Source organism: Xenopus laevis, chromosome 4S (assembly GCF_017654675.1).
Source record: "Xenopus laevis strain J_2021 chromosome 4S, Xenopus_laevis_v10.1, whole genome shotgun sequence".
Taxonomy (NCBI): domain Eukaryota; kingdom Metazoa; phylum Chordata; class Amphibia; order Anura; family Pipidae; genus Xenopus; species Xenopus laevis.
In genome coordinates, this window is record NC_054378.1 from 41,961,075 (window position 1) to 42,105,253 (window position 144,179).

Genomic DNA, 144,179 nt, shown 5'->3' on the forward strand with positions numbered 1-144,179 from the left:
CGGACCTCCAACGGAGAGCAGTGAGTGATCCTGATCTTTAAGACTATATTTAAGTTAAAGTAAGCGACGGGTTTGGGGCAATTGCACCCGAACCACATCCTAAACTTGGTGAGCGTTCAAACTGTTAACATATAAAAGTAAAGTTAACATGACTAAGTAAAGACGCTGAACTCAACAATCAATTAAATTGGTAGCACCTGTATTTACCCGGTAATACATTATCTTCAGCTTCAGAAAGGGACTTTTGCTCACTTAGGGCTCTTACAGACCAGCGTTTTTAGCTGCACTCCCCTGTGTTCTGGGTTTCATGCGTTCAGGAGTAGACGCACTGAATTCTTTTCAATGGGGCTGTATTCACACAGACGCATGTAAGTGCCGAATGCAGGTTGAGATGCAGCATGTTACATTTTTCCTGTGTTCGGCTCTTACATGCGTCTGTGTGAATACAGTCCCATAAAAAAGAATTCAGTGCGTCAACTCCTGAACGCATGAAACCCGGAACACAGGGGAGTGCAGCTAAAAACGCTGGTCTGTATGTGCCCTTAAACTGTCCTCTCTTGCAATATCAAATGCATCCTCTATGCTGGACTGCTCTTGTATATGAGGATCTCCATAGGCCCATCTTCCCTTCTTGGAGTGAAAGCTGCTAACATCATCTAGCAGATACAATAACAAACCAATGGTCTCAGTTATGTGTCCAGTTAAAGCTGTGAGAGTGACTGCACTGAAAAGAGAGTCTGATCCCAATACCCAATCGATTAAATACATTTAAAAAAGGAGGACCAGAAATGTTTTTCAGCTTGACAATGAAATTTAATTATTACTGCCCTTGTTGCATTGCAAGAGCATTATAGTCTGCTCATGTACTTAGCAAAACGTGCTTCAGTGGCAATGCTGCACTCTGGATCTGGCCCTGGATATATTTTTACATTCAGAAGCAACACAGCGAATTAGATAAAAGGCAAGGCTATTAAATCTGGCCTAATATTCCAACATGCTACTAATATTTAATCTTTTACATTGTAAGCTCCATTGGGCAGGGCAAAAATAAAATCCAGAAAAACACAAATATCCACTCACAACCTTATTATACTTTATAATAAGTAAATGTTTCAGGTGCACGCTGTGTTGCTACTGAATGTAAAAATATATCCAGGGCCAGATCCAGAGTGCAGCATTGCCACTGAAGCACGTTTTGCTAAGTACATGAGCAGACTATAATGCTCTTGCAATGCAACAAGGGCAGTAATAATTAAATTGATACTGCACGCTAAATATTTACCCCCCAAAACCCCCTAAAGCTGCCTCCATGGGCAAAATACACAGGGTTTACTCTAGCACAATGCCATCCTCCAAACCCCACAATTCCCTGCACAAGTGATTTCAATAAGGAACAGAACATCACAGTGCAATGCATTGTGGGTTATGTAGTTCCTGCATGCTGTCTGTAAGCTGTGGAGAAGTTGTTACAATTTGTAACATCAGTGTTTAGTCCCTCCTTCCCTGTCAGGATTTCAAATGATGCAGAAAGAGAAGAACTGTTAAACAGCTGGATTTCAGCATAGAAAATGGCATTTATTCATACTTTTTGAAGAAACCGGTAACTGTGATTTAGAACTATTTTAGGGGTTTCTGTGTTATGTGGGCCTCTTTATCAATTTTTGGTTTGGAAGCCAAAGTTCCCCTTTAAGAAATGTTAGATAAGTCTCAGGAACTCGAACCTTTGCTAGAACCTGTGTCATCCATGTCTCTCTGGGAGAAAGGTGAAATCCTTAGCTCCTTGTTGTCTAAGTATTACATGATTAGCCCCTCTACTCATACAACTCCAAGCATTTCGAATCCTTACTCGCTGAACAGCCCTTGACTGACAAGAAAATTATCCAACTGCTATCTAAATCCCGGCCCGTTTATTCTCCTTCTCCAACCACGCTTCGGTTTTGCACATGCTTTCCGGTAGCTGCTAATTGGCCCAATTGGGACCATGTTGGCGGGGCCCCTAGACAAAGTGTTGCTGGCTACTGACACACCAAGTATTTAGAAAAATAAGGGCATACAGGCACAAAATAGAAAGGAAAGGGGCATACAAGGTAAGAGAGTGAGAGGGATGAAATAGGGGCACATAATAGGGGCACACAGGGTAAGAGAGAGAGGGAGGAAATAGGAGAGTGGACTGGGTCAATTAGTTTGGGGCAGGCTGGGCCGATTCAGGTTGGGAGCAGGCTTGGTTGGATTGGGGGCAGGCAGGGCCTATCAAGGTTGGAGGAAAGCTGGGCCTATGAGAGTTGGGGGCAGGCTAGACCTATGGAGTTGGGGGATAGGCTGGCTTCTCAGAGTTGGGGGTGGGCTGGACCTATGGATTTGGGGATGGGCTGAACTCTCAAAGTTGGGGGCAGGCCAGGCAGAATCATGTGCTGAGGGAAATATTATCTGTGCTGCCCTGTGGTGCGGGGCCCCCAGAGGTGCAGGCCCTATTGGTCCAATAGGCCTAGGCCTAAATGGGGGTCACTGACCCCATCTAAAAACAAATGCTCCGTAAGGCTACATATGAATTGTTATTGCTGCATCAAACTATAAGTTATTTTAAAGGCGAACAGCCACTTTGAAAAATGATTATGTTGCAGATGAACACTTGTTTCTTGTCCTGTGCATTCATGGAATCATATATTGATGTCTACGTTATAGCAATGCTTTCATTTATCTGAAACTTTTATCTGTAACCCACGGGCATTTCACAGATATAGAAAGCCCAGTAAGGACCCTTTACTCCCACATGGCCTGGTTCTAGACTATTCACATCCCATGATGTTGGTTGTTGGGGAGGTGGTGAAGTTTACATGGGTGCCTAGTCACAACACTGCTACATTTTATGATGTTTATTTCTTTAATAGTGAGAGCAGTACACATAAAACATTGGAAGGGGGGGGGAATTCACCAATCAATAATAAACATTGCTCAAACAAGTAACACGAGTCTAAATTTTGCTTTAATTTGTTTTGCTAAAAAGGTAATTATGCTCTTTATGTGTCTTAACACAGGAAGAAATACCGGATAAAGCCTAAATAAATGACACAAGAAAATAATACCAACAGGACTGACACTCATGCAAGGTAAACAGTGTGTTGAGATGATAACATGTTCTAGAGGATTAAGTTATAGTGAAATATCTTATTACTGTCAAGTCAGCATGAATTTAATAATCATGGGCAGCGGCTAACTAATCTGCTTAGCTTCTGTGGGAAGGTTGGTAGTAAATTAGATCAGGACAGTGCAGTTAACATGATACATTTACATTGTGCTAAAGCTTTCAATACCTTTTCAGATAGACAATACAATGATTTAGTACAAATAGAGAGCTAGATTTATTAAGATAAAAGAAGTGCATCTTTGGGCAATTGTCACTCCTTGTGCAAAAAAAAAGCAATTTTGAGTTGTGGAGATTTCCCATTCTTTTTACACCTATGGATGTTTTTCACTTTTTTGAACAGTTGAATATTTGAACACCTAAATAATATTATATATTTCTCACCAGCTGGCTTATTTATCATTAGTTGAAAATAGATGTTGCTACAGTTCACCAGATAGGAACTCCTTAGCACTTTATTCACTTTAGGATTTTTGTGCAGTTGTTTGTGCTAATCATTTGTTTTATAACCGTTTGATAAATGCATCTTTAGAAAATCTAGCACAGAATAAATTCCAGTTTAGCTACAACTGGACGTGAAATATTATTAAGACTGTATTTTCCCATGTACTATTCTGTCCATGCATTTAGGTGGTGCTGCACAGATTTGTGGTAGTCCCAGAAACAAGAGATCTTGATACCATTAAGGGTCAGGCGACCAAATCTCCCCAAAACGCCCAGTGTGGCCTGGCCCTATGCTCAAAATAAAATGAAATTTATATGGCATTAAGGGCTTAAAATTATAACAGTGAAGCGTGGGGATGCTGGATTGAATCATATGCTATAGAACACAGTATATATTATGTATTAGCCCTTCTTCTCTGTAGGGTGATTATATAGTATACTTCAGCTCTATCTCTTATTACATATTGTGCAAGGTCATTACTGACCTTTTATGTGGCTACAGTAACTCTGACACAGCTACAAAGACAAACAAAGGCAAGAGGTCCTCTGTATTCAACATATTATTAATATATAAAGGATGACAAATAGTAGTTGGCCAGCTTGAATATATTGTAATATGTGGACAAACAATCCCTGTTGTTAAAAGGGGAGTGCTTAATGCACACAATGTCAATGTTTTTAATATATAATGGGTTGCGTGCAGCAGAACTATATCTATATGAATTTTGTGGTCACTGCCTCATTGCACCCTGCTTAATTGTTTTAAAATTAACTGTGAGCACAATTTTTCCTTGTTTGTTATTGTTTATACAGTTCCACGTTGTAGCTCCCACCCTTTCCAGCTACAGTCAGGTGATTCCGGTGGTGGCCAATAAAAGGACAACTATGCTTGGGAGTTTTAACCTTGAAAGCAAACATGTTGCAGGTAAACTGTAGTCCCTGTGTAAAATGTATAATGAAGCAATAGAATTCTTAATAGCCAGATCAGGGATGACTTTGATGAAGGGTTGCCACCTTTTCTGGAAAAAAATACTGGCCTTCCTATATTTTTATGTTTTTTCCCTATTAATACCAGCCAGGTGGCAAGTCTACTTTGATGTTGTTGGCCAGCTTTAATATATTGTAATGTATGCACATAAATCCCCGTTTTATTTAAATGGGAAGGAATTTTGTTTAGTAGCTTATTGCACAAAATGTCTCAGTGTCCTTAATATATAGATAATGGTTTGAGTTGACCTCTTGCCTTTGTATGAATTTTGTGGTCACAGCCTCATTGTGGTGAGCACAACTGTCCCTTTTTTTGCTATAGTTAGCTAAACTCTGACACAGACGGCACAGGAATACAATTTTATTGAGGCAACAAGGACGGTCCTGGCACATGCAGGAAGAGATAGGTACAAGCATAGACAAGGTAGGAACAAGTAAACTCCGTAGCAAGGCACACAAAAAGTTAAAGTCCAAGCAAAGGGTCTGGGCAGGCAGCAGTAAAGGCAGGGTCAGGGCAATAGTTAGGGTTGCCACCTGGCCGGTATTTTTACTGGCCTGGCCCGGTAAAAATGATGATTGATCCCAATGTTATTAATAGGGAAAAAAGATAAATATATAGGAAGGCTGGTATTGTTTTTCCAGAAAAGGTGGCAACTCTAGCGATAGTCAATACTATAAATTCAACAGAAGGAAGTAAACACAAGAACAGCAGGAGTACTATTTCAAGGAAGTTTCAACTAACACCATCTTTGGTGACATGGGCCTTTCATAACAATATGAATTATTTAGGGAAGCAGCGTCGGACTGGGGCAGCAGTGGCCCACCAGAGCTCTGACTTTAAGGCCCCAGAGCCCCTTTTCTGATGTAGACACACTGTGGAACTTCATTTAAAATCTTTGCCAGTGGTCACAGTGGGAGGAGTAGACCTGGGTCAGCAGGGGCCCATGAGGGCCCTGGGCCCACCTGTTTTTTTTCTGGGGTTTCCTTGTGGGTCCTCTAGCATGAAAGGCATATTTAGAAGCAAGAGGCAATTTAGGCAGAATCACATTGTTGATTTGAATACTCCATGCAGTTTTAACCACAGAACAATATGGCAAATGTGACAAATACCCATTAGTAAGCATGGCTTACATGTTGCTATTTGTTCTTGCAAAATATTCCAGTTTATATAAAGATCCTGGGATCCTAGCAAAATTCACTGCTGGTTATGCTCATCTGATGGCATTTCTTGATAACTAGTCCTTACCACAGCACTGATAGCTAAACATAGTGATGGCTGTATATGGACACAAATACACATCTATATGATGTTACTTGTAATGGTGCAGGTGACAAGAGGTTTATTTACTGAAAGGGCAATAAGGTTATAAAAAAAAACTTACCTAAGAAAGTGTTAATGATTGATTCATTTAATGGATTTGTATGTGTCTGGATGATTTCCATGCAAGAAAATGTATGATTTTTAAATAGTATCATAAGAGGGATTGATCAGGGGATTTAATTATCTTGGTGTGAGGTTAAAATTGACAGATGTCTTCCGAGGGGTTTGCTTGCTTTCTTCTGGATCAAGACAGAGAGGCTTTAGCAAGGAGTGAAATTGATGGATTTGTGTCTTTTTTTTCAACCTCATTAACTTTGAAAACAAATTAAGGATTGGATGGGGGGGAAAAGCTATGGCCTGTCCTATACACTACAGAGGCATCTTTTCAATCCTGGGGGGAAATATATAAACAGCAAGCCCTGGGGCACTTGGAGTTCATCTGCACTGTGATCTGCATTAAGATGTAGTGCTAATTTTCATCGAGAGCGTGCAAAGGCTAAAGGTCAAAATCTTATTTCACTGCAGAGCATTGAATACTGCCACAGAACAATATTTCATCTTAATAAACCTAACCAGGGCACAGACAGGGCACAATCTCCTCGTAAATCTCGTGCTGCACAACTGTCTCACTTCCATATTATTAGGTCAATTGGTAATGCCGAGGCAAAATCGTAGTCTCTGTACAGCAGATCTCGCAAACGCCTCTAGAAACGTCAATATCCCACATGCTTTGACTATTTAATCAAATGACTTTATTTAGTCCTGAGCATTTTTTTCCTAATAAAAACAGAGTATTTATCTCCACAGCTATAAAAACAGGATTGTTTTCAAGTCTTCACTTATAGTTAAGATGCACATTTAGCGTGGATTGATTTCCAATGCTGTGCTCAATACCTTGTCACTTGCCATTTCTTACACACACACAGCATCTGTGTTCAGTTACTTACTGTAGACAAATAAAGCTCTGAGTAGAATTTCTATCAGGGTAAAGAAGAGCTGTGGGGCAGCTGAAAGAGAGAGACTATGGCCCCTGGGGCGCCCCTCTTTACTGTTTGTACAAATCTATATCATGTACAACACAAGCAAGTTGCAGATTATTCCATGCAGGGAAAGCCTGCCAACATATTCATTTTTACTGGGCCGGATATCAAGGCTTCAGCCGCCCTCACACTTTCATTGAATTTACAAGCAGTTCAATGAAACAAAGTAAAACAGTCAACAAGGAAGATTTGTGGAGATGAAATGTCCAAGTCTCTGCTGAGACCTCTTGGAAAGAATTTATCTCAAACACGGTTTTGCTTTATATGGTCACTCTCTATTGCACAATTTGTTGAACCCAAATGTCCTTTTTTTCCAGTTTTCCTTTACCCGTAAACAAAGCATATAAAGAAATAATGACATTTAAAAGGTTCAGTTGTCACCAAACAGATGCTACTTGGGCTGATTTTTGTTTAAAGGGATACTGTCATGGGAAAAAACATTTTTTTCAAAATTAATCAGTTAATAGTGCTGCTCCAGCAGAATTCTGCACTGAAATCCATTTCTCAAAAGAGCAAACAGATTTTTTTATATTCAATTTTGAAATCTGACATGGGGCTAGACATTTTGTCAATTTCCCAGCTGCCCCAAGTCATGAAATCAGGATGACAGCAAATATTATGCAGAATCAAATAAAATATTTTCAAAATACTGTGCAAGTTTATATGGGGCTGTTTTTGTCACTTTAGCACTATGCTCTTGGGCTGTTTAAAAACAGGGGCAGATTTTTCAAGGGTCGAATTTAGAGTTCATGGGAGTTTTTTAACTTGAAAGTCAACCAAAATTCGACCAACTGCAATTTATGAAAAAATCTTAATTTTTCAAACTGGAGTGAATGGGTTCGAACCGCAAACTCGAATCTAATTCGAATCAAATTCAATGCGAGTTTTTTCTTAGAAAAATACTTGATTTTCAGGAAGGCTGCAAACAACTGCAAATTGATCCCAGGTTGTCTCCCATATGCTAAAACAGTAATTTCACAAGTTGAAGGTGAATTTGAATTGTTAAAGGGCCAGTACATGATAAATGACCCTTGATAAGTCTGCCCCTTAAAGCATGCCATTACTCTAAAGAATGATCAGTGCCCCTTTAGGGCAACTGTCAACCTAAAAAGATTTTAAGAAAAATAGGGGGGGGGGAATAACTTGCTAAAAATGGTTTTGGAGTAGCCATTGCTATAAACGTGCACCCAAACAGTATGTTTAATCAATGTGTATCACAAAGGACTTTGAGCTATACATGGTATTAGTATTCTTCAGCCTAAAAAAATTCCTTTCTGCAAACAAGGCAGTCATGCTGTTTGATAGTTACAAACCTTTGATTCATGCCAGAATTTATGTACAACAGGTGTCTCCTGCTAGAGGCTTGTGGACCTGGTGCAACCCTCCATGATGAGGTGTTTTTAACTGTCATTGCCTTCTTTTTATGGAATTCTATTAAACTGCAGCCACAGAACATGCTGTATATTGGCAATTGCCCCCCCCATATGGAAAAACTGAGCAGAATATCAGAGAATCTGGGAAACAAATGACTGACACATGCTCTCTCAACCTTATAGAATCTTATAGTGTAATAGATAAATATTTTTTAATAACATTATCCACATTCCACCCAGTCTTTCATTTCTTTAATATCATCCATATCCCCTCAATTCATCCTGCCTCCTCCTCCATCAGCCTTAAGCCTTCCTTCTTCCACCATAAAGGAACAGTAACACCAACAAATGAAAGTGTATTAAATTAATTAAAGTTCAATGCACTGTTGGCCTGCACTGGTAAAACTGGTTCAGGCCCTCCTGAAGACGGCTTAAGTTTGGAGCCGAAACGTCGATAATAAAATAAGTTTTTGATTTTTACACTTTATGCAAGACCTGGTTGTGCGGTTTATTTGCAAATTTGATATTAATTATTTAACCAGCACCTAGGCATTGACCAGAACTTGGGAGTGCTCCAGATCGTGATTTTGTATATATATATATATAGATATAGATATATATATATATATAGATATATATATATATAGATATATATATATATATATATATATATTTAAATTTCCAAATGACCTGCGCTCCAATTTTTTTTAAATATTCAGTCATTCAACAAGCTGCTAGGTACCTGTTGTGGCAGCGATTCAAAGCTGAAAAAGGAGACAAGGCACAGGTTACACAGCTGATAACAGATACAGTATACAATGTGCATCTACTGTACATAGCTTATCAGTTATCTAATATTTGTCTAGTACATGAATGGCTGCCCCCATGACTATACAGCAGCTTGTTTATATAAACTATAATATATATTCTTTCTGATGCAAACACCCCCATTTTACCAGTGCAGGGCAACACTACATTATTTATTCATTATTTAAAAACACTTTAATTTTTTGATGTTACTGTTCCTTTAAGTACTTCTCTTACAGTACTCTGCTCTCTTCAGCCAACCTTCTCTGATCACCTTCAGCCCTACTAGCTCATTTCTTTGGTGAACTTGAGAGGACAGATATGATTTAGGCAGGGCCCAGAGCAAAGGCTTCTAGTATTTGAAAAAGTCAGTGGCTGCTGGTCACAGATAGGACTAGAAACTAGAACAGCTCCTGCTGTTAGCCTCGGATGTAGCATAAGGATGTGGTTTAAAGCAGGAAAAATATACGGTTGTGGGCACTCACTAATGAAAGATTAATTGGGTAATGTATTAAATAGTCTAACGTTTGATACTTGTCTAGAAACCCATAGCACTCAGTATGTAGCATGTACTGGTCAGTTGTATGAACAAAGTCCTCCCAGATTTATCAAGGGTTGAATTTCGAATAAAAAAAACTTCGAAATTCAAATTAAAAAGACCAACCGAAATTTATTAAAAAAAAAATCAAAGTTTTTTTTCCGGGTGAGTAGGCCGCTTTCATTTGAATTCGAATCGTACGAATCAAAGTAACATCGTATTTGATCGAATTCGATTTGAAGTTTTTCTAAAGTCCACCAATTGACTCCTTTTAGGAGGTCCCCCATAGGCTAAAACAGCAAGCTTTTAGATGGCGAATGGTTGAAGTCGAATTTTTAAACAGACAGTACATGATAAATCTCGATGATAAATTTTGATATTCGAATTTTCAATTTTTTTTTCAAATTTGAATCGAATTTGGGCTATTCCCTAGTCGAAGTAAACAAAAAATAGCTCAAAATTGGAATTTTTACTTCGAACCCTTGATAAATCTGCCCCTGGCTATCTCAAAAACAATGAGAAAAAATACTATATAACTAAGTGACAGTATTAAAAACAAGCCTGCAATTTTTTTTTATAGCAGTGACAAATTCTACTCGGAAAGCTCTGAAAGCATTCAAGAGAGTTCTAATCTTAAGACAGGATGTTCATAATATTAAGCCTTTTGAAAAATGTTTTGGTCGCCATTTAGAGATGCAAAATGAACTGTTGTGTCTAATTATGTGATAAAAATATAGAAAGAAACAAAATGCAGTCCTTTAATGAAATATAAAATTTTAGATTTGAGTAAGATTTCCAGATATCATAATTTATTATAAGAAGCTTATTAATCACCATGTTAGTACAGGTATAGTATCCCTTATCCGGAAACCCGATATCCAGAAAGCTCCAAATTACGGAATGGCCGTCTCCCATAGACTTCATTTTATCCAAATAATCCAAATTTTTAAAAATGATTTCCTTTTTCTCTTTAATAATAAAACAGTAGCTCTTACTGGATCCCAACTAAGATATAATTAATCCTTATTGGGAGCAAAACCAGCCTATTGGGCTTATTTAATGTTTAAATGAATTTCTAGTAGACTTAAGGCACGAAGACCCAAATTACGGAGAGATCTGTTATCTGGAAAACCCCAGGTCCTGAGCATTCTGGATAATAGGTTCCGTACATCTGGAAACATTTTCAAGATTTTCTTCCTGTTTGCTTCTCCTAATATTTGGTTTATCCCAATGAGACTTTTGCATGACTTTTGATCTGCATTTTATACCCTGATAAATGAATCTGCTGCTGTATGCTGGCAATACCCACCTTTTGTCTCTTCCAAGTCTCTTACACTGAACACACTATATTTTGGAAAAATCTCTTTCATATCTCACAAACACTTCTTTATAACATCACTACATCATTGTTACCATTTAATTTATTTCCAAACCACCATCATTTTCTGCAGTGCTACACAAAGTACATACAGTAAGGACACATAATTATTGACAAACAAACTGATACATTAGATTGTATTGTGCCCTCTATCAGGGACTGATGTGAACAATTTATTATGTGTTGTTGCTATATCAATAACAAGTCATACATTTTAAAAAATGTTTTAAAGAATCACCTGCTATTGAATAAATGTTGTCTCTAAGACCATAATTACAATAAGGCAATATCTTATACCCACATCCATCTAAACAGCCATAGAACAAAACCTTCTGCCCCCATCAGTTACTTAGATATGATCAATCACAATTCATATTAACCAATGTAAATTTTTGACTACTACAAAGCCCTTAACCCCGTGTTTTACTAAGAGAAAATATACTATGTGATGCACTATTAAATATTCTTATGTTGTTTTTTATGCAGCTAATAGCAACCCTGTTCCAATCCTTAAAGGGGTGGTTCACCTTTAAGATAACTTGAATAGCCAATTCTAAGCTACTTTTTAATTGGTTTTCATTATTTTTTTTTAATATAGTTTTATGGTTATTTGCCTTTTTTGTCTGACTCTTTGCAGCTTTCAAATGGGCGTCTCTGACTCCCTTCTAAAAAACAAATGCTCTGTAAGGCTACAAATGTATTGTTATTGTTACTTTTTATTACAAATCCTTCTATTCAGGCCCTCTCCTATTCATATTCCAGTCTCTTATTCAAATCAATGCATGCTTAAGATGCAAATTGAAGAGTTGCTGAATAAAAAGCTAAATAACTCAAAAACCACAAATAATAAAAAATTAAAACCAAATGCAAATTGTCTCATACTAAAAGTTATCTCAAAGGTGAGCAGCCCCTTGTTCAGTATAAAAATAGCATTGCTTCTGGATTCTATTCCAACCAGGGTACAATCAACAAGGTTTATTTCCTCCTGATAAAATTGACCATAGTGCAAATATGATATGGATATGTTAAAGGGATACTGTCATGGGAAAAAACATTTTTTTCAAACTGAATCAGTTAATAGTGCTGCTCTAGCAGAATTCTGCACTGAAATCCATTTCTCAAAAGAGCTAACAGATTTTTTTATATTCAATTTTGAAATCTGACATGGGGCTAGACATTTTGTCAACTTCCCAGCTGCCCCAAGTCATGTGACTTGTGCTCTGATAAACTTCAATCACTCTTTACTGCTGTACTGCAAGTTGGAGTGATATCACCCCTCCCTTTCCCCCCCCCAGCAGCCAAACAAAAGAACAATGGGAAAGTAACCAGATAGCAGCTCCCTAACACAAGATTACAGCTGCCTGGTACATCTAAGAACAGCACTCAATAGTAAAAACCCATGTCCCACTGAGACACATTCAGTTACATTAAGAAGGAAAAACAGCAACCTGCCATAAAGCATTTCTCTCCTAAAGTGCAGGCACAAGTCACATGACCAGGGGCAGCTGGGAAATTGACAAAATGTCTAGCCCCATGTCAGATTTCAAAATTGAATATAAAAAAATCTGTTTGCTCTTTTGAGAAATGGATTTCAGTGCAGAATTCTGCTGGAGCAGCACGATTAACTGATTCATTTTGAAAAAAATGTTTTTTCCCATGACAGTATCCCTTTAAGTTATTCCAAGACTACTTGTCGAATTCCCCCTTTTTTTCTCTTCTCTTCCCTGCAGGTGATAGTGCTCCTGCAGGAAATGTTCCCAATGGTCAGGAAACTTCTCATAAATGGGGAAAATATTAAACTTCTAGTTATCTTTTGGGATGTCTCAGTCTGATATTTGATATATCATGTCCCTATGTGTAGCTTTTGCTGATGACGGGGTGGGCGGGTCTGGGTTGACCAATTACATTTAGTAAAAGCAGGGTAGTAAAAAAACGGATTATAGAGAATCCCACTACCTTCAGCCCATGGTGACTGATGGAAATGGTATTCACTCCTACAGCTCTCACCCCATGTCTACAGTGCTAATCTGAGGAAAGCTAAGGTGCACATTTGTACATTTGTGGGCATTATTTTCTAGACATATTTCTAATTCCTATCAATTTTCAGTATCACTTTCAGTATCAAAGCTGTGCACAAACAGGAATAACTGCCAATTCCAATAACATCAGACCAGGCAATGGAACAGGGGCATTTTTGGTTATTTTGTTACCCAACTCCAGGCTGCCCCTCTCTCTCTCTGCTTACCCTTTCTTTTGCATTAGACTGGGGATAGGGTGCGACATTATTAGTGTAAAAAGGGATATTGTGCCCCTCAGGCATTTAATTGCAATCTGGCTGTTCAGCAAATGCCCGGTGGGTCACTCTACTTGTGGTTAAGTCGGCCAGCGAAGTGGAGCCTCTGAATGGCATACCAAAGCTGAATGGGAGCTGAAGAAGAAGCTGCCAAATTTGAACAGAAGTGTCAGCCACCTGAAGCCACTGAGAAGAACAAAGTAGCTGTTGTTGCCTAGGGGGAAGAAGATTGCCTGCCACATTTTAAAAGTAAGTTTCCACTGAACACCAATGTGGTTTTTTTTTCCCTGGCCGCTGTTTTTTCTTCTTCACATTTTTAGATGGTAAGCCTGACTGCCAATGTTTTTTAATGTTTTTTTAACTGGGGGGAAGGGGGTGGCCACCATTTTATTTTTACTTTTATGGGAGGTCCTCACCACCAATTTTATTTTGTTTTATTGGGGGGCCCTGAACACCAATGTTGCTTTTTTAACTTGGGGAAGGGGCCCTGACCACCAGTTTTATTTTGTTTTATTAGAGGCCCTGCCCATCAATGTTTCTTTTTTAACTTGGGGGAGGGGCCTGGCCACTAGGGTTGCCACCTTTTCTGGAAAAAAATTCCGGCATTCCTATCAATTTATCTTTTTTCCCTATTAATAACATTGGTATCGACCATTATTTTTACCGGCCAGATGGCAACCCTACTGGCCACCAATGTCACACATATATTAGTGGGCTGCTTTAATTTTCTTGCCAGGGCTGCTTGTTACTCCCAGTGTAGCTCTAGTTGCCACCTGGCCAGTAAAAATGATGGTTGATCCCAATGTTATTAATAGGGAAAAAAAAATATATATATATATTTTTTTTTTTTCCAGAAAAGGTGGCAACCCTAGTGCCCCTGGTATAGTGATGTTAAGGCAAGGATCTCACCTTGAATGGCAACTGAAGTCTGAATATCTCACTGCCACATAATAGGTAAGAAAAAACTACCCACTAGTAGGAGTCCTTACATGCTGAAATATTTTAGTATAAAGCAATGTGGAATGTACCTTGTCAAGAGTATACAGAGACGTGCTAAAATAAATTGTCTCTGTAGAAAACTGTGCAGCACTGTTGTCTGTGGCATGACAGAAATAAAAAGTCTGCAGCACAGCAGAAAAGTGAGGTGTTTATGGACTTTGGAATGTGGCACCTTTATTCTGTCTGTATGTAATCAGTGTAGATAATATTTCCAGATGTTGTTTTCACATGCTGCCTAACCAAGATGAGACTATATACAGCATCAAATCAAGAATACGTCTCAATCAGCACCACCAGTTAATGCATTCTATTATAATGTGGTGTGCTCATAAACAAAGATAAGAGATCACTTAGTCATATTGATAGCATACAATAAAGGCACAAGAGACAAAGAAATAACAGAAATGTAACAATTACATCTCTTTAAAACAAAAGAGAAATGAAAAGCACCTGGAAATGTGTTACATTGATTAACACGGATTTGCAGTTAACAGTTAACAAAACGGTGAATGGCTTAAGAGAACTAAACGCTGCACATACAAGCATTGCTCGCAGAAAAAGAGACGGCATAAATATAAAGTAACGGCATGATGTACTTACAGAGCCCAATGGTGAAATAAGAGATGATTATCATGCCTTATTCATGCTGAAATATTTTAGGGGGCTCGAGGGCATAGATGTGATATTTATATAGTAAAATAAAATACCCCTGTAAATATAAAGATATGTTTTTTAACCTGTGAGCCAAATTTGAATGTAAAAAGGGTTGGAGAGCAACACAAGCATGGAAAAAGTTCCTGGGGATACCAAATATGGGCTGTGATTGGCTATTAGAGGCACTGTGTGGACTTGCAGCCTACATGAGACTCTCTTAGGCAGTGTACATTGTATTTTATGCACCGAATCTGCTATTTTGGATTCGACCGAAACCCGAATCCTCCATGAAAGATTCGACCGAATACCGAACCGAATCTGAATACTAAATTGCATATGCAAATTAGGGGTGGGAAGGGGAAAACATTTTTTACTTCCTTGTTTTGTGACAAAAAGTCACGCAATTTCCCTCCCCACCCCTTATTTGCATATGCAAATTAGGATTCCTATTCGGTTCGGCCAGGCAGAAGGATTCGGCCGAATCCTGGCCGAATGCCGAACCGAATCCTGGATTCGGTGCATCCCTATTTTTTTTATAAAGCTTGCCTTCAAGCCAAGAATTCGAGAATAAGCACCTGATTTAAGGCCACTGGGAGCAACATACAATTGGTTGGAGAACAACATGTCGGCTGAAGGCCGAGTGGTTTTATAAAGGTCATAGAATTCCAATGTGACTTCTAATATTCTCATATTTTACAACAAGGGGTGCATTATTTATTATAATACACAAGTTTCAGCGAGTCACATGACAGAAATTACATAACTACACCGTGATCATAACTGATGACATCACTAAGCACCATATGTAGGGATATAATTTACAGGATATTCATTGATCTTGTATTTTAAAATAATATAAATAGATTAGGGGTCATGTAGCATCAATCTGAATATACATAATAATATTCTTGGTCCATGATTCCTATTCCTAGGACTTTTAGACCCCAGATCTGATGGGGCTATTTTTGCCTGGAGCTTAAGAGTTGGGGAGCAATGCAAGCATGAAAAGAGTTCCTGGATGGTGCCGAATACAATAAGTGCAGTGAATGGCCCTTTGATAGCCCCAGGATGGACTTTCAGCCTACAGGAGAATCTGTTTGGCAGTACACCTGCAGGGGCGTAACTATACAGGAAGCAGACCCTGCGGTTGCAGGGGGGCCTAGGAGTGTAGGGGGCCCAGTGAGACCCTAATTAATTAGCAATTTTAATATATCTTGGTAAAATAGGCCAACTTATAAATATTTTGGGGCCCTAAATTGAATTTGCTATGGGGCCCAGTAACAACTAGTTACGCCACTGTACACCTGGATTGTATGCAACGAAAACTTGCCTCCAAGCCTGGAAATTTAAAACTAAGCATCTGCTTTGAGGCCACTGGGAGCAACATCCAAGGGGTTGAAGAGCAACATATTGCTCACAAGCCACTGCTTCGGCACCACTGTCTTAGAGGGAATATTGGGATTCAGAATGATTTCCTTATCATAAATTAAATGTTTTGCCATCACACACATTTGATTGACAAAACAGTATTTAAAGCTATATGAAAATACTAATATGAAAATACTAACAGCTTCAGTGAAAGGCATTCTCTAAGTGTCAATGACAGGGCCGCTATCAGCTGGGCACAGGGGGTACTGCTGTACCGTGTCTGGGCCTAAAGGGGGGCCTGGCTGTCCCCCTTGACAGCTCTACTGAACACCAATGTGTTTGTTTTTTTTTAGTTTTATTAAACCCCTAGCCACCAATATATTATTTTATTACTCTATAGGCCCTTGCTACAAATGTTTTTTTCAAAAATATTTTCTGTGGCCCCAATGTTTCTTTTTGACTTGTAAGGGGGGACATGGTGCCAATGTGTTTTTTAAAAAAAACTTTTATGGGAGGCCCTGGCACCAATGTTTTTTTTCTTTACTTATAGGGGGACCCTGAGCACCAATTATTTTTTTTAACTTGTAGGGGGGGCCCTGACCACCAATGTTTTTTTAAAAAACTTTTATGGGGGGTCCTGGCGCCACATTTTTTTTTAACTTATAAAGGGGTCCTGACCATAAATGGCTTTTGTGTATGGGGGGTTTATTGTCTTTAGAGCTGATATGGTCTGAGTGGTCTTTTAACTGTGGTGTGGGGTGAGTGGTAGCTGGGGTGGGTCCTGAGAGCTGGGATGGGCAGGGCCCAGAAAATTTTTCGTACAGGTGATTTCTAATGGCGGCCCTGGTCACTGACATAGGAAATGGGGCATTGTGGGCATTTTAGACCCAAGCCAGTCAAAATCAAAGTAAATTCAATAAAACAGAGCATGATGTATACTAACGATTTTTGTTTTATCTTACTGGTCCTTTAAAGACATGTGTCAGCTAGTGAAATATAAATACCAAGGTCTAGACAAAAACAAAAATAAATTGGGAACAGTTGCCATATATCAGCTGCTGTCTGCACTCACCAGATGCAAAAAGAGACCCAGGTATGAAGATCCCAGTTCTTGTAGGCAAAGACAGGAAACAAATTTCGGGGAGTTGTAGAAGCACTCTAAAGGCTAAATTAAAGTATATTTAAGTATAATGGAAGTGCTACTTACAATGCACTTCCCTGATCCCCTGTCTCATAAATAATTCAGTATAAATGCAAGTGCATGTGTTTACAAAACAGGGGTTTTTAGTTACAAAGTTATGATCATAAAGTTGAAAAGCCACCATACCACATCAAGGTAAAGACAGGAAACAACTGACTCATAAATGGGAGACAAATATGTATAACAAGAAAATTGTACAGCAGTTCTTTCAAACGCAAAGTCAATGCAAATAACTAGGACCCAGATGCATTGACTCCAGAATGTAGTGTGCGGCAATGCTGAGTACTGAGCAGGGAGCACCACAGGCAAAGCTGCAGAAGAAGACCCTTCTCAAATTCCTAATGTACCATCCACTATTTAGGGGCTTTATCAGGTGCACCTACCTGCCCTGATTAAAATACTATTAAAACGGCTGAGAGTAAAAAAATAATAGCAAAACAATAACCTGGTTTTGGACAGAAGCTCCAGTATAAACAGAGGACAAGTAAAGCAAACACAATGGGGGTCATTTATAAATTTGCGTTGTGCATATTCATTTGCAAACGGTTGTATTGCCCATGTTGCCCCGTATTTTCCGTTTTTTCTGCGAAATCACATTGCCAAAAAATATTTGCAAATGAGATGAGTGTTTGCTTGAGCGCAGGTGCTGTGCGAGGTCATTGTGCTCGAAAATAGCGTTGACAGTAATTAAATTCGCAACTTGCGAAAGCTGTTTTTTGAAAATTGTCTCCGCCACCAAAGTTGTGGCGTAACTCACATGAAGAGTGAGCATATAAATATTCACAATTGATGATTTTTGCCATATTTAAAAAGCTCTTATGGACATTGGCAGTGAGAATAAAAATTCACAATTCTATTTGCCCACTGTGGCAAAGCAATTTGCCCTGAGCGAAGTTTACAAATGAGCCCCAGTGTTGCAGAACAGGGAATAGGCATTATAAACCACCATAATCAGGGAGAACCATATGCATTAGCTTTCTATTTTCTGTATTGAACGCACATATGGATAGTATATTTTACATTGTGACATGGAAAATATGTAATTAGGAAATAACTGTGAGTCTGTTTAATAGCATTTTATTGAATGATATCATGAGTAAATGGCAATACTTTGCAGGGATTGAAATAAAAACATTCTTGCAGTTCATGCAGCTTTCTCTTCCATTGTCGCCACTGTATTTCTGTTTACACTTTCCATTTACTGAATATACATATATTTTAGTTTTTCTTGTTTTTTTCTCTGGTATTGATGTATAAAGCAGACTGTGTTTCCATAGAGACCAGAGTCCAGATTTATTCTGCTCTCCTGTCTGCTATGGGTAGATGAAAGGTGGAGTTCGGTGTCTTTCAAGGACTAGTTGGTCAAGGGTGGCGTATTATAGGGCCACAATATCTTCATTGTTTATCTATTGATTATACTTGATCAATTATTAGTATAATTATTTTCCTCTTGCTATGTTTTCTCTTGTTATGTTAAAGTGTTACTGGCTCAGTTTGTAATATCAAGTGGGTGGATCCCCATCTTCCAAGCTTACAGTAAACCAGCATAGAGCAAGGCTTGGACTGATAGCAATGAAGTAATTGCTAGTGGGAAATAGAAATAGCTTTATTTTTTAATAGCTGTATGAATACTCTCCTCTATTTCACTTGGAACAGTGGCCAAAACAATAATAAAACAACGTGGGTTTCATGCAGGACACAAAATAAGATCAAACGCCGGGGGCCAATCATATGGCCATCCACAAGTGATGATAATATTATTGTTTCTCTGATTTGCCTGTTTCAAGTGATAAGACAGTTGATCTTACTTTTTGTCCTGTGCACCACAGTAAAATAAAAATTGATTTGGATATGTGACCTGGCGATGGAAGAGGCCACCTTTGAGTTAACTTTTAGTATGTTATAGAAGACCCATTTGTTAGCAACTTTGCAATTGTTCTTCATTATTTATTATTTTATAGATTTTAAGTTATTATCTTTGCTCTTTTGCCTTTCAAGCAGAGACCACTGACCTCATCTGAAAAACAAGTGCTCTGTAAGGCTACAAATGAATTGTTAGCACTCAACTTTTTATTCAGGCCCTCTCCTATTCATTTTCCAGTCTCTTATTCAAATCAGTGCATAGTTGCTAGGGTTATTTGGACCCTAACAACAACATTGCTGAAATTGCAACTGGAGTTGCTGAATAAAAAAAGCTAAATAACTCAAACCATAAATAATAAAAAAAATTAAAGCCAACTGCAATTTGTCTCAGAATAGCACTCTCTACAGAACCATTAAAGTTAATTGAAATTGAAACAACCCCTTTAATACCATTGTTCCTTGATACCATTATTTTTTTAGAACCAGGCAACCTGGAACAAAGGCAGAACTCTAGTACAAAGGGAGGACTGTGGAATAAATGTGGAAAGCAGGTAACTAAGAGGCCTTAGAACTGATGTCTATAAATATAGGCAGATAAATATCAGCATGACCCTGAGCACGACAAAACAGCTGAGCAGGGGAAAATGATGCCTGAGCCTTGCTCACAAGGCCAGCGTAAGCAAACGAGCTATTAAGTATTTGGTTTTCACCTTGAATTAAAGACACGTGTCACATATGGTTAATTAGTATATTGTACAGCCTGCATATAGAGTGGCACTTTTAAATTACATGCCCTTCCTTTATCTGTGTCATATTATGTGTGTTTAGTTATGTTAATGTCCCCTTGTGTGGTGCTGATACTTCTGCTGGGGCAATGGATGGGTTAATCAGTTATCATCCTAAGATATTAGTCCATGTAGGCTGGCTAATGGTATATTTTCCTTTATTCTGGCCAACACTGCATGTTCAGTGCCTAGCAGGTCTGGACTGGAAGTCAAAATAGGCCCTGGCATTTCAAGTACAAAGAGGCCCAAACACCTCCCCACCAGCCCACTAAATAGTAACTGTCTATGGCATCTTACAGCAGCCCCTCTGGCATTTGCCAGAAACCACAGATTACCTGTCAGGAGCGTTCTGGGAGCGTGGAGCTTCCGTCTGCAGTAAATTCAAGATGGCGGCACCCATGGTTGCTGCATGGGTTCCAGCGCCGCCTCGCTGACTGCAGCGCACAATTGTGGGATGTCATTGTGACGGAAATGTGGGGAACAGTACCTACATCCAGCTTATTTCTTTATGACCAGCTCGTCAAGAATTAAAGGTCCTGACCACACAGACCTCAGTGAAGACAATAGGGGTCAGATAAGCATTAGCTTCCCCCCAAAGTCTCCAGCAGGTCTGAGCACACCTAGCTGAGAACATTAGGTACTTGCTGGGACGTGGGGCTAGCTGGGGAATGAATAGGGCAACAGGGAGACTTGGTGGAAGAGTTTGTGTGCGAGAGACAAGGACTCCTGTACTTCGGTGGGACTCTGCCTGCGGGCATGCTACTATTTCTTAATTGTCACAGGACATTTGGTACTTCTGAATGGTATTGGACTTTCAAGGAGTGATTGCTATCGCCGGTGTATTATTGGAAATTTGGAATAAATTGTTAAAAAATTCATGTTTTGTTTCTGTGCCCTTTCCTGGTAGAAGCTGGTCAGACCTTAATGGTCACAGACATGATGCTGCGTTCTGGAGCCAAATTCAAAATAAAAGGATGCTCTGAACACCGATTCAATGCCCAATTATAGGTCCCAATTGCTGGTGTTCCTGGGTTTTCTATTTTGTGATCCTGATTGATTCCTGGACTTTGACCCCTGCTTTAACCCTGACTATGATCCTTCTCTGCCTATTGAACTTGTGCTTGGACTTGACTACGTTTACGTCTGATCCCTTCCTGGTTACCGTGAACTTGGACTTAACCCGAGGCTTCCTCCTTGGTCCGGACTTCTCTGTGCTGGGAGAAGGCAGCAATGCTGAGCTCTGTGCCCAAGATGAGTGTATAAAGCAAACGGCCCAATAATGCACAACAGTATTGTAACATAAATGTGGGTGAGCCGGCTAGAGAGTGTTTATACTATGATGACTCAGCTCTAAATCAGAAAGCTGCACAGTGAAGTCAAAGATGTATAATTAAATAGCGTGGATATGTACTGTATTTATAGTTTCTGGCCCAATAGAGTAAAAATTCAACACTTTCTTCTTTAGACACATATACAGGCAGTCCCTGGGTTACGTACGAAATAGGGTCTTTAGGTTTGTTGAATTTGTATGTAAGTTGAAACATATACATTTACTTATTAAATGCAACGTAGACAGATGACTGTCTTATCATAGTATTTAGTTATAGTTTTCTGTGCATATGTATTTTTACATTTCTGTGCTCTGCAGTAGACAACACATGCCAGATGGGATTGGAGCAGGCGGTTTAGTAACAGCCCCCGTCTGTAAGTATGAATTGTATGTAAGTCGAAATGTAATATCATCCTGTCTAGACTCCAGACTCAAGTGTCCTGATAAAAGGACTATCTAAATTTTCCTTCAATCATAATTTTAATTTAGCATCATTCTATTGACTGGGATTCATGAAACTCCTAATTTTCTAATTACCACATTGCCAAAGCAATGACAAAACAACAAAACTTTAGTAATCCCCAATATATTGACCTCAGCGTATAACAATAGACACTCTTTGTAACGTCTTGGGGTCCCAGTAGTGTAAATGGCTTAGTTGGCTCCTGAACTGTTAGTCAACTGCTGCAATCTATAAAGGCCTGTCAAAAAAAGGGCCAAAAACGTTGGAATATAGCCCCCAACTCAAAAGGCACTTAAGTCAAAATCCAAAAGAATATATATTCCAAGTCATTCTCTCAAAGTTAAAAAATCACTCTTTATTCAGCATAAATATTAAAAAGTAGGCATACAGACCAATTGATGCTCCGCCACGCGTTTCGTGCCCACAGGCACTTATTCATAGTTGGCTCCTGACCAAAATAGTTTTCAAACGGAGGCCTATTTTGGGGGGAACTTCAGCTATTTAGCTGGGGGAACCCAATCATTTTTAATTATGCTGCTTAGTCTTTATTCATAAGTGCCAGGGACTGTTAAATGTACGGTATTGGCATCAAGGTATCAGCGAGCCAGCACTGTAGGCTTTTCTGGGACTGGCTGGTTGGGTCATATACCTGTTGGCTGAAGAAAGAGAAAAGAGGTATGCCAGTAATTTTTTCCAGGTTTTATAGTGTTCTCTTAAAAAATCCTATGTCATACTCCCACATTTATATGTTCTCCCCTCTTCCCTGCCAATGTTACAAAGAAGCGTTTGTTTTTTTGTCCAACATTTGTAACTTTCAACCAGCATGCATTGTAAATTAAATGCTGCTGGCCTCGTGAGCTCTAAAGCTTAGCGTAACTAAGTTGCTAACACTGATGATGAGTCTGTGTAACACAAAAGTAAATTTGACATAAAAAGAACAAAAGCTGGGTCACTATAGCTTTAAGATTGTGGTCAAACCTTCTAAATAGGACATGTTTATTATAAATGATGAAAGCTGCACAGAAGTAAACAGTAACTTTTAACTTTGGAACCACAAGTGAAGGGTCAAGAAAAAAATGTCACATCCATTATCCATTACATGTCTGAGTATTCCATAGCTGCCCATAATGGCAATGTTTAAAGCCTGTCAAAGCTGAAAATGAGCTTGTATTGATAGCCTGGAATGGACCTATGGAATGCAAATGGGTAACATTTTGTGAATAATTTCTTTTCTGGTTGTAATGGAATGAAACAAGACAGAGATGTAGTTATATTGGGCCTCACCGTTTACTTTGGACTAAACTGTATGATTGTCTGTATGTGTCCCCCTGAACATTTGATGGGATGATGACGCTGATATTATTGGCTTTAAATTAAAACTGACAAAGGACATGATGCTGTATAACACAAGCATGGGTTAGTTACCTGTTTTTCTGCACTAATCCAATTAGTTAGGCCTTTAGTTAATTGTGCATTGGTACATGGTCAAATTTACTGGCATGCATAATGGTTGGTCAGATACCCTAAAGCTCACCCTGTGCATAGCCAGCATATCCTCTAAGCAAAACAAGGAATTGGCGTGACTTCATTACAGGAACAGAAACATCAACAAATGAAAGTGTTTTAACATAATAAAAATATAATGCTGTTTTGCCTTGCACTGGTAAAATTGTGTGTTTGATTTAGAAAGACTACTATAGTTAATATAAACAAACTGCTGTGTAGCCATGGGGGCAGCCATTCAAGCTAAAAAAAGGAGAGAAGGCACAGGTTACTTAGTGGATAACAGATAAGCTCTGCAATGGAATACAATGGTATTCTGCAGAGTGCATCTGTTATCTGCTATGTAACCTGTGCCTTAAATGGCTGCCCCCGTGTCTACACAGCAGCTTGTTTATATAAAGTATAGTTGAATTTCTGAAGCAAACACACCAGTTTTACCAGTGCAGGGCAACACAATATTATATTTTCATTACTTTAATTTGCTGGTGTTACTGTTCCTTTAACAACTCTCGCAAAAATGAAAATTTAATATAAGCTTCAGCATACTGAAATAAGAAACCGTCTAAATACAATCAATTAAATATTCTGTACTGTTTCTGAAATAATCACATTTATCTTCACTATTCCTCTCTCAGCATCTGTTTCTGTTCATTCTGTCTTCTTGCAACAGTTGGGTGTCAGATATTCATTGACAGTTACACCCAATATATCTTATAGGGGGCTCCTTTTGCCTAGAAGATGTATTAGAGCTCACTCTATTAAAATCACTGGAAATCCTGTCTCTCTACATGCAGAATTTGTGCATAAGGCAGTAATTTTGTTAGATTTTGTTTATACTGGACTCAGTTGAGTGAGCTCTAATACAGTACATCTGATCAGGGTCGGTTTTTGCAGATGTTTAGATGTTTTAGTTGCAGTTTATCCTTTTTTGTGCTGGAATCTCATACTCATTATTGTGCCCCTGGTTTAACACACTTAGGGGCATATTTATCAAGGGTTGAATTTCGAATTGAAAAAAACATCAAAATTTGAATTCAAAAAGACCAACCGAAATTAAGTCAACGTTTTTTTTGGTCGAATAGGTCCGTTTTTGGTTGAATAGGTCCGTTTTCTATTGGTCCGTATTTGGCCGAATTAAAATCGTACGAATCGAAGGAATAGCGCATTCGATCAAATTCGATTAGAAGTTTTTCAAATATAAGTAGGTTCTAGGAGGTCCCCCATAGGCTAAAACAGCAATTCAGCAGGTTTTAAATGGTGAATGGTCGAATTTTTAAAGAGACAGTACATAAAGTTCGATATTCTAATTTGTTTCAACTTCAAATCGAATTTGGACTATTCCCTAGTCAAAGTACACAAAAAATAGCTCCAAATTCAAATTTTTTTTATTTGAAAATTCACCTCGACCTTTGATAAATCTGCCCCTTAGAGTTTATGGCTCAGAGTTTTTCTATTCAATTAGTACCGGTGTGTGTGTGTGTGTGTGGGGGGGGGGGGTTGGCAGGTGCGGGCCCTTGACATAAGGTTTCCTGGAGGGCCCCAGCCACCCCAGTCCGTCACTGGATCTGATAGGAAAGGAAGCCCCCTATAAGATATATTAGATCTAACTGTCAATGACACCCAACTGCTGCATGAAGACAGAATGAACAGAAACAGATGCTGAGAGAGGGATAGTGAATATAAACTTGATTATTTCAGAAACAATGCAGAATGTTTGATTGATTGTATTTATACATATCTCATTTTGGTATGCTGAAGTTTATATTAAATTTTCATTTTCACAATAGTTCCCCTACAAACTGTAAATCATTTCTTCATTTTAAACTGTAAAATATTTTGTAGTAAAATGTAAATGCAATTTGAGCTAAAACACGTAATAGTGTGTAAATGTAAATAAAATACAGATATAGGATCAATTGTTAGTAATGTTTGGTACATGGATTTTTCAGATAAAGAGTCTTTACAGTAGAACTCCTAAAAACATTATTTTTCTGAATAGTAAGTTTTTAAGGTGCTTAACAACACCTCCCTCTAATAGACACCAGCAATTAAATTGTACCTGCTGTGTGCAGACACCCACACATACATCAGATATTATTTGTGTGGAGAATTAGATTCAAGGCTGTAATTAGGGAAAGGTAGGAAAGGCAGCTGGCGCTGGCATAGGACACAAATATTATGAAAATGAGGTAGGAGAAAAATAGTGAAATGCCTATGAATTGTATGTAAGTAGGATAATAGGCAGATAATACACCATGTTTGCCCTTGTCCTTAGGGTTTATTGTCAATGTTCAATGATCTATTAGTAACAGCTCCTTGGTGTAGGTTTACTTATGGGCGATGTGACCGTCGCTAGTGCAGTTTCACGCCCTATGGGCAAACTAATTTTCGCTCAGTCGAACAATCGTTACTAGCGGCGAATTTTACAGAATGTTTCCTTTTTCACCACAGTTTTCTTCCCCACCTTGGACCTGGCGAACTGATAAGATGATGCTACATCCTCCTCCATCTTATGTCAGTGACATCATATCCCGTATGCCGAAAAGTCATGAAAGTTCTAAAAAAAACGCTGATGCCAGCGTCCGTTAGTGAATCGGCGAATTAACAAAAATGCGTTACGCTAGCGAATTAACGCTAGCGTTAGGCGCTTCGTCCTTTAGTGAATTTGGCCCAGAGTGTCTTAAGTTTCAACAAGCCCTGACATCGAGCCTCCTTTCTCCGTTTATTGTATAAACAATACAGTTAGATAAACTTGAATACTGATTAATATATTGAGCTACAAAGAATAGCTCATAGCATTCTTAGAAGTTCACTTTTCAAAATGTTTATCACAAACACACGCATTTTCAACAGAAAAGGCAGTTTTTCTGTAATAACCATGGGGGTTGTAAAGATATCTAATGATCTAAAATAATATACACAAGCACAAGGGTTTGGGAGAGCAAAATGAAATGCCTAAGTCACCAATAACAAGACAGCAGTTTAGAAATGGTACCTTACACATAAAAATATACCCCCAGTGCCCCTTTACTGGAGAAACTGCTCTGTTCTCATACTCAGAAAAGGAATATCATCTTATTTCAAACTATAATGGTTTGACACGGAAACAGGTCTACTAAGAATAAGATCTGCTGCCATGGGTCACCTGGATACAAAAACAAAATAAAAATGTTGTGTGTACCACTATGGTATGCAAGTGTTCTCCATCTTTGGCCTCTTACTTTCTATGGTAAAAGTTCTTTAGGCAAGTACAAAGCAACAAAGTGCAACCATTGTCGGACTGGGGGCCCATGGCCCTCTGGGGCTGCTGTCTCAGGGGGGAGGGGCCCCTCTGGCTGCTACAAAGCCCCTCTGGCTGCCCCTAGCCATAACCCCATTCAGCCCCATCATGTACCTTTTTTTGCTGCTGCAAAAGAGGGAGGTGAAATGCAACAACAACAGATTTGTGCAGGGAGCAGGTCTGGACCAGTGGGGCCCCTGAAAGCCGGGCTCCGAGTTTTTTCACTGTGTCCCGTCAGCCCAGTCCGACCCTGAACACAACAAATGGGGCAGGTTTCTTTTCCAGCACCATACGACTTTACAGTCACAATTTAGGCCTCAATCATAAATTTTTCATGTTTCATGTAGTCCATTTCTAAGTGCAAAATGACTTTCACTTGAGTGATTAAGAAAGGTACATGTGCTTAAACATGCGTCTTAGAAATGGCCCCTCGTGCCAATCTGCAAGTTCCGCCTGGTTAGAGTTTATGAACATGGAGGCAAGAAAACACTGGAATTACAGTAACTTGCTTAAGATGGTTTTATCTTCAGGGCACATACGAATGACTTGCATCCAATGCCAATGAGGTTTTTTCCCTGATTTTCTCCCACACTTAACGTAGAGGGCCTGCCATTACTGTAGAATTTTAGGGGTAAGGGATACATTGTGGGTAAACAATTAGGATTTGGGCATGTTTAAGAGTATTTGCTTGTGTTTGTAAATGAGTCCTTACATACAATAGCAATCTTCCAATCAATCATGTAAAAACAAATCATGCCAACACATAGCACTGGCATCTATAAACTTCCTTTCACGTTGCATAGGGAATTCTTTAGGACCAGGTCAGTTGCTTCTCTTGCCCCTCATGCCAAAGCATCAAAGTCATTAGAGATCTTATTTCAGTGCAAGTCTATTGCTAAGAATGCACTGTGCTTTTATGAGCAATCAACCTGTTTCAACAGGTCTATTGTCATTATGATAGTTTGTAGAACTTGGCACTGACTAAACTACAGCTTCATTTATTGCAGAATACAGTATATTAACTTGTATATTCTTGATTTGTTTCTTCCTTGCTTTCTCCTCAACCCTTGCCCTTAACTATCTGTCCATTGTTTATTATAATCTACCCATTCCCAATTAAACAAAAGACCTACAGGGCTGCTGTATGTACTGTATATTTCTATAGCAAAGCTTTGTATCTCCAGTCATTTTTATTTATAGTACTATAATCACTGACAAAGGAGGTGTGAGGCCTCTGAAGCTTTTGATTTGTACTCTGCACAAATAAAATTTACTAAAGGGCGAAGTGACTAAAATTGGCCAGCGTGACGTCATTTCGGTACTTCGCCAATTTACTAACGGTCGCTGGCGTAACTTCGCTAGTTCCCTGGCAAGTTGCGCTCTGGCAAATGGACTTAACTAAGCAAATTCACTAACTTGCACATTTTACTGAACGTTACCTCTTGCGCCAGACTTGCCTTCGCCACCTCAGACCAGGCGAAGTGCAATAGAGTAGATAAGAGTTCCTCAAAAAATAGTTGAAAATTTTTCTAAGTCCCAAAAAATGCTGGCGACTTTTCATTTTTCAGTGTGATTCGGCAGGATTCGGATTCCAGCCGAACCAAATCCTAATTTGCATATGCAAATTAGGGACAGAGAGGGAAATTGCGTGACTTTTTGTCTCAAAACAAGGAACTATTTTTCCCCCTTCCCGTCCCTAATTTGCATATGCAAATTAACATATGCATATGCAAATTAGGGTTCGGTTTCGGTATTAGGCCGAATCCTTTGTGACCGATTCGGGGTTTGGCCGAATCCAAAATAGTGGATTCGGTGCATCCCTGTTTTTTTGGGGTAACCGGCTTCCCCCCTACATTTCCTAACATATGGCACATAAACTATACACTGGGCTCATGCGTAGGGTAGTCTAATGTATTTGCTGCAATATATACGTCCATTGAACTTTAACCGCTAAATGCATATTAGCCAATGCTAGCGCAACTTCGCTTGGCGCAGTAACGCTAGCGCAACTTCGCCAGCGTTCGGCGCCCTGGACGCAACTTTGGATTTTAGGGAATTAGCATTATCCTGGTGAATCTACGCTGTGAGCAAAGCCGTCGCTGGCGAATTTTCGGAGGTTAGTGAATTTGCCCCTTTGGGTACACTGCATACAAGTTGTTTTGAGTGCCTCTCTTTTTTTCTTCAATTTTGGTTAATATTCATGCTGAGTCACGTGACTACAAGAAGATAGCACCAACAAGGATTCTCAGAAAATATTTCAACAAACCGTGAGTGTATTGAATCTTAATCTAATTGATTTTTTTTATAGGGTGTATTGGGCCTTAATGAAGGTCAACTGCAATGACTTCTGAAAAGCTTTCAGTTTTAAAGCTGTAATCTGACAAACCATTTAGTTTAAAATTCCAGTCTGCAGGGATAGTTAAAAACTGATCAATATAGTCACTGTGTGTTGGCATTGCAGTCAAAATTGTACAACTAGAGGCCCACAGTCTTCCAAGAGACTTATGTATATACCCCAAGCTCTCACATATTGTTTTATAGCTATATATTTGGAAGATTATGAATTCCAGGAGCACACATGGAGGTAAGGAACAAATGCACCATTGGGCGGATACAGAAATAGCTATGCCTAAGGAATCTGTTGATGTGTCATTTTGTTTGCAGTTTAAAGGGATTGGAGTTTTGCATATAGGACAAGGTTTCAAACATATTGCTAATTATTAATCATAATAACAGCATATGTCGTAGAAATTACTATGCTTTATGCAGCAGGGCTCTCTTTACATAATAGTGATATAGTAAGTAAGGTTGAAAAAAAGACATGTCAATCAAGTTCAACCTTAAGTCTATATATAACCTGCCTCACTGCTAGTTGATCCAGAGCAAGGCAAAAAAAAACATTTTAAGCCTCTCCAATCTCCATATGGGGAACAATTCCTTCCTGACTCCAAGATGGGAATCAGACTAATCCCTGGATCAACTTGTACTATGAGCTATCTCCCATAACCCTGTATTCCCTCACTTGCTAAAAAGCAATCCAACCTTCTTAAAGCTATCTAATGTATCAGCCTGTACCAGGGAGAGAATTTACATTATATACCTGTCAGAAATGTTTGTATACACCATTTTCTGTCATATGTTGCCGCTTTATACATAATTGTTAATTTTTCTTTTGTATTGAAAAAAAAGCCAAACATTTTTTACTTAATTTATCTTAATAATGTGTTGCATACAGGACCTTGTAAAGTAATTAACTAGCAATCAAACAAAGTTTGTATTAGCTAGTCTGTGGTTTATGGTAATGAATTCAACATGATTAGATTATTTATTGCTTAACATATAGGGGCAGATTTATTAAAGATTGAGAGAGTTTTTTCAAGATGTTCGAGTTGTCATTCGTATTTTCGAAATGTATTAAGTAGAACTCGCCAATGCGAGCTAAAGAAAACGAGTTTCGAAAACTTGAAATTTAAATACAAAAATGCAAAACTCATAGTTTTAATTCACATTCGAGATTTACTAGCTTTAGCAACCCATTTTTAGCCAGTTTTGCCAAGTTCCCCGATAATTTGAGTATTTGAATTTTAAAAATTCGAAATCTCAGTTTAGGCTATCTATCCTTATGGTTCAGGAAATGGTTAAAGGCTGCAAGGAATGCTGGGAAACACTACCTATTAAACCCCTCATCTGATTCTATTTTAGTTTTTAAGTGAGTGTTTGGAGTTAAGATGTTTTGGGCATGAAATTATAATCTGCCACCTTTGTTTGCCATAGCAATTATTGCCGGGCAGGAAACACAGCAACAACTACAGGAGCAGCAGCAGCAGCAACAGCACCACCAGGAGCAATATGCCCCTTTGACTGCTATCCAAATAGCAAGTGGTGAAACAGAGCAAAAATCCACCTAAAATGGCTGCTGGAGGACTTTGAATCGGAACAACTTGAATAAAACCTTTCCAATCAAATTCACCCAAATTTGTCCTTATTCATAAATATGATCATAGTCAAATTAAAAAAAAAAACAAACGAATTTAAAAGAGTTTCACACAACTCGAAATTCACATGATAATAAATCTGCCCCACAGCCTACAACCACTGGAAAAACTATTCTTTAATCTTTTATGGACAAAACTATACCCAAAAATAAATACTTAAGCAACAGTTTATAGCATATTAAAGAATGTTACCAAACTGGAATACATATTTACGTAAATATTGCCCTTTACATCTTTTCCCTTGAGCTCCCATTTAATGATAATTCTCTGTGCTGCCTCAGAGATCACCTGACCAGAAATACTGCAGCTCTAACTGTAACAGGAAGAAGTGTGGAAGAAAAAGAAAGAACTTGGTCTGTTAATTGGCTCATGTGACCTAACATGTATGGTATGCTTGAGTGCACCGTGAATCGTAGTATCCCAGGGGGTGGCCCTAATTTCTTAAAATGGCAATTTTCTATTTAGGATTACCCAAGGGCACATATTACTAAAAAGTATATTATGTTAATAGTTTATTTACATAAAAACAGGGTTTTACATATGAGCTTTTTTTATGCAATATATTTTTTATAGGAACCTACATTGGGGGGTATAGTTGTCTAAGTTGTATAATTAAATATATGTATATTATTTTCTAATAATAAAAACCTTCGTGTCTTGTTGAGCCAACACTTGTGCTGTATATACAAGAGCAGCTCTTGGGTACATCTGTTGTTGTTTGTTCACAATCCCCTAAGCTGTACAATTAAGAGGTCCATCTTTATTCTTTATTATTCTTAGTCTATTGGCTTGTAGCTCTCAGGACTGTATGAAAATGCTCTGAAGCTGAAGTGAATTTGAGTAGGTTCCTAGCCACCTTTGTGTACACAGTTTAAACTGCTGTAGTAGAGTCATTAGATCTTCAAAATATCTCACTCCACCACCACTGTTAATTGGCATTTGATCACCAATAGTAAACCATTAATAAAACAATATATTCTAGTGTTTAAAATAACTAAATGGGGCATTTGAGCATCAATAGTAAACCATTTCTATTCTGGTGTTTAAAATAAAAAAACATGGGCAGAATATGTTGATAAACATCCATGGACCCCAAGAAAAATTATAAACAAATGTGAACAATTTGTCATTCCTAAATGTTTTGACCATTCTAAGATATTTATAGCCAACCACAACAATAGTATCAGCTCACACATAATCTAGTTTTGCAATATGTGTGTATCTGAAATCTGTTATCATGATGATGTGACAGGGGCTCATACCAAGTCAGTAGTAGCTGGATGGCAATTGCCATTCCCCTATTTTTTTTTTTTTTTTTTTAAACTGACCTTTAAATCCAGTAGAAAGACTTAGCATAGATTGATGCTGTGTTGCATAAAAACAAAATGCATACATTCTATAAAATGAGAGACGGGGTCCTTGTTTTGGTTTCGGTTTCTCTAATAATTTTCTTTGTTTTATTGTTTGTTTTTGTACAATGCAAAACTTGTATGACTTCACAGGAACACATACCCTATTCAGAGTATTTACCTAAACAGGGAAAGCCTTTCCACTCTTACTATATAATCACAGTGGACAGTCAAGCTCAGGCTGCCTCCAAATCTGAAAACCTTGTTTATCTGGGACAGATAGTAATACAGTGGAGCACGCGTGTGTATACACATATTTACACACATGTACATTAGCCCAAGCGTTGCTGTCATTAACACACCTTTATTTAAAACACCTTTGCTGTGTTGAGATTTGGCCACTTTCAAATATATAAATATGTTGAATATAAAAAGAAATAAAAAGGTCAGTGCTTGCTCAGAAAAGTTTTCCATGGTGTCTTCCGTCTTTGCTTCAAGGTCATAACAACCAGATTAAGTCTGGGCCTCAAGCCTCTCTGCCAATGCCCAGTCTAATGGACTTTCTTCCACTCAGGCCATCTGAATGAGCAGGGTGCCTTTGCTCAAGAAATGCCCACTGAAGTGCAATGGTAAGTGATATTTTGCAGTAGCCCACATGAAAGGGAAGTCTGTAGAGTTGTTCAAGTTCTACTGCGTTACAGGATATATCCGTTTACTTGCACAGGCAGCTGTACATGAAATGTGAGACAACTTGGATTAAAGAAAACAAAACAAATAATAAAAAAATCCACTCATGGTGAATGATGTAACAACATTGCAGAGATAAGCCTTGTTGCTGGCTTGGGGCTACCTACACCCCCTCTCTGCCAGCAACAATCTCAAGGAAAAAAGCACTGCCCTGCAGATAAAGCTCACTCTATGCACAGCATAGAATCATTTGGGGGTTAAGCAAACAAAACACAGAGAAGAACGGACCGAAGCATTATTACTCAGTCTAATCCCAAAAACAATAATGTTCACTACTGTAACATGAAATATAGATTTATATATTAAAATGCTGCTTCAAAAGTGCTTAAAAAGTACAACTTATTTGTAACTGATTTCATATAGAACCCTTGGAAGCTGCTAAAACCCTAATATAAATAGGAAACTTAAGAACAAGTGACTTGGAAACCAACCAATGATTACTTGCTTGTTGCCAGAGGAGACTGCTAAAATAATGACCTTCGGAAAGGTCTCTGTCACAGTATTAGAGCTAAGACAATGTGGATACACATTTCACATAAATGCAGAGGTTTTTTTTAATTTTTTTTTTTTTTTTAACATTGGACAAGGCCGAATTGCTTTAAACAGTTCTTGTAATATGGCACGACCATGGTCAAAGTATCCCTGCCTTCATAATGATTAGACATGAAACAAATGTTGAGGCCAATGTCTGTAAAGTTGATTTCTACTGTTAGAATGCCGGTAACCTTTTATTAACAGCACAATTCGCCCTTTGAAATGTTAAAGTATCCGATCGTACTATAACTCGGTAGGCAAATGGCTGGTGTGACAGAAAACCTATATTTTATCAGTCTTGTGATAAACTAATTTTACATTTACGTAATAAATTATTCCATCGTTTAATCCCCCCTACGTATCCATGCAGTTTGTAAAATCCTAGGATAGGAATGTGCCATAGATCCTGGATTTCACCAATTGAAAGGGGAGTCTATAAAATATGGGTTAAAACAGACATTAATATTGAGTTAAAACAAATCCATAAGGGCAAATACCCCCCTGAAGTGTAACACCATATTCTTCAAGGAGTCCAACCTCGCCTGATGTTTTGAGGCTTGCCTGTGTTAACTAGAATCTCTTATTTAGCTGTGCCTATTTATTATGTTAAAAGATCATTTTCCTAGAGGTCTTTAGAAAGAGACAAATTCATCCTCACCTTGAGGAACAGCAAGAACAGAAAAAACAAAACAAAATGGTGTAAGAGCGTTTGTCTGGCCTTCTGTACTCCCTGCTAATACGCAGTCTATGTAAATCATAAATACAATGTAGTGTGGGTTTCCTTGATACCTTAGCCACCAGCCAGTGCCGGATGATGCTATGAACAGTAAATGCTTCCTTCAGGTCAGACAAATGTTCAAGTAAAACAAAGCCTTCCAAGCCAAAGGACACAAGGGAGGCTACTCTTTGGATTTTATTTAAAGCATCAGATTTCATTCAAAAAAGTAGTGACAGTGTGTGCACGTGTCTCAGTATGTATAATAGATACATATATACACATGCGTGTGTGCGTACAGCTCTGTATACCCATACACATGTACAAAAAGTCTGCTTTTTTTCCTTTTGTTAAACAGAACAGATCTCTGCCTAACGATGCGAGACAGAGTAACAAGTAACACTGGGGATGGGGAGGGCAAGGGGAATAAGTGTGCAGAATACAAACACCAAACAGAGAAATGTACATCTTTTATGAGTAAACCCTCCTTCTCAAACCCAACATCAGGCTTTAAGGATTGTAAGCTCAAGAAGTAGAGACCATGTCTGAAGAACACTATGTACAGCATTGCATAACGCACACTAGATTAGTAAAAGAGCTTGTAGGTCCCATCGGGGGGGGGGGGGGGATGCCATATAGGAAAAAAAGGATTTATTTAGCATTGACAATTGCCTGCTGATAAGAGCTTTGTTGCCATATGAATAAATAAAGGACAGAAGGTTGAAGTGCGTCTTTTGGTTGATGAGCTACGATTTCAGGGGTTTTGTTATGATGGAGCGGGACAAGAGTATTCAAGGCCAAGTACAACATCAAATAAACATATGACAAAATAGAATTCCTAAAAGAAAAAAAAGAATGATGATCTACTCCACATTTGTAAACGGTCCTGAATCAGTGGCCTCTACAAGAAATACAGAAAGTCAGTTCATTATTTTTTTTTTTAAGAGTATATTTTTTTGAGCTGTGGTTCCTGGATGTGGAAATTATAAAGAATGAACATCCCCCAACATTCTGTCCCTGGGAGGCATTTTCACCCCAGTCCTGAAACTTTTCTGCCCAGTTAAGTTAGCAAATACCAAATTAAAAAAATCAGTTATCGAACAAAAAATAAAATAAATACATATATACACACATATATATCCCTATTTATATATGTATATATAAAACTCCAAGACCAGAACCAGAACACGGTGTGAGCATTTGACCTGAGAATAACACAATATTTCCATTGGTTTCTTCTTAGCAAAGCCGTTGCTATGTGAGCAGAGAAAGGTTGCCACCGCAAGGTGACCAAATTCCAAGGGGACAAAAAGAATTTAGGCCCAGTTTTCGGTGTATAGGGCCCCAATATATATGTAGGAAGAGGGGAGAACATGTTAGAGGGTAAGGGTGCAGGAAAGAAGAGGTTCTTATGGGAAAGGAGGGGTCCCCTTTATTTGGTTAGAAGCTTTGGAATTTGCAGTATTTTGTGAAATTGGTTTATTCATCATTTAAAATTTGTATTTAATTAGTTTTCTTATCGTCTATATTCAAAGTCTATAGGCGTAAAGAACTCACTCCCACAGCAGTTCGAGAGCTATCCTCATGACAGCCTGGATTCTCAGGAGCGTCCAATGGACTCCCTGCCCCTTCAGACTTTTGGCTGAGGTCTGAGTCAGATTCCTCAGAGAAAGCGTCTGTTGGAAAGGAGTTTGCAACCCCTGAGGTGCTGCAAGGATTTGAGGTAACTGTTGAAGATGAAGAAAGTGTGGGAAAAGGAGGATTTCTGTGAGAGTTGTGAGACCAAGACTTTGTGGTGCTGTTGGGGGTAGAAGCTGAGGGATACGTGGGTGAGTGGCTGGCTTTGGAGTCAGCAGCAGACTGAGAGGTAGATGCGGTGTCAGGGTTGGGGAAGCAGGCAGAGTGAGGTAATACACTAGGGTGCTCTTTGGCATTTCTTGCTGTTCTTTTGATTGTTCGTTGTTTGTGCAAGGGCGACTCCAGATGTTGACGTAGAGCATCGCCCCCACAGAAAGTGGCATCACAGCCCAAGCATCGGTATGAGCCATTGGTGTCACCAGTGGGGACGCATGTCACCAGCTCTTGCAGGTTCACCACAGATTGGCCAAAGAAACAAAGGGACTTTAGGTGGCTGATAGCCGCCTCCTCGCTGCTGAAGCTCAGCTCACACTTCCGACAGACCAACTTGTACTGCACCTTTGGGACAATAAAGGGGTCCAAGAGGGAGTCTGCACCTTGGTTCTCCCCTCCTTGTTGATCTGGGGGCTTAGAGAGAGACACCTCAACAGTTGCAGGATTCTGTTCTTCCTGCTTGGGGAAGTCTTTGGCAGGCTCTTTGTCAAAGGGGGAAGAAGCTGGGGGTGCAGGGGTTTGGCTTACTTTGGGCTGTTGCAATCTTTGATGATGGTGATGTTGCTTCTGTTGCATTTGTAGCTGCCGTTGCTGTTGCTGCAGTGCTTCCTGCAAACTTTGCTGGTACTGCTGGTACTGTTGCAGCAAGGAGCTAGGCGACAGGCCCATCAACGCTTGAGACATGGCAGGGTTGTAAGGAAACAGGCTCTCCATCCCATACATTGGTTGCAGATATCCACCCGGCAAGGCCCCAGGTATCTGTGTACTGTAGTAGGGAGAGAATCCTGGGACAAAATAAGGAAGGAACTGACTAGTTAGCAGGGCGGCGGGATCAGATGTTAGAGCAGCTTGCAAAGCCTGGAGCTGTGCTGAATCCACCACATACTCCATGCCAGATGACGATGTGGAGGCTGATGCTGGAGTTTCTACTCTCTCTTTTTTGGGTGTAGGTGATGATTCTCCCTTTCCTTTGCCCTTATCTTTCTCTTTAACTTTCTCACCATCTTTTTCTTTATGCATTTCTGGTGGCTGGGGGACAGTTAATGAGTGAGACTGTGAAGGAGCATGGGGGCTTAAAGATTTAGGTGGTTGCTTGTTTGGTTGTGCAGAAGTGGGAAGGCCAGGGGAAGGGATTTTTGTGCTAGACACTCCCATCATATTGGATTTGGGCAAACTTAAAGCTAGAAGAAAAAGAAAAAAAAACGATCAGCCAGCTGAATACATTTCTCAAACTTATTTACACATATAATCAAACATGAGCTACAATCAGAATTTTTTATTTTTTAAAAAAAAACAACACTGCATAGATGACTCCTGTAATCATTCAGCAGATTTTCATTCTCCGTTACCTCAGGTGGCTTCTGCTACATTGTTTCAGGAGTCAGAAGCATAAGTGCAGAGATGTAGTGTTGTGTGAATGTGAAAGTTGCTTAGAATTATCGTTCACTTAGCGAAAAAGACTTTTGGAATGAAGATACTCCTTGACAAAGTATCTCTAACTACTAATGTTAGGAACCAACCTCCAGGAGTTGCTATGAACACATTTGATTCTTATTCCCTTTGGCAAATGCATATTGAAAGTAATAGGCTCAAGTGTACAACTGAGGGGAAAGTTTGCAGCAGTTCTCCAAAGGATATGCATTCTAGCATAGCAATGTAGGAGCAGCTGCACTGTGTATGTGGCAGAGAAATAAGCACTGAAGCAGGAGACTGCTCTTGCTGTTGCTTAGAAAGTATATATATATATATATATATATATAGAAAATGAATAACTTCTGTACAAAGAAAGTGACTGACTGAATGACAGCTTCCCATTATGGAAATACACAACCGTAACCAAACACTTTTTAACAGGCCCGGACTGGCAATCTGTGGGTTCTGGCAAATGGTGCCATAGAAAGTCAGTATTTAGTCGGCTGGTTGGGGCTGTTTGGGCCTCTGTGTGGGCTGATTGGGCCTCTGTGTACCTGAAATGCCAGGGCCTATTTTAAGTCTCAGTCCAGACCTGCTTTTTAACACAATTAAACCTAGGTTCCATGTTTGATGGCACATTCTTGCAAATAATATATCACACTATCTCTCTCTCTCTCTCTCTCTCTCTCTCTCTCTCTCTCTCTCTCTCTATCTATCTATTCTATTCTATACATACACACACGTACCAAAATTTTAGATTAAATTGTACAATAAAAGATGTTGAAGAAGCTACACTGACCTATCTAAGTGCCATCTGTTGGCTCTGGTACAAAACCTGCTTTCGACAGATTAATGTGCAGCTGTTTGAGCTAGAACGGTATTAATAATGCGTACATGTTTAACCTATTTACAGTTTAGGTTGTGTCCTATAAAATGTATTTATATTTCATTAATTAATGCTGACCCAGTTGCCAAAATGGCCTCTCTGTAATTTAAGATCTTCTAATAGTCAGGTCACTTATTATTAGCTAGTATAGTATGTCACTTGTAAAAGAGGGACAGTAATTTCCACTCATGTTACGTTTATTATGTGATTAGACATGTAGCACACTTTGCACCTTTTTATTACGTAGAGCCCTTAAAATTTAATATGCAGATATTTATCCCCACTGTTTAATATTTCCATGGATACCACCCATTCCCAGGTGCTTAATCTGAGACTGGAGTGGAGGCTGGCTAAGTGGCGTGAAGTTACCACCACAAATTGAGTGCTGAGTGATTGTATTGTTCTAGATATAAATTGCAGTTTCTGTGTAACAACTTTTTTCTTACAGCATATGCACCACCATCCTTTCAATGACTATTGCCTCACATTTGTAAACTATGGGAGTGAAAATGTTACTACTAGATTGGTTTCATTACTATTAAATCTTTGTGCCCACCTGTATTTGTTGGAGTGAAGCCTGGCAAGGATGGGCTACTGAGGCCTGGCAGCAGAACTGGAGGGATTCCTTGGAGGGCTGGATAGGCTGTTGGAAGATTGAGTGCTTGCAATGATGTGTTATCGTACACATTTTGTGGTTGGGATGCCAGACCCAGAACCTCGTTGGCCTTTTTAATTCGGTCCAGTTCCTGATGGGCCATCAGTTGGCGAACAGTGGCAGGATCAAAATATTCTTTCTCCTTGTCCAGTTGACTTCCAATGGCATCCTTCACTTTGGAGATATGCTGCTGTGAAAAGATATGATCCCGCACAGAGAGACGAGCACTGTACTTAATACCACACAAAGTGCACTCTGTTTTGGGTCCCTCATAATTGGTTTGGTTTATTCCAAAGTGCTTGGCCATACTTAATTTGGCCTTCTTATCCTTTGCCCGGGCATTCTGAAACCAGACCTGGACAACTCTCTTTGGCAGTCCAATGTCATTACCCAGGACTTCACACTCCAGCATGGTGGGAGTTCTATAGTCATTAAAGCAGGATTTGAGAAGTTTTAGCTGTAGGTTAGTCATTTGAGTCCTAAAACGTTTATGACCAAGTCGGTCTTCACCTGATTTGCCTGCTGAACCACTTGCACCTGGACTAGGAGAACAAGGGTCTGCAAGGCTAGAAGTTTCACTGTAATCAATCATACTTTCATTTTCATACTCCTTGCTATAATAACTTGGGGCTGGGCTGACTAAACCAGATGACATCTGATCCTCATATTCAGACATTATCATGCCAGATTTTGGCAAGCCATCACTGTTTATGGATGTAGATTTGGTTTCAGCTATAATACCCGTTGTGCTGTCATTGTCAGCATTTCCTTCATCTCCCGTTGTTGTATCAGTTATAGCAGTATTTACAGAGGAGCAGTCATCATTGTCTAGCTTAGATTGGTCAAAGCTCAAATTGACAGAGGACATTGAAGGAATTTCAAAATCTTCTGCCCCTTCAACTTTGATAGATGATGGGCTGAGCAATGTTTGTGGTGAAAGTTCCATAGATTTGCTTACCAGAGAAAGAGAAATGCATTGCCCATCACTGCTGCTTTGAGGAAGGCTATGAAACCCAGGACCATCAAAGATATCCCCTTTTAATTGAATCCCATCACAACAATCAATGAGCATGGCAGACAGACTCATACTGTATCCAGCCCGCTTTGCCTCATGCCAGTGGCGTGAACGAATGTGAGCTTCCAATGCAGTCTTTGCCTTAAATAGTGCTCTGCAAAATGGGCAGCGTCTATGGGCTTGAGCTGGACCAACTGCCCTAAAATGCCCTTTTCTTTCCCGTGCCCTCGTGTTTTGAAACCATACTTGTACCACGCGCTTCTTCAAACCCACTTCATGAGCAATATGGTCTAACATTTTACGTGTTGGGTTTGAATCCAGCAAATATTTTTGATACAGTACCTCCAGCTGCTCTGGAGTGATTGTTGTTCGTAAGCGTTTGTCCCTTTGAGGTTCTTCTCCACCAGTTCCACTATCATTTTCCCCAGGACTTGCATTTGCCTTCTCCTCTAGTTTTCTTTTAAGGGTATTCATTGTTGATGATGGAGTGGAAGGGGAAGTTGCTGACCCAGGAGGTATCTGAGAGAGCCCTCCAGAAAGTAGTTGACTTGCAAGAAGTGGATTACTGGGGTCAAAAAGCATAAAGGGCATATCCATGGATCTGTCTAGGAATTGTGGGTGGATGAACTGATTTTGTGCACTTAGGAAATGTAGCTGTTGATGTTCCTGCCAGTGTTCAAAGGATGGAAAAGCTAGTTTACACTGATCACATTGGTAAGGTAAAAGGGGCGGCGGTATGTTTGCCACTTGTTGTGGGCTGGATGTGTGAAGTGGCTTTATAGGAAATTGGGAGATTTGAGTAGTATTTGGGCTTGTTTGAGTCACTGTACACTGAGGAGGTTGTGTGGATGGAGATGAATGTGCCGCATGTTTCTGGGGTGTCACACTAATTTTGTCCTCTACTTGGTCATGTTGCAGTGGCTGTGACTGTGTTGACTGTGGCTGTTGGGATTCTTGCTTTGGCTGTGGTGGCTGTTCTTGTGTTTGGTTTTGCTGTGTCCTTATAGGCTCAAAGTGCTTTGGTTTATCATCATGAGAAGCCTCAGATTTGGAACTAACAATATCTTCTAAATCTGTTGTATGTTGAAGAAAAGGAGTACATGATGCATTTGAAGATGATGAAACTGCAGTGCTGAAAGAAGGAAAAGTCATTGGGGTGCTACATGTAGAACTAGAGGGAGTTAAGAAATCTGTGGCATCCATGGAGTCTTCATTTTGACTATCGTCATTCAGGTCTTCATCTTCATCCTTGTAACACAATTTTTTCTGATGCTTAATAAGATCGAATATCCGCTGAAAAACCAAACTACACTTTTTGCACTGGTAGTTCAAATTACTTGTCCGAATGTATCGATCATTGGTGAACTCTCGTTTCTCTCCTTCCTTGCCATCACCTTGATTTTCATAGTTCTTTCTTGCTTTCTGGCGTGCATTCTGGAACCACACAACAATGACACGTGTAGGAAGATTTAGCAAATTAGAAAGCTGTTCAAATTCATCATCCTTTGGGTATGCATTGGCATCAAAAAAGTCCTGAAGAACACGGAGATGGTAATCTGTAAAGCGAGTTCTAGATGACCTCTTACTTCCCCAGTATTCAGGCTTTTGTGGTTCTGGGGAAGGAGGTTTGGAGTCTATCTTCATTTCCTCCAAGCTAGTAATAGGTGGGTTATTAAAATTATAAGGGGAATCTTTATTGCGTTGACGTTCTTTAAAGAGGGTATTTCTAAACCAATGTTTAATTACTTTTTGTGGCAACCCGGACTTATCAGCCATTTCTTTTATCTGTTCTTCACTTGGAGAATTATTAATATCAAAATACTGGCGTAGAACTCTTAGCTGGTCATCAGTAATACGGGTTCGTGGCCTTTTGTTCTGCTGTTGCAGAAGACTGGGATTAAGCTGGTGTTGATACATCTGAGCTAAATCTGCTGAGAGCGTATCCACTGGCCCCAGTTGTGGTTGGAGCTGTGCTGGCATGGGCTGTAAAGGCATTGTTTGCATCATGAGTGATGGAAAGATGGGCAGCTCCATGGGCATAGGGAGCTGTGCTAGGGAAACAGACGACTGAGCTGGTGAAATGCTGGGTGAAGTTATAGCAGGAGCTGAAGTTGCTATAGTTGGGGTGATAGCTGGTTGTGGTGTAGCAGGAGGAGGTGGTGGTGGAGGCGGTGGTGGAGGAGGAGCCTCTGGTGTTTGAGGTCTAAGTGGATATAATTTATCATAATGATCCCTATACTGCTTTGCAAAATTCTCCAATTGATTAAATGGCAGATATCTCTGATGAACATGCTCCTGGTGACTCTTTAGGATCAAGATATTGGAGAACATTTTTCCACACGAATTGCATTCAAGTTTGTCTAGACAGTCTGTCTGATCTCCTTTTACATTCCTCTTCTGGGCTTTCTGCTTGTTTTCATTATACTGAATTACAAGTTCAAAACCAAAGTTTTCAAGCAAAGCTTTGGTGGCATTACCGCGTGCATCTGACGCAATGCGAGGAGGAAGCAAAAAGGGATCAGAACTGGATCCAGATGCAAGCTCCTTCTTTTCTTTTTTGCATTTGGCAGCCTCAGAACTTAATGGCTCAACATTTGCGCTGTTTTCGTCTATGTTTTCAGAGAGGTCCTTTTCCTTTTTTATATCCTTGTAATTTTCTTTCACTGGCTTAATTTTGTGTTCTGGACCTTGTAAAAGCAGTGAGCGAGGTTCTGACACACATATCTGACCTTGTTGTTGCAGGACATGCTGGTGATGTGAGTGAGCATGTTGAGGGTTCTGCAATGTAGGTTTAAGATCTTCTATCAAACTAGGGTTACTTCCAGTCAAAGAAAAAGTTCCACTTGTCAGGGGAAAACTAACCTCAGGGTTGAACTGAAAATCTGCACTAGGGATATAAAATGGAAACAGCAAGTGTTGCTGCTGTTGAAGCTGAAGCAGAGTTTCTGTTGTCATAGGAAAGTGAGGAAGAATTGTTGGATTTAATAACTGAGACTGAAGGATGGCAGCTTGGTGCTGTAGTTCTTGTTGTAGATGGGCTTGCACCTGTGCTTGTGCCTGAGCCAGTGACTGGGCTTGTTGTTGCTGTTGCTGCTGCTGTTGTCGGGAAGCTATCATATCTGCTAATTTCTTGCGATGGACTTCTTTGTGCTCAGAAGGACAAGGAACACTGCTAGTACCAGTGTTCCCAATTGTTTCCATGGGCATTTGGCTGATGAAACTGGAATTAGCTGTACTGGTAACTGCAGTTCCACAGGTTGAACTAGCTGTAACATTAATATTTGGAGGGTTTGTTATTGTGGAATTTGAAGATGTGCTGGTGCTGTTGGTGCCTGTTCCATTGCTACTGCCACTAGCAGCTTCCAATTTTGCTGCACGTGCTTTGGTTTGATGCAACACAGACCTCATGTGAATCTCTAGGGTGGAACTTTGGCTATATGCAACATTACATGTGTTGCACTTAAAAGGCTTATTATCTGGACTACTAGTGGGCTCAGGCTGCCCCACTGTTGACTCTTGCAAGGCTCTTTTTAATTTATGAAGATGAGACACAGAGTTGTAATGAACCAGTAAAATGTTTTTTTGTGTAAAGGACTCTTTGCACACCGTGCACTTGTAGGGACGAGAGGGATCCAAAAATTTCTCCAGAGTGAAATTAGGGCCCTTGCGGAAAGGCAGTGCTCTCTTTGGCTCAGAACCTGAATCTTCTTGTACAGATCCAGAGTCACTCCCTGTTGGACTCTGTTTTTCTTCAAGATCACTTTCTTCTTCTTTATCATCATCTACAAGCATACTCTGATCTTCAACCATGGATGCATCTACCATGGACATCATGTCTCCATTTACTAGAAGTCCACTGTACAGCTGTTGGATGTCAGACTCACTCAACTCTAGATGGCTGGTCTCAAGATGCTTTTTCAGGGCTGGAAATGTGCGAAAGCTTCTCTGACAAAGGCAACACATAGTAGCAGCCCGAATCACATGATACTGAGAATGCAATTGGAGCTTTTCAATGGTTTTGAATGCCAAGCTGCACTGGTTGCATCGATACTTGTAAACATGACGATCAGACACTGGCAGTTGTGGGCGCTTATTGTGAATTTCATTAAAATGTGTTTGTAGAGCAGCAGAGGTTTTAAAAACTTGGTTGCACCCTTTTTTCCAGCACAAGAAACCAGATTCTTCTCTGGAAAAACTGTGGTCACTTGAAGGATCACTTTGTTCTACGTGGAGCTCAGTTTCCTCTGGAACAGCTACAGTCTTCAAAACTTCCTCAGCAGATTCTGTACAAAAATAAAGTTACACAATTATAAAACTGTGAAAAATAGTAACTTGTTTACTATGGCTCTGCTTCTAAAACAAATGTGACCTTTAATTTTAGTTGACAAGATCTTACCAGACAGTTTCTCTGTATTATCTGCTGTTAAGGCTGAAGATGCTTTCTCTCGGTCTGGTGAATTCACTGGGAGAAACATGGTACTTGGCATGAGCATCTCAGGAGAGGTCACCTGTAGACAAGGACAAGATCATGAAAGTGCCCAACCATCCTGGCCCTAAAGCTGGCCACTGACGCAAAGATCGATAGTACGAATCAACGTACAATCTGACTTTCCCATCTCCCGACCTGCCACTAACCATTAAGATCAAAGTCTTACCATTCCGATCAAATAAAGTAGTAAAAGAACAGATCAGACGATGTTCTGCCTCTGACAGCAATCGTTTTATAATTATGTCCGACAAAGCTAGTGACAGTCTCCCACTGAAAAACGTACGATCGGCAATACGTGCAGAGATTTTATCGCCAGCCGACAGAAATTTTCTAACCTGTCCAATTGACCAAACGACGATCTCCGCTGGACGAAAAATGTTGAGACTCTCCACACACGGTCAGAAAATCGTACGAATCCTAGATTCGTACGATCGGATCTTTGCGTCTATGGCCAGCTTTACTGCACAGCTAACTGCTAGGAGTGTTCACATCTGCTCAGAAACTCCCCCACCATTACACAGGAGGTGGCCTGCTCTAATTATCAGAGAATAATCTTCTAATTAATATTTTTCCTTTCTACAGAATCCTGACTTTGATCACAAAGAATGTTTTGTTACAGGCTGTGGGGTAGCCAATTATAGAGATGCGCTAGAAGCTCCCCCTATCTCTGCTTAATCCACCAAGCACATACTGTATTAACACCCCTAATTAATTCAGACTGCTAAAGAGAAATGAGTATGCTGTATTCTTGTGAAAATGAGCAGCCTGCTAAGCTTTCCATCTAATCAGATAACCCAAATGGCCTAAAACTGGGAAAAAACAAACTTGCGACCAGATAATAATATTATAAAGTCTTGAGTGGATGAAGGTCCCAAAAAATTCATTCCTATTCAACCCTACAGGGCGTGTGTAAAAACACATGTACCTACACACAGTCCTTCTTTAAAACAGAATATATTCGTCCCTATTAAATCATATGCCAACTGGATGGATAGGATTGCCCATGGCTGCTGAAGCAAATTTGCTACAATTGTGTATACAGTTGTGACATATGCTGTGATATTGTATAACCTGCTTCCAAGACATGAAAGCTACATAACATTTAGTCATATCCTGTTTTGCTTCCATTTCCATACAGCATGGAAAAGTATTCTCTTTTACATTTAGCAAAAAAAAAAAAAAGCCTTTCTAGTCTAGCTGGAATTTTATATTTTTTCTTGATAATATTAAAACTTTTGAGCATATTTTGTCTGAACATAGTATTTGCTGGCCAAAGATTTTTTGGAACAGCATAGAACCAAAGGAGCCCATATATAAACATTTGAATATTTGCCTCTATAAATGCAATGCATGTTAATACATAGAAGCTAATTTAATGGCTGTCTACCTTATTGGGGACCTGATAATTGCTGAAGTGTGCACAGAGGAGCACCCAACAAAGAAGTGACTATTGTTCAAGTGTGTTTCACTGTGTATGCCTAGGGTGAGAGACACCCAGAAGGAATGCATGGAGACTCTGGGAGTGAATCTTTTATAGTATACAGTCCAACTGATACCACAAAGTGAAAGATCTGCAAATATATTTGAGGCTGTGATTAAATGCCTTATAAAACGGTCTGTAATTAAAAGTTTTCTGGCACAACAAACACTTTACTACATGCAATTGTTTTTCCCTGTATCGCCTGATAAAACTGGAGTATAAGTCGCTGCCATAGGGCAACAATGAGTGATTAAATTGACTCCTGGTGACCCAGCTAGCACTTATTGATGGCTCTGCCGTTTATATTGCACAGCAAATACTTTATTTGAATGAAGTGGTTTTTGTACTCATTTGGTGACAGAGGTCAACGGTAGTGATGGGCAAACCTGACCCGTTTCGCTTCACAGAAAATTTGCGAAATAGCAAAAAAATCCAGCAAATGCATTGAAGTCAATGGGCTACAATTTTTATTATGAAGTGCAACAAATTTCTTCACCCTTTGAAGTCTATGGGCGCCTTTTTCGCTGCAAAAATTATGCTATTATCACTGGTCTCTATAGGCTGCTGTCAGAATAAAAATAATTATTTTTAGGCTTAAGGCACATATGGCATATTTTCTTTCAGACAAGGGCAGCAGTGGTTAAAAGCCTGAACCAGCAGGTTTAAAGGCAAAAATACCGGCCTAGCTATATTTTTATGCATTTTCCCTACGAATAACATTGGGATCAAGCCTAATTTTTACCGGCCAGGCCGGTAAAATACCGGGCAGGTGGCAATCCTACTTTTACCATATACACAGATATATAAACACAAATGGAGATAAATAACCCCGGTGCTATGATCATAATTTATACTGAATAAACTATGTACACAAGTATGTGAATTGCTTTACAACACATGGTTATATTTTCTCTTTTCCTCTTCACGTGTATGGAATATCACATTCTTTTGAGAACTGCCCATAGATTCAGCATTTCAATTATATATACACTGCAAAATGCTTTGCTGACAGGTCTCCTTCCATGTATGCGAGGATAAGCATTAGAAAAAGAAGTAGCAATGACACCCTGCATGGACAGATTTTCATTTAAAAAAAAAAAAGGGAAAGAAAATGTGTCCACTTCCCACACCCAGAGAGGGCAAATCTGTGTGCAGAGTCTCTGCAAATTCCAGCTCCACAAGACAGCTCTATAATTGTTTTCATACACTTTAATTAGAAAGCCTTGCCTGGCCTTGAATAATAAGAGAAAGACTTCTGTACTTGAAAGGTTGAAGTCAATCAAGTGTGAATGACGGCAGACGAGGAGGTGAGCGAGAGACGTTGTCTGCTCTCCACTTTAATCATCTTTCCTGATTGGAATTCTGGCAGGTTTTGAGAAGTATAATGTGCCTGCTCCTTTTTTGTGCCTAGTCTCCTAAAATGTCTCCCAACATCAAACACACCCGATGACCATACTCTGCGATGCCTTCTTGTCATTTGACTACTGTCCATGTACACATAACTGTATACATTGTGCTTGTGTAGAATGCAGTGTTTTTGCCAAGCATCATATATTGCTTGTCAAGCAAAGGTGAGTAGGATTGCTCACTTGCCAACACTGGCACTTGCCACTATCACGTCTTACTAAACAGCACGCTTCTCGAATACACACCCAAATATGCAAATAACATCATTAATTCTATATTCAATCCTATATTGCTCCCTGTGCCCACTGATCTCTGACTTGTGGGTCATAGATGCAACATGTCAGCTGGCTCTTTTCTGGCTGCCCATCACAGAGAATAATTGCATGCTAATTGTGTGAGGAGATCCAGCTGACAAAACACAGCTACATCTTCAGAGTTTGTTTACTCCATGCTGAGGTATAAGGTAAGCTGAATTTACAGGCTCACCCTGAACCCCACATTTCTCTATGACTCCTCCAAAAGAATTGGAGGAGGGTTTGCTAGGAGGGCAAGTAACAAGGAGAAAAAAGAGAAAGAGGTAAGAGAAAAATAAATTAAAGATTGAAATTAGAGGAGCTAAGGACACAAAGGACAGAGGTCATGAAAAAAACCTGACTGTCACAAAGGTCCAACATGCAAATCCCCCTTGCAGACAGACTGCATATTTCCATTACAAAGAGGGCAAGGACTGGAGAAAGAACTCGTTAGCAAGGGGAGGATACAAAGGTCATTTCACATTTCCACTATCTAATTGGCAAACATAGGCCAGGAAGCCCGATCTTGCAGTCCTTGCACTTATATGCAAGTATTATAAATGAAGACACACACGAAGGGAGAGGCAGGGGGAGAAGGTGTGTGTGATCTCAGAATGAGAAGGGAAAAAGAATGCTGAAAAAAACACAAAACAAAGAATGACTTGTGGGGTGTGCAGTGGCTAAACATTGCATTATTTGAGATTCTTTATAAGCGAACATTGATATGAACTCCACTTAAAAAAAGTGTGAGGTCAATTGTTGGATAAAAGTGCACTGTACTTAGAAGGATGGACAGACAGAAATAAAAGATGGAGAAAATGCAAAACCCTTGTTACCGTGGTAACAGACAGTACACAGGACAGGTTTCAGAGAACTGTCGGAGATATTATTAGGCGGATTACATGAATGCATAATGTGCACATGCACATTTATCCCACAAACTAAATTGTGCTAGATCAGTCTTAGTTGTTATGTTATTGCGTTCTCTCATTTATTTTAGCCTTATTAAGATAAAAGGATTCTTGTTCTAGTGCCAAATAGAAAAGGCAGCAACAATAAATAAAATGTCCCTATTCACACTGACCAGATATGATGGGAGTGCCATATAATACAGATACAGGGATTGCAACTATAGCTACATAATTAAACCTATGTCTGCAGCAATAATTAACCGCGCTGAATCAGGAATAGGTGGGAAAAGTTATGGGTGTGAATGCGTTTTGCACTGAAAGTAATACGTACTGTAATAATAAGCTTTTCCACACAATCAGGTGCCACGCTGTGCAGGTGCGTAAGGTGCAGCTGCAGGTGAATCTTGTTGTTTAACATATCTTGGCAGAGAGGGCAGCGGAGCAGAGGCTGCACTGAATGTTGGGTCATGGCATGAACACGTAGACGATTCACATCCACATTGCTGTACTTACAGTACGGACACTGGTACATCTAAAAGACAAAAAAAGGTATTGAAGGAAAAAACATCAATACTGAAGTAGCAGAATTGGCAAGTTATTTCACACAGGTGACAATCTAGTACCTGCTCGGGTTTCTTTTCCTCCACGGACTTTGTTTGCTTTGAAGGCAAAGATTGCTCAGTAGAGGCAGCAGATGAATGCCTTGCAGGAACAGAATCAGGCAGATCTTTCTCAGGGGGGTTAGATGATGCTGAGTAAATCAAAACAAAAAATGCTTAGGACAGAAACCATCTATCACAATATAGGAACAAAGATATCTGACTTTCTTGCCAGTCAGTCACACATTATGCCAGTTCCTTAGTCTACTTCCTAAGCTTTAATGCTCTCGCTTTCATCTAAACTCTTATCAGAGGATATGTATGTAGTGGAACACAGCAGCAAGGAATATGCACAACGCTATACTAGAGCATCTTACCTGCACCCTTGCTTGTGTCCCTTGTACTTTCAGGTTCTGGGTCTTTAGGGATTTCTTCTGCATCAGCATCACATGAGCCCTCTGCTTCTTCTAGGGGTTCCTCTGAAAATTAACACAAAAAGTAAATTAGGAAAAATGCTCTTTCTACAGAACTTATGTCAGTCTGTTGACTGAGCAATTAAATCATGTAGTACAGTGGCTCTGCTACAGATAATGCACAATATGTATACAGCAGCTCTATCACCTCATCTTAGTTTTCCTTGTTTTTCATCTTATTGCAAAGGAGATAAATTACCTGCATTTTTTAGACCCATTGAGATTACTAAAGATTCCAGCTAAAAATGTAATTATTCATACATGTGTGTATGTGTGTGTGTATGTATACACACATATATATACATATATATACATACACACACACACAGGTATGGGATCCATTATCCGGAAACCCGTTATCCAGAAAGCTCCAAATTACGGAAAGGTTTCCCATAGGCGCCATTATAATCAGATAATTACATTTTTTTTAATTATTTCCCTTTTCTCTGTAGTAATAAAACAGTACCTTGAAATTTATCCAAACTAAGATATAATTAATCCTTATTGGATGTTAAACAATCCTATTAGGTTTAATTAATATTTAAATGATTTTCTAGTAAACTTAAGGTATGGAGATCCAAATTACAGAAAGATCCCTTATCTGGAAAACCCCCAGGTCCCAAGCATCCTGGATAGCAGGTCCCATACGTGTGTGTGTATAATACTTAACTGTATTATTGCACTGTTGTAATGCAGATAAGTGATGCCAGCTGACCACACATGAGCAAGTTAAACTGTAATTTGCAAATGTGAATTATATTCAGTGTGGCTAAATACGTGGATTACCCAGATTGCATAGACTCCAGTTAGCCAATCGAGATGATCAAAAAGAGCCAGCGAAAGAGTGCTAGCTCTCTTGCACTCCTGAGACAGACAATGGATTTGCACATATGCCATCAAGGAAGCAATTCACATGACATATAGTGATGTCCAGGCAGTTCATATTCCACCATAGACTGCAAACTGCCTCTATAAAGAAATAATGCCCCCTATAAAAAAAAACAAAAGACTGATGCAGTATATATATATGTATATATCTCTGTTCAACCACCAATTTTACTAACTCACCATTTCCCCTCTCTGATCACAATATGCTCACATTTCAACTCTCACTAACTCCCTCCTCACCCCCTGCTATTCCCCAAACACGTACCTACCGTGACTTGCAAGCTATAGACGTGTCACATCTCTCTTCTTCCTTTGACTCTCTTCACTCTAATATCTCAGCCATCTCATGTCCTAATGTGGCTACCTCTGTCTACTATAGTACTCTCACCACTGCCCTAAATGAGCTTGCTCCTTTAAAAACTAAACGTTCTAGACCCAAACCACTTCAACCTTGGCATACTGCTCATACAAAAGCGCTCCAAAGACACTCACGTGCACTTGAGCGTCGCTGGCGCAAATCCCGTTCAGAATCAGACTTTTGGAGCTACAAATCTGCCCTGCGCTCCTTTAACACCAGCCTCTTCCAAGCCAAACAAACATACTTTACTTCACTCATTAACTCCCTTTCTAAAAAACCAGCACAACTTTTCTCCACCTTTAACACTCTCCTTTCCCCTTCTCCACCCCCTCCATGCACATCTGTCTCTGCTCAAGATATTGCTGAGCACTTCAAAAACAAAATTGACACTATCAGAAGGGACATTACACTACTCAACCCCCCTAGACTTCCACCACCCTCCCTCCACACTCCCCAGTCCCTCCTGTGCTCCTTCACCCCTGTCACTGATGAGGAAGTCTCAAAGCTTCTGGCCTCTTCTCACCTTACCACCTGCCCGCTTGATCCAATTCCCTCAAAACTTCTCCGCAATACCAATCCGTGTCTAATCAAAGCCTTAACTCACCTATTTAATCTTTCCCTCTCAACTGGACTGTTTCCTTCTCAACTAAAACATGCTCTTGTCACCCCCATCCTGAAAAAACCCTCTCTTGATCCCTCCAATCTTGACAACCTCCGACCTATCTCTCTGCTACCTTTCATCTCTAAACTACTTGAGCGCCTAGTCTACAACCGACTTACCTCATTCCTCTCTGACAATAACCTGCTGGACCCCCTACAATCTGGTTTTAAGCCACAACACTCCACGGAAACTGCCCTGACTCGACTGACTAATGACCTTTTAACCGCTAAAGCCAACAATCACTTCTCACTACTAATACTGCTTGACCTCTCAGCCGCATTTGACACTGTAGATCACCCTCTCCTCCTCCAGTCCCTCCAGTCACTTGGCCTTCGTGACACAGCCCTGTCTTGGTTCTCTTCTTACATCACCAATCGTTCCTTCAGTGTCTCCTACAATGGAGTAGCATCTTCTCCCCTACCTCTTTCTGTTGGAGTTCCCCAAGGCTCTGTCCTGGGACCATTACTATTCTCCCTCTATACTTCCTCCCTTGGCAAATTAATAAATTCTTATGGTTTCCACTACCACCTCTATGCTGACGATACTCAGATCTATCTCTCATCTCCTGATCTCAACCCAGAACTCCTAACTCGCGTCTCCTCCTGCCTGTCCGCTATCTCTACCTGGATGTCACAACGCTACCTTAAATTAAACCTCTCTAAAACTGAAATGGTTCTCTTTCCTCCAACTAACAACAGTAGCATCCCCGAAGTATCCATCATAGTTAACAATTCCACTATCACCCCCTCTCCCCAGGCCCGGTGCCTTGGGGTTATCCTAGATTCTGCCCTGTCATTCACTCCTCATATCCAGTCACTTATTAAATCTTGTCACTTCCACCTAAGGAACATATCCAAAATACGATCATTTATCACCCAAGACGCTGCCAAAATTCTTATTCACTCTCTCATCATATCGCGTCTAGACTACTGTAACTCTCTTTTAATTGGCCTCCCCCTCCAGAGACTGTCACCTCTCCAGTCCATAATGAACACTGCTGCGAGGCTCATACACCTCAGCAACCGCTCCTCCTCTGCCTCGCCATTCTGTCAATCCCTGCACTGGCTTCCGTTACCTTTCAGAATCAAATTCAAATTAATGACACTGACTTTCAAAGCACTTCATAACTCTGCCCCACCCTACATCTCTAAACTCATCTCTATATACTCACCCACTCGCTTACTACGCTCCTCTACTGACCTGCTACTCAACTCTTCTCTCATTACCTCCTCACACGCTCGCATTCAAGACTTTGCAAGGGCTGCACCCCTCCTCTGGAACGCTCTCCCACGGTCTGTCCGACTTTCTCCCAACCTTTCTACTTTCAAGAAATCTCTGAAAACGCACTTCTTTCGAGAAGCCTACCCTCACTCTGCTTAACTACCAAACGCAATACCACATTTCTCACCCACTTAATTCGATCTTGCCCACTCCCACACCTTGTGTATTACTCCCTTCCCTTTAGACTGCATGCCTATGCATAGGGCCTTCCTCACCTTTTTGTACCTGTATTGATTGTGATGTTTGTTACTCCATATATTCTATGTATGTAATTCATGTGATGTAGTTGTATAATCACATTTACTTTACAGTGCTACGCAATATGTTGGCGCTATATAAATACATGTTAATAATAATAATAATAATATATATATATATATATATATATATATATATATATATATATATACCCCACATACTGCAGAGCAAAACATGTAATGCTAATAATTTATTAAAAATTTTAATTTGTTGACAGATATGTGTTTTTTTAACACACAAAGAGAACAATGGCCAGGCATGTTACTCTCTTTTTTTACGGAACAACATCCATGCAATCAACAGTAATCACTTGAAGCCTACGCCTTGCCTTCAGCTAAATGATGTGTAGTTCATCAGATGGCCTACAGGTGTCATCCTAACCATAGGGAGGCACAGGAGGGAACTGAGAGAAGTTATCAATCAGCCTCCGAGAAAACAGTGAACCGAAAGAACTCATAGGAAACAGAGATATAAGAAGCATTAGCATAATAAAACAAGAATATTTTCTAACTACTTCCTTAGAGGCTGCCTGCTCTAATATATGGGTCCCTAAACTGGGGAATAGCATTTCTTACACAAAAAAAAAAATCTGAGTAAAGAGACTATTTTATTAAGGTGTTTAAAGATTTACACCAGAAAAAAATGTGTAATCAATGGTGCATTATTTTATGCAGACCACTGTGTTCCCTGAAAGCATCCATTATAAAGATCTACTTGTAATAATAATAGTACTTTCTTTTACAGTGCCCAAATGCTGTAATTGTGCCATTCAGTTACACTACCTATAGGGTTGCCACCTTTTCCGGAAAAAAATACTGTCATTCCTATTTATTTATGATTTTTCCCTATTAATAACATTGGGATCACCCAACATTTTTACCGGCCAGGCCGGCAAAATACCGGCCAGGTGGCAAACCTAACTGCCTAAGACCTGACTTTTAACCCCTTCCCTCCAGTGAAAGTGCCAGGTTAAGGGTACTTCATGAAAAAAACATTGCTAGGCAACATGTTTTTTGCATAGACCTTGAACCTAGGTGCTATGTTGTTGACTTAAGTCCATTAGTAAGAAAGTTCTGGCATAAGAAGCTTTTCATATTGCAATTTTACACAGGCTTCATGGTCTCCTATAAAGCAAAACATAGCTAAATAAACTGCATTATGCCTGTGGTTTAGATAGATTTCTAGAACTTCTCAGCTCACTTCCTAAGACTTTGATCCCATTGGCCTGATCCTTCCTGGTCTGATCCTTTCTAACAGCTTCTCAACTGCACCTCCAATGTTCAATAAAACGTTTCTATGACCAGTGCAGCCCTTCCATGTCAGGTTATAGCATAATGTGTCACAAATAGCCCTTACACAATCCCATATTTTGTTTATCAGTTGTGCAGCAAAAACACTAGATTGTAATCCGTCCTGGGCCAGATTTGAATCATGCGGGTTTCTGATTTGTTCATAGAATGCGTGTTTTCCCCAAGCCCCTCTAGAATAAGTTTGATCGTTGTATATAAACTAAAATAGGTATACATGATCCATACAAAAATACTTCTATACACAACAGCATACATGCAACATCCATTCACACAAAACAAAAACGGCACATTAGAGGGCACATTTGTAGCTTGGAACTGAACTTCTTGTTTCCTGGACAGCAATTTCACTCATACACTGCCTATTTTATTGTAAGCCTCAACATGTAAGGGACATGGAGACAAATTATTTAGATCTAAAGCGTGAACAGCCATCCCCATCTCAATTCAAACAGTATAAGTTGATGTTGCTTTAATGGCTCTGCAGCGAAGTGTAAGGTAGGTGATACTTTAATTCTGTATTGAGAGACTGAAAAAGGGCGACTTTTCCCTGACCATCCTTTACTTATATAGTGCTGACATAGTCTGATGTTGATGCCACCTTTGCATAGGATTATTTCAGCATTGCTCTTTCTCTCTACCCAGATAACAGCCGTTATTTCTTCTTTCCCAAACTTCACATGGATACTAGATCTCTTGCTTCCCTGAGGTGCCTTGGGATCCCAATCAATCTGCCACACATATGGCTCATTCAGACTTCTGTATAATCAATATGCAAATGGCCTTCTGCATTGATCCTCTATTAATTTTCAATTAGGGAGCTCACAAGGGGTCTGACCAGGTCAATAATTGGAAAGCAGACAACTTGAGAATCAAGAGATTCCCAGGGTTTCTACGAGTACCTCCCATCAGTTCTCACTCTTTTGGTGGTTAAATGAATCTTTTCTCGCGCCACCTACAGCACAAGCAATAAAACTGGTAGGGAAAAAATTGGCATCACACACTGATATAGTTACATAGTTACATAGTTACATAGTTAAATTGGGTTGAAAAAAGACAAAGTCCATCAAGTTCAACCCCTCCAAATGAAAACCCAGCATCCATACACACACCCCTCCCTACTTTTAATTAAAATTCTATATACCCATACCTATATTAACTATAGAGTTTAGTATCACAATAGCCTTTAATATTATGTCTGTCCAAAAAATCATCCAAGCCATTCTTAAAGGCATTAACTGAATCAGCCATCACAACATCACCCGGCAGTGCATTCCACAACCTCACTGTCCTGACTGTGAAGAACCCTCTACGTTGCTTCAAATGAAAGTTCTTTTCTTCTAGTCTAAAGGGGTGGCCTCTGGTACGGTGATCCACTTTATGGGTAAAAAGGTCCCCTGCCATTTGTCTATAATGTCCTCTAATGTACTTGTAAAGTGTAATCATGTCCCCTCGCAAGCGCCTTTTTTCCAGAGAAAACAACCCCAACCTTGACAGTCTACCCTCATAATTTAAGTCTTCCGTCCCTCTAACCAATTTAGTTGCACGTCTCTGCACTCTCTCCAGCTCATTTATATCCCTCTTAAGGACTGGAGTCCAAAACTGAACTGCATACTCCAGATGAGGCCTTACCAGGGACCTATAAAGAGGCATAATTATGTTTTCATCCCTTGAGTTAATGCCCTTTTTTATGCAAGACAGAACTTTATTTGCTTTAGTAGCCACAGAATGACACTGCCCAGAATTAGACAACGTGTTATCTACAAAGACCCCTAGATCCTTTTCATTTAAGGAAACTCCCAACACATTGCCATTTAGTGTATAACTTGCATTTATATTATTTTTGCCAAAGTGCATAACCTTGCATTTATCAACATTGAACCTCATTTTCCAGTTTGCTGCCCAGTTTTCCAGTTTAGACAGATCACTTTGCAAAGTGGCAGCATCCTGCATGGAACCTATAGTTCTGCACAATTTAGTATCATCTGCAAAAATAGAAACAGTACTTTCAATGCCCACCTCCAGGTCATTAATAAACAAGTTGAAAAGCAAGGGACCTAGTACAGAGCCCTGCGGTACTCCACTAACAACACTGGTCCAATTAGAAAATGTTCCATTTACCACCACTCTTTGTAGTCTATCTTTTAGCCAGTTCGCTATCCAGGTACAAATACTATGTTCCAGGCCAACATTCCTTAATTTAACCAGTAACCTTTTGTGTGGCACTGTATCAAATGCTTTAGCAAAGTCTAAGTAAATCACATCCACTGCCATCCCAGAATCGAGGTCTCTACTTACATTCTCGTAAAAAGAAATTAAGTTAGTCTGGCAAGATCTATTACGCATAAAACCATGCTGGCACAAACTCATAGTATTATGATTTGCTATGAAGTCCAGTATCTTATCCTTTATTAACCCTTCGAAAAGCTTTCCTAATACTGACGTCAGACTAACTGGCCTATAGTTTTGAGGCTGAGAACGGGATCCTTTTTTGAATAGAGGCACCACATTAGCAATTCGCCAGTCTCTTGGCACAATACCAGATCTCAATGAATCCTGAAAAATTAAGTAAAGAGGTTTGGCAATCACAGAGCTAAGCTCGCTAATTACCCTGGGATGAATACCATCTGGCCCTGGACCTTTGTTAATCTTAACCTGTTCAAGTCTCTTTTGAATTTCTTCTTGTGTGAACCATGCATCATTAGTTGTATTACTAGAATTGGGAGTGTTAAGAAGGAAACCTTCACTTACTGGTTCTTCATTTGTGTAAACAGATGAAAAATACGAGTTCAGAATCTGCGCTTTTATTTTGTTTTCATCAACCAGCTGATCCCCCTCTGATAGTAAGGGTCCCACCCCTTCCTGCTTCATTTTTTTACTATTGACATATTTAAAAAATAATTTGGGATTTTTTTTACTGCTTGCTGCAATATCCTTTTCTATAGCAATTTTAGCTTGCCTTATAGCTTCTTTGCATGATTTATTGGCCTCCTTGTACCTTATAAATGTTTCGGCTGTACCAGCTAACTTGAAAGCCTTAAAAGCACGTCTTTTCTTACCCACCTCAACACCAACGCTTCTATTGAACCAAAAAGGTTTTGCTTTGCAACGACGTTCCTTGCTTACAAGTGGAATATACTGACAAGTATATTTATTAAGCAGCATTTTAAAGACTTCCCATTTTTGTTCTGTGTTTAACCCTGTGAAAAGCATTTCCCACTTAATATGTTGCAGAGATGCCCTTATACTGTCAAAGTTTGCACGTCTGAAATTTAGTGTTTTAGTTACTCCCTTATAGAATTGCTTCTGCAACAGAATCTCAAAGGAGACCATGTTATGATCACTATTCCCTAAATGCTCACCCACACAAATGTTAGAGATGAGTTCAGTATTGTTAGTTATTACAAGGTCCAAAAGAGAGTTATTCCTAGTAGGTTCTTGAACGAGCTGGAATAAAAAGTTGTCATTCAGCATATTTACAAACCTACTAGCTTTTTCTGTCTTAGCAACCCCATTACCCCAGTCAATGTCTGGATAATTGAAGTCACCCATAGCAACAACTTGACCCAGCTGTGAAGCCGCTTGTATCTGCAAGAGTAGCTGGGCTTCATACTCGACACTTATACGAGGATATCACAAGACTAAAATGCATTACGTCAACAAGGAACATTTATGTTAAAAAGGTATACTTGCCCTTGAAGCTGCACACAATTCTTTTTGCATTGCATTGTTTAGTTGACTGGCATTCCCTCAAAATAACTGATGTATGTATATAAATATATGTATTTGTATGAATCGTCAGGTAGTAATTGTAGTAAATATGTAACTTTTTCTCTAATGCAATGATTTCTTGACATGTTATATTAGCACTCCTCATGACTTTCTTATTAAATAATCCACATGGTAACTGCCTTCTAGTCTAAAACTAGTACAAGAGTTTCTTTTCGGCATTCTGAGAGGTAAGTGCAGGTATCAGCACTCATACCACAATGCCCAATTGGTCACCGGATAACCGTAATTAGTGCTCGGTTCATTAATGGGTAAAATCTTTATTGGCTCCATTGATCAGCAGACTTGTTAGCCATTCGACTAACCAATGGCAGGCGTAATGAGCTGGCTTATTGGCATAGCAATTAATGAAATCAATTTCTAGCCAGCAGCTGCTACTTGTTCCAGGAATGTTAAGAGACTGCAGCAGGGCAAATATCAACAGTGAGGAACCGGCACTACTCCCATCATGCTCTTTGCTATGGCACTAGATTGCTATTTCTGCCGAATTGAAGCAGGATCCAGCACCAAATGGTCATTGGAAAAGGAAATTCCTGGTAAAGTTATTTTGGTACTAGGACTATATGCTACTACAATGGTGATCCTAAATATAATAAGGAGGCTATATTTGTTGTGGCATTATGTGCCTGTTTATGACTAAATCTGTTTAGACTAGGCGCAGGTGAATAAAGGTATCTTATAAACAGCACAATAGACAAATATGCTAAACAGGGAGAATGAAGCTACTCCACGTTTGGTCCTTGTGAGGCAGATAATTAGGGTAATCTAGTTAGCTACCTAACAAGGACCAAACATGGAATTGTTTCAGTTTTGTTTAGCTCTACATATAACAAAAACCATTTATTTTTTTGTGATTAAAACAATAGGCAAAACGGTGTTCTGGACAGGCCCTGTTCTTTAAACCCATATTTAATATATAAATAAGTATATTATATGAGTATATTATATAAGTAGGTATACTGTCCCTTTAAACTTATTACATGTACCTTTTCTGCAGAGGGCAGTGATAAATGCCATCTGCTGTGGGTTTGGTTGGCTATGAGGAATTTCTCTATGTAGAATCCTAGAATGTCTTAGGCTTATAACATGCTAGGAGATTTGTCACTAAGACTTTTCTATGCACATGTCTCAAATAGCTTTGAATATTTTTTCCAAGCAAAATACATGGAAAATTCAGAACATGCAATATTAGTGACGATATCACGCATCCGTTAGTATCAAGTACTTCTTATAGACTTTAATAGGACAATATTAAAATAACTGCAACATTTTCCAAAGTTTTTTTTAATGTGCGAAGGATGCCCGCGTGAGTGTGCAATCCATTACGAAGAACCCATGCATTAGTAAGGGATCAGCCCATCTACTTCCAATACTAGAAATGTAGAAGGTTCCATGCCTTCACATAGAATGAATGATGCTCGCATACAAATGCACTACCAACCCTTTAAAAAAATGTATCCCAAAAGGGCACAAAAGGCAGCAAGGTTCAGTAGGCATCTTGTCTCCATAATTGAAATGGAAATGTGCACTAAATTTCACTTCTACTTTTTTCCCTTCCCTGGAATATAAGAGTAAAAATTCCTAAAATAAAATTGCAGTTTACGTACTAACTTGCATCTGCAGATCAATGGCACATTTTAAGATGCATTGATTTACAATTAGTCTGGCTTTCCCACTTAAGGCTTTAGGAGAAAATTCACTTTTCTCTTTTATGTTCTGTGATTCAAAGACGTAGCAAAAGCTTCAGGTTTTGTGGTCCCACCTATATATTATGTATAATACAATTCCCTGATTTTACACCATTTTTTTCTGGTTCCCTGAAAACATAAGATGGGGGTTCTACTGTATTTCTTTTTTTACTGTTTTTCCAAAATCTAAGTTTAATGTTTGTGTCTCTGGTGTTTCAGACTGACAGCTTAGTAATTCAGATGCAGACTCTTAACTGTTACAATTTTGCAACATTTAGTTGATACATCTCTCAGCAGTATCTCTGGAGTATTAGCAACTATTGTATCAATTCTAACAGCTGCCTGTAATGGAACCCAGAGATTCAACTCAGCAGGGACAAAGATAAGAAATGTATCAACTTAAGCTTGCCATAGATGCAAAGATCCGATCGTACGAATCATCGTACGATCGGACTTTCCCATCTCCCGACCCGCCACTAACCATTCAGATCAAAGTCTTACCAGTCAGATTAGTTAAAGAACAGATCAGCAATGTTCTGCCCCTGACAGCAATCGTACGATATCTATGTCCAACCAAAGCTAGTGACAGTCTCCCACTGAAAATCGTACGATCGGCAATACACGCAGAGATATTATCGGCAGCCAACAGAAATTTTCTAACCTTTCCGATTGTCCAAACGACCGATCTCTGCCGGACGAAAAATGTCGGGACTCTCCACACACGGTTCGAAAATCGTACGAATCCTCGATTCGTACGATCAGATCTTTGCGTCTATGGCCAGCTTAAGGGCAGAGACATGCTGCAATTCGGGGAGATTAGTCGGCCGGTGACAAATCTCTTCTTCGTGGTGACTAATCTTCCTGAACTGCCTCCCCGCCGACTAGAATGAAAATCACCGGCGGGATGGCACTCAGAGAGCTTCGTTTTCCAAAGTTGCACAAAGTTTCCTTGTGACAGTTTACAGGGTCGGCGACTACCCCTCCCAGAGCGGCTTTAGAAGGTGAGAAATTACACTTCATTATTAGAAAAACTGTGACATAAAAAAATAGAAATTCATTGGAAAAAGTCATTATTTCTGGTGATCCATCTGAAACAACTAGTTGTTTGAAGTTAAACAACCCCTTTATCGGTTCTAAATGGATACACTTAGTTGATACATTTGCTTGTTATCTTTGGCCCTGTGTTGAGCAGAATCCCTGAGTTTCATTAAGGGCAGCTGTTAAAATTGATACAATATAATATTTACAGATACTGCAGAGAAATGTATCAACAAATTGTATCAACTAAATGTAGCAAATTGTAATGCTCCTGGATCCCTGAGCCTTCAGGCCAGGGGCCTGACCCTTTTTTGGCCTGGGGACCAAAGAAGAGGCCAATTTTTTGGCAAGGACCAGGGGGTGGGTGGGTAGTCAGGGGGGTCGGGACAGGGTCGGTGTCCAATTCAGCATGCCACGTTAATTGTTCATCGGCCCACTTCAGGACTGTCCGCAGCCCCGTATATGGCGAATATGGCTAAAAATTTCATATTTTATATAATGACCTTATTGCATAAGCCTAACATTGCTTCTCAATAGCAGCAATGATCCAGGACTTCAAACTTGTCACAGTGGGTCTCCGTCTTGGAAAATGTCTGCAACACTCACATGCTCAGAGCAGCTGTTGAGAAGCTAATGGTCGTCGCAAATCATCAAGCAGAAAATAAGGTTGGTCTGTAATATAAACTGATGCTACAAAGCTGATTAATAAATTCTGATGCTAGTTGCACTGGTTTCTGTGCTGCCATGTAGTAATTATATTTATTAATTACAATCCAGCCTTATATTACGGCATTTGTATTCTATGTGTACTGTATATTGAGTCTGTCCCTAAGCTCAGGTAAGTGACAGCATCACAGAGCATGTGCAATTAATCAGCAGAAAAGAAGATGGAAGCTACTGGGGCATCTCTGGAGGCACAGATCTTCCCTGCTAAAGGGCTGTACTTTCCTTGGGTTGGTATAGAAGACCAAAACATAATGTAGTACTATTTCTAACCTACTTCTTTAGTTTAGCTTTAGTTCTCCTTTAATGGCACAGGTTAACCATTTTTTCAACTTTTGTTTTTTTTCTCAGGAACACTGTCAGCAACTAACTACACAGAAATGTTGTGTGTCCATTCGCAGGCATTTTCAAATGATATACTGTGTGTAGTTATTGCAGAAGGCATGTGATTGTCAGATTTTCTGGCACAAAGAAAGACAGAAGGTAGTGGGGTGACTACAAAAGGTACTGGCACCTTGTGTGGATCCCTTTTGAAAAACAAAATGAAATGAATCACAGTGAACTGAAGGAATTTTTAGGCATAAATGTTTTTTCCCTGCATTCCTAGGGAAGTAACCAGCAACTGGTTTCTACCCCTCCAGTATGATCAGAACAAAGCAAATCTGTAAAAATCAACTCCCTAGGGTAGAACTACACAAGCGCTTTTACCTGCGATAGCATCCATGGGATCACGTTGAACCGCAGGCATCATGTCGGATGTGCCGAATCTAAGGTAAGTAACAGGAATGTCGAATGTTGTTGCCGGGCACATCTGATGCAAACGCTGCATGTTGCATCTTCATCCGACAGTCATGACGTGCCAGATGCATGTAGCAACAATGTATGACATTCCTATTACTTATCTTAGATTCGGCGAATCCGACGTTACGCCTGCGATTCATCTCAGCACGTCGGAACAGATGCTATCGCAGGTAAAAGCGCTCGTGTAGTTACCCTTATAGTGCATGGTGTTTATACTGCTATAAACAACTGCTTGGTAGATGGCCTTGTTATTAAAATAATAATGAGAATGCAGAGCCTTATTCAACATTTTTGGGAGTGGCGCAGGTCTGTGCAGGTGAGGAGGTTACTGTAAAACAAGAACAAATCATGCAAAACTTCAGAGAAGTACATGCTATGAGAACATTGCTTGGCAGCAGCAACTCATAGCAAACACTGCACAAGGACATATCATGCTGCCTAAATGTGGCAGAACTCAAAACTCTCACCGGGAGCAAATAATAGAGCCCGTAGGAAGCTCTGATGGCAAGAATAGGCTGTCCAAATATACTATATAATCAGCAACAGAGGATAGATCAGCAAAATGTAAGTGCACTGTCACACACTCACGCGGGCATCCTTCACACAAACGGCATGAGGTGAAAAATCCAAAGCGAGCAACTGCACTCTGCTCTGTTTCATAGAAGCAAATAGATTTGGTGCTTTTTATACATTAATCAATCAATATTACTGGCCGTACATGAGCGGCACATCCAAGTTAGGAGTGACCTCCCAGGCAGACAGGACACTTTAATGCTCAGAAGACAGCTCAGAGCTTAGCAACTTTGCGTATATGTTTGTGCCTGATTAGCCCTGGAAGGCAGCGGCTGAGAGTGGTGCACTAAATATGACAAGGTTAGTTGTTTTCAATTTGCGCAGGGAGTCGAAATGAGTGAATGGAGGGGGAGGGAGTTGGAAAGGGGACTGAGGAGGATGGGTGGACTAGTGGTGCTAGAATAAACTCTGGATTTTTGTTCCCATTGTAGAAGAGCAGAAGGACATAAAAACATGGATTTACCTTTTAACTGTCAAGGATTTATTTTAAAATATTTGCCACAATGAGTACCACCCAGCCATCGTACGGGGCAATGTAAAACAACGCTATTTAGATTGTAAGCTCTATGGCACAGCAACCTCCACCTTGTCTCCTAAGCTCTTAATCTTCATTGTAACCAGGTCCGGACTGAGAATTATAATAGGCCCTGGCTTTTCAGGTACACAGAGGCCCAATCAGCCCACATAGAGGCACAAACATCCCCCACCAGCCCAACATAGAGGGCCCAAGCAACCCCCACCAGCCCACTAAATACTGACTTTCTATGGGACCTTATAGCAGCCCCTCTGGCATTTGCCAGAACCCACAGATTGCCAGTCCGGGCCTGATTGTAACTGTACTTTGTATTTAGTATTGTTCTTTGTGCATTTTGTATCTATTATAGCAATGACCCCATTTTTTCTATTCATTTATTGTTCTGCTGTACAGGACCGGTAACATCAAAAAATCTAATTGTTTTAAAGTAATAAAAATATAGCAATGGGGGCAGCTATTCAAAGGAAAAAAAGGCTTAAGCAGCAGACAGCAGATAAACTCTGGAGAACATAATGTTATCTGTTATCCACTTTTTATCTTGTGCCATATAGCCTTTTTTTGAAATCCGCCATTGCTACTCAGCTTGTTTATATGAACTAAAGTAGTGTTTCTGAAGCAAACAGGTATGGGACCCCGGTTTAACTTGCTCTGTGTGCCTGCTTGAATTATTGGACTTATTGGATATGGGGAGTGCCGTCTCCCTTAAGCCTTGTGCACCAAGTGGAACCTATTACGAAGGGCCTGAGTGTGCACGTGACCTGTTCTACACAGTCTGAAGCAAACAGATCAGTTTTATTCAGTGATATTTTCATTACTTTAAAACACTTATTTATTGGTGTTACTGTTCCTTTAAGTAGCACTATATAAATGAAAATATACATACATACAGGTATGGGACCTGCTATCCAGAATGCTCGGGACCTGGGGTTTTCCGGATAACGGAAATTGGGTCTCCATCCCTTAAGTCTACTAGGCAATCATATAAACATTAAATAAGCCCAATAGGTTGGTTTTGCCTCCAATAAGGATTAATTAGTTTGGATCAAGTACAAGGTACTGTTTTGTTATTACAGAGAAAAAGGAAATAATTGTTTAAAATGTTGATTATTTGGATAAAATGGAGTCTGTGGGAGATGGCCTTTCCGTAATTCGGATCTTTCTGGATAACTGGTTCCCGGATAACGGATCCCATACCTGTACTATATAACATTAGTTGTACGTATATCAATAAGTAAATGTCCTTATCCATGAGAACAGAGCACATGCTGAAATCTCTGTTCCTTGCTCTATAATACAGGTGACAGGGATAAGAGCACTGAATGACTGAATGCTTTAGAAATGCAATAAAAGGGCATCTGTTTTGCATTTGATTCCCACACTTCAGACACCTTTTGCCCTTCCATTTATAATGCTGTACACGGAGTGCACCACTGTGAATATTATACGACAGGCATGGAGGAGATCACCTCTGTGTTTATGCTTCGCCTTAACTCCCAACAGCTCATCTATATGTTTATATCAAACACATTCCATAGCCTGCAACATCCTACAATATCTGTTCTTTGTGCCCTTGAGGCTTTAAGATTCTACAAATATAAGCTGGTTGTTTTCAGAAGAATTAGAAAATATTTGTGTCCCATTCCATCCCTGCTCTCCTGGCCCCTCTGTGCAGCCGGGGGCAGATTAAATATAGGCTGGAATTATTCGTCAAACACTTTAATAAAAGGAAAATGAGGAGGATAAAGAGTTTCATATCCTCTTCCAAGCCGCTCAGCTCCAAGCAGGAGAAAGCAAACAAGAAACAGGCTCCATGACATTGTTGGCATTCCTGGGCCCTCTCTAACTTTGTCTGTGTCTTCCTGTCTATGTGCACAGCTTCATTCAAAAACATCCCTAGTGGCAAGGGAAGAATAGGGCAGAAGACTGTAAATCCAAACTCTTAAGTATGCAGGTTAATATGAAAGCAGAGGAACACACCTTGTATAGCCTTTTTACTACTGTAGAGGACATCAGGAGGTGCTACTGCTATGATGCAAGTTGCCATTTAACCAGGGCAGCGAAAAGCCCCTGGTAACGTCAAGAGCAGAAAGTCATATTTTACCTAGGAATTCAGATTTTTTTTTTTTTTTTTTGTGTAGTGCAACTTGTGATCCCGTCCCCAGGAGAGGTAAACACAGGGGAAGGTATCAGGTCGGCTGTCTTAGGAGGCAAGAAGCCACTGGAGTTCTTGCTATTAATTGTCATGTTATTATATTATAGAACGGCCAATTCTAAGCAACTTTTTATTATTTATTCTTTATAGTTTTATAGTTATTTTTTTTTTCTCCTATTCATATTCCAGCCTCTTATCCAAATCAATGCATGGTTGCTAGGGTAATTTGGACCCTAGTTACCAGATTGCTTAATATGCAAATTGAAGAGCTGCTGAATAAAAAGCTAAATAAATCAAAAACTTTCAATAATAAAAAATGAAAACAAATTGCAAATTGTCTCAGAATATCACTCTCTACATAATACTAAAAGTTATCTCAAAAAAAGTGAATGGGTAGATTTAGTTGCCTGACGACTAATCGCCTGTTCTGCGGGGCGACAATCGCCTCAAACTGCCTTCCGCCTGCTATAATGAGAAAACGCCAGCGAAATGGCACTCGCGGCGCTTCAAGTTGCTGCACGAGGAAACTTCGGGCAACTTAGAAAGGACTAAATCTCTCCGAATCTGCCAGTGTGCCCCTGCATTAACAGGTTGTTCACCATCCAAAACTTTTTCCAGTTCAGTCGGTTTTAGATAGTTTACAAGAAATAAAATACTTTTTGCAGTTACTTTCCATTTTTTATTTTTTTCCAAAATCTACGTTTAAAGTTGAATGTTCTGGTCTCTGGTGTTTCAGTCTGGCAGCTCAGTAATTCAGGTGCAGATTCGGAACATTTAGTGGAACTGCCTTAATGAAACTCAGGGAATCTGCTCAGCAGTGGAAATGCTTCATCTAAATGTATGGATTTAGAAGTTTACAGGGTCGGTGACCCCCCCTCGCATAGCTGCTTTAGAAGGTGAAAAAGTACACTTTATACTTCAATATTAGAAAAACAGCCACACATAGAAAATAGAAAGTAATTGGAAAAAGTCTATTCTATCGGAAACCAAATGAGGTGAAAAAAGTGTCGGAATGTGAACAACCCCTTTAAGTAAGTTTGCTTCTATTTATTAATACTATTGCAGAGCAACACACAAATGAAAGGTGGCAACCAGTGTTACAGAATCCAAACAAATACAGATTGCTTGTTGTGAATTCGGTCATGGTATGTGCAGTTTTTAATTATGTTTCATAAGGCATTCAGAATTAGAAAAAACAAGTGCATCCACGTGATCCATGTTTAACAAAAGAAACACAGGTTGAGGAAAATAAAGGAGTCTGACTGTACACACCACAGTGGCTTAAAGTCTGCTGACATAATAAAGTGGAGGAGTTACAGGCACGAAGAGACACACTCTAGTAGAACCATGAGCTGACAGTAATGTTCACCCTTTTCTTTTCTTGACAAAAGCTTCATTCAGAGAACAAGCATTGTGCTTAGGATCCCTCCTAGCACGGCCCCCTCACTCTCACAAGAGACCTATAACAATGAGGGCAATGTGCTGGAGGAGAGATGCCAAGGACTCTGTCAAGATTAGCAGAATCTGCTGAAACAATATGTCCAGTAAAGGGATCTGGTCTCCCCAGAGGAATGCTAGAGGCAGAGTGAATACTTCTCAGCTTGCCCAAGTGATTGCAGCACCTTGAAGCTACAGGTTTGGTGAAGCAAAAGTATTTAAAAGACACAATGTAAAAAAAAAAGAGGCTAACAACACAGGATTAGACGTCTAATGAAAGTAAAGGTGGGGAAGAGGCAGATGTGTAGACGGCAAGGATACCATTAAGAAAAAAAAAATCCCAAAGGTACTGGGCTAAAAGAGGCTGCCTCTCCAGATACAGTTTCAGTCTCACTATACCAGCAATTAGCAGAATGAAAACCCTGGAGACAGGTGTTTGATGCTTTTGACTGAGAATGTGCAGATGCATCACAAGTAGCAGTATTTCTTCGGTAGTACAGGAGCCTGTCTTTATATGAATGCCCCCAGATGAACTACTAGACAGAGTTTTAAAGTATTTATACAAACATATTCTACACCAACCCACCTAATAAATCTAGTGTCCCCCCAACTATACATAATATAAAATATGTATGTGTGATATATATATACATATATATCGGGTATAGATCAAATCTCACCTACTCAATTTATGTGGCCCTGGCACACTTACCTGTCACAGGTGATGAGGATGTTCTAATAGTAAAAATCTGGTCCAACTCCTCCTCCTCCTCTGGAAGTCCCTTCTGTAACCTCTGCAGTTTCAGTAGACTTTCACTGCGCTGATGCTTCATGGAGCGCACATGCTGGATTAAATTCAGTTTAGCCTTGGTGGAGTATGAGCACAGCACACAGTGGTAATACCAGTTCTCCCCTTCTGTTCCATTCTCATGCTGTTGCAAGTGCTGCAGGAAAACAAACAAACAGGCATTTTTAAAAAGAATAATGGAACAATGTGAGTGGATGGGGATAAATGCATTCACAACTATAAAAAAATGCAGCAAAGAACAGTATGAACAAAGAAGCAGATGAAACCCAATTAATTACCTTTTCCGGCAATATTACAAGTGCAGTAAGTACTAAATACAGGTTGTTTTTTGCTGTAGAGCTAACCCTTAATTGCACACTAACCCTATAACCCACCTGTTTATTCTCTTCCTTATGCATAAATGTATAACTATAATATAATTGCAAGGCTTGTACAGGCTTCTATTGCATTCCTTTCTATTGCATTCTCATACTACCTTTCCTAGGGAGGTCACTATTCAGTTATTTGTTAACATTCTTATCCCCTTCTGCAGCAATTGTGTTAATCGGAGTACTGTGATGCATACAGCATTTTCATTATTACTACTCAGATTATTGGCTGATGGTCCCATTGCTATCAATGGGAAGAACCTTGGCATCCAGCGTTTCATTGCAAAATCAAAAAGCCCTGTGTGCTGGAGCCCTAAGATTAATTGTATAATCCTATAGAATAGAATGGCTCGACTGGAGCTGAAGGTTCCTCTTAAATTACCTGTTTGCTTGCTGTAGACTGAATTCTACACTTCTGACCGTTAAGAACCTAAATGTCAGTGGCATAGAATTTACATTTCCAGTTTACTCTTTGATCTAAATTGTACTCTGTATTGTCAAGATCAAGCTTGGCGCGCAACAAGTTAAAACACAATGGGGTAGATTTATCAAAGAGTGAAGTTAGAGATCTCCACAGTCCTCTCGCCATTCATTTCTAGGGGATTTTTAAATGCATATTTATCAATGGTGAACTTTCACTATCACCCTTTGATAAATACTCTTTTAAAAATCCCATAGAAATGAATAGAGAGGCGGTATTTCACTCTGGGGACTGTGGAGATTTCTAACTTCACTCCTTGATAAATCTACCCCAATATCTCTTTAGCAGACAGGGAAATAGATACGCCATGTTTGGTCCTTGCGAGGTATATAAATTGATTGTGTTGGTGACTCTTTTGTTGGCAGGAGTCCATTTTGCAGGGGAATACCTGTGCAAAATTATCTAGCTCACAAGGACACAAACATGAAATATCCATTAGTCCCGTTTAGTTAAAGAAATAACACTTTCTATTGTTGAAAACAAGAGGCAAAAAACTTGTTTTGCACAAGCCCTATTGTACAAGGGAGTATACTACCCCTTTTAAATACACAATTATTAACATGTATAATTAGCCTGTAAGATTTAAAAATGCTGTATTATTTAAGAATGGAAATGAATGAAAGAAGTATTTAAGAGAAAATAATTATACTGCAAAAAGTACATTTTAAGGCATAGGCCTGCATAGGTCTTATTTTTGTATTTTTATTATTGGGGGTCCTACTGGGTCTTTAAAGTTTCTAAAGTAGTTTCATGTAACATTGCTCTAAAACTCAGAGATGGATGAAGTCCTGAGGAGGCGATATACATGTGGTATGCTTAATCGTTGCCCTGGATAGTGTTGTAAATTTACCTCAGTGACTGGTACAAACATATTTTATATATACCCTTAATATTGTTATAAATACAAAAAAGCTTTACAACCAAGAAGTCTGAAAACCACCTCTCCAAGCTGTACTTAGCACATACACACAAATAGCAAACAGCTCATGTGCATATCTATAGATAAAATGCAATACTATATATAGTGAATAAAGTACCCCCTTTTGTAAAATATAAGGATATTATAAGTTACCAAGGAGTTTCATGACCATATAAAAACACGAGGCCGAAGGCCGAGTGTTTTTATACAGGTCAGGAAACTCCGAGGTAACTTCTAATATCCTCATATTTTACAACTGGGGGTACTTTATTTATTATAATACACAAGTTTCGGTGAGTCATGTGACAGAAATGACATCAGAACTCACCGTTTATAACTGATGACATCAGAACTCACCATTTATAAGGATATAATTTACAGGATATTCATGGCTTTTGTGTATTATATAAATATATTAATTTAAAAGCTGAAAATGTGCAGAGCATTTAAAAAGACAGAACGATACTTATATATTAACCCATGCACCTTCTATACTGCCCTGTACACTCATAAATGAGTTCTTTCAAACATACTGGGGCATGATTATAATGATGTAAAAGAGGAAAAAGTGGTGTAGGATGCAATATGGAGGATTTATGTCCGCTTTCTTATCACCTAGTACAAGATAGTGTCTAATTATTACAAAGGAAAAGTATAAAGGACTTGCATGTTTAGGACTTCAAAGCTTTCTACAAAACAGGATTTCCAGCCAACACATCCCACACATGTATAAAGCTGTGTTAATTAATGTTCTTGCCAGTGCCAAATTTACATCAAATTAATGTTGAAAATAAGAACAGCAATTTACACAACTCTACACTTGGCACAGTCCTTTGAAGTCAACAGGACAAATTCAGGCAGCAACGTGTTACTCAGAGTACAGGGTACTGGGTAGGAAAAAAAAAGATGTAGGCTTATATAATCAATAAAAGCAGGAAAAATGCCAGTTACTCACTATAGGTTGCTGCACAATGGCATTTATATAAACGGCTGCTAGTGACACTAGATCCTCAATTACCAGTGAAAAAGTGCCTAAGAGCATAAATCCTCTGTGCTGGGTGACCAATGGTTACTTTAACTTTTCTTTTCAGAAAATCTTGCTAAATAAACAAATGAAACAAATTGTTTCAAACTCTGTGAAAATAAAATTACATATTCTATTAGTTAATTGGCAGGATTATCTGATTCACATAGAGCATGAGACGTATACACAAATGTAAGAAGTTTATGCACTTTATGGCAGCAAATAGAAACCATTGAGCCTCGGTATACTAAACTGAGGGGGTAACTTTTAAAGCTATTTTGAATGGTGAAAAAATTTGCCTGCATTATTTTAAGGGTCCATCAACGCCCGTGTCAAGTTATTGATTGCTAGAAAGCTTATGGGTCAGTTTTCCCACCCCCAACAATAGCAAACTTCTAACATCTGGTTTTTCACGCATGGAAAGCAAAATATTGATCAGATTAAGCTGAAGCACCACTTTAAAACAGAACAGACAGACAAACATTCTGATGGAAGGCAGAGAATGCCCTGGGGGGAAAGATGCAGCAATCCCCAAAATGTAAAAGCAGCATACACGCAAACTAGCCAATGACTACTATAGTAACACAAAGTCCTGTTCACACAAAGCAACATTTCCCATGTGCCATCTTTATGAGGGAATTCCTGAATGAGCCAACGTTCTTCAGCTGGCAAAACTGTAAATAGACTTTATGCCAGTTCAGTCGTGTCGTAAGTAAAATCTCAATTTGCTTAGTTTCTGATGTCCATACACTAAGAAATAAAAACAACCCAGCAGGGAAACAATCATTTGTATACAGTTCGTGCTTGGAATATTTTTACTTCAGTCTGCAAAATCCATACAAACCTCCCCACGTCTCACCAAAAACTCAGAGGCCCTTTTCTAGGTTTCCTTCAGATATCCACAAGTTCAAGTCATAAATCAAAAACTCTTCAGCTGGAGGATCCATTGCTTTAATGAAAAAGTTATGTGAAAGCAGCTGTCCTCACAGGCCTGCTTCAACTAATCCATAAAAGTCTATGGCTGAATACATCATCAACAGTCCACCACCTGCAGGCAGGCTTGGAATTTCCTGGCAAAGGTAGGGCTTTTCTGCACCACACTCACTAGTTGACCTCCCCCCATAATGACAACACAAGGTAAACCAATGCATAAAAAAGTGTTCTGTGCATCTAGGTGTGGGGAAAGGGGTAGAATATATGTGAAATAAATAATTAAAGTCTTAGTAAAGTCTAATATATCAAGTTATTAAGCACACCTTGGATCTACCAAGCTTTTAAAAGGAATGCAAAGTGAAAAAGGAAGAAATGCATAGAAAAGATGATTGCCATTATTAAGGGATTCTGTCATGATTTTTATGATCTAGTTTTTATTTCTAAATTACACTGCAAATACTTCAATCTACAATATAAAATGTAATTCCTGAACCAGCAAGTATATATTTTTATAGTTGTAATATTGGTGTGTAGGCAGCCATCTCAGGTCATTTTGCCTGCTCATGTGCTTTCAGAGCCAGCACTTTAGAATGGAACTGCTTTCTGGCAGGCTGTTATTTCTCCTACTCAATGTAAATTAATGTGTCACAATGGGACCTGGATTTTGAATCCTGTTCTTGTATCTACCATGGAGCTGTTATCTTGTATTAGGGAGCTACTATCTGGTTACCTTCCCTTTGTTCTGTTGTTAAGTTGATGGAAGGGAGGGAGGGAGGGGGGTGATATCACTCCAACTTGTAGTACAGCAGAGAGTGACTGAAGTTTATAAGAGCACAAGTCACATGACTGGGGGCAGCTGGGAAACGGACGATATGTCTAGACCCATGTCAGATTTCAAAATTAAATATAAAAAAATCTGTTTGCTCTTTTGAGAAAGGGATTTCAGTGCAGAATTCTGCTGGAGCAGCACTATTGACTGGTGCATCTTGAAAAACATTTTTTCCCATGACAGTATCCCTTTAAGTGGGGAGAGATAAATGGTAAGATATAGATCAGGGAAAAGAAAGTACAATGGAAAAGCATGGGGTTGGGGTCGCCTACTATTTTCTATGGAGGTGTGGTTTGGTGTTGCAATTGGTAAGGTACAGTGTACCCTGTTTTAGCATTACATATCACCAGGTAAACTGTGACATATATACCGACCTTCATATAGTGTTATCTTTTATCCTTATTTAGGACATGGGCATGAAGCATAATTTCTACCAGCCAGGTGGCAACCCTAGCTATAAACCATCACCACCAACACCACCAACACCTGCTTTATACGGGTATGGAATATGTTATCTGGAAACCCATTATCCAGAAAGCTCAGAGTTACAAGGTCATTACTCATAGACTCCATTTTAATCTAATAATTTTGATTTTTAAAAAAGCAGTAAAGCAGTACCTTGTACTTCATCCCAACGAAGATATAATAAATTCTTATTGGATGCACACATCCTATTAAAAGGGTGGTTCACCTTTGAAGTAACTTTTAGTATGTTAGAGAATGCCCACTTCCTAGCAAATATGCAATTGGTCTTCATTATTTACATTTTAAAGTTTTTTTTAGTTATTTGCCTTTTTACAGCTTTCAAATGGGGGTCACTAATCCCATCTAAAGAACAAATGCTCTGTAAGGCTACAAATGTATTGTTTTTGCTACTTTCTATTACTCTTCTTTCTATTCAGGCCTCTCCTATTCATATTCCTGTCTCTTATCAAATCAATGCATAGTTGCTAGGGGACTTTTGACCCTAGCAATCAGATTGCTGTAATTCCAAACTGGAGAGCTGCTGAATAAAAAGCTAAATAACTCAAAAACCACAAATAATAAAAAATGAAAACCAATTGCAGATTGTCGCAGACTATCACTCTCTACATCATACTAAAATTAATGTGAACAACCCTTTACATTTTTATTAAGGTATGGAAATCGAAATAACGGAAAAATCCATTATCCTGAAAACCCCAGGTCCCAAGCAGTCTGAATAACAGATTCCATACCTGTAATGCCAAATTTGTCCTGTACTTAAAGCAGGACGTATATCACAGTGGATAACATGAGTTCTAGGGATTTGCAATCTGACAGTGATGCACAGAGATGATGATGATTGATTCGTTTGCTACTATAACCATGGGATAGCAATAGCAAGTGAAAAATGAGGATAAAACTGTTTTCTAAGGTTCTGACAGTCAATAGCAGCAAATGGTACAGATTTTCTGCTGACCTTTGCCTCAAGTAAAAGACTAGCGTGGGAAAGTAAACATGCCATGACAGGTAAGAGTTCCAGAATACTGGTAGGGCCAAGGCAATCATATCTAATGGTGTAGGTCAGCTATTACTCAAAAAAACATATATTTTTAAAAAGTCTAACCACAAGTATGTAGATAGCCTTAAATATTACTGTCTAGATAACATAATCATAATTTATTTATATAGCACAACTTAATGGGTAAGGAGCCATAAAAGTTATGGATGCATACCAAAATATGTTAAATACATATAAATAAGGCGTTTCAGGAGCCTCTCCTCCCACATTCTTGGAAGTTAGTATTCATTACACATTAGCTGATCCAATTTTACAAGGTTTTAATGACCTATAGGATATATTAGTGCTATCGAAGCTACTCAATAATTAAATAAAAAAAGTCTTTCAAAAATATGTATCTGTACTTAAGGTTTATGATCGTCAGTGCAACGGACACCGTTCCTTACATTTATAAAGGGGCAGGTCATGCTATGAAACACTCCTTTGAACCTGTGCCACATTTTGTGGCAACAGTCCATGGCATAATTATTTAAATTCAAATGAAAAGAACAAATGGTCAAATAGAGACACACAAGTTTTATTTTTTAGCCTCATTAAAAGCTAATTTCATTTGACTTTCGGATTAAAAATGCAGCCCAGACCTTCACCGAACAGTAAATCAAGCAGTTTGTACAACTAGCAAATTCTGTAGCACTTTAACTTTAAATAATGCAATAATTATTGGATTTCCTTTTTATAACTGAAGTGCTGGAATGTAAACAATGGATATGTAATTGCAGGAAGGGCAATCAATACAGCCAATCGTTTTCGACCATGTTAATTGTAAATACAATTGCTCCAAGATGTCAGCTTGTTCTTCTCGCTCTCAGAATCACCCTAACGGATGACAGAGTCCAACTTTCCCATTACGGCTGCTCGTTCCTTTAAGAGGTTCTCAATCAGGTCTGATCAATCTGTCAAGATAATGCATGGAGTAAGTAAGACTCTTTCAAACACAGCTTCCCAATCAATAGCCAGGACGGACTTAATGAGGAGGGGCCAAAACCCAGAGGGAACCTGCACCAGTAGCTGCCTGAGCTTGTGCTGTGGGCTTTTAGCAGAGGCTGATAAACAGACCATCTCTTAATGAGCTTGCAGTTTATGCATGCTTCACTACGCATTAAGCCTTTCCCCTCACGGGACAGAAAACAAAATAGATTAACACAAAACAATACGTTCCTAAATTAGCTCCATCTTGGATTGTCTCCTTCTAGCCTTAATTGCGCTTAGAGGTGAGGTTAACATTTATCAATGCTGTGCCAGGTTAAGTCCCTGAGTGAGCGAGTCTCTCGACTCCAATCACAGGTAGGTCTCTGGAAATCAAGCTGTAAATTGTCCTCAAAAGACCGATCACCTATAATAAGAGAAATCTCATATGCTGCCTTAATGGGGGTGGTAAAAGAAAAACAAAATAAAAATAAAATATAGCCAGAAGGCCTGCTATGTAAACAGCAGAGCGCAAAGCAAAAAAATACACATCAAAGGAAGCAGGGTCACAGGTATTAACTCTCCAAGTATAGGAGGAGGCTCAGGTGCCTGAACCTTCAGCTGGGGGAGAGGATCCAAACCATATGACAGGTGAGCAGGCACTCAAAAAACAATTCCTCCACACAGACGTGTAAAAGAAAAGAGTAAATTCATTTAGTTTTTATGCTAAGAACTGAATAAATATAGTCTTTACTTTTACAGGTCTGTGTGGAGGAATAGTTTTTTGAGTGTCTGCTCACCTGTCACACGGTAAGGCAAAAAGATAAACTGACATGCAGTTTCAGCAAAATCACAAAAAACGCGAAAAGGAAGACCTGCAAATTTAGGCAGGTTATTTTTTAGTTCTCCTTATTTTACAGTTACACGGTGGGCAGAAGAGCTGTAAAACAAAAGTGATCCTTTAATAAAACATATAATGGAACATGATCCGTTCTTACGTGACAAAAATGAAAGTGCAGCCGCACACACACACTCCGCTGATTCCCTTAGATTAATTTCCAAGAAGCTTGGATGCATAGAAAGCATGGAGCATGAGGGGAGGAGGTACGAGAGAATGGGGAAGGGGTCACAGCCGCCTACTTGTCTCTATTGTGTTAGCTTTGATGCATGCTGCTTTCAGGTCTTGGAGTGCTGAGCCAGGCCTTGTCCTTAGGAAACAGCAAAGAGGCCTGCATGTTCCCTAGCAACCTTCTGACAGCCAGCTGGTACTGTCCCAGCTGGGGTAAGTCATAAACAGATGATGTACAAGGGCAAATAAATATGCAAAAAAATTACATTCAGGGGACTAATGTTCAGAGGTCCAGCCAGTAACAGGATCACCCATACCAGCAACACCTATAAAACCTGGATTTATCACTCTTGCTTGTCCCAAGTGCTGACATGTAGCCCCTTCAACTAAAGTAACAAACAAAATGCTCCCTACACTCTCATTGGTAGGACCCATAATCAACCCAGTCAATGGAAGGAAAACAATAACAGCAATAGTACAAGAGAAAAAAAAAAGACAGGGTTGCAGTTATATATTTTTATGTAGTCTACATAAACAAACTCTTCAGTCCTTCCTAGTACAGTCATTGGGATAATATAAGAATCATAAAATATTGCCAGCATACCTTCAAATGTGGTAGAGTACATAAAGAGTAATTGTATCAACTAGGATATATCTGTAAAAAATAACAAAAAAATAAAAAAAACTGTCTGCAACGTGTCTTCCTGAAAAAGTAGAGAAAACACATTTGGTTTAAACCTACACTGTCCCTTTTAGGCAGCTAGAACCCTAGTTGACCATTCCAAAGTGTATTTATTTCCAGCCATAAACCCAGACAGAATGAAGAGAGCATCAGTTCCTGCCTTCTCCCCACCAAAAAGCCCCAGGCCTTCTCTGTGTTCACTAACCACAAGCCTTTGAGTGCCTCTTGTATTTACAAACTGAGGCATGTTGAATTCAAAGGGGATACCACATGACATAATTCACATTAAAATGTCAGCAAGCTGACAATTTATAGAGCCAATCTGTGGAAGGTGAAGAGAACTAAGGCTGGGTAATTGTTTAATGCCTACTTAAACCAACGGTGGCTTTGCCTTGGGGAACAGCATCGTGTGCTGTGCTGAACTGACAGGCTACCCGTGCCAGGGGGACTGGACTCGTGCCAGTTCAGAGATAACAGCTTTCACTTGTAGCTGAGCTGGCCCATTATATGGTAAGAGCAGACACTCCACCTTCCACGCTAGACAAACAGAAGCTCCCCATATGGCTTCAAGCTGCCAGCTGAAGAGCCTGCATTCTGTTAGTTTCAGGCTGCATATCTGCCAGAAAGGTCCCCAAAGGCATGAGTCTTGTCACTTCCAAGTCTCTGAACTTCAGCAAACACAAGAAACAGCTTTAAGAGCCAATGATTAAGCTAGCAAAACAGACCACTTCTGCTAGAAAGCTCAATCAAGTAGCAGATTTTATTGGTAAGCAGCAAATGGATTAACATTTTCTTTTTTTCCCTGTGGCTTTGTGCCCATTCTAGCAGAAGGGTATGCACTCTTAATAAGCTAGACAATACTTTGCGTCAACTTTGGCTGTCTTGGCAAATGAGATTTGCCATTAGCCGGGGTTTGTGGAATGCTGCACAAGACAAGACTCGCAGCGAAAGCTTCCTGTACAATGTTCGGCAACACCCCCTCCTCTCTTCTAGCTCATTAACAGAAACACATTAAAATGAGTATGCTTTGGGACTAGAAAATGAGACTGTTAAACTAGGCTCCTCTAATCCTCATCAGCTGTGGGAAATGAGGCCGCATCAATTATGCTGAATCAACGCAATGAATAGTTTTTCTCCCACCACCACTTCTCTAGGATTAAAAAAGTTCTCCCTGGCCCTCACCTGACCATCGTGATGGAGGGTAAAATAACCCGTTCTCTGCTGGGGCACTGAATAATGCTCTCGGGTGCACAATCCTGCACTGAAAAAAAAAAAATCAATAAGCCTGTGCTACAACAAGAGGCAAACTTTAAAAGTAAAAATAAACTTATACAACCATACTTGGGAGTCAAAGAAGACCATGGCCTACCCCCTCCCCCACCTGCAAAAAAATGCAACCAAAATAAAGTAAATATGAAATAAATGCACATGGGATATCTATCTATAGAAATTTTTCCTCTGCTCCCAGCAGAGAATTTGATTTCACACAGTTAACTTTGCACTAAACTGATTATAAATTTGCAGTGCTAATGCATTACATTTGCAAAGGGAAAGAAAGCAAACAATCAGTCTTAGTCTGAGTCTCCAGTCTAAGGCCCCTTGAATTCACAGTATGAAGGACTTCTAAATATGGGTCTGAATTTTGTGGAGAACAAGAAAAAACTCTGCTCAAACATCCCCGTGATGTCTGGGTGCAGTATGCAGGACATGAGATTGCAAAGGATTGAAAGAGCAAGAGAAGGATTTGCAAATGTGTGCAAGGTTAGTGAAATAAGGCCAAGGAGATTTATGTGGAACTGTACCTGACCATTCATATTAAAGCCATTATGAAATGATTAGAGAGGAGGTTGAGGCTTTAAGTCCAGTGAAAATCAATACTAGTGTCTGGAGGAATTCTGTGGGAATGAAAGACTATTTACGGGATCTGTCACGCCTCTGTGATTACTGCACATTTGGTTAGAGAACCAAAACCCAGAGGCCCATCTTGAGAGCACATGGTGGACTGGAGGAACAAGACAAAATTGCCTGTATGAATAGAAGTATATTATCAACTTACAAATGTAGGGTATGTATATATACACCTATATTTGGTCAGGGAGTTTGGCCACTCCTAATGGACTGCTGTCAGTCAAAATTAGAAGTCTCAGCTGCAGGTCCTGCTCACTCCAACTAAGATGTGCTTATTGGGCCAGTGGTCTTAACTGAAGCAACAGCATTCCTTTAGGTGGCCATACATGGGAGAGATCCGCTCGTTTGGCAATGTATCTCTCCGATATGCCCACCTTGAGGTGGGCAATATCGGGCTGATCCGATCGTGGGCCCTTGGGGCCCAACGATTGGATCCTAACGAATGGGAACGGGCGGTCGGATTGCGGGACCGCATCAACGAACAGATGCGGCCGCGATCCGACGGGATTTTTTGTCCCATCCGATCGAGATCTGGCCGGCTTTCAGCCAGATCTCGATCGGGGAAGCCTGCCGGGGGGCCCCATACACGGTATGTGGAAAGATCACCGGCACACAGGAGTTTGTTCAGCCGGGCAAGCCCTTGCAATTTTAATAATGCAGTGCAACGTTTCGGGGCACGCCCCTTTGTCAAGCCCCAAAACGTTGCACTGCATTATTAAAATTGCAAGGGCTTGCCCTGCTGAACAAACTCCTGTGTGCCGGTGATCTTTCCACGTACCTTGGCTGGGTGGTTGCCGATTCCCCTACCGCCGAGCACCAGGAAGCTCTGCTCAGGTTTGTGAGGTGTGCGGTTTCTCCAAATTGGCTTGGCCCCATACACGGGCCAATAAGCTGCTGACTCGGTCTGTCGGCAGCTTTTATCGGCCTGTGTATGGCCACCTTTAGTCGTCTGTGTGCATAGCCAAAATGCACTAGTTCAGATCATTCTGCCTGTTTATTGCACCAAAGGAGGCTCAGACCAGGAGGGGTTTGCATTTAGACAATAAGAAATAGCATATGTGCAATATGCGCTTGCTAAGAATGATAATAAGGCTACTATTAATGCTGCATGCCAAGGAATTAGGCTTACATTATTACCATTAAACATAGAGTGAAGTTTCTGTACAGTATGGTGGCAGGAGTGGTTCCTGGTGTCAATGCACATTGACTGAATCTGCATTTCCTCACAAATAATCACCTGGAAGTTGAATATTTTTACCAACAACAATTCCTTGATAATTTAAATTGGCTTAGGCATTCTTCAATCCTCTGTAGAAAAGTATAATCTAGTATTACCACTATTGGTTTTATTTTAATGAAGCTTATAAAGAATACCTATACAAATGCATGTACTTTGCTCTCATGCATAAAAATGCAAAAACAAACAAACCAAAAAAAAAAAAAATGCATGAACTGTAAAACTGATTTCCTGCTAAAAGATATATTTATCCTTCCTGTCATCTTCAACGGAAAACATGCTAAGTCCACAAGCAGAGTTTATACCTTTTCCATGCACATGAGTGGGGGCTGCCATGCTGCCAGGTCATCAGTTCAGTTTAAAAATATATATAATAATGCATCACCACCAGGGCTGCCATAGTCAGAATATTTCCCATAAATATCTATGGCCCGGTTTACCATTAAACTTAAGATACCCAAGCACAATAACAGAGCTTACTATGTACACAGACAATTCTTCTCTGCATATTTGCATTTAAATATGTGAAAGGAATCTGCCATGTTGTAAGTAATCTTCCACAGCCATCTTACATTAGTTCAACTTTAAATTAACTTTTAGTATGATGTAGACATCCATATTTTAAGACTATTTGCAGTTGGTGGTTTTTTTTGTTTTTTTTTACGTATGTTGCTTTTTATTCAGCAGCTCTCCGGTTTGATATTTCAGCAGTTATTAGGTTGCTAGGGTCCAGTTTACCCTAGCAACCAGGCAGTTGTTTGAATGAGAGACTGGATGATGAATAGGAGAGGGCCTGAATAGAAAAATAAGTAATATACAATAATAATAAAATTGTAGAGTCACGGAACAATGTTTTTTTGGCTGCCATGTTTAGGGACCCCATCTAACAGCTGGAAAGAGGCAGAAGCCGAAAACAAATAATTTTAAAACTAAAGGAAAAAAAACTGAAAAGCTGCTAAGAACACGACATTCTATAACATAGTAAAAGTTAACTCAAAGTTGAAGAACCCCTTTAACGGCAAACGGTTAAAAGGTTCCCCTGCTATAGAGAATGCCATAACAGCAACATGGCAAATATAAATGTGTGTGTGTGTACAAAAGAAGAGCATATGCCGCCACTTTTGAAACGAATCGCAGCAACTGATCGCCAAATCAAACCGTCACCTGATTCGTTTCAAAAGTCGTGGCAACGAATCGTCACTTTTCTTCTGCCTGAATAGCCTTCAACTCTTTTAAAGGTGTTATTCACCTTCAAAACACTTTATATCAGTTATGTTGTTTGCAGAAACAAGCAGTTGGTTTCTTTTTTTGTTTCAAGTTTATTTTAAACTTATTGCTCCTGTCTCACTCTGGCAGAATAGTAAGCCAAGAGCAGTGTCTAAACTATTACAATTTGCTACATTAGTTGATACATTTCTCAGCATCATCTGTGGACTATTATCAACTATTGTATCAATTCTAATGGCTGCCTTTAATGAATTCTGCTCAGCAAGGCCAAAGATAAATAATGTAACAACTAATGTATCAATTTAGAACAGTTTACAAAACCTTTGAACCTCACCTCCCTGAGCTATTCTAGAAAGACATAAGTGAAACATAACTTTAAAATTCAATAACAGAAAAACAATCACAAATAGAAAGTCATTTTAAAATTACTTCGGCCTCGTGTTTTTATATGGTCATTAACTTATAACTTATAATATCCTTATATTTTACAATAGGGGGTACTTTATTCACTATATAAAGAGTAATCATGGAGGTCATGTTATAGCCAATAACACAGCTACCTAATGATGCCTATGGTCCAGTTACCTCACCTTGTACAGCTTCAGGCTGGCTTCATGTCTTGAGTTCACCGTGTGCAGACGCAGTTTCTCCAAACTGTTTGTGTAGTAGTCACAAGCATTACACTTTAGATGAATGGGATTTCCAATGGCAACACATTTCAGTCTCCACTCATTTGCCTTTCCTCCCTCTTTGATATGAGCCACAAGCTGATATTTCTGAACATGCTTGTCAGTCTTACAGTGTAGCTGGAAGTTAGCCTTCAGCTGTGTGTTGTAACGACAAAGATTGCATTGATAGGAATCTCCCACCACTGCTTTCCATTCCTCCTCTGGAAGGCTACGTTCAACACCCATGTGCAGACCTAGAATATCCAGGTTATCTGTGGTGAAGCGGTTACATACTGCACACTGGAACAGTTTAAGTGAAGGATCATTTGTTTGTGTGAAGCTTTCTCCCAGGTTCATGAGCTCTTCTGACACCAACTGTCCACCACCAAGTCGCATGTCCAAAGGGATCTCACCACCAACTGTTGGGGAAAGAGGAAATAAATCCAGAAGATTAAATTGTGGACTTGCAAGAAAGTACAGATATCTAAACAACAATCTGTTAGCAACCAGTGAAAAGAAACAGACAATTATCTGCACTTTTGCAAAACTTAGTAAATGTAAACAACCTACAAAAGATTCCAGGGAAATACTTCAAGGATAGCTCAAAATTCAGCACATGCATTCCACAAATCCTTGACTCAGAGACGAGTTAGCCATGCAGAGACACAAAAGTGTTTTACATTTCTGACAAAAAACAGGCCCACAATGAACCCCAAGGTGCTGTATAGTAATCCATTGCAACCTATCAGATGTTTGAGTTTAAACAGGTGACCATCAACTGCTCCTTGGTTGCTATAGGCAACTAGACCTGTATTAAACATTGCATTTTTGATTAAATAAGCCCTTAGGAAGTGTGATCACGGTTACCCAGAAACAGATACTCAGATGACGAATAAATAGTTACATTTCCCAAGATATGTTTTAAAGATATATCTGAAATCATTATTTTAAAGCTTACATTTGAATACTAAGCCAGGACCATTTCTGAGTCTTTTTGTATGTGGGCTCAATAAATTCTTTTTGTACACCAGGGCTCTCCGACTGGCAGCCCCCCTTGTGTGGCCCCCCACCTACCTGCTGTGTTTGATTACCATGTGTAACCTTTAAATGGTATCACTACAGAGATTAACTGGACCCTGCATTGTTTAAACCTCAAATTCAGACTAATCCCCTGTATTGTTCACACCTGAGATCCGACTGAAACTGCCCACATTGTTCACCTGTTTACACTCATACAAACTGCTGGAGGGGCACTAGCACTGTGTCACTGTATGAAATACATCTTGGAGTACTCCTGATAGGTTTCTCCTGCTCTGTTCTGCCTTCCCTATGCTCCCTGTGTGTGCCCTGCTCTGCCTGTGTGTGACATACTCTGCATGCATGTGCCCTGCTCTACATGTGGAACATAAGCCTGGTATTTGTTCTGGGGGTTTGTTAGCATTTGAAAATAAATTATTGTTAGGGGCACCTAAGGTGTTTAATCATGTGCTGGGGGTGCTGTGTTATCCAAGGGGAAGAGGAGGCATATGGATTTAAGGGTATGTCTTAATATGACAACTTTTTTCACATACGAGTGATAAGTGATATCCCTACAGTGAGAACAAACCATTTGGTTTATTGGTGAGCTACTAACATTAATGTGGACATGATGTTTTGGGTGTGGTTTAAAAACAGGGAGGGGTCAATACTGGCTTTCATTATCGGCCCTCCACTATGTAGGCCGGAAAGATTTCGGCCCTCGGTACCACAGAAGTTGGACAGCAATGTTGTACACTATTACAGCGTATTTCAGTGTGCTGTTTGTACCTTTTTCTACATTTCTGAGCCTTAGACTGACCAAATTGCGGCAACCCAGCTGCCTGTCTCATACTAAAGTTCTGGGTTGCTAAAAATACTATACACAATGCAGTTACCACTCATCGTGATAGAAGTTACTATACTTTGAGCTGACAGAATTTTTTGTCAGGTGACCTACATGCAAGTATAGGGGTGACTGCTGCTTTTGATGTTTTAAGTGCTAAGATTCAGAGGAAAAATATACAGTGCAAACAACAGCCTTTCCACCGATATTCTTTCATTTGAAATAATACAAGTTAGTAAATTATGCTCTCTGTACAGTTCAGCTAGGTTTACTTACTAGAGCATCCACCAATGGCAGTTGTTTGGTAATATATCAGATACTGACAGTTTTTGCTTATATAATTTTCAGCCTTGTTCATAGATTTGTGCTCATGCTTCAGCATCACTGTACCAGAAGTTTGTATGCATGTAATCTGGCGTATTGTTGCAGACTGCCTCATTTTAGAGAGTAATTTCAGTCTCATAAAACTAGTTTTTTACTCATTTTGCAGTAAAGTACAACAGTAGCATTCAAGTAATAATACTCAGAATAAATAAATAATGCAAAACCAGGGAGTTAAATTTGAACAACCAATAACAGCATATCATTGTCCCTTTGTTGTACAGTGCAGAGCAGGTTGCCTATAAAGAAGAGTTGGTACTCACCAAGAGCAGGAGCCATTCCAGGCATCGGGCTTGTTGCATCAAGCTGGAAGCCACCCATGATATATTGGGAATCTGAAGCTGGATTTTCCATTTTCAGGTTCATGTTCTGTGCCAGGTAGAACTGGTACAGCTCAGCTTCAGCAGGAGTGGGTAGGCTGCTGAGACCTAAATGCCTATTATGTTGGATATGGGTCATGTTCTGCTGAAGTAGCATCATATTGTGCATGTGCTTCTCACTGGTCATGTGAATACGTAGGTTCCTTGCAACATTGGTTTCATAATCACACACTTCACAGCGCCAGGTGGGTTTTGTTTTTGGTTTAGTGGGAGAGGGAGCTCCACAAGAATGACTAATGTTGGAGGCAGCAGCAGCTGCGGTGGCAGCAGCAACTGCAACTCCAGCAGTGTGGCTGAAGACTTGATCATTACCTCCATTCTGCAGGTTCTGCATGTTGTTTAGATGCTTATCAGACTGCATATGAATACTGAGGTTGCCTTTGGTAGTGGTAGAATAGTTACATACCTCACAACGGAAAGGTTTGTAACCACATGTATAGCTCTCTCCCCTGGCAAGTCGAGGATGAGACTGTCCAGATTTGCAGTATGCACAGGAGTCACCTGATTCAGGGTGCTTCTCCTTCATGTGTGCTTCCAGCGTTTGCTGGTACTTATAATGCCAGTTACACTTTGGACATTTAAGAGTCTTGCATGAGTTTCGGGAGTGCATCATAGTCATGTGTCCACCAAGTGAGCGTGAGGAGCCCAGCACAGTGTCACATTTTGGACACTCTACTCCACTCCCAGAAGCACATTCCCCTAATCCAAGATCACAGGGGATATCAACATGCTGGTGGCGGGTGGTAAAACTTCCATCCTCACCCTCTGCACTTTCATTTGGTTCAGGTGCTGTGGCATTGTCCCTATTGGCACTTTCATCATTAAAGTCCAATTTTCTCCTACCCTCTGCCATGCTGGCACCAAAGCCATCATTATTAAAGCTTAAATGGTTCCTCTTGTTTGCACCATCAAAGTCAACAAAGGAAGAAGAACTAGTAGTGGTGCCCCTTACAGAAGTCTGGGACACATTAGGCAATAAATTAGAGTTTGAAATACTTTGGTTTGTGAGAGACAGGTCCTTATGGCCACTGCTCCCGGCAAATGCCCCAGTGTCATCTGGAGGCTGGTCCATCAAATCGTCCTCAAGCCCAGTAGAGAGCAGTGTTTTGCAATCTTCTTCTTCATCATCATCATCTTCCTCCTCCATCTCCTCTTCCTCATCACGATCATCATCTATCTCAACCCTTTCTGACAGGCTAACCTGTTCTTCAATTTTCTCATTTTCCAGTTCTGTCATTTCTAGATCTTTGCTATGGGTAAGTTTGGTTTTGCCAGAGCCTGAGGAGGTTAAGGGCACTGGGGATATTGGGGAATTAAGGGAAGAACTAGGCAACCCCCCAAGATTAATTAAAGCATTTTGTGTCAATATATTAGACTGTGTCTGATCTACCGCGTTAGACACAGCTTCATTATCTTGCAGAAGTGCTAGACTAGCTTGCAGACCCTCGTTCCCCTCCACGCGTATGCCACTAAATTTTCCATAAAAACTATTACCAGCACCAGCATAAGTTGCAGAAGAAACAAAAGGGTGCTGAGAATTTTTGTTTTTTGGTTCCAGGAAACTAACAAGTGGTTCCTTATCTTTGCCAATACCTTGAATGATGGCAGAAATGTTCTTGTTACTAAGAATCTTCCGCTCATCCTCACTCAGAGTAATTCGGTGGTCATGCACAGCATGGGTTACAAATGATCGAACATAGCCAAAGGAAAGCTTGCACAAAAAACACATTAGAATTGGTTTCCTCTTACCATACAGCACAAAGTCATCATATTTGGACAGGTCTACATTATTAGGGACATCTTTGGATACACATGAACTTTTGGCAGAACCATCACTGTTAAGGTAATCCTTGTTGCTTTTGTGTCGCACATCAAAAACCCGGAAGCTGTGCAGTACAGGGCTAACACCCGTAAGGGCTGAGGTATTCAGGAAAGACTTGTCTGAACTCTCAAACCACTTCCTGAAAGATGAGGCTATGTGAAAAGTGTTGATAATTTGTGGATAAACTGAACCAGCAGAGGAAGAATCCTCGGATTTTCCTGTGGAACTAGGCAAGGAGTTTGTGTAGAGGGAAAGAAAAGGCCCACCGGGACTGCTGTCACAAGCTTCACCACTTTGTAGCAGCTGGCTAACACTTTCAACTATATAAGCAGACCCATCTGGCTGGTAGACAATTTCTCCAGTCAAATTCTCTACATCACTTTCTTCCTCGCCTTCCTCACTCATATCACTCTCACTCTCCTCTTTCAATGGAAAAGAGGGCTGTGCACTACGACAGTGATGCTCCATGTAATCCTGCAAACAAGCAAAGGAAGATGAACAATCGTTACAGCAGACTGTTCTGGTAGACTCAGAGATGGCACCAGCTTGGTTAGAGCTCTCAGAGATGCATTCATTAAATGAGCTCCTTATGCCTTCCAGAGACCCATGGCTCCTCATATTGGACTGCTCCATGTTGCCTGACTGGTCAGGGTTAAGGGCACTGTTGCATTCAGTCCATTGTTGTGAAGGAATGCTGCATCCATTATCTTTCCCAGGGATGACAGGAGTGTCACAGCTTTCCATGGCGAGGCCTACATGGAGAGTTCATTGCACCCAAAATGTTCTGGATCTGAAAAAGAAAAAAAAACAGTATGAGAACCAAATAAGATTAAGAAAACAGGCGTTTATATTAAAATTTGTATTAATCTACAGTATTTTGTATTCAAATTATATTTTTTTTTACATAAGAGCATCATTTAAAGCAATAAACATATGACGGTCCTGCCAATTTCCCAGTATCTGTCTTTTAGTGACTTGGCTGCTTAACTAGAAGGGATATAGTTTTTAGGAACTCTTAGATGTCCAAAGTGTAACAGGCACCCAAGAGTTAGAAAAGATGTACAGAACTGCTGTAAAAATTCCAGTAACTGTTGAGGACAAATTTGTATTCTGTTATGCTGATATGGTGACAGGTAAAACAAAAACCAGAACAAACACCAACATTCAAAAATGCACAATAAACAGAAGAAGTTAAAATAATGTAGCTAGTGCTGCTATTATGCCCATAATTCAACAGTGGGACACAGCTTATTAAGGGGTGATTGACATATTCAAGTAGTAACATTGGCATGGCTTGAAGGGCTGGAGGGTTAACAGGCTAGTTGTAAAATCAATGCCATAAAAGCTTGGTAAGTTCCAGGAAGCTGTGGGAAGGGGAGGCAATGAGCATTGAGAAACACTCTGACTGGGCATTAGGGATTTGTTTATCGATGCAAAGGCTGTTGTGTTCCCGAGGCCAGGCAAAGGGAGAATGGTCTTAAATTAATTCTACAATATTATTAATAAAGAAAAAAACAATAGTTATCCATACATAAGCCAAAGATGGACTTCAAACAAGTATTAGAATAGATAGTGGTAAACTAGACTCTGCATATGTATTATAAAAACATAGTAATTTAATAATGATATGGTACGATACAGTCCACATATCCTTTCCCTTAGCGTTCAACTCTTGCTTTGACTGTCAGTCAATAGAAGAGAAGCTGCTCTTACTTAAGAAAGTAGAAGTCAAACTCCTCAGGTCGATCAGCACTCTGTCTATAAACAGGTTTTCCCGTAAAATCAATGACCTCTAACAGAAGTGCAGATGTTGAAGGCAAAGTGCTCCTAAGCTACACATTCTGCAGTGAAGTAGAAGAATATCCATACTTAGAAGAATTGGCTGCTTAAGATCATTTATACCTGGTAAAAGTTAATGCTGTGCATTCTTTTGGCGCTCCTTTTATATCAAATGCACCCAATATCTTGCAAGCAAATAATTTTGGACAAAACAAAATCACCTTACAAGCTAAATATATCTGACCTTACATGTAGACATCATAGGAATGCTAATTCTGGGTAGACAGTCATTTCTAAAAAGCTAAAGATCAAAGTGAACAAGCACTTAAATGGAATTCAGGGTAAAGAAGGGTTGGAATCAATGCCACCCAGAAATCCTATAGATTAAATCTAAACACCAGCACCATGTAATCTAAAATAATTAATTAGTATAGTGTTAATTAGCTGATTCTTTCACAAGAGACTACTTGGCAGCAAACCAAAAATAGACACAAAAGAATAAGTTACATATCATTTTGGCTAGATCAATGCATATTGATGTTACATATAAATTAACTGTTGTTGGCCAGTTTATGGCAAGCTAAATAGAAGTCTATTCAACAAGAATCTTATTTTCAGTTACCAGTTCAAGAACTTTAGAGGGTTTCATTTATCTTTGAAACCTCAGGAGAAATGCTCTATTTAGGAGTAGTGGTTAAGTGCCATTTATTTCCCTGCAAGCAGCTCGCTGTATGCATACTGCTTAAAATCTAGATTTAGTACTTTCCTTAACTCTATGAGAGTATTTACCTTTTTACCTTTGTTCACAGTTGGATGGATGATAGAGTCCAAACTATCCCACCCACCAGGCAGTGGTCTGAATGACAGACTGGAAAGCATTACAAAATGATAATAAAAATCTAGAAACAAGAAAGTGTTGTCACTTTCAGTTTTGCTAAGAACGAGTGCCATTTCCAACAAACAACTGAAAGAGGAAAGCGCCAGCTCAGTAGCTTTTAAAGAGGAAGCAACCTCATAAAAACTTTGTGGTCACAGAAAAAGCAGGCTGGAAAATGTTTCAAAGGACAGAAGGAATAAAGAATAGGTAAGGTAGAATGCGGACCCATTGCAGATGGATAAAATGAAAATGGCAGAAAATCGGGTTCAAAATTATTTGATGCAGCACATCAGTCACCAATTGAGCAGGTACACAGGCCCTTCCATAGCACCAACCTTCTGTATTGAGGAGTGCCTCTGGAGTAGCTTGGGTCCTGTGTGTTTTCCACTCAGCAGGAAAAGACCTGAGGTGCGAGTCTGCCATTAACAGCTGTCTCTTTTCCTGTTGCTCTGGCACAGGGTGCCGGAATTGGCACCATGACAATACAAACAAGAGTTGCCCTGTGCATGCTCGTTAATGGGGCACAGCTCGCACACACAGACACGGGTAATGGCAAAGGCCTTCAAATCTTAATAGGCTCATTAGCATAAACAGCTTTTCTAACAGCAGGATGCTAAAGAAACTACCAAGCCAAACAAGACTGCTGGCGGCTCAGTTACAGCCTTGGGATCACCAGTGGAAAAATCTGTACTCTCTGCCAGTGTGTTTCATGCACAGCCAGAGCAACTTTACCCAGTATCCTTCCTGCTCCTATTTAAGCTACCCGACTCCTGTGTGTGGGTAAGAGAGGCTTGGGGAAAGTGTGTGCCATGGTCTCTTTCTATGCTAATTTTTTTTTTTCAAACCGGTGCTGGAATACTTTTATGTGACAGATAAATCCTAATATTGATTTAGTCCCTTGGCTGGATCACAGCCTTTTCACAATCTCATTGATTCTCAATTTGCGGAGTTTATCTAAAACCTAGGAGGTCTCTCATGCAAATACCAGCAGTATTAACAGGCATTCATTAGGACACCTCAGGTTATGCTTTACTATTGGAAACTGGGAAAATCCGCAGAGTATGCTATTGCCTTAGATATATTACAAGTGTAACTGAACACAATGAATGCCACTTTAAAGAGGAAGTATATTTATTTTTTTGACATTAGTGCAATAAATAAGGCTTGGGCTGAACATACTACCTGCCTTTTGCTTAATTAAATAAATAACTATGTTTTGTTTTATTTCTTGCTAAAGCAGGGATCCCCAACCTTTTGGATCTGTGAGCAACATTCAGACGTAAAAGGAGTTGGGGAGCAACACTAGCATGAAAAATGTTCTTGGGGTGCCAAATAAGGGCTGTGATTGCCCATTTAGTAGCCCCTATGTGGATTGTCAACCTACATTGAGTCTGTTTGGCAGTGTACCTGGTTTTTATGCAACCAAAACTTGCCTCCAAGCCTAGAATTCAAAAATAAGCATCTGCTTTGAGGCCACTGGGAGCAACATCCAAGGGGTTGGAGAGCAACATGTTGCTCACAAGCTACTGATTGGGGGATCACTATTCTACTTCCTGTACCAACAAGCACAGTCAAAACAAATCAGCAGTCCACTGAGAAGCCCCTTTAATACAAACTTTTTAATCTCACACCCTGCATATGGCTACATGAACTCCAACAGAACAAAAATTATGAGGTACTATAGTAAATATAAAGCGAAGGTTTAAAACAAAACAATGAGAATCACATACATACAATATGAAACTGTAGGTCTGGTCTGCAGTTGAGACGTGTTTGGATTCAGTTTGAATCCTGCAAAAATCATTCTGTGCATCCTTACTTTAATGTACATTATACTTTCTTATAAAAAGGACATATAACAAATTCCATGGCTGGATTAACAACATGGTCACCGGATAATTCAGAGGAGCAGTCCAAATCTCAAAGCATTTAATCAGCACCCTCAGTTCAAAACAACCCCCGTACAGCAATGTGTTCCTATAAGGCAAGCCATGTTATAGAGCTGTACATTAACATCTTTTAACAAAGGGACATTTATTTTTAGAAAACACAGGACACAAAAAGAGTTAACTGTGCTGATAGACTGATAATTCTGTACATGTTCTTTTATTTCATTTTATCCACTTGTGCTGCTGATGAGCAGGTTTTACCGGAACTGACACAGTTGGAACAGCAGAATTCTGACCAGCCTGCAGTGAGCTAACAAATTCATTTTCATTGATCAGAAATCAGCAGGCAGTAAGTGATGGGAAATTCCATTAGACACAAGCACCTGGTTTCCCAGCCTTGCTCTTTCAGGGAGGGTGAGGTGTGGGAGGGTTTAAGTGGATCTCGCGTCCTCTTTTCAACCTTTTGCCTAATGTCCTATAGGAAAGGAAGTGCTTATATTGGCAAATTTGAATGACCATATCATATATAGAATTAGTAGATATAAATAAAAGCAATTATTCTAATAAAACCATACTTGGATTCAAAGACATGTAAGATGTCTCTACCTTGTTTTATCAACTTTTCTCAGGAAATGTCCCAGTAACAAAACTATAATATCCATAATTGCTTTTTCTAACGATCACAAAAAAATTCCCATTACTCATAAAAGTAAAACATTAGCATGACATCCTTCTGCTTTGAATGGATCCCTACATAACTTATAACTGTTTAAAAGGTGACTCTTTTGAAGGGAGCCACAAACAATATTAACAATAGTAAACTTTCCATTTTGTTCCGGCGGAGATCAGTCGTTCGGTTGATCGGACAGGTTAAAAGATTTTGGTCTGCTGCCGATAATATCTCTGCATGTATTGCCGATCGTACGATTTTCAGAGGGAGACTGTCACTAGCTTTGGTCGGACATAACTTTTTTTACGATTGCTGTCAGGGGCAGAACATCGGCTGATCTGTTCTTTTGTACTTTATTTGATTGGAATGGTTAGTGGCAGGTCAGGAGATGGGGAAGTCCAATCGTACGATGATTCGTACGAACGGATCTTTGTGTCTATGGCCAACTTTAGTGTATACCCCTATATATATGCTCAGATATGCAAACTAGGTGCTTAAGGCTGAGCTGCTTATTGCACCTCTTAGTTTCTGTACCATTGGCTGTCAAAATACAGTGGCTTTGTTCTAACCATTTGCTGCATATTTGTTAATTTATATGAATTAGACACAAACTTTTCACAACTCTCTCCACAACAAATGACAAGTTTTGAAATCAGAGCTGTCTGACATTTTTTTGATGTTGTACTACAACTGCCAACCCAAAAATTAAGTGTTATGGACAACAGCATCAAGCAGAGAATGTGTTTTAATTAAGTAAACACCAACCATCCATCAAGTCACATTTGATAAACGTGATCTTAGTGGTTTTTACGCAACATTGCACTGATGTGATCTACCATACAGGACAAGATCTACAGAAGGATCACAATGTCTATGTCTGAGTGGTTATGAACAGTTCTTGACATTGTGTGGTAGTGTTAATATAGCAATATAACCTTAGGACTACTAAGTATAGTTTTCTTCAAATTTCTCTATTACTAGGTACCGATTAAAACCAGTGTTCTTCAACTTCAATCCTGAAGAACCATTAACAGTTGAGTTTTAAGTTTTGTTCAAAATGGCAACTTTTACATAGTTCAAAGGCTGTATCCAAAAACAGCACCCATAACTATAGTTTTTTTTTTACTGTCATAGGTTTAATTTGATGTCCCTGTGCCCCAACAAAAGATTAATAATGAAAAATAAATCTGAGACCCCTTTACCTTGTATACAACCTGTGATGTCCATAGATGTGACTCTAGCTCCATTCTATGTCGCTCACTAAGCTGTGCTGCCTGTGTATGCCCATTCGGGACACACAGACAGGCATCACATACACTTCCTTTAGCCTGGAGGTGCTGCACTCTGGTGTAAGACACAGAGCACAGCAGAACCGCCAATGGGCAGGGGTTCAAGGGCTACCATAGCACTCTAGCAATTAGCCCCCCCCCACACACACACAACAATTGAGAAGTCTATTTCTGTAACACAGGATGTCAGACTTTGCTTTCTAGCTGTTCAGTGAACTACTATTACCTGCTTTTGATTTGTTAAGCTTACAACTAAAGGGCCACAAGTTTGCAGATATTGCTGTAACAGACAGCAGCATCAACATGAGGCCTGACATGCAGAAATGAACTGAAGGGGTTAATAAAAGTGGCCCACAGTGGAGCTGTTAAAGGTAATCAATACTTCTGAGATAATACTCCAGCCTCAGCCACAATATTGATTGCTGGGAATGATAAAACTGTTTATTAGGATTATTGCAAAGACCCTAATAAAATATAGAAACAAAAGCCTATATCACTCTACTTGGCAAGAAGTCAACCCCAGGATTGTAGGGGTGGCAACCCAACGTCACAATAAATGTTATTGCACCAGCAGTACAGCGGACAGCTGCAAGTTCATCAAGGGTCACTAAAGTTTCGACATGACTTCTTTTCCCTTATAACACCTGTTTGTATCATTGTCACTGTGATTAGGTTTAATTAGGACCTGGCGCAGGCTCTGCTCGCTCAGCTGGGGAACATCATTCCCTGCTTACAAAGAAGGAAATGCCAGCGGCTGTAGCTCTGCCCTCTGACTGCTAAACTCTTTCTGCAACTTCAAAGTAAATCATCAAGTTAAATGGAGATTCCTGAGAAAGGGAGAAGGAGGGGTGGAGAGAAAGGCAGAGGGGCACCCGAGGCAAAATAGGAGCAGCACCCAGCTGCAAAATCCCTGCCTCACCCTATCTCTGCAAGGGGCCCCACCTCAGCAAATGACAGTGGCGGGGTCAAAACCATCTCTGAACTAGAAAGTCAGTTCTGTAAAAAGAGGAATTTATCGAGAATGAATCAGCACTCTGGATAAGAGCTGACAGAAGATCTTTGGCAAATACATTTTAGTCATTAGGTATAATATGTATAAATGTGTAGGACAGGCCACATTCAGCAGCACTGAGTCTTTCCTCTGCCCAAATATGAAACATTCACAAGGGCTCGAAAATCACCATAGCCATCTCTCAGTGAGGAAACAGGCCCGCAAGGAAAAGACTAGAGCAGTTTCACTAAATCCCTCTTTGTCTCGGCGGTAATTAATATTATAATCCGTAGGCAAGATGCATTAAACCTCAGGGTAGCACACAGCTGGGAAACCCTCCCACTGACCGAGCGAAAGGACCTGCCAAGTCCCTGACTCTCAACTCCCCCCATAAATGAGATCATATTACAACACCCCCACCATTCTGCCCTTGTACACATGGCTCTGACCAGTCACTGAACAGATATTCTAGGCCGTCCACAAACATTGCCACCCATCAAATCTCTGCAAAGAAAGCGCAATTGAGTGAGTGACCTGTACATGTGAAAGTGTATTTGAAGCACATCAAAGCTTCCAGATTTCAAAAAAATGAGATGTATCCTTTGTTGTCTGGGGCGTCCCACTGCAAAAGAGGTGTCTGTGTGCAGGTGCCACAGAGATGGAAAGTGCAAGGAAGTGCCGAATATTTGTGGCAAAGTGCCTGTTTATGTGGTAGCCCCGGGCTCTCTGCTGCATTCCAAGGCTGTCTGTAATCCTGCCCACATCACTCCCAGGCACACAGCCAGCCATATCCAATCCCTAAACTTGTGGCCACCAATTGTGTTCTCCAAAATCTAAGCCCAAGAATAGGTCTGTGTCTTTAAACAAGGAAAAGGGCCACACGCTGCATGGGTCATTGTCAAAAAGTAGCCCGCTTTTTGCCCAGTGAAGCGAGTGTGGTGCTTCCATCCCTTTGCTACCTGCCCAAACCTGATCTGGTAAACCACAGTTTGCTTTCACTGATCTCTCAGTTCAGTCACTCCCCCTACAAAAGGACACGAACTTGGCTGTCGAGTCATCAGTGTGTCAGGAAGTGAGGCCTTTCTGGACGGCTCCCAAGTCATTTCCTAGACAGATAGCTCAGTCAGCCTGTATGAACAAACACTCTGCGCCATCCCAAATAACAATGCATGCAACACACAAGCACTGAAATTCACCACCTTAAATTATTATTCTCCATCCGTGGGTATTAAAATGTATGCAAGGACTGCATGACAGGTGAGAGAAGGGTTACTGGCTCCAAGCCCCATCTGATAAATACAGCTGCATTAAGAAACTCTCTCACTTTGAGATATGATGTCACTAACCTTTATTGATCCACAATCAGCGAGCACTGCTTATCTTTCTCTAATATACTAGCTTACTACCCTCAACTCTTGTTTAATACACTGATGGGCCACACAAATGCCTTCCAAATGTTATCCGACAGTGGGGCCTACCAGTAACTTGTTACAGCCCCAAACTAATGATTGTGGCATTTTAAGCATCTTAATGTTTCTGCACAGACAGAACATCTTTCTAAATAATCAATCCACATCATTAAGATTTACCTCGTTCACTAAAAATAGGTAATAAGGCTACAACCCGACAACAGAGGTTAAAGCAAATGTGCAGAGGACCCAAACATCTGTCCAGACTGAACATGCTGGACCTTTGCATGGAAAACAGCAGGATGCAAGATCAGGCAGAGCACTTGAAAGCTGCTGAAGAACAAGTGTAGGAATTATACCTCCCATTGATTTTCGCTCTGGGGTATTAGAAAAAACACAGCATTTACCAAGAGATTTTTTTCCCTGAAAGCTGACTGCTGACTCAATCCTAAACGAGACTTAAAAGAAGCTTATCAGACAAACAATCACTGGAGTACCGATCAGCCCAACCAACATTAGCTAGCTGATCCTGTTGTTCCATAAGGACATCTCAAAGAGGCTGCTGCCACCAAACTTCATAAGATAGAAGACAGTTAAGGGAGAATAACTCTAAAACATGTCCCTTGTCACTCATCTCCATCCCTTTTCTGTTCTCTGCCCCCAGGCTGAAGGTAGCTGCAAGCCTGTTGGTGAAGGAAGAGATTAGAAATATCGGCAGCTACTAAGTAAGACTTTAATTTACTGCTAGATCAATAGCTCTGGGAGTTCTATTGGCAAACTGTCTACATCTCTATTGACTCGCACAATTCCTGTTATCAATTTATCAAAAATCATCAGATATGGTTTAAATTAAACAAATAAGAAGCCAATGAGCTACTATGTGCCAAAATGCATTTGTCTAAAACAGGCCATTACATGGAATTAAAAGTTTCGGATTCTTTAAAATGGGCACGAGGAGCTGAGATTTTCTATGAAAAACTCTGTGATGCCACAATGATTAGAACATTTAAAATTTCCACTTTCTTGTGTCTGCAATACCTTGCACTGTATGTGCCAGTTAGTTTCAGTGGGTCTGTTGCAAAGATGTTTGCTTGTTCTTTTGAGACCTAAACAATCTGTACGCAGATGGGCAAAAGGATGAAAAATATAAAATAGGTGCTTATTGGGACAGAATGTACATTTCTCTGTGCTCTGTACTAACATGCTGCCAGACAAAAACAATAAAGCTCTAATGAGGAGGTGTGTGCTAATTAGTCCCCACATCTCTTCTTACCACATTACTTGATGCTGGTGGGCTTTCAACAGACCACTACCACAGATAAATGAAATGCACATACACAATTCTGCCTATACTTATGTATTACAGTAACAAGTCTAACAAAAACTTGTTTAAGGGGCAACATTATCAAGCTAAAAGGTTTTTCTTGTGTCTGAAAACAGTGAGCTGAGAAAATTAATTTATGAATTATTTTATTGAATTTTCCCCAAGCAGCCTGCATTTTTTCTGTCATATTTCATTAACTGCACAACCTCTCTTGTAAAGGGAGCAGAGACCACAATGTATTCTGAAAAATGAGGGGGGCTTGAATGCTATGGGAGCTCCCCCAAATGTTAAAGGAAAACTATACCCCCAAAATGAATACTTAAAGGAGAAGGAAAGCTACGGAGGCATTTTATTGCCAATAGATTAGCTGCAATAGTGCAAGCTAGAATGCTATATTTATTCTGTAGAATGTTTTACCATACCTGAGTTTAAAAGCTCTAGAAACTCTCTATTTGTTTAGAATAGGAGCTGCAGTATTAACATGGTGTGACATCACTTCCTGCCTAAGTCTCTCCCTGCTCTGAGCTCAGATTACAGTAGAGAAGGGAGGGGGAGGGGAAGAGGAGCAAACTGAGCATGCTCTTGCCCAGGGCAATGAGGTTTAAGCTGAAGGCAGGAAGTCTTATACAGAAGCCCATGTGTACACAATAGAAGGAAAGAAATGCAGTATTTCTTTTGACAGGGGACTCAGAGCAGCACTACTTTGGGGGTTTACTGCTATATTTAGATGGACCTTTCTGATAAGGCTTACTTAGTTTTAACCTTTCCTTCTCCTTTAAGCAATGCAATGGCACATACTACTAAAAAAGTATATTATTATGATAATGGTTCATTTACATGAAGCAGGGTTTTACACATGAGCTGTTTTACTCAGTATCTTTTAATAGAGACCTACATTGTTTGGGGGGTATAGTTTTCCTTTAAGTATAGCTGAGCCCTCCCACTCCTGAGCAGTCAAAGCAATATATTGGTCCCCAGTGGTTCTTACAAAGGGCCCACAACACTCACAGGGTGGGTGGGACACAATTTAGATGAGTGGGGCACCATGATTTCTGATGGCAACCCTGTGCAACATAAACAAATGGGAGTGCATTAAAACTATTTTCTATAGAATGTATCCATTTTAAAATTTGAATTTCCTTACTATGGGTCAAAAATATAATATTATGTATATATGTTTCTTGATAAACAGTACAGATTAAATCAGGTTAACAATGGCCAAAAAGATAACAATATAAAAAGGAAGAGAGGGAGAAGAGCTGCCAAGCATTCCCCCTTCCTAGATGGGTACATAAAATAAAATATAAAGGAGTAGAACCTTTCCTTCTGGCTGTTAAATTGCAATGCACACAAAAGGTTCAATGTACAGAATATGTCATTGAGTGCAGTTGTATTAGCTCATACACTGTAATGGCTCAGGGCCAGGGAAACTGGCACTGACCCAGCAGCACAAAATGACAGAGGACATCCATATGGATATTTGAGAGTGTTCATGCATAGCTATGTACATCTGAGTATGCTTCTCTGTTTACCTGTGTGGGTGTTACTGTATGCAATGGCCTTACTTCTTTCATTCAAGAGAAAATAGAATATGCACTGTGAAGCCCCCCAGTTATGGTAGAACTACAACTTCAGGCTGTAAGGGGTTCCTGGGAGTTGACATTTAACAACATCAGATGCACTAACTGCAATATTCTGTGCCAAAAAACTGAAAATATTACAAATCTGAGTAGTTCCAGAATGAAGACATTGTAGAATGCAGCCATTGTCGCAAAACACTGGTTAAAGAAATATTTTATTTGTGGCAGATGGCTATATCTGCTATACAGCGCAATGTCTGTCTTCCCATAATTACTGTTTGTGAATAAATCCCATAATTTAACTTCTTTCAGCCATATCACAGTGACAATGAAGCGTTTCCTTTTTATGGAGCAGGAGAATGGCTTTTAGCCAAGTCAGCTGTACGTTACTAAACAAACTTACTGTTATCTGAAACAAATTGCAACTCTTTGTGTATATGTACCATTAATTAAATTTAGCTTTACTCTCTAGTTATTTTAATTCTTGATAGCACAAGGTAGTAGCAGGTTTCTGTACCTGGCCTTCGATGAGGGCAAACCCCTCTTTCTATCAGGGCAGAGCCATTCCATGGGAGTGAGGTCACTAATCCTCCCCTAGGCAGCTTACAGACCTCCTTGTTAATGTTGGAAAGGAAGCTTGGATAAACATTAACCCCACAGGGAATCTGCAATCCCTTTTCACATTCAAACAGATTAATTGATGAAGTTTGATGGCACAGGGAGGGAACTGGGGCTGTTTACATTAATTTAACACACTTGTAAACAAATCAAAGCAAATAGTACGATTAGCGCCAAGTGCTCAAGGGAAAGGTGTTTGCGACAGGAAGGTGGCTAGCTGTAGGGTCAGACTACTTCAACCTGTTGCCAAACATTTTTAAATGCAAGTTCACAGGAGCAGCAGCCAAAAAGATGAGAAAGGGAATTCCTACTTTAAGATGATCACGGATACTTCAGCCAAAACAGACAAAAAGCATTTCTATTAACTTTGATTTTATACACCAAAACCTTCACATACAGTGTTGTTTCCATCCAATTATTAATGCCCACATCTGCTTTTCACAAGAATTCCAAACTTACTTGAGACTGCGTTCATTCAAGCACCATCATTTACCAATACCAATGTTACCAAAAATCCAAAGAAAAGAAAATGCGGCCAAGACAACAGTATCAGTCTCTAGTAAGCACTGCATACAACATTCATAAGGTACTTCAAGAATTGTGTACTACACAGGAGGGATTTTGTACCAAAAGTGTGAGTTTCTGGACTGAAATCTGGCCCACATGTGCAGGCAGGGACATGGATTTTGTTCACCAGTGGAAAAGCCACGGTATGTGACATTAGCCTGAGGGTGAAAGAGTTAATGTCACAACAAGGGGGGGGGGGGTGAAGATTTCTGTTATTTTGTCCTATTTGTTGTTTGCTTCACAATAAAAAAAAAACATCTTCAAAGTTGTAGGCATGTTCTGTAAATGAAACGGTGCAAACTCTCAAACAATCCATTTTAATTCCAGGTTGTGAGGCAACAAAACATGAAAAATACCAAAGGGGTGAAGACTTTTGCAAGGCACTGTAATATATGAAATGTAACCCCAACAGAAAATAAGATAATGCGATAAAAGTATGTTTAGTCCTTAGGTGAAAAAATGGCTCAGTATCCCACAGATGGTCAAAACATGCTGGGTTTTTTTCTTGCAATAAGCTACAATTTAATTTAATTTGGCTTTTTATTCAGCAGTTCTCCAGCAGTCTGGTTGCTAGGGTGCTAATGACCCTAGCAACCACACACTGATTTGAATAAGAGATGAATGTAAATAGGAGAGGGCCTGCCTTACAGAGCATTTGTTTTCAGATGGGCTTAGTGACCTCCATTTGAAAGTTGGAAAGAGTCAGAAGAAAAAGGCAAATAAACTATAAAAAATAAAGGGGAACCACCCCTTTTAGAAACAGCAAAGTCAAGTACAACTGGTAGCTTTGGATACAAGTAAATTACTTCTAAAGGAGTTTAGTGGCTTTTTATGCATGATCATGGATTATTATAGTGCATATATATTTTCTAGACCATGTGATGTGATTGCACTTTTTTGCCAGAAAGGAAGTAGATGCTATGTGTACACCACTGGGAAGAACTAAAGACCAGATGTCTAAACAGCACAACAGCATTCCAGTGGAATCACACAACTGTCTCCCGTGGGGCCAATAATATTGGAGTGTAGCGTATTTTAATCTTACAAAACATATGGCAGCATCAATAATCGTTGATCTGAAATGTTCATGTATAGCACTGATGGCTTCAATAGCTCTAACATAATTTTTAACCAGGAGAATTGTAGCTATAAGGCAGAACAAACAAAACCCATGCACTTTAATAAAATATACATTTAGGAAGTAGTGATGAGCGAAGTTTTGCAGCGGAAATGACGCCCGTAGACTCTTAATAGGTGAAAAAATTTATTGCGCAATTTGTCGTGCGTCAAAAAATATTTATTGCCCATAGACTTCAATGCATTTCGGCAAATTTTAGGCGAAATGGGTCAGATTCACCCATCACTAGTGGCAAGTACAGGGATCCTTTCATGCTCCTAAATAACATGCCAGAGGACACCAATGTATTGTGCAAACAGTATTCAGCACACATAAATGGCCAAAACCCTTTGCTCTCCATTTTGCGTGCAAACATCAGTTGGGTAAGGTGCAAAGTGCAATTTGCTTTCCGAGAAGTATAGCTACATACAGGGCAGATTATATATTTATTTATTTTTAAATTTCAAAGGTGAGGCATGACAAGGAAGCCTGGCGTCATCAAAAGTGAGAATGCATTCAGAAAAGCTCACTCCACTCAGGCTCTTTGATTCCCCACAATCCTGTTACTACAAGATTTTTTTTATGTTAATCAAACAGAAATTAGAGAGGAATGCAGAAGGACAGGTCTTTGTGGACAGCTGCATGTACCTGCAGTCTCCATTAACCCCTTCAGCTAAAGTTTTGTACAGCAACAAATGGATGCTTCTTGGATGTCCAATATTTTGTCAAGTCCAGAATTAGAACACAATAATATACAATATAAATGAAGATTAGTGTAGTATATATGAAAAATTGATGTAGGAAACAGTTGCAATAGACCCTTACTTAATACTACTTTTCTACAATGAAGCCTACTAAGCACTTCAAACCACTGCAGGCTCCAGTATAATGAACACATAATACCAATTACTCCAATTGTATAGGGGAAAGATGTCCTACTTCTACTTTTAACTAGGGTTTTAACTAGGGTTTAAGGTTACATATTGATTTCTTCCAAATATTTTGAAAATGTAATAAATTGCCTTAAAGTTATTTATAAATGTATTGCCAATTATAAGCAGTCATTTTTTTTAGCCATTTTTGCTATTTGCACTCACTCCTGGTTCTGACTTTTGAAGCAATGTAGCAGTAGTCCGTTCTTATCTATGTATGTTAATCAAGCTGGCTTCTGCAACATTACTTCAGGACCATTACTGCACAACTGTATGGTACTGTGTAAATAAATGATAATGCAGGTGACAACCAGACACTCTTTCATTAGCTACTGGCATTCAGACCCAGATATCAAACTGCCTCCTAACTTTAAACTACTTGATTATTCAATGCTACCTCAAACTGAACCTAGCTATAACAGAGCACATCATTCCACCTAAACAGCAGTGCTCCTCCTCCTTTTACCATTACTCTTACTATTAATGGCATGAGCATGAACTCTGTTGATCTGCCACTCTGTCCAGGGGTAATCTTTGACCATTCCCTATCATTCTCAACTCATATTATTGGCACTGTAGGAAACATTCTTTCAATCTCTTCTAAAAGAACAGATCCTACCCCGGAACATTATGTGGTCCAGTCCTAACACTTAAAAGCCAAGCAATGCCCAAAGCTATGTGTATTTTTTCCACCAGATATTTGTGCATGATGTTTATGTATCCAATTAGATGGTAAGCTCCATGGTGCAGGGATGCCTTTCCTATTATTGTGCTTACCACATCATGGCACCTAAACTGTATATTTATACTGTTATATTACACTTGTTTTCCCTGTGTGTACTTTTATATACACTAAAATTGGACAATGCTGCATTTCCTAGTACAAATATATATATATATATATATATATATATATATATATATATATATATATATATATATATATATATATATATATATATATATATATATATACACACACACACACACACACACACACACACACACATAGATACATTAATAAAAAAATTATAAAGTATACAGATTTCAAGAAATTACATATACAAATAGCTTTACATCATTTACATACAATTATACTGCACAGTACACCAAACACAGATAGGAAAAAAAGTGCTGCTACAGTGCTGTTCTAGAGAAATCCTTAGTAAATTAGCAGTATGGAAGCAGAGAATTATTTGTGTTAAAAACCATGAGCTGGTGATCTAGCAATTTCTTACGTATTTGTAAAGGTCCTCTTGTAATTTTATACTAATACAAGTTGTAAAGCATTCAAGATGAGGGTTATGTTGGCGTGTGTCCACCATTATGTGCATTTTAAAGAAATTGAAATGACAATAAAGCTACAATTTTGCCACTTTATTGTTCTGTGTTTCAGTACATGACTTACTTTATCTATGAAAGTGTTTCCAAATTCAGCTTGCAGTTACAGACTAAGCTATTTTTTTATGCCAAGCTACACAGGCACATATTTTTATGTGGTTCAGTCAACTTGCAGCCTACCTGCATGATCATGTGAGCCTGTACAGCCTCTTACAGAAGAAAAAAAACCTGACTAGTTGTTGACCCAATTATGCTATATATGGATATCACCCCTCCACCTCCACCACTACTTGGTCTGAGTGTGTCAGCTGTACGGATGTGCATAAAACCAAAGACGATCTTGAAAACCAGTTGGCTGGGTTCAATGCAGTGTAGCTGGAAAAAGCCGATGGTGGGTTATTAAATGTAAATGATATGATTGTGTAATGACTGAATATGACAGACTGAGTCTATTCAGCGACCGAGTCTGCATCTGAGACAAAAACAAAAAGAAACAAGCAGAAGGTACATTGCTAATGCTAGTATACAGATAAATCACAATCACACTTATGTATTTTTAGTTGGATGCTTGTTCCTTTCTGCATCAAAATATCCTGCCCAATGGAAAAGCCTGGAATATTCATAGAACGGTTGATGTAATCAGAATCTATCGTGGCTCCAGATGTGGGCATTAGTTATCATTTGTAGACATGATATGATTAAGAAATGGAACCACACAACAATAGGCATAAAAGGTATGATATTATAAGGACAGCAAATAGATCAACAATTTAAGCAAAGATTTAGCTCTCCAAAGATATAAAAATCCCTTGCATGATTGAAGGGAGAAAAGCAGTACCCCGGGAGTACATCTGGTGAAGAAATGCATATAATTCCATAAACATTATACTTATCAAGGTCAGAGTTAACTATTTTGCCCAATTTATTTGGAAACTACAACTCCTATGAAAGGTCCTTGGTGACTAGACACAGCTACAGCTATAACCGTCCTTAATGGGGAAAGGGGGGGGGGGTTATCATTTTGAGCAAGTAGTTCTAGGTACACTACAACAATCTATATCATGTAAAACCTGATGTGCCGCCACGTGACATAACACTAGTTGGGCTCTGTATTATAATCATTTAAAAGAGCTCTGCAGTACTGCCTCCAATATCTCTAACTGGAATATACGACTGAGCAGGGAACAATTTCAGATGAAAACTTGCTTAAAACCACCATTCCCCAAGCAATCCAGCAACGTTCTCTAGAACATTAGTCTGAGCATTTTAAATATATATAAAAAATATATATATTTACATTATGAATAAACGAGAACAGGCAAATACACCGAAGCCTATGCACCTTTGGCCTTTGGTCATACTTAGTCGCCATTCAATGCTGAAGAATAGGAAAATTAAACGCAATACATAAATGTCTTGATAAGAGAAAAATGTCTTTACAATTCTTTATATCTCTGAGGATATCAAGGTTTGCGGTATTGGTTACTTAAATAGCTCCAATGGCACAAAGCACACACACACAAGCCTTTATCATAACCACAGCATCGTCTCAGTCATGATTCCAAGACCAAAAAAAATCATCCCTTCCCTGTGCACTATAGTGGTAAGACATGCGTGCAAGTGGTTCTGTGGAGCCTCTTTCTCTTGCATTAAAGCTATATATTTTTAGCTTATAACTTGCAGATAGGGGGGGGGAGGATTCTGGGTACCCACACTCCCTCATTGGACACAAACATTCCTGCACCAATGATATGATATGATATATCGCTGGAGCTTCAGCTTCCCCCTGACAAACTATTCAGCCTGAATCTGCACTGATCCCAGCACAACACACTAAACAGCACAGAAGGCAAACCACAGCCCACTACATAGCAATATACAGGAGGTATGTCAACAAACCCATATAATGTTTTTTTTTAATATTCATTATGTGCAGACAATGCACTAAATTCAATCTGTACTGCTTGGTTTATATAGTTCAGGGGTAATGAAACAAAGATGAAACAAAAGATACAACCAATGTATGGACATCATATGGGAATCTGGGGGCACGCACGCAACATCTACTACAGTCACTCTATGGGCAGAACATTCTGCCTTTTGCCAAGAATAATGCAGCAATACCATGAAAACAGAGTCAGACCCTCCCTGCACAGCCACAGGCATGTACTACTTCTTCTCTAATCAGGCCTAATCTCACAAGTATTATTATTAAGATGCAACTCGATCAAGTCCAGTGATACTGAGGGGGGGGGGGGGTTGGCCAGGAGAGAGTGTTTCTGACTACTACATAAGAGTTATAGACTTTTAAAAAAAAATAAGAATTTATATATGTAGTGATATACAAATAACAAGGACAATGACAAGCCAGACAAGGAGGGTTCTCATAAGGCAATCAAAAAAGGAGTACATATGTGTTAAGATTCTGTACGAGTGGAAGGCATAAGGAAATTTAAAATGTTCACATCAGAATCCTCACGCGTCCACAAAACCTGGCAGACAGCAAGAACCAACTTTTTATTTATACTAATAAGGGTGTAAAGTCTGCATAGAGAAGCAATTAAAATGCAGACAATGAAACAAGAAATAGTAATGAGGGAAAAATTCCATCTGCATGAGAGGATGACCCCACCTTTCCCATCCCAGTGAAGTTTATTAAATATTATTTCCAATTGCTTCAGGATGCCCATAAAGTAAAGGTCTGTCATGCTAAAAAACAAATGAACTCTAACACATGCATCATGGTTAGATGGAAATGTCATATATCTGTCTACAAAGGAACAGAGTAGTAATTCTAAGCTAAAGCAATTCTTTTGCAAGTTTTGCAAGGTAAAGGCAGCTTTAAGAAAACCTCTCATTTTTAGCACGCTTCAACGGCCCACTACAAACATAATGAACTAAAGGGGTCAGCGCACAGCAAGCAGCTTACCTGCAGCCATAATAGGCCACACACAAGTCTTTTTACCTGCAGCTTTCCTCTCCTATATGCCTATGAGGTTTGAGGAAGCGATGCACATAATCCTCCAAGTGAAGTTAAAATGAGACAAATGCCTTTGTAGGACTTACATAGTAATAGTGCTGCATGGTGAATTGTGCCTTTAATTGCTGATGAAAAAAATTGTGTGGAACCTTTCATACCAGGCTTTTCTCCGTAACAATGTATTTGTACATATAAATTGATAATTGATGTCCTTCAGGTCTTGTTGCTGTGGAGACCAAAGCTCTATATCCCTAACTGGATATTCTCTGCAGGCAAAGGCGGGTTTAGGGAAAATATCGTCTAAGATTGGCTGCAGGGTGGTAGCCTCTGCACGCCTGACAACCTTTAAGCAAACCCTAGGTAAACGGTATATTCTGCTTCAAAAATATTAAAAAATAATAACAGCATATACAGCCCACTCCCCAAGTCCAGTCATAACAAATTCCGGCCGAACTATTAAAAATATTTTTTAACACCATTACTGACATACGGTATTTACCATAAGAATGATGAAAATGACTAACTCTCCCCCAAAAATAATACAAGAAAAGTATTAACCATAAAAGAAGTCTGGTGCATCAAGCAGATTCAGTATCACTGCAATACAGAGGAGGCATAATCAGATATCACAAGGTGTGAAAAACAATACAAAAGACACCGCAAACGTACAGAAAACACAGTACAGGCCCAACATGGGGGGAAAACACCTTATAAACATAGTTCAACAATATCTGGATTACAAACAATGCACTTCTCCTTTATAGGCTGAAAAATCTCCTGAGAAACTGACTGATTATAGCATGAGGCTTCCTCCCTTTTATTCATGGTTGATCGTCACAAAACCAGAAAATTATAGCCGTCACAGGTTAACAGGTAAAAAGAATAAGCAAGATAGAGTGTTGTAAGAACATAAAACTATAACAATAAGTATACACTTGAGGGTAACCTGAGAAGCACTCAAAGGGCACAAATGTGGTTTGTACACCCAGTACCCACTTGCAAAAAAACAAAACACCACTTTGTGTTCACCTCAGACAGCAAACCCTGCAGCCTGATTTCTGTAGGCAGAGAGCACACATGGGTCTCCAAAGCCCTTCAGTCAGAAAAATGCACCTTAGCTCAATTCTTCTGGAACAAAAGGCCGGCAGCAGAGGAGCACAGAGAGGTTACCCTAGGGTTTCGCAGCAAGCCAAAATGTCAACAGCGAGACACTTTCAGCCATCTCTGAATGCTGGGAGCTTAGAGAACGATGAACACAAAACTGTATGCTTAACTCACCCAGCTAGTGAGAGTCACATTCAGGCCACACTTCATTTGCAATGTTTGTGTTCTCTCTGCACAAACTGAAAGGGAGGAAGAAAAAAATAAAATACAAATGAAATAAGTCAAATAGTAACTCGAAAATAAAGTCTTACAAAAAAATAATAATGATAAAAAATGAAATGCAAAAATAGAACGCTGAATCCCCACTTTTCGTCTCTCTCAGCAGGAGACTGGCAGAGAGAGTCTCGATTTGCAGCTGAATTGAAAATTACACAATGTTTTCTCTCTCCTTTTTTTTGCCTCTCTGAAGAAAAGATTTAAGGAAAAATAAGCAGGGAGCAAATCAACAATCAGATGAGGGAAATTAATGGGATGAATTACAGTACATTCTGTCCACAGAATCAAATACCCCCCTAAACAAAACCTGAAGTTAGGCACACGCAAACCAGCAGTATGTGTAAATATGTTCACTAAAGTCATCGGAGGAAACAAATAAAAAGCACTAAACTGAAAATATGAGAGGAACGATGAAGATTTCAGATGATAAAAGGAACTCTGACAAAGAGACAGTTACGTTTATGAGGGGCAAAAAAACATACAATGTTGGGGAAAAAAGAGAATACTACATAAAAATGGCCCCAGACACTGCAGATTTTCAGATACTTAATATTTATTGGTGCTTTAAATCTAAAGACAACAGCTTTGTGTTTGACTTAATACTGACCCAGACAGAGCCTCTAATAGGCAGCATTACAGTCAGCCTGTAATGCTGAATTTTTAATGCAGCAATGGATTCTGTTACATAATAATTAAAAAAAAAAAGAGGGACACTTTTGAGGCCTAAATTGAATGTGGACATTTAAAAATGGTTACACCTTGACAACTTACTGTACTGAAGGACGTCACATTCCCAATAACACCACTGATCTGGCATATATAATGCGGTCATTTTCCAAAAAAAGAAAATGAGGAAGCTCTCCAAATGAAATGTATTTTTTTTTTTTTTGTTGCCAGCATTGTTTAGAAGGTGGAAGGAAAGGCATAAAAAGGTATGTTCTGAGGCCAAACCACAAGGCCTTAAAAGAGAGTACAGGCCAAAACTGTACAGTGTCTCCCCATGCAAGAAGAAAATAAGTGGAGATATGACTAAAAAAAAAAAAATCAACAAAGCAATGAGAACAGATCATAAATATAGAAAAATGCACCCAAATAATCAAGGGAGCATCTCCATACACTGTTCCTGATAACGTGAGAAGTGTGCACCGCTCCCCTCTCCTGAAACACCCCACATCTGTAAATCCATAATCACGGCAATGATTTTACAACTACAAACATGTGAAGTAACTGTAAAACCACAGAATCACAGTCGATTCCCCCCATGTAATAAAATTGTATCCCCTTGGGCACTATAGGCACAGATACATGATTATCAACTTTATTTAAAAAAAGGTAGAAAAAAAATCACTAAGTCACTTCACTGTACAGTCATATTACAATAAATCTGTAAGCCAAAATTTAAAAAATCGGGGGCAAGGGTTGGGCTTATTCAGTTATAAGATAGAAAATACTTTCCATTTTCTTATGCTAACAAATTATTATTTAAATGCCTTTTTTTCCTCTCATGTTGTATCAACAGGAATAACTGGTCTGGTGTGATGGGCAGCATATTCAAAACTGCTTTGTAATATGAGCTGCAGACCTAACCTTATTTGCCTGAATTCAATAGGGTTTTTGCTGGTTTTGTTTTAGCTAAGCTTTAGAGCAAATACTTTACAGGCAGGTCGCAATCTGTAACACAAGAGAAAGGGAAACAGTGAAAAATTAAAAAAAAAAAAAAGGTGGGGGATACACAACATAAAGGAGGGTGGATGGGGCAAGAAAGATGAAAAAGCAAAATAACAAAACTGAAGCAGCTGGTATTCCTTTCTATTATTCTTTGCGCTATTGTCGCCTCTCTTAACATACGAGCTGACCCCGTTTGTCGGACAGCTTTTATGCCTCTCATTCCAGGATTCCCGCACCTTCCTTCACAGTCTCGAACTTGATGTGACCCTAAGGAGGCAAATCACTGAGCCCCCAGGAAAATAATTCCAAATAAAGCAGGGGTACATAGAGATACAGGTTGTACACTAAGCAGGAGGAAGATGGGCCTGTCAACTGAAAACTACTAAAACACAAAAAGCCTTCAGCCATTGTTGTAGATTCTTGACTTAAAAAAAAATAAAATGTTTATAAAATCTACATGATTTATGGTAAAAGGAAGAGTGATAATATATTTAAAAAAATGAAATACAAGACAGAAAAACAGATTCAGAAAATATTTTCTAGAAAATTAAAATGAATTGGAACAAAGAAAAATAAAAAGATAGCAAGACAGTGAATGTATAGGTAGCATGCAATTTTCTATTAATAGAGTAAAGCAAGATGGAGTGGCTGAAAAATGAAAGATTCCAGTGACCCATCTGAAGAAGTGAGGGTGTTCAGCAACAATGCCTGCTCACCCTATATTGCAATTCTCTCACTTGAACTAACTGCCAAAATATCTGGAAATATTTTGGAGGTCAACTATGCAGAGAGTTTTAGCTAGATCCATGACCCCAGCATGGGCTAAAGTGACCTAGCTATAAAAGAAAGGCTGAAAGGGAAATAGACACTCATACTCAGATTGCATATTATACCCCTGTACATACTCAGTGCTAATTGTATTCATGCTGGCTTATCTTTGAGCACCACATAATAGGCAAAGTAATTCTGAACACAAATGGAAAGGATGAAAAAAAAGAGAGAGAAAATAAAAAAGTAACATACCCACAAATATTCTACTATAAAGCAAATCCAGGCATGGACAGAGAAGAAAATAGCCCTTAGAGCTCTCATTGTACAGGAAATTAAAAAAAAAAAATAAGGATATTGATTATGGAAGTATGTTGTTGATTATATCCCATCCTACCACCCTCCCAAATAATTGATTTAAAAATAAAAATGAGGGGATATGATATATGATTAAAAAAAAAAAAGAGGACACACACTTTGCAAGAAAACAAGAGATTTGAGTAGAGAAAGCCCTCTATTCTGGTATATACTTACTAAGAGAGATGTGGGGAGCAGGGATCCTGCATTGACGTGTCAAAGCAATGTATTACTCTGCCTCTACACTTTGCATGTGAGCTGATGAGCCTAACCCCAACGGCGTCCATGTACACATGCCATACACAGTAGGTGAGTAAAAAAGTAATTATTCCACAATAATTGATATACTGGGGCTTAAGATGTGCTAAAAGACAATCAGGCGGGGAGCAGAGCCCAAGAAACGGTGCTCACATCGCCCCACATTGTACAGAACACACGGTGACAATGACAGAACAGCAAGTACGTAGGACACAATCAGAACTGAGCGCAGCAGATGACAAGCCATCCAGGAATAACCCTAAGAGCCACATGGACTGAGTGCACAATGTAGGGCGGCCGGGCTACAATAAGCTCTTTCTGTCTCTCTATAAATATATATAAATCTCTCTCGCTTCGCACACACGCAGCTATCCAGGAGAGTAGGTCTGTGTGTAGTAGTAGCACGATTGACTGGAGAAGAAGCTGCAGCCGACACACATATACAGAGTGTCACACAGCAGTCTCCTGCATGGATCTCTACTGTACAGCAGCTGTACACCTTTAGTCCCTCGGACATATTCAAATCGCCCTGTCACACCGAATCCGGACCATAACAGGTCAGTACCCCTTCTGTGTCCCCAAGTTTTGAGGGGGGTCCCGGGGGAACCCCACTTGGGATTGTAGGCAGGCAAAGTTGTCACTTACATGGGCTCGGGCTGAGGGCTCTCGGGCGCTGCGTCCTCGGCGCGCTTCGGCACAGCGCCGCTCGGCTCGGCTTGGGTTAGTCCGCTCCGGCTCGGCTCGGGGTCCCATGAAGCCGCTCGGGTTCAGCCCCGAAGCGGTGAAAGGCGGGCAGCGGGCTCCGGAGGGCAACCCGGGCACACAGGCAGCGGGGAGAAGCTCCGGACACCAGGAGCCCGCACTCACATCTGATGGTCGCCAAGAAAAAAAGTCTTTGGATCTTTATTCTGCTAATTAGTTTCCTGCAAAAAATGGCTGATTAATTCAGTGCGCATGTGCTTCATTACACAGGCACGACGGGAAGGGCTAATTACCAGCGCCTGGATCAATGAGATTCAGAGGGGAGAGGAGAGGGGGGAGAGAGGGACAGGGGAGGAGAGGAGAGGGGCTGGGGGAGAAACAGGGACAGGGGAGGAGAGGGGATAGGGGAGAGGAACAAATGAGTGGGGATGGGGGAACAGTGCACAGGAATGGAACTTGAGGCTACAGGAATGGGCTGGGGCACAGGAATAGGGCATAGGGGGCACAGGAATAGCACAGAGGGGGCACAGGAATAGCACAGAGGGGGCACAGGAATAGTCCTGCTGAGGGAGGCACACGAACAGGGCTGGGGGAAGGGCGAAACTCAAAGCAACTGGGGAAGAGAAAAGGAAAGGGGTGCAGAATATATGATTTGGGGGTGACAAGGCCAGCTGCCACTACATCTCAGGGAGGGGCGCATAACTGATTTTGGCTTCACTTGCTTAGCAGTGGGGTCTGGGAGAAGTGGATGGGAAAACAATAGAAAGTTTATGTAGACCTTTTGCCATCCCTGTCCTACATCCCTCAGTCTTATATGTACTGTACTGAAAGTAATGGCACCAGTCACACACGTACTTATACTTATACACTGTGGGGCTCAGTGGCCGGGTGAGGGCACGGGGAGGGACACCCTAATGAATATACACTGTGGGTCTCAGTGGCACGGCGGAGGGACACCCTAATGAATGGCGGCCGAGGGGATATAGGGCAAAGGGCTGGTGTAATGCTGACAAGTGTCTCCTCTAGACAAAGCCCTGTTTCATGAGTACAACTGTAGCCTGCCCGTGAAGTAACACGGCTGACTTATTTGGGGTCAGTGTTTCATGTTTTTGTCGGTGTGAGGAAACCTTGAGCAAACTCTTTCATCAGCTCGCCCCTTGGCTTAGTGGACAAACAGTGGAAAAGTTGCGCCAAGTATCTAAGTGCCAACCGAGGCTGCATAGAATTTGGGGAGGGGCAGAATGCGCCGAGAGAGGGGCAAAGGGGAGTTGTCAGCACTGACCCCGAGCTATTATTGTAGGGACTGATTTTGTTTGGCCGAGCACCCAGGGACACAAATAATCAGCAGGTCCCACCCTCCGCCACCTGCACAATCAGGAGCCCGAGCCTCTCCATCCCGACTCGGAAACTTGATGCAGACACAGGGGAAGGAGCGGAGCCTGTCGGCTGTACAGTGTAGTGTGTGTGTGTTTATGTCGCTGTGTGTGTGCGACAATCCGACAACATTTTGTATTGTTCTCTTGTGTGTGTGTGCGCCAAACTTGTGTATACCCATTGTGACTGGCACACATGAAAAGTAGCGAGTGGAGGCCCCTGGTCTTACCCACAAAGAAGGGCACCAGCTTCCTGCCGTTTATGTTTTGCAAGAGGTGGGGGGCTACACCTTTCCAGGTAAGAAGTTCATCAGCCGCCACCCCCTCCTACCATGGCATTGTTATATGAATTGCCTACAACTACATTGAAAACCATCCTTCTCTGTGTGTGTGTATATACACGTAACATTCCCGAAAACATGTTGTGCAACGCTTGCACCTTTCTGTTACTCAATAGATCTTACAGGTGAACTACTCATTATTTCTGCTTCTGCCACCTCAATACTAAAAACTGATACCAGGAGACAGAAATATATATATATATATATATATATATATATATATATATATATTCTCTATAGTTCCATATCTGCATGTGCACATATTAGCCTCCTTTTCTTGTTTGTATTGAATTCACCTGTATAAAAGAGTTATTGTTGAAATATGATTCTGTGTGTATATGTATATATGTGTGTGTGTTTATATATATATATATATAGGATATAACAAATAGGTTATATCATATGTAATCAGATATATAGAAATTGTATATAATGTATGTAGATGATGTACTATAAAGCACATATATATATACACACACATACGTGTGTGTGTGTTTGTGTGTGTATATATATATATATGATATAACCTATTTCTTATATATATATATATATATATATATATATATATATATATATATATATATATATAAGAAATAGGTTATATCATATGTAATCAGATATATAGATGATGTACTATAAAGCATAACATGTTTTTTAAATGTAAAAGTGCCATGCATGCTGTGCTTGCTTCCTGCGTTGAATTCATTGGAAATATAAGCCTGTGGATTGGAAGTCCAATATACAACTAACTAAATGTGACCTGACCTCCTTACTTCACTCACCTGTCTCTCCCTCCTTCCTTTTTCCAGACCGTCTCCTCTGGCCCCTCACACTCTCTGTCTTCTAGAGAGCAGGCACCAATACTTTGCACCTCTGTACTAAGGATTGGAGCCAGGCTTGGGATGTCAGGGATATGCCATGTACATGTTCCTTATCAGGAAGGGACAGGTTCAATTTTGTGCCAGGGATACGCAAACAGATCCCCCACTTTCAATCAGTAAGGAGATTGCTAGGGAACACAGTGATTTTGCCTCATTATCCTATCCTGCTTTTTAAAGAACAGCCCCAGAGAGTGTCCTTAACTGATCTGGATCACACAGGGAGAAAATATTACATATATTTAAGCATCCCAGTGGGTATGATTGGCATGTACCAAGCTACCTTGGCGTCTTAATAGTGTTATATAGTCACCTGCCCATCAGTTCCTATCTGTGTATTTCTCACAGGTTTCACCTTCACATAGCATTGCATTTAGGGTACAGTGATTGGATAGGCTGGGAGCCTACACAAACATGAACACACTGCACACACACCTCATCAGGTTGGAAACAACACACGCTGCTCTGCTATAGAAACGTGTGCTTCCTGGGAGACAAGTCGATAGCAAGATCGATGGATCAATAGACAGACCGAAAGAGACGACATCGTTCAATGGGACGGATGTATAGTCAAGTGTCTCGTACTTGGGACATTCACATATTCGTTTCACCAACATGGTCCATTCTGTTCTCTTTAAATTCGTTCCAGGGACGACCTGCACACTGTGCTCAATATTTATTCGTTTTTAAAGAGGGGTACACGGCCAGACAAGTGTTCATTCGTTCTGACAGATTTAGGAGCAATGGAAACTGCGTTTGTTAAAAGTATAGAACTTGCCTGACACACGTGCGTTCTTTGTATAAGAGGGTCGGCACGGCGAGCGCAAGGAATATATGAAAAAATATTGCTGTGGAAATGTCCTGAGTATATTTGGTTTGAGCGACATTCCTAGCGGAAAAATGTAGGGTTTCACGCAGGGGCATGATATTGTGGCTTTAGATTGTTGAGTGTACTTGAAGTTCAGCACTGTAGGGGGGCTGCAGGATATTTGGGGGCGTTGGAGACTGCTAGGAATGTAGAATGTAGCTTGCAGAGGATTTGCAGTGTTGCTTGCTACTGTACAATAATGTAAGGGTTCTCATTAAGTTTGGACACGTAGCTGTAGCCTAGGTCTGGAGCAGGGGACCCAGGATCACCCCAAATTTACTTGCCTTTCTGCAATAATTCCTTGTCGCTTTCTACTGTCCTGCTTCACCTTCTGCAACATTTAACTATTCCCAAAGTACACACAGATTATCTATCTATCTATCTATCTATCTATCTATCTATCTATCTATCTATCTATCTATCTATAATATAAATTCTTTATATTTCCATATCTGCATGTGCACATATTTGCCTCCTTTTCTTAATAAGATCCTGATGGCGTGTTGCATACGAGATTATTGTATTTAATCCACCTGTATAAAAGAGTTATTGTTGAAATATGATTCTGTGTCTATATATATATATATATATATATATATATATATATATATATATATATATATATATATATATATATATTAAAATTACAGAAATATTTACTCATTTTATAGTACTCATAAGACATTAAAACAATATATATATATAAAACTGTATCTATAACTATATATACACATATATGCATACGCACAAATTTAGTATTTTGACTGTAATAACACCATACCAGGTTTCGGCACACGTTCAGTGCAATATTTATTTATATGTTAAAAGTATTTTAATATAGAGATTATTGGAAACGTTCTGTATGGTACACTCGCATTTGCATATATATATATATATATATATATATATATATATATATATATATATATGTGTGTGTGTGTGTGTGTGTGTGTGTGTGTATGTATGTATATATATATATATATATATATATATATATATATATATATATATATATATCATGTGTGTATAAATAAATATGTAACATAAAAGTCACACCTTTGTAATTACAACTAAAAAACTCACACATATTGGAAGCAATGAAGAATGCGGATCATCTAAATGGAGCACAAAGAAGAGATGAATATGCAGTAAATGGTAACATGGGTTAGATTATTTTGTAGGACAGAGAAGCGTCCAGGGAATGGTTTGGCTGCGGGCTGGGTGCTAATAGGGCCCCACGAGCAGCTAGTAATGAAACACGTAGCTGGAGTTGCTCCAGCCAGGGGAAAGTCGAATAGATCGCAGATCGTGCGCACCAGAGAGAGTAATGTCAGCGCGGGGCAAGTACTGAGAACCTGTACTACTGGGACTATGCACTATAGATTCCTCCTGCAGCGGAGCGGTTTTGGCACACTTCCATTCAATGACAGCAGCGCAATACCAATGCAAGCGCAATGCACTTCAGCCTGCGCCCCCACTCAATGCACACGCCAAGCTCTCACAGGTACAAAACACACAGCAGAGTGACCACGACTTTTACCTGCCAGCCAACCTTCTATTGTTAGAAATAAATGAAACGACTATGGCTAAAAAGGACTGGCTAACATAAATCTGTGTACTGTCCCACTTGCAGATCTTGGTCCTGGCAGGAACATTGAATGTACTATATCGGACTAGGTGTATATTGCTGATATTACTGAGGCTACATGCGTATTGAAGTAAATGTGTATAGCGTTGTGTCTATATATATATGTATTATATAGATATATATGTGTGTGAGGGGTGGGAAATAAGTAAGCATTGTTGTCTATAGCTGATGGCATTGGGTGTGTTGGCAGACAGGGCAGGACCTGGCTGCAAATATTGAATGCATTCCAGCCTGGCACACTGGTATTGCAAGAATAAAGGGGCTGATTTGCGCACAGTGTTGCACATTCCTTTGCACCTTGCCATAAGCCCAATACGCCAGGCTTGTCCTCCCTGACAAGTATTTGCTTGGTGGGTTTAAAGCGAAGATTCAGCGCCAAAGCTGCTGTCTATATGGAGAATTGACACCTGGGGCAACAGGGTACATAGGCCCCAGAAAAGGATACATTTGCATCAGCTGTGCTAAAAAAAAACTCCATAGGAGGCACAGCTATTCTTTCTGATCTCACTGTCCAGATTTAAATTTACCTGCTTAATGCAAAAATTTAATTTTCAGTTAACAAAATGCGATTGTAAAATTGCACATTGATTTTAATTGCATTTGTTTAGATATCTAGGCATGATAACTGATTCATGAACTATACGTTTATTAGTAGCAATTTCCCTTAGTGTCATGTACAACTGCCTTTTTATCTTTATAATGGGCTGGTTACATTTTTCAGATCATGGCACTGTTTGTGGCACACTAACTATGCATGGCATGCAATCTGACTGCATTTGTGTATGAGCTCATAAAACATACAGCTTCATTCAGATTCACTCACTTGCAATGAGACATCACATTCCCATTTATTTGTTATAGAGTTGCATGGAAATTGGATGATACTTGATTACCAAGTTGTCAGTCAGAGGCAACAATACATTAGAATGTGCATTTCTCCAGTTTATAAGGTTACTAAGATGATCGCTTGAGAACATGCACAGAAGTTATAGCACCAGCACGAAAAACAAATTATGGACTGCACAGATAATGATGTATGCACATATAGTTGAATAATACATAATATTGCATGGACTCTTCACTACCTCTCTCACAGAATTCTTAGAAACAGCACACAGCAGATAAGTGTCATGCACATTGCACATATTTGATGGAACACTGGTCTTCAAGAATCATTAAATAAAAAATAAAAATTCTCCAGAACACTTTATGGCACATGGGGCAGTTTTTGCCTTTGTTATGCTCTTTGAATACTGCATTCAAAACCCCTTCATTCTCCTGTCACTACTTCTCATTCAGTAAAGGTAAATGCTTTGTCAATGGTAGATGCTGGCATTGACAGGGGGGCACCACCCAGAAACTGCACAGCAATCGTTTTTTTAAGTGGTGAACGTGTCAATTCCAGTATCTGCTACAGATACAGCATTTCCGCTTGGTTTCAGTGGGAAGTAGGAACAGGATTTTAAATTTATTTTCAGTGTAACAGTGTTGAATATGTATTCAAATCAACCAAAGAATTCTGGGGTCTAAAGAAAATAAATATTTAAAAGGCCACATGTTGTGGCAAATATATTATAACCCCAATGTATAACTGTGACCCTGATATTGCAATCTGAACTTTAAACCCAATCATTACAGTTTATCTCCATACTCATTGTACAAAGCAAGATTTATACATGCAATGTAACCCACATGCAACACTGAGCAGCAGCCAGCCATTTAGAACCACAGGCCTTTGGCTGAAGTGCAGACCAAAAATCAAACAGAAATGTTGGGAATTAATTTGGCCTAAGATTTCATGGATTATACTTGAATCATTTTTGGGGTTTCAAAAAACTGTATAACAGAACAAATCCTTTAAAAGCACAGCCCTGCCCTAAAGGCTTGAGTATATGTTTATTCTGACCCTTATTTGATGTGAAATGCATCAAGGTGGCATTCCACACTGTCAAGATGCCAGCGTAAGCATCACATACATTTGTTATGGTAAGCAGAAAGCAAACATAGGCATTGGACATAGCATAACCTATTTTTAAGATTTAAATCTTAGATTTAAAGTTTAATCTAAAGTTTGTTTGATCTGTGAATGCATTTCTGCTCACAATAACAAATATATCCCTGGTGATAAATGCCACAAAGCTTTGCATGATGTACGAGTCAGTTGCTGCAAAATAGAATCACAAGCAATTTTAAATATGATTTAATATGATTAACAATTCCAGCAGGCAGGGCCTCCATCAGAAATCAAGTGGCCCTGTAAAACAACACTTTCTGGGCCCCTTGGGCTCCACCCCAGCCCCTTCCAACCCCACAGTAAAAAGTCCACACAGACACGAGCACTAAAACAGTAAAAACACTTTTGCCAAAAGGATTACAAAGCCTTTAAGACTTTTTTTTTTATAAGCAGGTACCTACTCTAACCCATATTGCACTTCATTTTAGGATTTGCCTGCATTTCTAATGTACAAATAAAAGTTATTTGTTTTAATCAATTGGTCAGAATAAAAAAAATCCACTATTGGCCAAGTTAGTTTGAACTTCCCCTCCAGCCCATCCAATCCCCATGCAGCTTTCCTGAACCAGTGACCAATTGGCAGTAAAGAAAAGCTGCTAGAGTGAAGATGATGCTGGCGTGTGAGCTCCCACCCTCCCTCCGTAGTCTGCAGCTCTCTGACAGCAGGGGGGCCTGTCTGAACAAATAAGTGCAGCATGGCTGGGGGCCCCCTAAAGGTGGCCATACACGGGCCGATAAAAGCTGCCGACAGACCGAGTCGGCAGCTTATTGGCCCGTGTATGGGGGCCCCCGACGGGCTTCCCCGATCGAGATCTGGCCGAAAGTCGGCCAGATCTCGATCGGATGGGGTTAAAAATCCCATCGGATCGCGGCCGCATCTGTTCGTTGATGTGGTCCCGCGATCCGACCGCCCGTTTGCGAACGTGAAGGATCCGATCGTTGGGCCCTAGGGCCCACGATCGGATCAGCCCGATATTGCCCACATCAAGGTGGGCATATCGGAGGGAGATCTGCTCGTTTGGCGACATCGCCAAACGAGCGGATCTATCCGTGTATGGCCACCTTAAGACACAAAAAAACACTGGGCTCTGAACAACTGTTCCCCCCTACAGGCAGCCCTGCCAACAGGCCAAGGACATATGTATAAATGCTAAGTATTGTTATAAGCTGGTTCTCATTACAGTCAACTTGTATGCAATAAGAATTCTGTAGCAATGCAAGTGGCTAATTTAGTAATTTCACCTAGAAAATTACTTAAAACACTAACATTGCTAACATTTTGAAGATTATAATCCAGTATGTGGCAAGTCAAAACTAAAATCTGTCCTACCATTGATTACATTAAAGCACGGATGAAGTCAAATTCTTGCATTGGAACAACCTGGAAATTTTGTTTGTTTCTATTTTGCACATAAAAGTGGGAGGTGCCTTATTACGTGCCCAAGAAAAATGTGGAAATGGATTTGAGGGCAGTGGTGCTTATGGCACACAAGCATTTTAGTACAATCAGGGCCCTTCTGCTGCAGCAGGGCCTGTTAATCAGGCTCGGACTGGCAATCTGTGGGTTCTGGCAAATGCCAGAGGGGCTGCTATAAGGTCCCATAGAAAGTCAGTATTTAGTGGGCTGGTAGGGGCTGTTAGGGCCCTTTAATGTGGGCTGATTGGGCCTCTGTGTGTACCTGAAATGCCAGGGCCTATTTTAATTCTCAGTCCGGACCTGCTGTTAATTTGGCCATGATCAATCTCTTCCAGGCTCTCTCCCTCCTGCCCAGCAGCTTATTATGTCTTCATTAAATGGTGGGGAGGTGGTTAGGAAAGCTGAGCCCCATGTTAAAACACTTAGGGGGTTATGTATTATAAAGTGTAATGTTTGCTGCACCTCTTATCAGTAGATAGAATTTCCTGCTCACCTGTTTAAAAGTGAACATCTTATTGATTGCTGTGGGTTTCTGCTCCTTGGTGCTTTTTATTATATGTGAGGGCATGCATGGCATTTAATACAATCTTTGTTGAAATATATGTTATTAAAAATCTGGCAGAAATTGCAAAGTGTATTTACCTAAACCTTGCACCCTCCAGCTTGCGTGTCCGGAATAACTTTCAAGCAGGTAGCACCCCAGGGGAATACAGTGATGTATGCAGCACTGCCTGATATGAAACTCTTTCCACTGTAGGTCCAACATCAATTATATTCTGAGGTCAAACATTCAATTATATTAGAAAAAAAGAAAGTATAAATTCCACACAACGTATTTTGCATTTTGCGCATGTTCCTTTTTTGTTAAATTAACCTGTCTGTGTGCTCCATAGTATTCTGTGTGCAGTAGTATCATAACAAGTTAGTAGGAACATTGGCAGGTGTTTTCAGGCTACAAGAAATATATAACATTTACTGAAGTGGAGAAAAAGCAAGAGTTGCCACTGGTGCAACAAATTTGACCAGCTGTGGACCAGATGACTTGCAAACTCTCGCTAATACCTAAATAAAGGTTGCTCTTCAAATGTTTAAATTGCACAATAGTGAATGATGCCCTAACCCCACGATTCTCAACCTTTTCCAGATGGGAATAAGATTAAATTTGACATTCAGCTTTGAAGCCCATGGTATGCTTAATAATAAATAATCAGACTTGTTTTAATTGCTACAAAGTAGATATATTAGTGCTAATTAAAATATACATTGCACATTTTTTTTAAAGTTCAGGATCAGATGTGCAAAAGTGTATCTATATCTGCCCTTGTAAATAGATTTTTGTCTGAACAGCATGATTTTTAAAAATCTGTTTTTTGTCTCTTTGTTGATCAGTGACTGTTGCCATTCAGGAACATATGTGGGTGAATGGTGGCACAGAGCTATAAAAAAGACCAAATGGATCTGACAGACAGTGCGAGATATCAGTTAAAATAAGACTCAATATCATATTCAGATCCTACTGTCGGAAGTTTACATTTGCAACTGAATAAGCGCATAACAAAATCTGTATTAATCAGAGAGCTTTACATATATGGGATTGTTTATGGCAGATTCAACTTCAAGTTTTTGGTAGGGGTGGAATAATATACACATGTTGGCACTTCCTTACACATTTACAAGTATAGGGCTGTCCAACTAGAGCCCTGCTGGTCATATCTGATCCTCTAAGTCAGTGTTCCGCAAACCAGTAGCTCGTGAGCAACATGTTGCTATCCAACCCCTTGGATGTTGCTCTCAGTGTCCTTAAATCAGGTGTTTATTTTTGAATTCCAGGCTTGGAAGCACATTTTAATTGCATAAAAACTAAGTATAGCGTCAAGTAGAGCCTCTTGTAGGCTGCCAGTCCATATAGGGGTTACCAAATGGCCAATCACAGCCATTATTTGGCACCCCAGGGGACTTTTTCATGCTTGTGTTGCTCCACAACTCTTTTTACATTTGAATGTGGCTCACAGGTAAAAAAGGTTGGGGACCCCTGCCCTAAGGGATTTTTTAATGAACCTAAGCCTGCCTAAGGGCTCCAAAGGAAAAGGGTAGACTGCATAAATATAATGACTTATGTTGGCAAATGTTTTAATATTCTAATATTACTGAAAATTGGGCAGTTTGGGGTTCTAGGTTTGATTCCAGCCAGGGCACAATCTGCAAGGATAATTTATTTCCTTTCTGTGCTTGTGTTGCTTGTGCTACTGAATGATGTGTAAGTTATCAGATAGGTGGGGTGGAGGAGGTACACCTATGCCTTCCTAACTTGCGCTTCTGAATAATGTGTAAATTAGGGGTTGGGTTTGTGGGCAACCCTATTCCCAACTGTCCCACATTTCGCAGGACAGGCAAGATTTTCAGTGCACATCCATCTGTCCGGGATTCTAATAAAAATGTCCCGCGTTGGCTAGCTCCTCATCTTTTCTTCCTGGGAAAAAGTCCAATATGGCTGTGCAGTCCACTATGAGATGCACAGTCATCTTGGATTTTTTACAGGAGTTTAAGTAAGTCAGAGGGCAGCAGAGAGAGAACCAAGCAGAATGGAAATTTGAAAAGAAGGAATTTGGCGTTGGTATTTTGCTTGTGCAACTGTAAGTGAGAAATACATTGAATCTTTTACTACAGTGGTTATACTGACATATCTGGAATTGATTTTACTGGCTTGTCTGGGGTTACAAGAATGCTCATTGGCTTTCTCTGCAGTGTTCATACAGCCATGTCTGTTATCCATTTAGTTATTATATTGGCACATCTGGGGTGTATAAAATGGGTGTGATATGTAGGTGCATGGACATAATGTGGGAGCAAAATGTTTTGCTGTGTATGATGGATCTTATTGTCCCTGTTTCTATTTTTAAAATGCTCAGAGGCATGCAATCACCTTAGTATATGAAACATCCAGTGTTACTCTATAAATGCATTATCATTATGCCCAGTGCTAAACTATTGTCAGTGCTATGCATACACCTTACCCTCAATGATGGCTTAGCCACTCATGCAGTCAGGTAGCAGGGCCTCAACTCAACTCTCCATTGAGCAGTTGAAACATCTGGTGCTAGAGCCTACCTATAGCTTGTTACAAAAGAAAGGCCAAACTGGATAACCTACGTGGCCCTAGCATCAGATTGGAAGAGCTCTAGTTGCCATGGAACAAATAAAAATATAAACACTTAAAGGAACAGTAACATCAAAAAATAAAAGTGTTTTAAAGTAATGAAAATATAATGCATTGTTGCCCTGCACTGGTAAAACTGATGTGTTTGCTTCAGAAACACTACTATTGTTTATATAAATAAGCTGCTGTGTAGCAACGGGGGCAGCCATTCAAAGGAGAAAAGGCTCAAGTTACACAGCAGATAGCAGATAAGCTCTGTCTGTCTAATGGTGTTATCTGTTATCCATTAGTTAACCTGTGCCATATAGCCGTTTTTCAATTTCCGCCATTGCTCCACAGCAGCTTGTTTATATGAACTATTGTAGTGTTTCTGAAGTAAATAGATCAGATTTACCAGTGCAGGGCAACACTACATGATATTTTTATTACTTTAAAACACTTACATTTTTTGGTGTTACTGTTCCTTTAAGGGCTTATTGCTAACAATGAAACTAGGTGATTTGCTTGGCCACATCGGCTGGAGTAAGTTAAGCTGAAGTTTCGTGTCTCTAGGACACTTAATCAAGCCTAAGATTAAGTGTCCTAGTGACACGAAATGCGTCAGGCAAGAGATGATTGTATAAATAAAGTATCCATTTTTTATCTACAAACCTTTGTCTGATCTATACGTGAGTTAACAGTGTGCTCTGCACCTACATTTACTTTTTGCATCTGCTCCCTGTGCCATAGTGGAAAAAAACCTCAAAAATTTTGGGATTTATCAAAGCCTGATTCTGCAAAATGTCTGAATCTGAAAATCCGGCATCTCAGACCTGCCAAGGTTGTATATAAGTCAATGGGAGAGGTCCCTATCCTATTTGGAAGTTTCTGTGGTCTGCGCTGAAATTATCCCAAAAATCTGACTATTTTGGACTTTTTGTAAAACCATATGATTCGGGAAAATAACTCCAAAAAAATCATACGATTCGGGTTTTCGCTTGATTTTATTGAATTTGGCCTTTTTTTTAATAATAAATAAGGTACAATGGCGGATTCCAGTTTGGTCGGACTTTTTTATTTAAAAAAATCAGAAAAAATCAGATTTTGATAATTAACCCCCCTATATGTGTAGTTTCACACATAACATACAGGTTTACAGGGGTTTACAGGGGTGCTTTTGCCACTATGTGGATGAGTGAAAAATTTATTTTCTATTTTTGCTTAGTTAAGTCTGAAGCACATGACTTGTCCCTCTCTTGTATGTAAGGAGTGGTAATTCTGTGAATAGTTTCCCTTATGTTTTATTACTTTATAACACCAGCCAGTATCTTTTAATCACTTTTACTTTTACGATCAAACTTCGACACAAAAGGGATACAGAGTGATTCTCTTTTTATTACCTTGCAGCAGACATTCTCTAGGAATTGATTTGACTTATCTGGCTACTGCTTGAATCTTTCCTTTTGCTATTGTAACCTTTTTATTTGAATCTCTCTTTTAGCCATTTTGCTGCCTGATCATATGATTCTTCATTAGTACAGAATCTTCTAGCTCTTAAATATTGCCCTTTAGGGATTCCATTTTTTTTTATTTTTGGATGATGGAAATCAGCAGGCCTGTGGATATTTGTGCAAAGCTTTCTGTTTTTCTTAAGCATTTGTACATCCAAAAAGTTAACAGAGTTGTCCGAGATTTCAGTAGTAAAAGGTGAATTTGTGGCATATTTCCATATTTTGAACTAGTTGCATATTGATTTGATTTCTGTAAACATATTGGGGGTCATTTATAAAGTTTGGACAGCGCATATTTATTCGCAAATGGTTGTATTGCAAATGTTTTTTTCCTGAACGCTGAAATATTGCACTTTTTTGCGAATTTGCTTTGTGCACAAATATTTGCAAATGGCTTGCAATGAGAAGGGCGTTTGCGTGAGTGCAGCCACTGTGCGATGTTGTTGTGCGATGTTGTTGTTCACAATAGCTGTGACAGTAAATTAAATTCTCAATTTGCAAAACTGTTTTCCGAAAATATTTTCTCCGCCACCGCAATTTGCGATTATGCCATATTTAAAAAGCTTGTATGGACATTCGCAGAGTGAATAAAATTTTGCAATTCTGTTTGTACATTAAATCAATCCAGCTTTATAAATATAACCATGCACAGGGCAAATATGGACCATTCTGCACTTTGCAAATTTTATACATAAGCCCCATTGTGTAAACTGTAGGGGGCCTCTTTGAAAATGTTGTGTAGAAAACACTTGACACTTCTCATGACATCATTTTCTTGGTGCCTGAATATTTTCTATTGACTTCAATGAATTACACCATGCCAGAGGTGGTGTAAAATAAAGGATTAACTGACTGTGACTTTTACTATGTTTTAGAACGCCCTATTCCTAGCAACTTTACCATTGGTCTTCCTTAGATTTTCAGTTATTTGCCTTCCTCTTCTACATCTCTCTCGCTTTCAAATGGAGGTCACTGACCAAAAAAGAAAAAAACAATTGCTCTGCGAGATAACATTTTTGTTATTATTGTTATTTTTTATTGCTTTTCCTTCTAATCAGTTTCCCTTCCCATTCCTAGGCCAATCTCACATTCAATCCACTGTCTGGTTATAAGGTAAACAAAACCCTAGCAACCAGATATCGTCTGTAACTCCAAACTGCAGAGCTGCTGAACAGAAAGCTTAATAACGCAAAAATAAAAAATGAAGACCAACTGCAAATTGTCTCAGAATATCATTATCTTTGTTATGTTATTAAAGTTAATTTACAACCCCTAAGGAAAAATACACAGTTTTATAAATAAGCCATTTCTTTGCACAAAATTACACCAGTTTTACAGCATGACAAATTTTACATAGCTTGATATATAGCGGCAAATTTACTAAAGGGCGAAGTGGCTAACGCTAGCGAAAATTCGCCAGCGTGATGTCATTTTGCCACTTCGCTGATTTACTAACGGGTGCTGGCATAAATTCACTAGCGAAGTGGACCTACTCTAGCACTACTTTGCACCCTTACGCCAGGCGAAGTTGCACTCTGGCGAAGGGATGTAACTACGCTAATTCACGTTCAAGTTGCGGATTTTCATGAACGTTACCTCTTGCGCTAGACTTTACTTCGCCACCTCAGACCAGGTGAAGTGCAATAGAGTAGATAGGGATTGCTCCAAAAAAAGTTGAAATTTTTTCTAAGTCCCAAAAACCACTGGCTTTTTTACTTTTTTAAGAGTGATAGGCTGAAAAAAATTGTACATTTTTTTTTAGGGTACCCTCCTTGCCCTCTACATTTGATAACATATGGCACCTAAACTTTATTGTGGGCACATGTGTAGGGCAGTAGAATACATTCATTAAGGTTCCCTGGCCTTGTGTAGTGTAATGTGTTTTCTGCTGCATATATGGCAATTGTACTTTAACTGCACGCCGTATGCAAATTTCCGATCGCTATCGTAATTTCGAACCGCTGATCATAACATCGCTAGCGCAAATTCACAAACAATTGGTAACTTGTGCGCAGCTTCGGATCTTCGTGAATTTGCGCAGCCCTGGCAAATCTACACCTGACGAAGTGCGGCAAAGTACAGCGAAGTCAATGCTGGCGCAACTTCAATCTTTCAATTTTAGCTTCATATAGGAGATCTCACTTCTAACATTGTAAACACACTAACAGTTTCAAGAGCTTTCTTTTCACCCTATCCAGTGACAATTTTCTTTGTGCCAGCAGCTCGCCAGAATGGTAAGCTCTTGGCTATGTTCTTCTTTATGTCGGATGTAGATAAAAGATATATTTAGTTGCTATCCCTGGATGACAAGAGTAGGTGTTGAACAATGCCAAAGGAAATAATTTCTTGGACTGCAATCAAGAGCCAGGATTTTCAGGTTTGTCTTGATGTTCCTGGTTTGTGCATCATTTAGCTATACCCAGGGAGTGCCAATTTACAATATTTTAAATCCCTTAAGGCTGTAAAAAATAACCAAGTGGGTATTTACTGAAATTTGTAATACAGAAACTGAAGAAGCAGCAGAATGTTTTCCAGTTGTCTGGGTGGTGGGTAAATGAGTTCATATAATTGGGTGTTTTAAAAAGATAATGTAAAAATGTTTATTTACTACTTGATATTTCAATTTTAAGTAAGGCCTTTTATCAAGACTTTTGTCAAGATCTTTAGAGACCTAATTCTGATACTTCTGGTAATTCTTGTACAGGAATGGGACCTGTTATCAAGAATGCTTGTAATTTGGATCGTCATACCACAAAATCATGTAAATATTTAAATAACCAAGCAGGCTGGTATTGCTCCCAATAAGGATTAAGGATAATATTAGTCTGGATCAAGTACCAGGTAATGTTTAATACAGAGAAAAAGGAAATAATTTTAACAAATTTTGATCGGATCTTAGCCCGATATGCCCACTTACAGCTGGGCGATATTGGGTGAATCCGAAAGTTTTGCCCCGTTCGGATTACAATGCTACAAATAGGCGCTGACAGGTCGCAGGACTGCATCAACTAGCTGATGTGGTCCTGGATCGTAGAAAAAAAACTTGACCAATCGATATCAGGCCGATTTTTGGGGGGAGCCCCCAAACATGGGCCGATAAGCTGCCGAATCGGTCTAGGCCATCCTCATGCCATTGTCCAAAGGGATGTGTCACACACATGATATTTTTTTCAGCTGGTGGAAACAATGTTGGCAGAGAGGACACCAACACCACCATAAACCTTTCCATGTATGTAAGCAGTGACATGAATGCCAAATTCCACCCTGTGCGCGCAGTAACCCTTATCATTTGTGTCACTACTTTCATAGACAGGATGGTCCAGGAAGTATTGGCACTTTCTGTGCCAGTGTAACTGCCATGTGTAACATAGTTGTGAAGGTAAAAGTACACAGGGTGATTCTGCATGAGTATTTTCCAGCTCAGTGTGTGGGAGATCAAACACTCATACAATACAGATCACTGTGTCACCAAACCAGAAAAAGAGAGAATAACACTAAAGGAACTGTATTCTAAGCCATGCAAATCACTTCTTATGTGCTCCTTCATCTAACCACTCGATAATAGTTGCTTCTGATCAAAGGTATGGATGAAAAAACAGCCTTATAGCTTCACTGCAATACAGTAAATGTACCTGGCAAAATAATGCATGAGCAAAATTATATTATTTGCAGCCTTGTTCACATATAATAATATTGTTGGGTTGTCTACAGTGAATTTGTCTGTTTTGTAGTGAGCAGTTCAGAGGGATCTATGGCAGCCCTTCCTTTTCTTTGTGTGGATTATCTTTCAGTTTAATTTTCCCCTCTTCTGAATGCTGATATCTGTGCTGTGTTCAATTGCATATGCATTCTGATCATGAGCGGACTCCAGGAATTTCTCATTTGTTTACCTGCCAAGTAGCACATGACAAGTCTGGAGGAAATGCTGACATTGCACACTTCCAGTACCATACCAGCTGGCTCTCATAAATGGGAATACCGTCTGTCGTAAGTCTCCAGATTTTTTTCTTTATGCAAGAGGTGATAAACCAGTCCTAGCTCTTTCAGGTGTGCCACACAGGCACAGGGATCATAGAGTGAAAAACTGAGTTATCAGATATCAGGCAGTGCCAGATACACCCACACTTACAGAAAAGGTTTTCTGTTGAAAATGTAATTGCATCGCTGTGTTTTCAGGTTAGAATTACATGACAAGCTCTTTTCAGGTAACTGTAATTTAACAACAGAGGATGATTTTGAGTGTACTGGTCAGGCATGTTTGGGCTAATAAAAATGCAGCAGGCCTCTAGACCTCAAATACATGTACAATGGAAAAACTGATATAACCTAAAAATATTTTTATAACAAAACATTTCTCCAAAACATTGGGTTCATGTTGTCAGCATGTCAGAGGTTTCCAAACTGTAGGGGGATAAAGCATTTCAAAAAATCAATTTTTGGATGAGGTTGGATGAGGTGACAGAGCTAAGGAAAATATTATGGGAATGTGGTGGCAAAGACAGATGGTGGCCTAAGAAGGGAAGAATATGGTAGGGAAGAGGAAGAATATTAGGATGGAAGAAGCAGACAGTAACAGTAAGGTAAGATGTGTTGAGCAAAAGGAGGATGTAAATACCAGTCAATGCGCAAGGGGGGAGAGAGGATGGTGGGACAGGGGACAGTTATATATCTAGAAATGTTTAATTTTATATAAGGAACTTGTTATACTGACCTACAGTTTCAGCTGCCTTATAATAGTAATGATGCCTTCAAGTTTTTACACAGCAAATCCCTATCCTTTGGTCCTGTTAGGTCATCTCTTGAATGTCCCTTTAGGGACATGGCATATCATACAAAAACATGGCTGCAGAGTTTGCATAATGATTCAGTTACAGTACAAGATGCTAAAAGAAAATATTTAGAACTTCCTCTTAACATAGTGTTGTGTGTTTTTCAGATATAATAGTTGCTGCACTATGCACCTGGAGATTTAGTCACCCGGCGACTAATCGCCTCTTCGCGTGACTAATCTCCCGGAAAATCCTTCCTGCCGGCTAGAATGTAAATCAGCAGTGGGATGGCACTCGGAGCGATTCATTTTCCGAAGTCGCCCAAAGTTACCTGACGAGGAAACTTCGGGCGACTTTGGAAAACAAATCACTCCGAGTGCCATTCCACCGGCGATTTCGATTATAGCCGGCGGGAAGGCTTTTCGGGGAGATTATTCACCCGAAGAAGAGGCGATTATTCAACGGGCTACTAAATTTTCCCGTATGTCTCTTCCCTAAAAGAAAAATGGCTGGAGCTATCTCTAAAGAATCCCTAATCACTCCAGCCACAAATCTGTGACTGATGAACTTGTTTTAAGTCCAAATCTAGCATGGCAACCATATAGCAAGTCATGATCACTATTATTTTTTTCGAAATAGGAAGTACAGTATGAGCAGTCACAAAAATACCAGCAAATACAATCCACATGGAAACACTAAATAATCTACTGCCTATTATTTGTAGTGAAATATCCCCATATGGATTCCTCCAAAATCATGCCTTGTACATCTTTTCCCCATATATTCTAAACCATATTTTTATTTGATTGTATTAAATGAACAGCACAGCTGGGCCAGAACAAGAAAGAATGAACATAAAACATGTTTGAAAATAAAGATATCAGGTCAACTCTTTAGGTCAGGCATCAAATTATTTTCAACTTTCCAAGTCTTTAGTGCACAACTTGATTTGAAGGCTTCAGGTGTTTATATGGTCCACTTTCCTATTGTCCCTATTATCTGTGTGCGTTGCTCAATCAAAACAGCTGTGGTTCCTCTTCTCTAGCTCATCTGCTGGTGAACTGCCTGACATGGTTCATTGGCAAATTATATTTTCAAACCTGCATGATCTCTGGATTGATCAATATTCATAGTACATGGATATGCAGGGCAGCAAGCACCATACTGTCCACCAGAATGTGGCAGTTGTGGTAAAAGTTGTTAGTTCAGGATTTGTAGGGTAACATGGACAAGATAAAAACAGATTGCAAGCTTCTAGGGTAACTGAGAAACAGTATCACTAGGTATATGAATTAATAGAAAGTGGGCAAGGTCTTTCTACTTCAAACCACCACACTGGTGGTTGCCCCAAAGCTTTCATTTTACAGCATCTCATTTCTCATATATACTAAATAAAACACATTAAATAGGAAAGCTAGGGGTCTACTGAACAGTTTGATGCCCAAACTGCACAATGTACATTTTCATGGATGCTACCAAATAAGTATTGTTGCATTTGCTTCTGCTCTTTGTAGTTTTGGTCTCTATCCAGTGAAATCAGACGTCCTCCCAATATACTGTACATATTTATGAGCTTAACTCCTGCAACATTTGTGGGTACCTACAAGAAATGGGCAAGTAGAATTTGGGTAAATGCAGATTGGATAGGGGGACAAATCTTCCATTTAACTTTCTGCCTTCTTAACACTCTCAGAAGAAAACACTTTTGTTTTTATGATGTTGTCACTTTCTAATGATTCTATAGAATCAAGTAGAAAAATGCATGCATGCTCGGGTCTCTACATAGCAACTCGCAGATTGTCAGGAGGTGTATCTGATGGATTGTCTCATTTGACTATTCCAAAGTGGCCACACAAGAATGGGCATACTTAACAGATCTAATGAATAATTCTGTTGACCAGTAGGTTGGTTAACCCAGTACAAGTGAAATCGTAACCTTGGCTTTTTTTGAGTTGGCTAAAGAGCTGCATGGGTGTCATACTGCATCAACAGTTGGCTCTATTTTCTTTCCTGGTCATTCTGTGGTTAGTGGGCCAAACTGAATATTTTCAGGGGCCTCAGATGTACAACTATGTTGTTTTGTTAGAAATCGAAATGTATGCATAAGCCATCATTTGACCATCATGATTTCTCCAGAAGAAGATGGAGAAGATTCATAAAGAGAGAATGGAAAATGAAACTTAATTGACCAAGCATCCAGTGCACCCCCCCGAATCACAGACCTGTTCCAGTCATGCCCCAATCCATCTATATCCCTAATAAATATTTCTGGTATAACTCATTCCAGTTGTTTTAAAATTTCAGGTTGTTTTTTTATTGGTGGCAGGTATGCCAAGCAATGATTGCTTAATTTTTGGTGCACAAATATCACTCCTCCAAAATTTAGTGAATGTAAACTCTGTTTGTGATCTGCAGTTTATTCTGCTTTCAATAATCTATTAACAAAGTATACTTTGGTTTCATAGAAAATTACAATACACAATTCATTATTATGGTTCTAAGAAAACATTTTCTTGTAGGGAGTCATATTTATTGAATTAACGTGTGCTTTATGTTTTTTTTTTATGCCCAATGAAGTTTAAAGTTAGAACCCATCACCTCCCAGCACTAAATCACTTGTCTGGACCCTTTGTCATGGAAGGAATAGGAACCTGCTGCTTAGGGGGAGCATTCCTGGTGTATATGGGCACTGAGCCAGAGTATGCAACAGAGAGGAAATAATTAATTAAGGACACAGGAGGCTTCAGCAGATTATTTTCTTTGCAGTAAGGCGGAGAGGTGGAAGCTTTAGAAACTGCTGAGAACTGTAGTCCGTGAATGAGGACATGGCAGTAAACACTGGGAATCCCACCAAGAGCCATCAAGAGGGTTCATAAACCACTGGGGAAAAATGGCCCATTAGTGAGTCTATTAAGCAGGCATTAGATAGGTGTGAGATCATTACTATAGTCTTTGAAGGAGGGGATTCTGATGTAGGACATTAGCAATCTAATAGCTACATTTACCAATTATTACTGTGTGATAAAACACCTCTAAGAGATTTCAATCAGCAGCTGGGCAGGGATGGAGAAAAAGAAATAGATATAAAGGCAAGGCAAAATCAAAAGAAATACTTGGCATCATTCGACAAGAAAGAAAAAAAAATGAAAGAAGAAAGAGGGGTGATATGTGCTCACTTGCCAAATTTGCACCACTGTAACTATTAAGCCAGGGTAGAAACCCTGCCACAGACAGCATTTTACTGGTTACCAGATTGCCCCTGATAACATTAAGAGACAGTAGGATCATAGTAGGGACTACATATTCTAAAGTTTATTCATTCGATTGTTTTTTATGACAATGTCCCTTATGAACAGCATTTCTTTAAATAAAGTTGTTTGGTTTAATATACAGTATGTGTTTGTCATTTTCTAATATCCATGAATTTTTAACAGTATGCAGTGTTTCTGTATTTTTCAGTAGGAGAGAATAATCCTTCTGATTAGAATGAAAGAATGGTTATATCTATTTACACTGAATATTTGGACAATTATTTATTTTATTCATTTATGAACTAATTATAGAATATAGAACATGGTGTGTTGTAATGTGTAGTTAAAACACAAGGATTAACATCTCCTGTGGCTGTGAACACCACACCAATGAGTAATAAAAGCCCACAGATAAGTCAGCAGGCTGCAAATTGAACCCAAGGTTAAAGTCCATGATTTTTGTCCTGGTTCTGTGTTCTGCTGGCTGGAAAGAGCACTTGTGGAAGACAAGCACATGCAAATCATATGTAATACGTTAGCCATGTGTTCCCATGCTTTTATTCATGGAATCTCAGGAGCCTTGAAGGATGTTTTCTGCTGTGACTTCCTACCATGTGTTCTGCTATTATTTCATCTTTACTTTAAAATAGCTGCTTATTGATGTTTCCTTTTCTCTGCTGCATACTGACTGTGCAAAAGATGAGGACATTATTTATATTAACAATATTTGGAGCTTGTAAAAACCATGCAGTTGCCCTTTGACAGTCATCAAGTCAGTTTAGTAACTTAAGCTAGGAAGAGGCTGTATTAAAGAGAAGTGAGGAGAGAGACAACAGTGTATACAGTAAGTGATTATACTGGGAACATTATACATGTGGAAACAAAAGATTTCATTTTGCAATTCCTTACATCCTTGGAGTGACCTGAGATATTCCCATGTTTGAATTGGAGGCGGCATTTTCTAATAAATTGGTAAGTATTTTGGTTTTTGAAGTAAGGGCTAGCTATTAAAGGAAAGTTTGCAATGTTGTTAGCCAAAGAAAGGAGGCTGGCACAAGCCTGGATCACACCAAGAAGAAGAGCCAAAGTCAGATGCTAAAGATTAAAAGTTATGTTTGACAAACATCCAGATCCATTCAAGTTAGATCAAATGAACATAAGTCCACAATACGTAATTATAAACCCCAGTTAACAACATTTGATTCTATGGGTAATAAAAGAAATGACAACTCTAAAAAAGAAACTTTATTAGCTTTTCACACACAGGGACATCGGGTGGCTCAGCTACACTGATATTAGAAAAAGAGGAGGTATGTCAGGGTCAGGACAAAAAAGCGAGCTACTCCGTAGGGAGTGTTTTTGGATTTGGCTACTCCAAACAAAAAATCCTAAGGGCCTTAATGAAGAATACAATTTGTCCTGCTATTTATGAATTACCATGCATTCCTTGACTTAAATACTTTTTATATTTTTTTAACAGATAAGAAACCATCCTGATATCTACACAGGGACAGGTAAAATTTCCTTTTGCCTTCCCTTTAAATGCAGGAGTAGTATGCTATGTTGTAACTTGTTACAAATGTTGCCAATCTGCCTTTCCTATTTTGACTGCTACTTTTGTTATTTTTTATAAGTGGTGTTTCCGTTTAGGTAAATTGTTTCCTTTTAGGTAAATTGTTACACTCTTTTACCTTTGCACCTAAGGACTTTTTTCAAACACCGATGGACTAGTTTTCGGAGTTTCCAAATATGGATTACTACAATTAAGAAAGACCTTTGGACACTGAACATGTTCCCTTGGGGGTTTTAATATCTTAATATTTTACAACAATTCGCTGTCACTCTTCACGCAATGTGCTATTTTACAATCTTACCAATTGTATATGCTAATTTATTAATTGATCACGCTATTTGTATTTTCTGCACTACAGTTTTCACATGATTGACAAATGGGGTATGTCCCCGAAACGTTGCATCTTCCGCACATTAAAACAAGCAGGGTGCTCCCTGCAACTTGAATGCCTTTTGTGCCAATATCTTCTTCCATTATTGCTTGTGAGGTTGCCGGAACCTCTAATATTGTGCACCAGGCTAATCTAAATAAGGGTGTGCAACTGTTCATTCCTTTGTGAAAGATTAAAAGTTTACATTTTATTTTCCATAATAAAGAAACCAGGCCTGATGCATTTTATATATATATATATCACGATAGCACTCACGATAAATCAGCACACGTTGCCTGGGTGCACGCCTCGAAAACTGCATACAATCCACCACTGAAGAAGCCACACTCGCAGGACTTATCACAAAGGTATAAATATTTTATTTAGGAACTAACGTTTCGGCTGCAACTCAGCCTTTGTCAAACTTAAACTTTGACAAAGGCTGAGTTGCAGCCGAAATGTTATTTCAGATTTTTCATCCGATTTTCATGTTTTTTTTTATTTTTTACCCGTCAACCCAAAACATCGGGGTATTTCCAAAAACCCAGCGCACATCAAAAAATCATTGGGACTTCTCCCATTGACTTATATGCAACCTTGACAGGTCTGAGATTCAGATTCAGACTTTTCCATCCTCGGGATTTAATAAATTCTGAAAAATTTGTGAAAAAAAGTCTGATTTTACAAATAACCCTCTACATTGTGCATATGGGATTACAAATCAGTCTAGATACCTAGTACATGTCAATACCCAGTTATGACTTGTTTTCAGAATATGCTGTGCTTATTACTATTTGTTTAATTTTGTGAAATGCATATGCTACTCCCCCACCCTCCCTTCTTTCTTTTTGTATCCTCCCCCTTCCCTTTACTTTCTGAAATGTTTCAAAAATAAAGAATTTACAAAAAAATTGTAAGAAAAGTAACTCATGGGTGGGGGAGATGCTAACATATCAAGCACTAGGTTTACCCGCGGGTCGGGCGGGTTCGGGTCGACCTCGCACTGCTCCTCGCGGGTGGGGGGCGGGTGCGGGTTGAGCTCTTCTTCTGCTCTCCCCGCCCGCCACCTTCAAATGCCGACTTCCGGGTTCCGGTTTTATAGTCTTACGTCTGTGGGATGGCGCGGGTCTATAAAAGGATCCCGGAAGCACGGGCGGGTTAGGATCAGGTGTGGGTCAGGAAAACCCTGACCCGCACATCACTATCAGGCACCCAAAGTGATTATAGTTGCTATTACACCTGGAGCCAGTGCTCCTCTTCGCATTGCCCGGAGTATATTTTTGTAGAGTTGTCCTGCCATATTTTGAAAGTTTGCTGGTACCTTGCTAGGGTCCTGGACCTTATGCATGTATAGTATAGTAAAAACAGAAGATTTTAATGTCCTGACCCACTCACAAGTGAACACTAGAACCTTTCACAATATGCCAGCACTGGAAGAATGATACCCCAAAATGGTGCAATATTCAGTGAAGAGGAGTACTGGCCTGGTGTTTGTACTCTCCCCAGTCTAACATATTGGCATACCTCAATGATTTACACTTTCATAGCAACCCCTCAGAGGACCACATTCAGTCCCTAGCACCCAGATGAACAGTTCTTTTTTAGGGAATTGTTTGGCCGTGTATCCACTGTGCTGGTATGTAGTATGTGAATGGGAAATTTTACAAATTACCAATGGCTAAACCTGCCCTTTCTTTATGATCAAGCATATTTTTGAGTTATAAGGAGTTTGGTGTACCACAATCAGTCACTGGAAGAAATGTGTTTTGAACTGATTGCCCTACTTGTACGATTTTTCTAGTCCTGATCAAATTCATTTAGGGAAGACTGGCCATTAGTGGCTAAGAGCTATAATTCAAAGGGCCAATGCCTGAGGAGTTTTTCAGGCAGTGGTCATGTTAACATGGTACATGCTAGGCTGAACACAATAGTATGTAGCACAGCCTACTGCAATTCATTGCTTTTTAGCCAGTAATTGAGGTTGGTAGCATTCCACTGCCCAAATATCAATTAACAGCTTCAGCTATGAAATGCAAAATCCAACATACAAAACACATGAAATTTTGCAGATTATGAAGTTTGAACATGTTTCTGGGAGTTTTAGGGCAATGTTTTATGTGTTATGTTTATGAACAGAGCCAGGGTAAAATGTTTTACCAAACTTTTTATGGCACAGTTTGAAAATGACTTTTTATATGAGTGAATTTTGGTCCCATGGACATATTTGGCTATGGTATGTAGATGATTTGTTTATAAGTTTGGCAGGGGCCAGATGATCTTTTGTATACCTTTATTATAGAATTCCCACAATAAAATTTACAATTGAACATGACAGAGAAAAGGTACATTTTCTTGATGTTTTAGTTGAGATAAAAGATAGCAAGTTTGTGATTGACATAAATATAGAAAACCGACCAACAGAGTGGCTTATTTGGTTCCTAATAGTTTTTATCCATCTGCCACCATTAGGGGACTGCCATACTGTCAACTATTATGTGTAAGACAGATTGTCATAAATTTGATGATAGGTGAAAGCTGAAAGCACTTTGAAAGCAGGGGCTAAACTCCTAGAAGAGACTAGGAGGAAAGCTAAGGGGACTCGTAGATTAAAAAACAAACAAAAATCAACTAAAATGTAATATATAGGCATTGGCATCTATTGCAGATAGATTAAAAGTCTGGACACTGGGTAAAGGATCCATCAATGATGGCATACAAGCGGGCCACCAACTTGAAAGACCAGTTGGTCCATGTACTAAATGAACCACCAAAAAAACAAGATACATGGTACTAAGGAAATATACAAATGTGGAAGGTGTGCTAAGTGTAATTTTGCAAAGCGTACTTTAAGTTTTATCACCCCATGACTGGGAGAGGATATGAAGGGATGAACTGCATCAAATGACAATCAGACAATGTTATATATATCTTGAAATGCCTGTGTGGGAAGCTATATGTTGGGGAAACAACTAGTACCCTACCAAAAAGGATTGGAGCTGTGAAGATGGAATTCTCTCCCTGAATCAGTCGTAAAGGCTGATACATTACATAGCTTTAAAAAGAGATTGGATTGTTGAATTTTTACCCCTCTGACGGAAAGGGAACAGGAGTAGGACTTACTGTAAAAGGCAGGAGCAGGATCACAGGAAGGGGTTGCAGGAACAGGATCAAGATCAGGATTTCAGAATCACAGATAAGAACTAAAGGCATGAAGGCAATGATCCAGCATTGGGGAGATGGGGAAGTGGGCTTCAAAGGCCCTTTAATGAACTATTACCCACAGCTGGACAGGGGGCATGAGAGGATGGACTTGGAGGCAGCATTAAAAAGGATATTCTGTCAGGGTTAGGCTGCTGCCACTCTGCCTCCAGTTGCCCAAGCAGGAAGAGCAGTGGCAGGAATATAACACGTCCCTGGTTTGAAACCAGGGAGTTCCTGACAGACTGTTCTGCATTTAGGTGGTATGCTGCTGGAAGTTGTATATAAATATAATAAAAATGATGGTGAACATGTCCCTTTATAAGAAGCATGGTTAATGCCATTTGGTAACAGAAAATTATACTCTTTTTTTGTATCAAAGCATGAGTGACAGAAATCCAATTCTGACTTGTTCATTTCTTGTGACCTTGGTCTTCCTGGTTAGCTATAACTCTCCTACACAGACAAACTCAAGTGCTTATTATAGTTTATAACCTTCAAGATATCAGCAAAGGGCACACAATTTCATAATTGTTATTAAGATATATGTAGGGACCCATAGGGCTAATTTGCCCCTATGGCTTTAAATCCCTACACTTCCTGATATCTGTATTTGTGGCCACATCCTGTCACACTTTGGTATAGTGAGTGAGAAGGGGTCAATCTTCCTCTTTGGCATCTGGTTGCTGATCCAGCTGGATGTTTCCAGGAAGCCTGGGTACAACAAGGCCCAGTAAAGCGAGTTTGCCCTAGAGGGACCTGAACTTCTAGTGTGGAAGTCAGGAAGCAGGGACCCTGTCAATGAGGCTAGTGAGTGGCAGGAATATAATTGTTATAGTACTGTCTACGAGAGTAAGACAGTGAGGGAAGAGAGAAAGAGCAGCTTTATGCTCCATCAAGGTGGTGTACTACTGAGTAGCTTCCCAGGCGGTAAGCTGTAGGCTTTGCCTACAGTGAAGGGACCACAGTGGATGGTTCACCTCCCTGACCACTCCGCTGGGTGAGATCCAGACCATGTGTGAGGTATTTCTGCCTGGAGGGAAGTACTGCCTTGACTACATCCGCAGGGAATGGACCTGCATCTACCTCTGATATACTGTCTGAGCTGCATGCCTATATATTCTGCAAATGCCTCTTTACTGATTTAAGTAACCTGTGGATCATTTGATAAATAAAAGTTTGTTCTGTTTGACTGCAAGAACCTCTTGACACACATTTCTTTATTGGTTAAAGCACAGTAGCCTGGGGGAGTTGTAGTTGCACTACACTGCACCTTCATTTCTTCCACTTTGCAAAGGCCCTGCCTTAAGTGCTAGAGTCCAGTGTAACCCATGCTCTAGTTTACTAGCTGGTATTAACCCCATTGGCCTGGATAGTCCAAAAACGTGTTACATATATATATATATATGTATAATAATTATAGTATCATATGGAGACTTCTGTGATCTGGTGGGCTCCACAGGAAGTCCAAGAGTAGTTTGACAATAAATATTGTGTCCAACCTACCAGGTAAATACACACTTAGGGGCCTATTTATTATCATGTGTAAAACATAATTCACTAAAAAAAACTTCAAAAAACGGTGTAAAATAAATGGCGAAAAAGGTGTGTTTTATTGTATGCCATGTGAACGCCAGATTTTCCACCATTGTTTTAGAGTGCTTCAGATAGAGGGCTTAGAGTGCTTTAACTAAGTTCTGGTGGAAGTTGCTCAAAGAAAAAGTGCGTAAAAAAATGACACAATTTTTATGCCATTTTTTTTACACGGCGATGCCTGGTAATGTGTGTCGTATTATTTTTTAATACCACATAATACATCTTCCCCTTAGATGGAACCATTTATATGAGGCCTAAAAGATCTACTGACTGGGCAGTAACATGTTTTCAACAGAAAGTAGAGCTCTTTAAAAGAGCATCAATTTGGTAAAAGCTATGTAAGGCTTTAAAAAAATTATATGTTTGCATTGCCACGATGATCTTAGACCAAAGTTAGGTAAGTGAGAATCACTGGGTTTAGTCTGATTCAGCAAAACTAGTTTGTTTTGGAAATGTAATTGAATATTTACTGAGCATGCTAGGGGACTGAAAGAAGAATATGAAGATAGGGATGAACATTATTTAAATAAAATGCCAAGCATTGTTATGTCTATATCTGTCACCTTTTTTGATATATTTGTCATGATAATTCATTTTTATGTGAGGATAATATGTGCATATACAGTACTTCTTGTCATATAAATTTTGTACAGTGTAGTGGTCTTTCCCCTTCAGTGTAAGGAGGCCATGATAAGAAAATGTGGGCTGCATGTTTTTATATTTCAATATTTTATAAATTTGTTATTAATTTTGTGGGTACACCTATGAATGAGAGTACACATAAACAGTTAAGTAGTTAAGGGTTGAAAAAAAAGTCCATCAAGTTCAAACCACCCAAATGCAATCCAGCATCCATACATACACACACTCACTCACACTGACCCCTCCATACACTCACATAAACTATATATACCAATATCTATATTATGTAATATATAGCCACTCTTAAACATTATCCAGCAGGGCATTCTACAACCTCAATGTGAAGAACCACCTATGCTGCTTCAAATGAAAGTTCTGTTGTTCTAGTCTAAATGGGTGGCCTTTGGTGCAATGATCCTTTTTTATGGAAAAGAATATCTCCTGCTATCTGTCTATAATGCACTCTAATGTGTAAAGTGCAATCATGTCCCCTTATAAGTGTCTTTTTTCGAGAGAAAACAACCCCAACCATGACAGGTAAAAGCTTCCATTCCTCTAACCTGTTTAGCCTCATGTTTCTACACTCTCTCCAGCTCATTAATATCCTTCTTAAGGACTGGAGTCCAAAACTGCACTGCATACTCCAGGTGAGGCACATATAAAGAGGCAAAAAAAGTTTTCATCCCTTTAGTCAATGTCCTTTTTATGCAAGACCAGTCTTTATTTGCTTTAGTATCTACAGAAGGACACAGCCTGGAATTAGACAACTTGTTATCTCCAAAGCCCCTCCAGATCCTTGTCAAGGACACCACAAACACACTGCCATTTAGTGTATAACTCACACTTATATAATTTCTGTGAAAGTACATAACCTTCTCTTTATTAACAAAGAGCCTTATTTCCAGTCCAGTTGTCCAATTTTTAGCCTTTGACTGTTTTAATCTTTAGCCCTCACTAAAGGCTGAATATTAGGGGTGCAATACATGTCCCAACAAGCCACTTCCTCCTGCCCCTAAAGCTTAGATATATAGATATAGCTATTTTCCCCAACCCATCTGGCAAAGGAACATTGACAAAGGAACATTTTTTGCTAAATATTTTTACAGTTCTATTCATGTGACTTTATTTGTTGTTTTCAAGGTAACTTTAAATATTAAATTTTATGAGCACACAGTCATGGCCACTTTTAGATGCCAATTGAATTTTTGTTCAAGAAGCTTAAAAATCGTGTTTAAAATATGCACAACTTCAAAATACCTGCTGGGCAATCTATAGGTCAGTGCCAAGGTCAGAGATCAGCATGTAGTCACTTGCTAACCGTCTGAGCTAACATGATTGTCACATTTGTGCAGTTAGGTATGACGTCCACCTTCTGCTACTGCTGCTGCTGACCTCACCCCAGGGAAGAAGGTAGCCAGAATTATTGGGAAACTGCCAGTCTTAACAACTGATGGAATTGGAGGATAACAGCTAAAGACTCTTTGATGGCACTTCTAAAATGGTAATACTGTAGAAGTATTTCATTGACTGGCCCAACCAAGCTATTTATTGATAGTCCTATTTTTCTCACTTGATAAATTCCTCCCCATTTCCACTACCCCATATTACATTTGTTTTTAGACACAGATGACAAGAAATTGTGCCCCATACAACATAAATAAAACTTTTATTACAATAGTTAGACTTTTTTTGTTTTACTGCACTTGAGGTTGTAAATGACCCCTGATATCTAGGGGATTTAAAAAGCTGTGATGGGTTCGGGGGAAAGCAGCTGCTTCCTAGGGATGTAGCGAACTGCCGATTTGGTGTTCGCGAACGCCGTTCGCGAACACCGGCAAAAAATGCGAACGTTCGCGAACGCTAAAATCGTTCGATTCGAACGATCGAAGGATTTTAATCGTTCGATCGAAGGATTTTCATTCGAATCGAACGATCGAAGCCATTCGATCGAATGCTTTTCATTCGATCGAATGCTTACAATCGTTCGAACGAATGGAAATCGTTCGATTTTTAGCGGTCGAAGGAATTCGAATGGTCGAATGGTCGAACGATCGAACGCGAACTCAAAATGCGAACGTTCCCAAACGTTCGCGAACATTCGCTACATCCCTACTGCTTCCTTACAGCTGTTAGCACAGGTCTCCCATAAAGAGAATATACTTGTACTGCTCCCCGTATTTTATTTTTAAAATGACTTAAAGGAGAAGGAAAGGTACCAAAGCAATTTATTGTTAATAGATTAGACACAATAGTGTAAGCTAGAACACTAGTTATTCTGCGGAATGCTTTACCATACCTGAGTAAACCGCTCTAGACACTCTCTCTGTTTGTTTAGGATAGCAGCTGCCATATTCACTTGGTGTGACATCACTTCCTGCCTGAGTTTCCCTGCTTAGTCATAGCTCTGGGCTCAGATTACAGCAGAAAGGGGAGGAGGGAGGGGGAAAGGAGCAAACTGAGCATGCTCAAGCCCTGACCTGGAGGTTTATGCTGAAAACAGGAAGTCTGATACAGAAGTCCATGTGTACAAAATAGAAGGAAAGAAATGTGGTGTTTCTTTTGACAGAGGGCTCAGAGCAGCATTACTTTGAGGGTTTACTGGTGTATTTATATAGACCTTTCTGATAAAGCTTACTTAATGTTAGCCTTTCCTTCTCCTTTAACCATTCTGGGCTGAAATGGTTTAGAGAGTCAGCATTTCTGGTTTAATTATGTCATACTTCTTCTTCTACCTCATCTTCAAAAACATTATAAATAACAAACAATTATTAACATTAAAGACAGCCTCCAATCTGGTAACATGGAACCTGTAAGATGAATTATTACTCATTTGGGGGATATATGGGGATATGGCAGTCACCTGATGTTTTACAAATGTAATTGGTTTGTACACCAACTGAAATATGTTCAGTTATATCTTGTTACAACAAGCAAATTTATGGACAAGGAAATTGGAAGACTTTCTATATATATATATATATATATATATATATATATATATATATATATATATATATTATATATATATATATATATATATATATATATATATATATATATATAGTGTATAGTACCTGTATAGTGCAGTGTGCTTCTATAATCTTTAATAACCTAGCCAAAACGAAATGAGAGAAATCACAATGTATTTGTAACTAATTTTTACATCAAAAGGGCAAAGTTCTAATGGATTTTCATCAAAAAGAAGTAGACAAATTCTGTCTTTGAAAAAAAAAGCTAAATCTGCCTATACACACATACATATATGCCCATTTAATGACTGGCCAAATTCTCAACACACAGGGTGGACCTAATTGGCCAGGTGAAGAACCAGGTCTCCAGGCTTAGCGAAGGATTTATGAGGATACAAATTTAGTTTTTGTTTAATTGTCTCATCATGGCAAGCACTAGAACCATTCATTCAAGAATAAAACAATAACAGAAAAAGAAGTACAAAGTAGCAAATAAAAACAACCAGAAAGTGCAAGATACACTTCAGAAACCCATGAAACCACAACTGACGGTAGCACCGTTCTTTACAAAGCTTCTACAGGACAAAAAATCAAACAGTGGAACAAATTAATTTTTCTGCCTAACCAATCAGTATGCAAACACTACATCCATTCTAAATTTATCAACAATTTTTATTTCCTATAATCTGCCCCTATGGCTTTAAGGCCCCACCCTTTGCTCAGCGTTATTGGCCAAGAGGTGTAATGACAACTTCCTGCCACACTGCACTATAGTTACATAGTTAGTTACATAGTTAAATTGGGTTGAAAAAAGACAAAGTCCATCAAGTTCAACCCCTCCAAATGAAAACCCAGCATCCATACACACACCCCTCCCTACTTTTAATTAAAATTCTATATACCCATACCTATACTAACTATAGAGTTTAGTATCACAATAGCCTTTGATATTATGTCTGTCCAAAAAATCATCCAAGCCATTCTTAAAGGCATTAACTAAATCAGCCATCACAACATCACCCGGCAGTGCATTCCACAACCTCACTGTCCTGACTGTGAAGAACCCTCTACGTTGCTTCAAATGAAAGTTCTTTTCTTCTAGTCTAAAGGGGTGGCCTCTGGTACGGTGATCCTCTTTATGGGTAAAAAGGTCCCCTGCTATTTGTCTATAATATCCTCTAATGTACTTGTAAAGTGTAATCATGCCCCTCGCAAGCGCCTTTTTTCCAGAGAAAACAACCCCAACCTTGACAGTCTACCCTCATAATTTAAGTCTTCCGTCCCTCTAACCAATTTAGTTGCACGTCTCTGCACTCTCTCCAGCTCATTTATATCCCTCTTAAGGACTGGAGTCCAAAACTGAACTGCATACTCCAGATGAGGCCTTACCAGGGACCTATAAAGAGGCATAATATATATATATATAATATATATAATATATAATATATAGTGTGTGTAAGGAGTGGCCTCTTCCTCTTTGGCTGCTGGATGCTGATCCAGCTGGTTGTGCCCAGGGGAGCCTGGGTATAGCAAGGCCCAGAAAGGCATTTGTCCAAGTCGGGACCAGGCAACCCCATGAATGAGGAATAGAAAGTGGCAGGTGTAGCTCCCAGTACTAGTACACTCTAGGAGTGTAAGATAGTCAGGGTTGAGCTAAATAAGAGCAGTTCTGAGCTCCAATATAGGAGTGATGGATTGGAATTATCTCTCCCAGGCCATATTGCCTGTAGTATAGGGATCCCAGCGGAGAGGGAAGAACCTCCTGGCGCCCAATCATTTTGTATGCACAGTAGGCTGGGTGTTGTAGTTGTACTACACCTTAAAGGGAATGCTTCCACTAAGCGAAGGCCCGGATCCTGCAGAGAAATGTAACCCATGCTCCTACCTTAGCTGGACATTAACTATTTGTGGTGTGGATAGCACAGATTAGCGTTACATATGCATTCATTTCCGACAGTCTCATATTTTAGTTGTTATTGGTTATACACCTGCACTAGTATTTATATAATATGC

The 144,179-nt window shown here is 39.6% G+C and overlaps 1 protein-coding gene and 1 long non-coding RNA gene across 3 annotated transcripts in view; one reads left to right on the forward strand and one right to left on the reverse strand.

The window, feature by feature from the left end:
• LOC121393243 overlaps positions 1–4,456 on the forward strand; it is a 4,823-nt gene extending 367 nt beyond the window's left edge. The window contains exons 1-3 of the long non-coding RNA XR_005960891.1: positions 1–20; positions 3,036–3,107; positions 4,400–4,456. The exon at positions 1–20 is cut by the window's left edge and continues 367 nt beyond it. This is a non-coding gene — a long non-coding RNA (uncharacterized LOC121393243). The remainder of the gene's footprint in view (positions 21–3,035; positions 3,108–4,399) is intronic.
• A 27,736-nt stretch (positions 4,457–32,192) lies between these two features.
• On the reverse strand, positions 32,193–110,957 carry zfhx3.S (zinc finger homeobox 3 S homeolog). Of its 2 annotated transcripts, XM_041561164.1 has the most exons (11): positions 110,556–110,957; positions 106,758–106,822; positions 84,178–86,906; positions 81,595–82,091; positions 67,783–68,014; positions 49,486–49,587; positions 49,133–49,260; positions 48,841–49,041; positions 44,326–44,437; positions 38,816–44,212; positions 32,193–37,141 (listed from the first exon to the last, which is right to left on the reverse strand). In XM_041561164.1, exons 3-11 carry the CDS (start codon positions 86,858–86,860, stop codon positions 35,646–35,648), a joined length of 10,848 nt encoding a protein of 3,615 aa, XP_041417098.1. In that variant the 5' UTR covers positions 86,861–86,906; positions 106,758–106,822; positions 110,556–110,957; the 3' UTR covers positions 32,193–35,645. The 2 variants fall into 2 exon arrangements, with proteins under 2 accessions (XP_041417098.1, XP_018116031.1); XM_018260542.2 differs by lacking the exon at positions 106,758–106,822.
• Between the last annotated feature and the right edge of the window lie 33,222 nt (positions 110,958–144,179).

What these genes read in the sequence shown, in the direction of transcription:
- zfhx3.S (XM_018260542.2), bottom strand. Translation starts at nt 86,860, where the DNA reads ATGGAAAGCTGTGACACTCCTGTCATCCCTGGGAAAGATAATGGATGC. An exon ending in TGGAAAAGCTTATTATTACA is followed by an intron (nt 44,438 to 48,840) that starts GTACGTATTACT and finishes CCTTGTCTACAG; the next exon opens with GTGACCTCTCCTGAGATGCT. An exon ending in CTTCACTCCAACAAATACAG is followed by an intron (nt 37,142 to 38,815) that starts GTGGGCACAAAG and finishes TTTTTCTTCTAG; the next exon opens with CTTTAAGTTTGCCCAAATCC.